This window comes from Dendrobates tinctorius, unplaced genomic scaffold, assembly GCF_039654945.1.
Source record: "Dendrobates tinctorius isolate UK_male_01 unplaced genomic scaffold, ASM3965494v1 ptg000223l, whole genome shotgun sequence".
In the NCBI taxonomy this organism is placed as follows: Eukaryota; Metazoa; Chordata; class Amphibia; order Anura; family Dendrobatidae; genus Dendrobates; species Dendrobates tinctorius.
In genome coordinates, this window is record NW_027361890.1 from 28,102,020 (window position 1) to 28,246,198 (window position 144,179).

Consider the following 144,179-nt stretch of genomic DNA (forward strand, 5'->3'; position numbering starts at 1 on the left):
CCATTAAACTCAGCGGATGAGTATTCTGGTGGAATAAGGGACCCTGTGAAAGAAGGTCCAGACGGTCGGAAAGTTTCATGGGGGTGTCTGCAAGCACGTTTACTAACTCTTCGTACCAAGCCTATCTTGGCCTTTCTGAAGGCCACCATAATCACGGGAATTCCCATTGACTTGATCTGCATGACGACCCTCGGGTTTAAGGGGAGAGGCGGGAAGAGATATGGCAGGCAAAAGAGACGAAGACAGGACCAGGGCGTCCTGACCAATCGCGAGAGGATAGCAGGACCTAGATTCGAAGTGGGGCACCTTGGTGCTCATCCAAGACACCATCAGATCTACATCGGGCTACCCCTCTTCTGACAGATTAGGTCAAATACTTTGGGGTTAAGTGACCACTCGCCCGAGGTGAGACCCTGGCAATTTTGAAAGTCGGCAGCCCAGTTTTCTACTTTTGTAATGTGAACCGCCGAGATTGCTGTTACATGATTTTCTGACCAGACTAGGATCCTGGATATCTCCGCCAGAACAGACCTGCTGCTTGTTCTGCTCTGGTGGTTTATGTACGCCACGGCCACGGCATTGTCTGACTGAGTGTGAACCAGATGGCACTGTTAGTGTAGAAGAGAGAGGTAGATCATACTGATCTCCAGGAGATTGATTGGAAAGGTAACTTCCCGAGGGTTCCAGCGGCCCTGGGCTGTGTGATGCAGAAAAACTGCTCCTCAACCGAGAAGACTTGCGCCAGTTGTGATGACCTTCCAATGGAGAGGGACAAAATATCTCCCAATATGTACAGATGAGCGGAGGGTCCGCCATGTTAATGACCGACGTATGCAAGGGGGAAGGATAATGGAAGGATCCAAGGAGGACACCTTCTTGTTCTATGCTGACAAAACGGCCAGCTGAAGTGGGCGGATGTGGAATTGGGCAAAGGGCACGGCCTCCATGGCCACAACCATCTTCCCCAGCAGGCTCATGCAGAGACAAAGGGAGTGAAAGAATGGGCGTTTCAGAGAGCAGACTCCCAGATGGAGGGCAGATATTTTCTCTTCCAGGAGAGAGACTTTGGCACGGGAGGTGTCGAAGAACATCCTCAGGAAGGTAATATGTTGTACCTAAATCAACAAATACTTCTTTGTCTTGTTGACTATCCATCCGAGCCGGGCCAGAGTGTCCAGGGTAACCTGAAGACTCTGGCAACAGTCTCGGAAGGACGGCCCCTTGAGAAGTCGTCCAGGTAAGGAATAATGACAATCCCCCTGACCCACAGAATGGCCATGACGGACGCCATCACCTTTGTGAACACTATGGGGGCAGAGGCTAGGCTGAAGGGGAGAGCTGTAAACTGATAATGATCTGCCTGAACTGCAAATCTGAGAAATCTCTAATGAGGCACACAAATCGGGATGTGAAGATACGCGTCCTGAATGTCCACCGAGCAGAGAAACTCCTCGGGTTCCATCAAAGTGATTAACAAGCGGAGGGATTCCATTTCGAAAAGGCGAAGACGCACGAGTCGGTTCAGATGCTTGAGATCCAGGATTGGACAGAGGGAGCCATCCTTCTTGGTGACAATGAAAAGATTGAACTAGAAACCGGAAAAACGTTATTGGAAAGAAACGGGGACGATGTCTCCTGCTTGGAGATGAGAGGAAATGGCTTGAAAGAAGTTTTGGTGGATGAGCTATGAAGAATCGGTTCCCGGGCGAGATGAGAACTTTATCTTGTAGCCGGAAGTCACTATTTCTCTGACCCAGGTGTCGACTACCAACAGCAATGCGTCCTGGAAGAGAAGACGTTGGCCGCTCACCCTTGGAGGAATCCCAGGTGGGGATGACCCATCATGCTGAAGGAAATCTATTGGATCGGGACCCAGAGGACTTTGAGAGGCGACTTAAATGATGGCTTACATCTCTCAAGGGAGAAAGCTGAGAAAATATACACGCAAAATGCGTGTTGGGGTTGGAATCACCTGGTTTTGTGCACCGCACTTTCTTACTATTTCTATGTACCTAACCTTATTGGAGATAATCAATATTCTGTATTTTATGTCTGTCTGTGCGTCCTTTTTGTACCCTACGTTTTACACTATTTGACTATTTATGGCTGAAATGAATATGAATAAAATATAAATACATACTCCACATTTTTCTCCTGGTTTGAATACACCCATGGTTACCTGTGTCCTGCAATGAAGCAATACAGAAAAAAAGAAATGAACAGCAGGGAAATATATTAAAACATTTTTAAAGAAGTTAAGGTGATTTTTGAGAGAATTCGCTCCAAAAAAACACTTGTGTGCACAATGCCTAAACTCTTTTCCACCGTTTTCTGTGCATAATTTTTTTTATTTTCGTTAGATGATACCAAGATTACTTTGGTGTGTATTAGAATATTTTCTCAGTTTTTTTCCCCTCACACTGAGGTAATGTCTATAATCTCACACCAATATAAAGACCCCTAAAAGGTCACTTTTTATTTCAAATTTATTACTTAGAAACAGCTCTGTGAGGCATTGGTACAAAACAGAAGTAAATCAGAAGCCTTCCAACTTGCATCCATGTTTTATGGATAGACAATTCTAATCTGCAAACACGGATCAGACAGCAATCGAACATGTCATACTGATGTGGAAATGTAGCCGGAGTTTCCATGATGGGTATTTGGTAAGTTTTTGTCTTCTGCCGCATATATTCGTGCAAAAAAAATACGGTGTATTAACCCCTTTACCCCTGAAGATGGTTTGCATGTTAACGACCATGCCAATTTTTACAATTCTGACCACTCTCACTTTATGAGGTAATAACTCTGGAATGCTTCAACGGATCCCACTGATTCTGAGAATGTTTTTTGTGTCATATTGTACTTCAAGATAATGGTAAATTTCTTTGGTATGACTTGCATTTATTTGTGGAAAAAATGGAAATTTGGTGAAAATTTCGCAATTTTCCAACTTTGAATTTTCATGACCTTAAATTACAGAGATATGTCACACAAAATAGTTAATAAATAACATTTCCCACATGTCTACTTTTACATCATCACAATTTTTGGAACCAACATTTTTTCTGTTAAAAAGTTATAAGGGTTAAAAGTTGACCAGCGATTTTTCATTTTTCCAACAAAATTTACAAAACCATTTTTTAGGGACCACATCAAATTTGAAGTCATTTTGAGAGATCTATATGATAGAAGACACCCAAAAGTGACACCATTCTAAAAACTGCAGCCCTCAAGGTGCTCAAAAGAACATTCGAGACATTTAATAACCCTTCAGGTGCATCACAGGAATTTTTGGAATGGAAAAAATGGAAGGAGGGTCTTTTTTTGACTTTTTGAATGTAAAACTTCCTGGAATCATTAGTGGACGTTATGTTCCATTTGGAGAGCCCCTGATGTGCCTAAAAAGTGAAAACCTCCACAAGTGATCCCCATTTTGGAAACTAAATCCCTCAAGGAAAGTATTTAGATGTGTGGTAAGCACCTTGAACCCTAAGGTGCTTCACAGAAGTTTATAATGTTGAGCCTTGAAAATAATAATCACATATTCCTCACAAAAAATAGAAATTAGACCTACCGGTAATTGTATTTCCAGGAGTCCATCATGACAGCACAACAGGAGGAGGTAGTCTTATTTATCCTCTAGGGACAGGAATAATATAATAATAATAATAATAATAATAATAATAATAAGGTAACAGGAAATGATCCACCTAGACAGGAAACACACAAGAGGTTAAAAGCCCCCCACCCTTCCATCTCAACCCCAGTGTCTTTTACCAATCACTAAACAAGGATGGATGCAACTCTATTTTACTGAACTCTTACATACAAATGTTAAACTTACATCCGTTTCAGAATTCAGGGGAGGGAATGTAATGGTGCTGTCATGATGGACTCCTGGAAATACAATTACCGGTAGGTCTAATTTCTATTTTCCCCAGGATGTCCCTCATGACATCACGCCTGGAGAAATACCAAATAGATGGCATTCTAATATTGGACCACTGCCTGTAGGACCCTAAGCCAATTGTTGACCTGACATCACATCTAACTTGTAGTGTTTACAAAAGGTCATTATATTAGACAAAGTTGGAGCCCTGCAAATCTGGTCTATGGAAGCCCCTGCTCTTTTGGCCCAGGATACAGAAATCGTCCTTGTGGAGTGGGCTTTAAATTTAAGCAGGGGCATCTTTTTTTCTTCAACTCGTATGCTAGTGCTATGGTTGACATGATCCACCTAGACAAAGCTAATTTTGAGGCTTTTTTTACCCTTATCCTTTCCTGCATATTGTGCGAATAAGTTTGAGTCCTGCCTCCAAGTAGCTGTGACATCTACATAGCGCATCACTGCCCTTCTCACATCTAGTGTGTAAAACAGCCTCTCTTTCTCATTCTTTGGGAGATGGCAAAAAGATGGAAGAATGATCTCTCAGCTCAAATTTGTCTATGACACAACCTTCATCAAAAAGGACGGGTCACACCTAAAGATTAACCGATCTTCTAGGATGTGCAAATAGGGATCCCTGACAGTGCCTGTAATTCACACAAATGTTTCGCCGAGGTGACTGCCACCAGGATTGCCGTCTTCATAGAGAGAAAGTTGATGCTGGATTCTTCCTGGGGCTCATAGGGGGATCTGCACAATATACCTAACACAAGGTTTAGGTCCCATGGTGGAACGGTCTGACTGTGGGTCTTAACCTGGTAATGGCTCTAGAGCATGGTTCCCCAACTCCAGTCCTCAAGGCCCACCAACAGGTCATGTTTTCAGGATTTCCTTAGTATTGCCCAGGTGATAATTGCATCACCTGAACAATACAAGGGAAATCCTGAAAACATGACCAGTTGGTGGGCCTTGAGGACTGGAGTTGGGGAAACCTGCTCTAGAGAACCTTGCCATCCGAGGGTGGTCCGCTAAAGGAAAGTTCATAAAGTCACTAAGGGCAGAGACCTGTACCTTTAGCATACTAGGCCTTAGGCCCATCTCAAATCCTCTCTGGAGGAAGTCCAATATTCTGGGAATGTCTGGGCGGGCTGCGCTCGAAGTAGATTCTCCCACGTAAGAACAGAACCTCTTCCATATTTTGGAATAGATTGCTGATGTCACTGGTTTCCTACTCGCCTGCATGGTAGTTATCACCTTGTTTGATAACCCCCTGGAGCTTAGGATTTTCCACTCAGGATCCAGGCTGTCAGGCACAGAAGACGAGGGTCTTGGTGCCAGAGGGGACCCTGGGACAGCAGATCGCGTCTGTCTGGAAGGGGAACCTGATCTTCCAAAGGCATTGGGCGTAATAATGGAAACCAACTCCTCTTGGGCCAGAAGGGAGCTACCAATATCACTGTGGCCTGTTCTTTTCTGATTTTCCTCAGGATCCTTGGTATGAGGGGAGAGGGGCGAAATGCATACAGAAGACCTTAACAACTCTGAGATAGGGCATCTATGCCTTCTGGGTTGTCCCCTGGATTTATGGTGAAAAATCTTGCCACCTTTGCGTTCTTCCGGGTCGCAAACAGGTCTATACGCGGTGCTACCCATCTCCGGGTCAACTGGTGGAATATTTCCGGGTTCAGTTCCCACTCGGAGGACCAAAGCTTTTCTCTGCTGAGAAAATCAACTGTTATGATCTCAGAGCCCTTCAAGCGCACAGCGGAGATGGACAGAAAGTTCCTTTCTGCCCACCGAAATATATTTTCTGCTAAGGTCTGTAGGAGCTGGCCCCTTGGACCTCCCTTGCACTGAAGAAAGGAAACTGCTGTAATGTTGTCCGACAGCACTTTCACATGACGATCTCTGACCGTATCCCAACAACGGTGCTTGTCTCCCATACTGCCTTTAGCTCTCTGTAATTGGAGGATCTTCTCTGGTCTTTCAGGGACCATGTACCCTGCAGGAAACGACCCTTCACCTCTGCGCCCCATCCCTTCAAACTTGCGTCGGTGATAATAAGGACGCAGGGAGAAAGGAACCATGGCACTCCTCTTCCGAGATTGTTCCTGGATGTCCACCATGACAGGGAATTCCTTAGAATTATGTAATTGATACAAAGGGATTCTGACCATTGTCCCCATAAATTATTGGTCGAATATATCCCCTATATAGAATAATTGGAATTGCGACGGGAGAAGCATGTCATAAATTATATGCTGAAATGAATTAGCTAATATCAAATATTTATACGGCCGCACACAAAATTAAAATATGCTGCTATTAATGTTAGTCACATCCCAACTTATATTCCTTGTTGGGAATTTAAATTATGTATATGACAAAACACTGTGGGATGAATGATCATTATACAAGCTTGGTTATTCTCGGTATTAGAATTATCTTGCCGATATTATTAGATATATCCATTCATCCAATTTGTGAGAGAGGCATATTACTGCATGTTCACACACATACCATAAGGATCAAAAATAATCCACGGTGTGCATTAATAAATATCTGCCAATGTTGCTCCTATATATTGTAGTGGTTGTGTAATATATAAGCCTCTTTACATTCAAATTGTGGTCATGCCAGTCAGAAAACAGCACTGAATAGTCGCTATAAACGCCAGATTCTGACCAAAACTCCTGCTATCACGCTGCTGCTGTAATATACACTGCTCAAAAAAATAAAGGGAAGACTCAAATAACACATCCTAGATCTGAATGACTGAAATATTCTCATTGAAAACTTTGTTCTGTACAAAGTTGAATGTGCTAACAACAAAATCCTGCTATAACCTCTCAAGGGAGGTTAGATTTTATCTGGGTGGACAGCTCGTCAATCCAGACACACATGGACCTAGCTACCGAGGTGGCCGCTATATTGGTCTTAATAACCGCCACCGAAGACTCCCAACTCCTCTTCAACAGTCCCTCTGCTTTCCTGTCCATGGCATCTCACAGGCAGGAAGAGTCCTCAAATGGTATAGCGGTCTTCTTTGCCACTCTTGAAATAGAAATGTACACTTTGGGGATTTCATCCCATTCCTTGATCTCCAAAGGGTCAAAGGGGAGGCGAGCTTTAAAGTCTCGAGGCATAACCAAGCACTTTTCTGCGTCTTCCCATTCTTCCAGGATCATAGCTCTAATGTGCTGGTTGACTGGGAACACTATTCCTTAGTGTTCTGAGTCCCCCAAACATCTCATCCTGAATTGTGTGACGGACCTCAGTTTCTTCAATTTTTATAGTCGCTCTAACCGCCTTATATAGGCGGTCCGTATTTTCGGATGAGAAAAAAAATGCTTCTTCCTCTCCTCGGATGGCCTCTGGGAAAAATTTTCTTCACAGTCTTCAGCATTCTTCCTCTGAGTAGTAAGAGTATGGATACAATTCCTCCATCTCCCATCTGGCACTCTTGTGACGGGAGCTGCTTGGATCCGGCTGCATGAGACTGGCCAAGGTGCTCTGGACCTCTTCCCTAATTATGGCCCGAATATTCGTTAGGAAGGACGCCTGTTCTTTCAGGAATTTTGCAACACTCCGCACATAACTTTGTATATGAATCCGCTAACTTGGGTATTGCATGTTGGGCATCTCCTCATTCTTTTTTGGGAAGAGGAGCCGGATCTTAAGGGAGTCCCTTTATCCTAATACAAAAGACGGAACATTTTCTACTCTTACTGAGTGACCACTAACATGTGGTAAAGCAGGCGCTATGGGGTTACTTACACTGGCCAAGGACTGCTCGGCTGGTGCTTCTGAGCGAGGTGGACTGACCTCCCTGGTTCAGATTGTGCACAGCACACATTCTGTGAGTACCCTTTTTAAGGGTCTTACCTTGTCCAGGTTTGCCTTCAGATTACCGCCATAGCTCTTTCATGCATTCTTTGTTGGAACGCACGCTGCGCCTCCCCGATCGGAAGTGCCCCTCTAAACCGGAAGTGTGCATCCTCGAAAGGCGTCCAGCCGGAAACATGTTCCACGGTGGAACGCACGCTCACTCGTGCGACTGGAAGTCAGCGGCCAGTGGCGGCGTGGAGCCGATAGCCCTCCGGAGAGGGAAGCAGCAGTGTCGGGAGCTCCCCTGTTCCACCAACAAGCTGAAGGACCCCTGGGGCCAGTGAGGTTTCAGCGACGGAGCCTCTTGACAGCAGAAAGGGAAGAGATCCAGTCCCCTCCGATCCTACTGAGCTCCGGTAAGTATTGCGCTCCTGCGTTCCTCTTACATGCCCTGTCCTGCAAGGGACAAGAAAAACACTGGTAATTTCTGTATCCTGGGCCAAAAGAGCAGGGGCTTCCATAGATCAGATTTGCAGGGTTGCAACTTGGTCCAATATAACAACCTTTTGTAAACACTACAAGTTAGATGTGATGTCAGGTCAACAATTGGCTTAGGGACGAAAGGTCCTACAGGCAGTGGTCCCACCCTCGAATGCCATTTATTTGGTATTTCTCCTGTCGTGCTGTCATGAGGGACGTCCAGGGGAAAATAGAAATTAGACCTACTGGTAATTGTATTTCCAGGAGTCCATCATGACAGCACCATTACATTCCCTCCCTTGAATTCTGAAATGGATGTAAGTTTAACATTTGTATGTAAGAGTTCAGTAAAATAGAGTTGCATCCATCCTGGTTTAGTGATTGGTAAAAGGCACTGGGGTTGAGATGGAAGGGGGGCTTTTAACCTTGTGTTTCCTCTCCCTAGAGGATAACTAGGACTACCTCCCCCTGTCGTGCTGTCATGAGGGACGTCCTGGGGAAAATGTATTTTAGCCCCAAATTTTGCATTTTCTTAAGGGCAACAGGAAAAATTACACCATATAATTTGTTGTGCAATTTCTCCAGAGTATGCCGATACCCCATATGTGGGGGAAAACTACTTTTGAGGCACAGTACAAAGCTCAGAAGGGAAGAGGTGCCATATTGGAGTTCAGATTTTGCTGGAATGGTTTGAGGGTGCCATGTCACATTTGCAGAGTCCCTGAGGTGCCGAAACAACAGAAACCCCCTATATGTGAACTCATTTTACAAACTACCCCCCCACCCTGATGAATTTACCTAGGGGTGCAGTGCTCATATTGACACCACGTGCCTCACAGAATTTTATACCACTGAGCGGTGAAGAGAGAATAGATTACATTTTTCCCAATAAAATGTTTTAGCCCCAAGTTTTTATTTTTTCTAAGGGTTAATAGGACATTTTTTTACAACAAACTGAGGTCCATTTTTTCCTGAGTGTGCCAATACCCTACATGTAAATCGGGAAATATTTTTCAGGCACAGTGCAAAGCTCAGAAGACAAGGAGCGCCAGATTTCACTGTGATTGCTTGCAGATGCCATGATCATGAGGTGCCAGAACATCAGAAACACCCATAAGTGACACCATTTTACAAACTACCGTACACCTCTCAATGAATTCATCAAGGGGTGTAGTAATCATCATGTAGTGATCATATTGACACCATGGGTTTGTCAAAAAATGTTATACCATTGGGCAGTGAAGAAAAAATAACTCCATTTTTACCACCAAAATTTTGTTTTAGCCCCAAATCTTACATTTTCATTGAAGAAGTGGGTAAAAATGGCACCAAAAATGTTCCACAATTTCTACTGAACATGGCAATATCAGATATGTGGCTGAACAGTACTATTTAGCCATACGGACAGACTTGGGAGGAACGGAGCGCTATTTGCCACCTGGAGCGTAGATGTTCATAGAACAGTTTGCAGACACCGTATACAGAGTCCCTAATTGCTAGAAGAGCAGAATCCCCCCTCAGGTGACTCCATTTTTAAAACTAAATCCCGTGGGGAGTTTATCTACAGGTGTAGTGATGATTTTGACTCCATGCCGAGTGAAAATTGCAAACTGCCGTTGTAGTGACCAGTATGTTGCAGTCCCCAGTACATTATGCCCAGCCTATGCTTCTGGAGGCATGCACCCGTATGTAAGGCGGGCTGTCATTGCTTCAGAAATGACCAAACGTGGACGCTATATGTGCTTTAGGTACACTGTGGGGCTCATAATGGAGGCGGCGTTTGGATTTGCAAGCGGAGAATTTGCCAAATTTCTTTTGGCGGGGGAAAAGTGAAATGGCTCCTCCAGGGCATTTGTGTTGCCCGTAACGTGGAAGCCCCCTATATTTCTGTTATCAGATGACAGGCCCTCACTCAGGTCTCCTTTTCTTGTGAATTGAGCACTAAATACTTAGAATCATAGAATCGTAGAGTTGGAAGGGACCTCCTGGGCCATCTGGTCCAACCCCCTGCTCAAAGCAGGATTCGCTAAATCATCCCAGTCAGATGTCTGTCCAGCCTCTGTTTGAACACTTCCATTGAAGGAGAACTCGCCAATTCTTGTGGCAGCCTGTTCCACTCATTGATCACTCAAACTGTCAAAAAGTTTTTTCTAATATCTAATCTGTGTCTCCTCCCATTCAGTTTCATCCCATTGCTTCTAGTCTTTCCTTGTGCAAATGAGAATAAAGATGATCCTTCTACAATGTGACAGCCCTAGAGATATTTGTAGACAGCTATTAAGTCTCCTCTCAGTCATCTCTTTTGGAAACTAAACATTCCCAAATCCTGCAACCTTTCCTCATAAGACAGGGTTTGCAAACCGGTCACCATTCTGGTCGCTCTTTTCTGAACTTGCTCCAGTTTGTTGATGTCTTTTTTACAATGTGGTGCCCAAAACTGGACTCAATATTCCAGATGAGGTCTGACCAAAGAGGAGTAGAGGGAAATAATGACTTCACGTGATCTAGACTGTATGCTTCTGTTAATACATCCTAGAATTGCATTTGCCTTTTTTGCTGCTGCATCACACTGTTGACTCATATTCAGTCTGTGATCTATTAGTATACCCAAGTCTTTTTCACATGTGCTGTTGCTTAGCCCTATTCCTCCCATTCTGTATATGCTTTTCTCATTTTTATTGCCCAGATGTAGTACTTTGCATTTTTCCCTGTTAAAAACCATTCTGTTAGTTGCTGCCCACTGCTCCAGTTTATTTATATCTTTTTGAATCCTCTCTCTCTCTTCTCTAGTATTAGCTATCCCTCCTAGCTTTGTGTCATCAGCAAATTTAATCAGTTTACCCTCAATTCCTTCATCTAAATCGTTGATAAAGATGTTGATCAATACAGGGCCCAGGACTGAGCCCTGTGGTACCCCACTTGAGACATTCTTCCAACTGGATGTGCAGCCATTTATGACCACTCTTTGGGTCCGATCACTAAGCCAATTAGGAATCCACCTAACAGTTGCCTTGTCCATTCCATACTTAGTCATTTTTCAATAAGGATTGTATGAGATACTTTGTCAAATGCTTTGCTGAAGTCAAGATATACTATATCTACAGCATTTCCTTGATCCACCCAATCAGTGATTCTGTCATAGAAGGAAATTAAGTTAGTCTGACATGACTTATTAGTTACAAACCCATGCTGACTCGGTTTAATCACTTCATTCTTTTCCAGGTACTGACATACATGTTGTTTAATAATTTGTTCAAAGATCTTTCCTGGTATAGAAGTCAGACTCACCGGCCTATAGTTGCCTGGGTCCACCTTCTTCCCCTTTTTGAAGATAGGAACAACTTTTGCTCTTCTCCAGTCTTCTGGGACTTCTCCTGTTCTCCAAGAATTTTCAAAGATTATGGAGAGGGGTTCAAAAATTTCTTCTATCTCCTTCAGTACTCTGGGGTGTAATTCATCTGGACCTGGAGACTTAAATTCATTTAGGTTAGTTAAGTGTTTCCTCACTATCTTTCTGTTTATAGATATCCTGGATTCTTCTATTCCCTTAATGGGACAGTGAAGAACAGTTGATGTTACATTTCCTTTCTGAGAGAAAACAGATGCAAAATAGTAATTTAAAAGTTCGGCCTTCTCAACATCCTGTCTTACCATTTCATCATTTTCATCCTGTAAAAATCCTATAGCATCTTTGACTTTTCTTTTACTTTTGACATACCCCCAAAATCCTTTATTATTGCTTTTGACATCTCTTGCAAGCCTCAATTCATTGTCAGCTTTAGATAATCTGATGTGTGCCCTGCAGGTTCTGCAGACAGCATTATATTCTTCTTTAGATATGCCTCCCTCTTTCCATTTTATAAACATTTTTTTCTTCCTTTTTAGCATGTGCTTAAGTTCTGTGTTCATCCATGCTGGTTTCCTTAAATGCTTCCTATTCTTCCCTCTTTTCGGAATTGTTAACATTTGAGCTTTGAGAATTTCATTTTTCAAGATTTCCCATCCTTCCTGGACATTTTTGTCTTTAAGGATATCCAGCCATTGGATCCCTCCAATTCTCTTTCTGAATCCCTTAAAATCTGCCTTTCTGAAATCTAACTTTGATGTCTGAGTCTTCACAGGTCTTCCTCCTCTAGTTTTCCAAAATTATAAAATAGCATGGTCGCTACCTCCTAGGGTCCCAGCCACTTTTACCTCCTCAACCATTTCCTCCCTGTTTATAAGGATTAGATCAAAGGTAGCAGTTCCCCTTGTTTTCTCCCCTACCTTTTGGAAGATAAAGTTGTCAGCAAGAGAGGATAACTCTTGCTGATTTCAACTAGCTCCGCAGCATACATCCAATGCTTTTTTTTTTTTTTTTATACACATCTTGGTACGTGGTTTATGGAGCAGTTCAGATGTCCATGTATTCTTGCAGACTAAGTACTTTGCACTGAACCACAGAGGCACGTCTGAATATGAATGGATCAAACTCTAATGCGAATCTATGTGTCCGAGAAAAAAAGTTGCTATCCTAGTGCTGACCAAATTTCATGTTTGTTTGATAGAAGTTTGAAAAAACGTATGCACAAAAAAAAACGTAATAAACTTTAATGGTAAAAACTGACACTTATCGAACAATGCTGAAAATTGGACCATTTTTGCAGAATTGAGAAAAATTATGGCTGAAAGAGCTGTTCAAGCAGTGAATGCGATTTCATGAAAATTCATGTCCACTGTAACACTCCTGTGAGATAATGACTGATCTCACTGCAGGATGAGCACAAGCTCCTTGATCACAGCAGACAAAAGGCTTGCTGCCACGTGTGATGTAACAGGACGAGTAATCTGATAAAAAAATCATCCGAATGTTAACCTATGGGGCAGCTCACATCTGCGTTTATTTTCTCATGCCGATTCGGCAAAATTGCGCTCGAGAATCGGGTCGCACACACCCTTATAAGTCTGTGTGTGTTAAACATCGCACTGTACTCGGATATTACCTGAGTGCGGTGCGATTCCCGCAGATGCCGGCAATGGAGTGGATGGAGAAATTACTTTCTCCGTCTTCTCCGCAGCTGTGCTTCAATCTTCTGATGCGAGAGGATTGGAGTACAGACACTCGGCTCCCGCAGAGCAGGAGCCGTGCATCATTAGCATATTGCATTAGATTCTCTTACATTGGATGTGATCCGCTAATGTGACTCCTATCTAAGTGCGAATACTGAAACACTCAGTAATCAGAAGGGTTTGTAATATGACACAGCTAAACTCAGGGGCACCGCCCCCCCCAACCAGTGTCTCATGCAGGAGAATCGATCAGGAGATCAGAGTTGTGTCGTTACATCTCACACACAGAAACCTGCTATGCTGGGGGAGGGGGTGTTATTCTTTCATTGGAGTGTTGCTGCCTGCTTATGATTGGTCAGCATCATACAAGGAGGAAAAAAAAGTAAAAAAAAAAAGAAATTACACTCCACTAATGAAAACTGTATGACAATACCGACTTGTTAAAAAAAAAGTTAACTCATTAAGAGCCAAATACTTGACTTCAACTAGCTCTGCACCATACAGGCAAAGTTTAAAAAAAATATTTTATTCACTATTACAATGTGTATCCAGTTTAACATGAAACATATTGTGAAAGGGTCTCTTTTAAAAGAGGAGAGCGGGACAAGGCTGTTTTTTGTGTGTACCACTGGGCAAAAAAATAAAAACTAACAAGTGAGTAGCTCCATAGAATATAATGAGTCAGTGTGCTGTCGGTGAGAAGGCTACAGACCATACATGTAGAAATTTAATGCCAGTCACACAAACCAGAAGCCACACGTTTTTCAATAAGAAAAAAAAACATTTAATTTTAAAACATCCACATATTTGTTACAAACGTTTCCACTGGTCCAATTCTACAACAAATTAACCATATGATTGTTAAAACTATTTACAACATTTCAGTCTGCGAGCTGATGCTTTATTACTCGGCTATATAAATACAGTACTCAGACAACACACAATAGGCCACGTTTTCACGGTTGGAAAAAGCGAGGGAGGGACAAGCATTCTTTTCTGTGGTCACGGATCACTTTTATTATATTCACTATATCGCAGCTATATACAGCCTGCAGCTCTTGTGGGTATAACTCCCAGTAGCAGCCTCAGGATATGCAGAGAGTTGCACCTTCACAACATTTGGAGAGCCGTGGATGGAAATGCATGTTTTACCATCTAAACTAAAAGTAAAGCTACTAGTTTAATAAAATTAGTGGTACCACTGTAGCCCAGGAACAACCGGTCAGAGCTCAACTTTCATGTCTAAAACTGCGAGGTGACTGTTTGCTATGGGAAACAAGGCCAGTTTTCTACTAGACAGTACTGATCAATGTATTCATTTTAAGGGGCAATGAACCAAATATGCTGAGGCCAAATAATCCCGATGCATTGTGAAACACTGTCTGATTTCATGTGCCTGCATGGAGATAGATTACATATATCATGACATCAGATGGTGCGTCACAATGTACCCAATTGTACTACAAGTAAGGTATATAAATGCAAATTGCCTAACAGAGGTTATTAATCCAAGGCCGACTTAAAGGGAACCGGTCATGTGCAAAAAAAAAAAAAAATGCAGATATGGGTTAAATCTGCAGGTTAATAGCGTTCTGAACCTATCACCTGTGCTTAGAGCCCTGCTGTGTTTTCTCATTTGACAGGATCCTTTTAAATCTTTAAATTATCCTGAAGATATCAGCTCTATACAAGGGATATTAATAAACATGTATGAGGGTCGTGCTGCTGATTTATAGCCCTTGCAGTGGCATCCACAAGTGCCCGTAGATGCCTGTTGAGCTGATAGCCATGCTGGATGAATACCTACAAGGGATTTTACCATTCAGAACATTCATGGCATATCAATTCCATGTGACGTAGAAGTCTATCTGCCAAGGTCAGACCACTGGGGCCCCCCACAGATCCTAAAAGTGGTAGCTATGCCCATGTGTGCAGCTACTATTCATTGAAAGCTAGGGTGAAATTAAAACAGCCAGATATGCTGAAATGTCTACTGCAAGTGGAAAGCAATGCGTGAAAACTAGTGATGAGCGACCGTGCTCGGATACTGTGTTATGTGAGCATGGTTGAGTGCTGAGTGTTTTTGGCGTGCTTGGAAAATATGTTCAAGTCCCCACTGTTGCTTGTCTCGCGGCTTTTAGACAGCGCCAGCAACACATTCAGGGGTTGCCTGTTACCAGCCATAGTGGTCAACCATGCACAGTGCTTACAAATTCTTTCCAATAGAGCTTGTAAGTGCTACTTTAACAATGGCCTGGATCATTGTTAAGCATCTTTGCCTGCCTCTCTGGCCAACTTCAGTACCACTGCGCTCGGCTCGTCCAATGCACCAGAGAACCTGCGGCACAACAATGCGGCCGGTCCAAACCGTCAGTCAAGCAGGAGTGCCCCAGACAATATGAGAAAACCTTTTGGTTGATATGCCATATATTTTACCCCATGAGTGTTGATGCCATACTGGAAACCTATAAGAAGTGTTCATCTGACGCACACAATACTTTTAAGTATAGGTTTTCATTTATACACTAGACTTGCTGTTAAATAGGTTACACCGGACCACAGTGTTTTGTGGCTGCATGTTTTAGGATGAGGCTGAATACGCAGAAGCTGCCATAGCTGTACAAGCAGGCCTCGATAAAAGACTATAAACACTTTGCGACTCATTGTTAGGGTATGTGCACACGTTGCAGAAAATTTCTGCTCAAAAACCTGAATCCCTTCCCAGAAACCGCACCTATTTTTCCGCAGCGGTTTTTGAGCGTTTTTTTTTGCGCGGTTTTGATGCGTTTTTTTCCGCAGCGGTTTCAAACCGCATGGAAGAAGCCAAAACCGTGGAAAAATCCACAAAATTAATTAGCATGCTGCGGTTTTTTACCGCGATGCGGTTTTTTCGCGGTAAAAAACGCATCAATGTGCACAAAAAGTGCAAAATGCATAGAAATGACTGGGAAGCTTATTTTTAGCGGTTTTATAGTGAAAACCGCGGTAAAAACCGCTAAAAAAACGCCGTGTGTGAACACAGCCTAATAGTTGAAAACACTTTTCCAATTAGATCAGAGGTTTTCGAATGATCATGGACCCTACTGCCCTCTAGTGGTCCAAAATAAAAAAAAAAATCTAAGTGACAGGTCCAAATAAAGTTAGGTAGCGTAATTAGATTCATTTAACAAAGGGTTTCTTCACAGAAGCAGGAACAAAAATACTTAAAGCCGATGAGAACTGTACAAGCATATTCAACAGCAGTCAATAAAAAAATAGATATATCACAGCTCACGAACATATACATATCTGTCACCAGATTTGTATACAAAAGTGGGAAAAATAGTAGACATGAAAACAAGTTTTACTTGGACTTCCTCCGTTTGGGTTGAGGGGGGCTGGCTCCTGATTCTGAAAGAAACACAAAAACAAAGAAATAACTGGTTACTAAGAGCAACGGGTAGAGAACTTCCGCCAGAAGACGATCACTGTGGACTTGTGAGTCAAATAAATCCACTGTTGTGGCATCATGTTCGTTAGGAGATTACTGTACAGCTGAGCACTACTAGGCTACATAATTAGTCCTGGTTCACAGTGACCCCACTCATCTGTTTGGGTGAAACACGCTGTCTGGGAATCCAAGTGGGTAGATCACAATAGGAGATGGGTGCTGGTCTGATATCTGCTCCAGTAGTGGCCATGTTCTGGGCAAGCCGTTATGCTCTATACATTGCCAGACTAGATATGGGATGGTGCATGCAGAAGCAAGGTGTTCCACCACTCCGATCTGAAATTGATCACCTATTCTACTAATGAATAGGTCATCAATATGGAAATCTTGGACAACTCCTTTAAGCTGGGAGCACACAGTGCATTTTTGTGTTGTTTTTTCCGGGTAGAAATGAGCCAAAAACGCTATGGAATCCTTATACAAGCTAATTCAATGACAATTCAGAAGTGTTGTGCACATGATCAGTAAATTTCCTTTGAGCATTTGCAGTGCATTTTTTTCTGCAGCATGCCAATTCTTTGTGCATTTCTGCAGCATTTTTCACACATTGACTTCAACTGAGTCAGTCAAATCTGCAGCAAAGATGCAGGTATAAAAATGTTTGCAGTTTTGCTGAGTTTTTGCAAACTTCCTATGGGGTTTCCCACTCCATCATCTGTGTGACAGCGTAGGAAACACCTACGTGGAGGTTTTTATCAGCAGTAATGCTACTGCTGATAAGACCGTTGATCAGAGAGCTGCGGGGTCACACTGTCATATTGCAGCTGTGACCCTTAGCGATGACCCTTGGTAAAACGCTTACCGCAGGTCAGCAGGCGTGGGCTCATGAGACTACTGCTCCCATCAGGCTCCGTCTGCTGTCAAATAATTACGGTACATACATATTCAAATAAAAGTAAAAAGAAACCCATTATACTCACCTTAACACCCAATCCCCGATGCCCTCGTCTTAGAAAAAAAAATCAAAAATAATATACCATCATATACTCATCTGTCTGCCATAGTCCACAAAATCCTGAGTGTCCCACAGCAATCTGTCGTATAGAACAGTCACATTGGGAGATGTGACGGCTCTACCCGGCCGCCGGAGATACACTGCAGGAGCGATTACCTCCTGTCAGTGTATCACTGAGCTGCCGTGACAGAGTTCACCGGAGTTCATCAGCTGATCAGCTCCGGTGCTCTCACGGCACCGCTGCGTGAGAACTTTCTCAAGGCAGCTCAGTGCTTTACACTGCGGGAGCGATTACCTCCTTTCAGTGTATAGCCAGCTGTCTTTGACAGCAGTCACATCAGTGATCGCTGTGGGACATTATGGATCTTCTCCGCAGACAGGTGAGGAATATGGTGGTTTATTATTTTATTACTGTTGCAGGAGAAGTTGGCGGCAGTGGATTGGGCGTTCGGTGAGTATGGTTTAATTTAGATTCAATAAAGGAGTCTGTCATTATTTCAAATAAAGTACTTTATTTTCTGTGTGTTTTTTATGCAATATCACTATGGGGTTACTAATGGATAGGTATCTTATAGACGCCTCTCCATTATTAACCTGTGGGCTTGAGGTCACCTGACAATACAAAAAGTTCACATCACCCTCACAAATATGAACCCCAATTGCCACCGCTAAAGGGCATGTCTGAAGAGAGAGACTAATCGCCAGATTTGGCGCATCTTATAGATGCGCCTTTTCTGGGGTGGCTGAGAGCTGATGTTTTTAGTCTGGGAGGGGGCCAATATCCATGGTCCCTTCCTAGCTATTAATATCAACCTGCAGCAGTCTGCCTAGCCTTTGCTGGTTAAGATTTTACATAGGAACCCATTGTCAAATTTTTTCTGGGTTCCCACTGTAAACTAGCCAGTAAAGGCTAAGAAAACAGCTGTGAGCTGATATTAATAGCCTGGGAACTTTTATGGCTATTGGCTCCTTCCCAGAATACTAACATCAGCCCTCAGCTGTCGGCTTTCCCTCTGCTGGTTGTTTAAATTACGCTAGAGCCCAAGCAATTTTTTTTTCTTTCAAATTAACAGTTGCTGTTTGGTTACAGCCTACGTACATTCCTTCTGTTAATGCTCCTACATAAGCTGGTGACAGTGTGTGTAAGTTTGTGTGTGTTTGTGCTTACTTATTGGCTTAGTAATGAGGGTATTGGGCTGACACCTTTTTATTACTAAGCCTAGGGCTTGGTGTCAATGACAGCTGCTGACACCAAGCCCTAATCCCATTACCCTGATGCCACTGTATTAGCATGAAAAAGGTAGTGCTGAACCAAGAAATTACATCACAAAACTTTTTTTTTTAAATATCTTTATTTGGATCAAAAAAGACTTAACGACTACAAAAAATGCATACAGAAACACACGTTTTTGTTGCAGTGTTTTTCCAGCCAAGAGATGCAGAAACTTTGCAGAAATTTCAGCAAGCAAATACTCAACGTGCGCACATAGCCTTAATGTACTGGACGAAGGAAACCCATTGATGCCTCCACACTGTAAAAGCCACCGATTATATACCACCTTTTATACATGCTGGATTCACAACTGCTCAGTAATATGTATCTGCTGAAAATTTTGGCTGCTTTCCCTCACCTTTCACTGAGCTGGAACGTGCTGAACGCTTTCGCTGTCCACTTTCCACCGATTATACACCACCTTTTATACATGTTGGACTCACAACCACTCAGTCATATGTATCTGCTGTAAATTATTTGGTAACTTTCCCTCACCTTTCACTGAGCTGGAAGCAGAGCATGGACGTGCTGAACGCTTTCGCTGTCCACTTTCCATGCTATCTTGAGGCATGGGAAACTCCTCTGCTCTTGAATTTCTTCGGCTTGGAGGTCGCGATTGCTCAGCTGGTTCACTATAGAGGAAAAATGATGCAATACATCTTAGGAACCTGAGATCTGAAAGCCTTGAATTAGTCGTTTTATACACTATCACATGTGTGTATCACCGTGCGTGGTCTAACCGGAAAGGTTGGACAGATTTTACCACTAATAATGGCACTATGAGGAAATCACAAGTCACAAGGTGATTTAAACGCCGATGTGGTGTACTGCAGACATCAGTGTAACATCTGCGTCTCTTACTATACTAGCAACCCCATACATCAGTCTATACTAAACCTCTCCATGGTGGCAGAGATGTACACTATCATAAATGTAAGCACGCTATGAAGAAGGAATACAAGCATAGAAAATGCTATGAAAGAGGGAGCATACAAGCAGTAGGCACATTGCTCTAGGAGACCTGGAAACATTAGGGTTCTGCATACATCCATTAATAGAATGATCATCACATGCTTAATCTCAACATAACCACTTGTTACAGAAAATCTCAATACAATCAGCAAAAGTGTTAACTAAGCCATCTGGGAAGGTCTAACAATTCAGAAGCCCACAATGGACAGCAGGAGCATAACTATAGTAGATGCATGGGTTGCAATCATACCCGGGCCCAGGAGGTGGCTTTTCGGCCATAAGAAGACTATTGCTATTAATGACCTGTGATCGTTGGGGGGCCCTGTTGCAGATTTTGCATCAGGGAACAAGAGCTTCAAGTTACGCCACTGTGACGGCCCTACTAATCTACACAAGCAGCTTCAAAGACCCTGAACTTGCCTCCCTCCAAAGACCACAGGTCACTACTGCGAAGAAAAACCCCCATCCCCAGTCCTACTTGGTGCCGCAGCCGCTCTTAATTTAAAGCAATCTTCATTGATTTCTATAGGAGTCCTGGATACATAGACATTTATAGCATAAGATAAGAATATCACTTTGCAGAATAAGTCACAAGCAAGGTGCACTCACCTTTCCACTGTATCCTGTGACTCTGGATCTAAAAAAATAAAATAAAAAAAATAATATATTTTATGCTTCACACACACCGCTGTCACAAAACCGTTCTGTTGATGATCACTGCGCAGACTACATGTAACTTAAGCACGATTTCCTCGCTTTCACACCTGCTGTGGATGGCAAAGAAATATGGCTGGGGGAAGGAATATGAATGGAGACTGCCCCAGACAATATGAAGAAGAAAACTTACTACATTTCGATAACATCTGTTTAGATGCCTGTGCAAAGATGGATAAGCGGCTGCCAGCCAATGCCAACACCGCTCACGACAGAGAGGTACAAAAAGATACGGTCTGAAAACGCCCACTCTTTCATGATGGTTTTCATTCATGACGCCCAATGTCTGTTTGAAACAGCACCTTCATGGCACGGAAAAGCGTAACAGGACGACATCTTACCTAAGACATCTGGAACAGTTTGCTTGTCACTGACTGCTCCTTCCTCCTGCCCAGTGTTTTCAGAAGGGGCTTTGTCAAGGGAAGGTTAACAAAGAGAAGAAAGGTATTGAAAGCAGAGAAGCCACAAAATGGACTTTCATCAATATCCAAAAACAAGAACACGAGGGTCATGTCCACTCAACAGACGTCAACCAAAGGTAGCATGGCGAGTACCCGATACAGAGGAAACAGGGAGGAGGGTGCAGCCGTGCTGTGATTTTAGAGTTATCAGGATGGAAGAGTCTTTGCCTTTATAATTAGACTTTAAGGAAGGAAGGAGAAATAAGAGGAGAACACAAGGCAGTGGATGTAGACAAAGCTTCTAACCAAAAATATGGGTCATCATGTTGAGAAATCTCAGTTCACTGGTCTTGACACTGAACAGGTCTGAGTGGCAACTAAATGGTCCAACAATAGGCAGGTGTCTTACCATCTACAGTCACTATAGAAACATCAGTGTAAAATCCTGTATCACATAAAATATGTCATTAGTCAACTACTATATATTCCCTTCCGGTATACACGACATCTTGCCTCTTATTTTAGCTCAGTGATAATATCGTCAACATCTAGATCTATGATAACGAGGGTCTCATAATAAACCTTGATCACCAAAACATAGCATAAAGGGGAGGCCTCATGGAGACAATGCCTTTTCACAAAGAAGTCAACAGTGTGATTGGTGAATAAGTTGCTTGGTCAGCCATGTTTTTCTGCTAAAGGAGAACTGCAGCATTACATGGCCATTTAACAGAATGGAAGTCAACGTAATGTTTTGAAATGCTAGGTCCACAAGAGCAGCTCTTTGTGCTGGCACATTAAGAAAAATTTCAAGCAGGGGCCCCTATATGACATGCATTTGCTGTTACAGGAAAAAAAAACCCCTTTAATTGATACATGTTTAATGCAAAGGGCCCCACAAATAAATAGTATAAAAACCAGACACCAGCACAAGCTCAGTAAGACGTTTGAATAAAGACTGGTAAGAATGGATAGAGAATTCAGGTTGACGTCCGATCTCCCCCGACTTGGCAGAGTGCGCCTATGAGCTCTATAATAAAGCTGCCATCAGAATCCTCTAGCAGTGACTTGAGGCCTCTTTCACACTTCAGTTTTTTATGTCAGTCGAAATCCGCCCTTTTTTGAAGAAAAACAGATTTTTTTTTTTTGCGGAATCCGTTTTCTTCTCATAGACTTGCATTAGAGGCAGATTGTGACGGATGGTCGTCCGTTGCATCTGTTATTTGACGGATCTGTAGGTATTTCAGCGTCCATCGTGTGTAGTAGACGGTCATAGTAACGTTTTTTGTCTGCGGCGGACCCGCTTGTTTAAACTGAGCATGGCCGGGAAATCTGCTATTCATGTAATTTAATTCTAGCCCAGCCAAAAAATCTCTCTCTCTCTCTCTCCTTTTTTCACACTTTCACGGTTTGGGACTGACCTCAAAAGACTGAAGTGTGAAAGAGGTAACTGCACGCAGAACAAAAGGCTGAAACTCCACTATTGACATTCAAATGTGCTAGTTCTTCTGTTGAAGAACAGTCTGGAGGCCCCATACACATTAGACTGATAGTATTGTCCTATTAATAGGGGAGCCATTATTTTAGGAAGACCCATTTAATTGTATAATCAAACTAATAACAAAATCTTATGTATTGTGGAATTAAATGTTAGGGTTACTATTTTTCAACACACTTTCTGTCAGGGCTGTGGAGTCGGAGTCGGAGTCGTGGAGTCGGAGTCGGTGCTCATTTTGGTGGAGTCGGAGTCGGTATAAAATGGACCGACTCCGACTCCTAAAATATATAATAAATTGGGCACAGTAATTCAATGCAGGATGTGCTGAATATTTTTTCATAGGAGTTTGGGAAAGTTATGAAATGTCCTATAAATGGCTGTTATATTCCTGATCTAAGGCTACATTCACACACAGCGTTTTTCCTGTGTTTTTTGAGGATACGTTTTTCAGCTGCAAAAGCTGATCATCTTTTTAAAAAACTGCATCACCTGAAAGGTTTTTGAGCTCATAGATAATGTTTTCAATAGCAAAAGCAGATTAGAAATCTGCTCTATCTATCCATTTATCCATATCTGTCTATCCATATCGTATCTGTACCAAAAAGAATGAAAACCGGGTAGTACACCAATATATATTCTGTTCTATCTAAACATCTTGATTATTGGATCATAAAAATGATTAAATGTCTGAGGTTCACATTGTACTACAATACATTTTTCACTTAAATATAAGCAATATGTGTGGGAGTCGGAGTCGTGGAGTCGGTGTAAGGGAAATTGAGGAGTCGGAGTCGCAGGTTTGGCCTACCGACTCCACAGCCCTGCTTTCTGTAGTAATTTCCCATGATCTTTAAGATATCTACCTGCTGTCATTTACCCTTATTATTCTTCAGTCCCAGTCTTGTGATGGACATACAGTGGGTACAGAAAGTATTAAGACCCCTTTAAATTTTTCACTCTTTGGTAAATTCAAAAAAGTTCATTTTTTTTTCTCATTAATGTACACTCTGCACCCCATCTTGACGGGAAAAAAAACAAACAAATGTAGAAATTTTTGCAAATTTATTAAAAAAGAAAAACTGAAATATCACATGGATATAAGTATTCAGACCCTTTGCTCAGACACTCATATTTAAGTCACATGCTGTCCATTTCCTTGTGATCCTCCTTGAGATGGTCCTACTCCTTCATTGGAGTCCAGCTGCGTTTAATTAAACTGATAGGACTTGATTTCTAAAGGCACACACCTGTCTATATAAGACCTCACAGCTCACAGTAAATGTCAGACCAAATGAGAATCATGAGGTCAAAGGAACTGGCCAAGGATTTCAGAGACAGAATTGTGGCAAGGCACACACCTGGTCAAGGTTACAAAAGTGTTTCTGCAGTACTTATGGTTCCCAAGAACACAGTGGCCTTCATAATCCTTAAATGGAAGAAGTTTGGGACCACCAGAAGTCTTCCTAGACCTGGCCATCCAGCCAAACTGAGCAATCATGGGAGAAGAGCCCTGGTGAGAAAGGGAAACAAGAAACCCAAGATCACTGTGGCTGAGCGCCACAGATGCAGTAGGGAGATGGGAGAAAGTTCAACCAAGTGAACTATCACTGCAGCCCTCCACCATTTGGGCCTTTATGGCAGAGTGGCCCAACGGAAGCCTCTCCTCAATGCAAGACATATGAAATCCCATAGAGTTTGCTAAAAAACACATGCAGGACTCCCAGACTATGAGAAATAAGATTCTCTGGTCCGATGAGATGAAGGGTGCTTCTTTTTTATTATTACTAGCTTGGCTCGTGCGAAATTTTTGCACATTGGTCGTCGGGGGCGCAGGCAATTTCAGAAAACGCAAACTGGTCAAATGTAAATGAATTTCATGAGATGATGAACACAGACAGCTATTTATATACCGTATATACTCGAGTATAAGCCGACCCGAGTATAAGCCGACCCCCCTAATTTTGCCACAAAAAACTGGGAAAACTTATTGACTCGAGTATAAGCCTAGGGTGGGAAATGCTCCATAGATTATTCCCCCATATACTGCCCCCATTAGAAGCTCCATATTGTTCCCCCATATGCTGCCCCCATTAGAAGCTCCATATTGTTCCCCCATATACTGCCCCCATTAGAAGCTCCATATTGTTCCCCCACATACTGCCCCCATTAGAAGCTCCATATTGTTCCCCCATATGCTGCCCCCATTAGAAGCTCCATATTGTTCCCCCATATACTGCCCCCATTAGAAGCTCCATATTGTTCCCCCATATACTGCCCCCATTAGAAGCTCCATATTGTTCCCCCATATACTGCCCCCATTAGAAGCTCCATATTGTTCCCCCATATACTGCCCCCATTAGAAGCTCCATATTGTTCCCCCATATACTGCCCCCATTAGAAGCTCCTTAAGATTATTTCCCCATGTGCTGCCCCCATTAGAAGCTCCTTAAGATTATTTCCCCATGTGCTGCCGCTGCTGCAGCATGTAAAAATAAAAAAAATGACATACTCACCTCTCCGTCGCTGGGTGTCAGATACTCACCTGTCCTGCGTCCATGGCTGCTCACCGCTATCTGCTACGTCATCAGTCAGTGACGTCCAGACTGCAGGGAGCGCGGCGCGCACTAACCACGTCACCGCGCCCTCTGCTGTCTGAAGTCACTGACCGATGACAGACACAGACAGCAGCAAGCAGCCATGGACGCAGGACAGGTGAGTATCGCTATACTTACCCGTCCTGACGCTGTGTCTTGAGCCCCCAGCTTCTCCCCGTGCTCTCTCTTCCTGCCTTCAGTGGTCACGTGGTGCCGCTCATTAAAACTCATGATATGCGCATATTCATGAGTTTTAATGAGCGGCACCACGTGACCGCTGAAGGCAGGAAGAGAGAGCACGGGGAGAAGCTGGGGGCTCAAGACACAGCGTCAGGACGGGTAAGTATGACCTGACACCCCCGCCCCCCTTCCCCCTCTGACCCCCGGTGTATATGACTCGAATATAAGCCGAGAGGGGGACTTTCAGCCAAAAAAAACGGGCTGAAAATCTCGGCGTATATACGGTATGCAAAAATCACAAGAGAAAAGGGGACCCAGACTCAGAGTACAAAAAAAGGTTATTTCTGTGTAAATATGGTAAATCAAAGTATTATATCTTACAATACCACCTATAATTTGTACTACTGAGAAACGGACCTTAGAAAAAATGGACAATCGGAAAATCCAACATGAAAACACAGAAAAAAAAAGCCGACCAACAGTCCAAAATTCAGAATAATATCAATTTTTATAAGTATAACAGGTTAAAAATAATGTAAAGGTCAAAATTGTAAAAAAAATCAATCAATATCTATATGCTACAAAACAGGGGTGCGCTTATACAGTTTGCATATAATAAGTAGATGTGGATTACATCTCAGTGTAAAAACCGTGTAAAATACAAAAAACAGGTGACGAAGGCAGCGTGCCGAAACGCGCATTGGGGAGGGCACCCATCCAGGAGACCAGGAGCACATTAAATTATTTTAAGTTACCTGATACTGTTATCATTATATAGTGTTTACCTGTTTTCATATATGTTTACTCCTGATCGCTTAATATATGATGTGGACACACCGACACCCAGTGGTGTCTTTTTGCACTTTACTATTTTATTGAGTATGTTTTTTCTTATATATGGTTTGTCACATGCACTATATACATAATTATTGCCCGAATTTGTGCACTATGCATATAGTATTTTTGACACTTCTTATATTTTACACTGGGATGTAATCCACATTACCTATTATATGCAAACTGGATAAGCGAGCCCCTTTTTTGTAGCATACAGATATTGATTTTTACTATTTTACAATTTTGACCTTACATTATTTTTCACCTGTTATACTAATAAAAATTTATATTATTCTGAATTTTGGACTGTTGGTCAGCTTTTTTTCTGTGTTTTCAGGTATTTATATATGTAGACTGGTAATACAATAAATTGTTTTGATAAGTAGAGGCCAAAAAAGTTTTCCGGTTGAGGTGCCACTTGCAGGTCATTGTGTCTTTCTGCAGGTTTATGAAAATAAATGTTTAACTGTATTTAGTGATAAAATCGTGAATGTGTGGTTTGTTTGACCGTTTTCGTGCTGAAGGGAGCAAGTTTACCTTTCAAATGGTGTATCGCGTGTGTGGGGCGAAGTGATTTGCAAATGAGTTGGTAGTGTGCTTTGGGGTACTGTGGTGCCACCTGCAGGTCATTTTTCCTTACTGCAGGTTTATGAGAATTAATGTTTAAACTGTATTTTGTAATCAAATCGTGGATGGTTGGTTTGACTATTTTCTTGCTGAAGGGGGCAAGTTTACCTTTCAAATGTTGTATCATTTGTGTGTGTGGGTGCAGTATGAATGGAGATCCAAAGGAATCACCGAAAAACAGTGTTTAGAAATAATAGATTTATATAGCACCAATGATTCCATGGTACTGTACATGAGAAGGGGTTACATGCAAAGTTATAGTTATTGTTTACAGTAATCAAATTTACGATGACAGACTGGTCCTTGCGGACTTACATTCTACGCGATAATGGGGAAGAGACAAAAGGTCGGGGGTGCAGCAGCTCAGGTGGTAGAGAGGCGGCTGAAAGGTTATTGCAAGCTGTAAGCTTTCCTGAAGAGATGGATTTTCAGGTTTCGTCTGAAGGATCCGAGTGTGGTGGATAATTGGACTTGTTGAGGCATGGAATTCCAGAGGATGGGGGATATTCTGGAGAGATCTTGGAGGTGGTAGTGTGAGGAACAAATAAGTGTGGAGGAGAGTAGGAGGCCTTGGGAGGATCGAAGATTACATGAGGGAAGATATTGGAACATTAGTTCAGAGATATAGGGAAGGGACAGGTTGTAGATGGCTTTGTAGGTCAGTGTTAGTAGTTTGAACTGGATTCCTTGGGGAATTGGGAGCCAGTGGAGGGATTTGCATAGGGGAGAAACAGGGGAGTAGCGAGGAGAGGTGGAATAGTTGGGCAGCAAAGTTGAGGACAGACTGGAGTGGTGCAAGAAAGTTGGCAGGGAGCGCACAGAGGAGGGTGCTGCAGTAATCAAGGCGGGAGATGAGGGCATGCACAAGAGTTTTAGTAGATTGAGGGCTCAGGAAGGGACGGATTCTGGAAATATTTTTGAGCTGGAGGCGACATGAGATGGCAAGAGATTGGACGTGTGGTTTGAAGGACAGGGCAGAGTCGAGAGTTAAGGCCCCATCTCACATAACGAGATCTTTAGCGAGATCGCTGAAACGTCACCGATTTTGTGACGCAACAGCGATCTCGCTACTTGTGACACACAGCGGCGACCGCGCTCCCCGCTGGATATTGCTGATCGTGCTCAAATGTCCTAGGCCATTTTTTGATTGTTGACGTCCTGCTGGCCAGCATGCATCGCTGTGTTTGACGCCGAAGAGCGACCTCATTAGCGACGCAGAACTCAGGCGTGAGTCGCCAGAATAGCTGCTGTGTGACAAGGTACCAACGACCGCCGAGGTCGTTATACGGATCGCAGTATCGTTGCTGCGTCATTGAAGAGATCTGCCTGTTTGACAGCTTACTAGCGACCATGTAGCGACGCAACAGCGATCCTTACCAGGTCGCATCGTTGTCGGGATCGCTGGTGCGTCGCTATGTGAAACGAGACCCTTACTCTGAGGCAGCGGATTTCAGGTGCGGGAGAGAGAGTGATGCCGTTTTCCATAAAAGATAGGTCGGGTAGGGGAGGTACTCGAGATGGAGGAAAGATGATGAGTTCAGTTTTCTCTACAATGAGTTTTAGGAAGTGAGAGGTGAAGAAGGAGGATATGGCTGATAGACATTCTGGGATTCTGGTCAGCAGAGAGGTGACATCTGAGCCAGAGAGGTAGATCTGAGTGTTGTTCGCATATAGGTGATACTGGATGCAATGGAACTTTATGAGTTGTCCTAGGCCAAGGGTATAGATGGAAAAAAGTAGGGGCCCCAGGACAGAGTCTTGAGGGACCCCAACAGAGAGAGGGCGGGATGAGGAGGAAGTGTGGGAGTGGGAGACGCTAAATGTGCGGTCGGAAAGGTATGAGGCAATCCAGGACAGAGCAAGGTCTTTGATGCCAAGGGAATAAAGAATTTGTAGCAGTAGGCGACTGTGTCGAAGGCAGAGGACAGGTCGAGAAAGAGGAGGAAGGAGAACTGTCTGTTAGCTTTGGCTGTGAGTAAAGGGCCTGTCACACTAAGCGATATCGCTAGCAATATCGCTGTAACATCACTGGTTATCGCTGATCGCGTGAGAACGTCCTGGGCCGTTTCTCGTCGTCAGCTTCCTGCTGGGGCTTCCTGCTGTGGAGACGAGCGACGCGTGGACGCGGGCGGGAGGACGTCAGGATCGCCTCGTCTGACTGGTAAGTAGCGACCCCTGCGATGTCGCTGGTGAGATCTGCCTGTGTGGCTGCTCACTAGCGACCACTTAGCGATGTACCAGCGATCCTTACCGCGTCATATCGCTGGTACATCGCTAAGTGTGACAGTACCTTAAGTCCAGGGCTGTGCAGTCGGAGTCGGTTCTCATTTTGGTGGAGTCGGCGTCGGTATAAAATGGACCGACTCCGACTCCTAAAATATATAATAAATTGGGTACAGTAGTTCAATGCAGAATATTTTTTCATAGGAATTTGGGAAAGTTATGAAATGTACTATAAATGTCTGTTCTATTCCTGATCTAAGGCTACATTCACACAAGAACAGGTTCTTGCTATTGTAACGGACAATGCTTCTAACATGATAAGTACAATTAAACTGATGAATGAGAGTAATGAACAGCTAGAAGAAAATTTAGGATTCAGTATGTTTGAGATGGAAGGCCACAGCGCTGTTCATGTAACTGAGGAACAAACTGATATTACAACAGAAGAACAGCAAAATTATACTTTAGAAATAGATGATTTTGTTGAAGGTGCTTCAAAACACTTTAATATTCATCACATGCACTGTGTTGCAGCTAGAATATAAGAGATAAGGCCCCGTTACACGTATCAATGTCCCAGCGATCCCACCAACGATCCGACGTGGATGGGATTGCTGGGACATTGTTAGCTGATCGCTGGTGAGCTGTCACATTGACAGCCCCCCAGCGATCAGGACCAGCGAGCAAGCTGGTTTCCAAGGTAAACAGAGGATATCTAAGAGCCGCTCAGCTCTTAGTTACCCGCTGTTTACCTTGGAAACCAGCGTTGCTGATCGCTGGTCTCTCGCTGCCACACGCAGCGATGCGCGCTGGCCAGCGGGAGACCAACGATCAAAAAATGGTCCAGGATGATGGAGCGCGATCAGCGATACCCAGCAGGGGGGCCGGTCGCTGATCCATGTCACACACAGCGATGTCGCTGACGAGATCGCTGTGGCGTCACAAAATCAGGGATCTCGCTGGCGATATCAGTGTGTGAGACGGGGCCCATAGTCTGCAAAAGGGACATGCTGGAAATCTGATTGGATAAGATTGGAAATTGGTTATTGCCGCCAGAACCCCTAAAATTGATTCCATCTTGAGGAGACGTGCAGGGAAAGGGGCAATTGTCGATCAAGCCACTCGGTGGGGCAGCACTTATTTAATGATTGAGCGATTGCTTGAACTAAAACCGTTTCTTATAGATATGACGAACCCTCAGGTAACCCTAAATGAAGGTCAATGGACACAGGTGGCTGAATTGAAGGAATTGCTTAATCACCCATTTACAGTGACTAAAAAATTACAAGCAGAGGATTTAACTCCTGGCATTTTCATAAGGGAGTGGAAGAACTTGCTATTTTGCCTGTCCAAAAGAGGAGGTTAAATCGCAGATGGCATTTCTGCTTCAATGAAACGGAGAGAGACACAGCTATTGGAAAATAAAATTTTTCTGATAGCTGGGCATAGCAGTTGGGTCAAGGTTAGTTTTTTTGAGGATGGGTGTGATGGTGAAGGCAGAGGAGAAGGTACCAGAAGATAGCGATAGGTTAAAGAGATGGAATAGGGCTGGAATGAGCGTGTTAGTGAGGTTGGGGAGCAGGTGGGAAGGTGATGAGGTGTGATTTGGAAAGGAGGTGAGTGAGCTCTTCTTCAGTGCTATTGGGAGAGGGAGGTTAATAGGGAAGGGTAGAGGTCTGGTATATAGAATGGTTGGGGGTGGTGAACAGTAAAGGTTTTCCTTGTTTGGTTGATCGTATTTATGAAGTAGGTGGCAAAGTCCTCGGCAGAGATGAGGGGAGATGGAGGTGGCAGTGGTGGGCGGAGAAGAGAGTTGAATGAGCTGAACAGTTGTTTTGGCTTGTAGGATAATGAGGATACAAGGTTCGTGAAATAGGTCTGTTTAGCAGAGGTGAGGGCTAATTTGAAGGCAAGTGTAGCTTGTTTGAAAGCAGTGAAGTCGTCTGGTAGGCAAGTTTTCTTCCAACAAGGCTCTGCGACCCTGGATGCTTGTCGAAGTTTTTTGGCGAGATTGTTGTGCCAGGGTTGCCTTTTGATTTGTCGCACTTTGCAATGCATGAGAGGGCGACTGAGTCTATGGCTGATGTAAGGGTGGCGTTCTAGAAAGCGGTGGCGCTGTCCGCGTCGTGGAGTGAAGATATGGACAGAAGTAATAAAAAAAAAAAAAAAAAAAAAAAAGTCTGTGAATGTCTAGGTGTGCAAGGTTTCTGCGAGGATGTGCTAGTGGCTGGACATGGGGGGCGGGTGAGGAGGAGAAGGTGTGTAGATGGTGGTCAGACAGGGGGAAGGGAGAGGTTGTGAGATTAGATAGGGAACAGAGGCAGGTGAAGATGAGGTCTAGGGTATGTCCATCTGTGTGGGTAGCTGTGGAGCTTCTAACTCAATACTGAGCAGAGAGTCTAAATACTTATGACCACGTGATATTTCATTTTTTCTTTAATAAATTTCCAAAAATTCCTACATTTGTTTTTTTTTCAGTCAAGATGGGGTGCAGTGTACATTAATGAGCAAAAAAAATTTAACTTTTTTTGGAATTTACCAAATGGCTGCATTGAAACAAAGAGCGAAAAATTTAAAGGGGTCTGAATAATTTCCGTACCCACTTTATAGGTGCACAGCTCATTACACTAAATGTACAGTCCTCTGAGCCATGTCTTTTCAGCAAGTCCTTCACCTAGGTTTCCATAACCTTGGACACTTATCGTTTTGTTGCTGTATTTCTGCTGCTGAAATCACAATACCCTTGTAAACATGCACAGTCTGAATGCAGAGCTAGTGTTATAATAGAATAAATTATGCATTATTGCAATTACATAAAATATACCTGTTTCTAAGATCTGTTCAGGAACGGTTTCATCAAAGGTGGTGCTGATCCGTTCAGCCAATGATGCATCGCTGGGTTTATCAGCCAACAATAAAGGATCAGAAGGGTAAGACAGAAGGTCAACAGGAGTGTTCGCAATTGGACGAACAGGATCCAAGGAAAGGGTAGAGGTACTACTGGTCTCAGAAGAAATATGTCCGTCTTGTGGTATGGTTCCTCCTGGCATACCAACAGACATGACATTTGCATCAGAGCACTCGGGAACTGATCCAGGTACATCAGAAATGTCGCCCATTTCATTTATGGAATTTACTACGGAGGGGGCAGTCATGAACTGGTTTGTAGAAGTCTCTGGGTTGTTTTCCAGTGATGGTGATGTTATACATTGTGATGGCACAGGAGAACACAATTCTGGAGCTATTCCCAGCTGGGAACTGCCACCTTCTGAGCTGCTTTGCATTGTAGGAGGTGGTGGTAATGGCAAAGGTGAAGATGACTGGGAAGAAGTAACTTGGGATGCGTTTTGCACTGGGCTTATAAGGCCTGGCAGAGTGGTAGGAAGGCTAGAGCTACTACTGGTAGGAGATGAAGCAGCAGCTGGTCCAGGATACTGAATATTTTGTGAAATATGCAAAGGTCCCACAACAGCAACAGACTGAGGCACCAGGTTCGTGTTGGAAGTAGGTAAATTACTTTGCTGAGATCCTTTCATAACTTGGATGATAGATGAAGAATTAAAAAAGACTGGAGTGATAAATTGTGGGCGACTACTTGCTTGGACAGAGGCCTGACCTTCAGATACAATAACCTTATTACCCACATTTGGCATAGTAACCACAGTTGGTACCAAAGTGGGCTGCAGATGTGAAGCCATGGGAGAAGATACACTTGCAGAGGTGGTGATAGGATTTGATGTCACAAAGACCGTAATCTGGCTTGGAGGCAAACCACTGGAAACGTTTGGGGGACCAGCAGGTCTCTTCAGCAATGTGCCAGGGAGGGTAGGTTGTACATTAGCACTAGGCTCCGCTGTATCTAACCTTGCCTGAGCAGAATTTGCTTCTGGGACCTGTTGTGAGTTTGTTACACAATGGGCTTCTTTATTTACTGCATCTCCTGGTAAACCAGCACCTTCTGTTTTTGTTTCCTCTGTGGGCATGTGCATGAGTGAAGTTTCAGGAGACAGATCTGAAGGCTTCATACTTACATTGGGGGCATTTGAGTGGTCAAGTAATTGACTTAATGATGTAGGGGCATCTCTCATGGCTGGGGAAATGGCAGCCAAGTCCTCACCACTCTGAGGCTTTGGGACGTCTACATACAGAGCATCTTTCTTAGGAAGCTCTTCGGGAGAAGTCATCGTAATGTGTTGGTGAACACTTACTTTAAAATCTGTTGTAGCCTGTTCTTTAGGAACCATCTGCATACATAGTGTTTCACTCTCTGAAATCACAACTGGATTTTCTTTGATCTCCTCAGTTATGACAGTAGTACTTGGTATAGAAATAGGAGGATATTGTCCAATTGGAGCTGCAATTGCTGGGTTTTGCCCTAACACTTGGTTGGTCACCATGTTCCTCTGCATCTCCACGTTATGTAGGACACCAGGGGTTTGCGGTCCTCCAACCATCATTTTTGCAGTCTTAGAATTCTGCCTACCGGGGCTTGGTGTTGTCTTGCGACTTGATGCAGGGCTTGAACGCCTGCTGTTGCTGGGGCTTGCTCGCTTGTTAGCACCATTTGGTGGTTTTCCTGAACCATTATCCATCTTATTCACATGTTGGCCAAAAGGCTGACTGTTTACAGTTAAACCAGGGGGAGCCTGTCCAATGGCTTTTAGGGTAGTTGGATTCAAACCTTGCTGATCAAAGCCCCGACTTAGCGTAGGTCTTGGAGGTAATGGAATATTGATCTGAGGAGGGAAGAGACCCGCTATAGATGCATTTAGTCGTTCTGGGGAAAGGCTAATTTCCGAAGGTTCTGTGCTAGGAGGGCGGTTATTAGGAGTCTGGGGGTAATAAGGTCTGGGGCTTGCTCTATTTGGGGTTTTAGGCCTCGATGACTGTGAAGGGGGCTGAACACTTTGGTAATGGTGTCCATGAGAGCCTGCCATAGTGCTGGAGTGCTGTTGTTGGGGACTTGTACCTTGTCCCAGAGAGAGAGAGGAAGCAGCTCCCGGTTTTGTACCAGACATCATTATTGGATTTTGAGAGATAAGCAAGTGTGGTGCCATGCCGCCTTGGGGTCCAGAGGATGTGGGGAGGTCAGGAATGTCAGGAAGAGGAGCAGCTGAGGATCCATCACCCAGAGGAGATCCAGACTGATTTTGCCCAGTTTCTGGGAATCCCATCTTTCTACCATTGCCTCCTAATGATGCATTGGATACCATAGACATCCTTGGCTTGTCTGGAGAAGGTGGTATAGAACTAGAACCCTGTAAATTTACCAAAACAGAAAAGTTACCACCTTGCTGCATGGGCATCCTCTGTACATCACAGTTCATAGATGCCCGGGGGTTGAATACATTTTGCTGTAAGGGTAGCTTTATTGGTTTTTGGTCTTGTTGTTGCTGTTGCTGCTGTTGCATCATTAACATCATCATCATTTGTTGTGGAGGAGTCTGTCCACTTTGACCCGGTTGTTGACCCAGCTGCATTAACTGAGGAGGAATCTGCTGAAGTTGTCTTTGCTCAATCCCCTGGGCTGGATAACCTGGAACAAAATTGTAATTATAATAATATTGTGAAAAGGTAGTTAATGAGGTAATGAAGTCACATTCGTTCACCAGGTGAAAAGTTACACAAAGGTACAGAAGTGCTCAGCACAGTGCTGCTCTCCCAAGATATATAGTGAGGATGGACACAATTCCATAGACAAACTCAAGAGAAATGTGAAGCTTCACTGGGTGCTTGTGTCACTCCTTTTTGCAATGATTAGGGTCTCAGCACCCAGACCACCCAATAATCACTTTCAATTTTCAGAAAGTTACCCACCACAAATAGAAACTAACCAGAATTGCTTGCAGTGAAGCACGGGTGGCAACACTTCCTTAGTAGTCCTTGGGGAGCTTCTAATACAGGCGAGGCTCAACTCTATAAATAAATACGCATAGCAATCATCATCTTCAAATAGTGGCTTTCACCAAATCTTTCTTTCTTCATCTTTACTACTTACATCCCTGGCATTACAAACTTTAACGGTGAAGATGACTGCTGGTACTTGAGCAGACAGCCCTTTCACATACTCTTATGGTACTACTAGCCTTTAACTGTCCAGTAAATGCATAGGAGTATGAGAAGGCAAGTGCCAGTAACCCCTCCCCTATCGCTTAAAGGGAATCTGTCACCTAATTTTCGCCCTATCAGCTGCGGCCACAGCCATCAGGGGTTTATCTACAGCATTCTGTAATGCTATAGATAAGCCCCCGATGAAACCTGAAAGATAAGAAAAACTCGTTAGATTATACTCACCGGAGGGTTGGGGAGAGTGCGGTGGGTGTCGCGGACTGGCGCCTCCCATCTTCTAGAGAGGACGTCCTCCTTCTTGCTTCTCCCTCGGCTCCTGCGCAGGCGTACTTTCTCTGCCCTGTTGAGGGCAGAGTAAATTACTACAGTGCACAGACACCGGGAAAGGTCAGAGAGCTCCGGCGCCTGCGCACTGCAGTACTCTGCTCTGCCCTCGATAGGGCAGAGAAAGTACGCCTGTGCAGGAACCGAGGGAGAAGCAAGGAGGAGGACGAGATCATCGTATGAAGATGGGAGGTGCCGGATCGGACGGTGACACCCATCGGACCGGACCAAACGCCGGGGTGAGTATAATCTAACTTTTTTTTCTTATCTTTCAGATTACATCGGGGGCTTATCTACTGCATTACAGAATGCTGTAGATAAGCCCCTGATGGCGGTGGCCGCAGCTGGTAGTCCAAATAAGGGGTGACAGATCCCCTTTAAGTTTGTAATACCATAATGTACATAACAAGATGAAGACATTCAGTGAGGGCAACTATTTAATTTTATGTGAAGTGCTGTCAAAGATAGAAAATGCTTCTCTGCTATTTCAAACAGCCGTTCTGTCACTTCCATTAGGGGTCTGGATCGCGTTCCACCCTTGTGGTTGATGTAGGCCACCGCAACCTGATTATCGAAGAGGATCCTTACGTGATGACCCTGCAGGTATATGCGGAGCCTTTTAACTACCAGTTATACTACAGTTAGCTCCTTCAGGTTAGATGAACTCTGTTGATTCCTTAGGCCCTGGACTACAACCACCCCTATTGCCCCCCAACCAGTAGGGCTAGCATCCGTGGTGATCACTCAGCTTATGCGATTTTCCCAGGGAACCCCCCTGGACAGGTTATCCCGGTCTAACCACCACCTCAGGGAACGTATAGAAGCCAGGGACAAGGTCAGTAGTCTCTACACGTACTCCCTAAGGGCCCTATCATTAACTAACACGTCCCATTGTAAGTCTCTTGCATGAAACTGCGCCCACTGGACCGCCGGGATGCAGGTGGTTAGCGAACCCAACAGCGACATAGCCCGCCTAAGGGACCTGGTGGGTTTGTTTGATGTTCTCAAAACTTGGTGCCGAAGGTGAATCAACTTATCAGGCGGTAGACGACACTCCAGCCTCTCGGAGTCCAGAATGAGCCTCAGAAACTGCTGCACCTTTAGGGGTTGTAGCCGAGATTTTTTAATATTCAATAGCCACCCCAAGCGATCCAGAGTAGACATCGTCCTCTCTACCTGAACTAAGCAATGATCTACCGACCTGCCCACAATAAGAAAGTCGTCCAGGTAGGGGATAATCAGGACACTGGTTTCACGCAGGTGGGCCATGTCCTCGGCAACTACCTTTGTAAAAACACGAGGGGCAACCGTAAGACCAAAGGGGAGGGCTCTAAACTGGAAAGGTCTAACCATGTCCCCCATGACTACCGCCATCCAGAGGAACCGATGATAATCTGCATGAATAGGTACATGGTACTATGCATCTTTTAGATCCAAAACTGCCATAAAACAGTTTTCAAAAATTAGTTTTATTGTCGAGCCAATAGATTCCATTTTGAAGGGGTGCACAACCAAGAACTCATTTACAGCTCTAAGATTAATGATAAGGAGCCATCCAGTTTCTGAACCAGAAAGGGGGGGGAAAGAATAGAATCCTCTACCCTCTCCGACCCTGGAACTTCCACCAGGACCTCCTTATGACATAGCTCCAGGACCTCCGCCTCCAGGGCGGCCTGCTCTGAGGGGGATGACCGGGAAGGGGTTACCATGAATTTGCTCCGCGGAATAGCAGAAAATTCTAATCTCAGCCCTGATGATATTAGGCTATGCACCCGGTCACTATTGGTAATGCGTGCCCAGGCTGGGTAGAAGGCAGTCTACCCCCCACGGGGGCTGCCAGTCATTGGGACGGTTTCTTACCCTCTTGCAATGAGCCTCCAAACATGAACCTCGTACCTCTTTTCTTCCTCTTATGCCACTTGGCTCGGTCCCTGAAAGACTTCCTCCGGCAACCTTGTACTGAAGGGACGCTGGTAGGAAGGGGTCGACAAGCTGGGGAATTTCTTTTTATTGTCCCTTGCCTTCTCCAGAAGCTCATCCAGGACCTGTCCAAAGAGGTACTCCCCTTCACAAGGAATTAAACAAAGTCTGGACCTAGCCTGAATATCACCCGGCCAGCACTTTAGCCATAACGCTTTCCAAGCTGCATTAGAGAGGCTCGCTGTTCTAGCTGTCATCCTGACTGAATCCGCCAAGATATCAGACAAACGCTGTGGCACCGTGAATCACCGGTAAGGAGCTTAGAATAGTCTCACGAGAGGCTCCCCCTTTCAACTGAGTCTCTAGTTAGTCCGGCCAGACCATCATTGACCTGGCTGTACTATATATATATATATATATATATATACACACACACACACACACATACACACACACACACACACACACACACACACACACACACACACACACACACACACAGTATATAATTTAAGAACTTTGCTTACCTGATGGCCTGTTAGCGAAATCGGAAAGCTTTTGCCCAGTCTCCAGGCTTCCCAGTTGGTCACTGACTAATCCAGTCTGATCAGAGTCCTCGATACGAGTCTCATTGGTGCTGATGAGAAAAACATGTTTGATATTTGTCTTTGTCTTAAAACCAACATATATAATATATATAAGTAAACATATTTCTAAATGTGCTATTGACATGAAATTCTCAACACGTCAGTAACAACCCACCCAATCCACACCGGCAAAGAAATCAAACCATAGATGTCCATAAATTAAGTTGTGTGTAATAAGGAGAAATGACACGGGGAAAGTATTGAACAAACTTACTGAAATGTAATAATTTGTAGAAAAGCATTTGTTGGTGATGACAACTTCAAGACGCTTCCTTTATGGAAAAACTAGTTGCATGTATTTTTCAGATATGATTTTGGCCAATTCTTCCACACAAACACTCTTCAAATCTTGAACGTTACGTGGGCTCCTAAACTCTAAGCTTTAGTTTCCTGTTTAAATTTTCCAATGGATTCTGGTCAGGTGATTGGCTGGGCCACTCCAGCAGCTTTCTTTTCTTTCTCTGACACCAACTGAGTTTCTTTGGCTGTGTGTTCGGGATCATTGTCTTGCTGAAAATATCTCAGTACATTTGTCCATTCATCCTTCCTTCAAATCATATGTTTGCCTGGGCCATATGCTGAAAAACAGGCCCACACCATGTTTCCACCGCCAAACTTCACTGTTGATATGGTGTTTTTGGGGTGATGTACAAGTACCTTTTGGCCTCCAGAGTGTATTATGGCATCCACAAAGTTCAATTTTGGTCTCATCGGACAAGACTATACCCTCCCAGTATTTCACAGGCTTGTCTAAATGTGGTCGACCGACTTTAAACGCCCTTGATCATGCTATTTGTTCAGTAATGGAGTCATGCAAGGCGAGTGTGCGTGCAGGCCAAGGAGGTTGAGTGCATTACTTATAGTACTCTATTGCCTTCTTTTAATTGTGCGTGCACACTGGAATCCACGGTCTATATGCAATAAGCTTCCTTTCCTGCACAACTACTTCATAAACAACTCTCAATCTGTTCGCCCTTACTGAAACCATTAGTCTGACACTCTCTCTCCTGCTGCTATTTCTTCATGGTGGCTTACATTTTTCCCATTCCCAGAGACCCATGAACAGATTTGGTGGTGTAGTCGGCACAATGCACTTTCAAGGTCATCCTTCCCCAGTTCCATCACTCATTTCCTTCTTTTGAGGTCCACACCATCAGGCTCTTTCATCCCCTCTCCCTCAGGATAGCGGTCATTTACCCTCTCCCAGGCTCACCCACCCACTTCCTTGACCATTTTTCTGCCTAGCTGCAGCACTTCATGTCCTCAGAATTACCAACCATATCCTGAGAAACTTCAACATCCCCACTTCCCTATCTGCCTCCCAGCTTCTACCTCTAACCACTTCTCTTGGCGTCTCACTGCTCTCAACCTCTGAGACACACAAAGACGGTAACACCCTTGATCTAGTCTTTGTCCGGCTCTGTTCAATCTCCTACCTAGATAACTCCCATCTTCCCCTCTCTGACCAGAACATTCTCTCCTTCACGCTCACAAATCCTCACCCCAGCACACTCCTACTTACCACACATTCAGAAATCTACAAGCTATGAACCCTCACCCTCATACACTTAAGGGCCTTTTACACATATCGAGATCGCTAGCGATATCGCTAAAGTGTCACTGATTTTGTGACGCAACAGCGATATCGCTAGCAATCTCGCTTTGTGTGACACGTACCTGCAACCCCCCCGCTGGATATCGCTGACCACGCTTGAATATCCTGGCCATTTTTTCCTCGTTGTTGTCCCTCTGGCACCGACTAGCAACACATGGACGCAGATGGAAGTCGTCATCATCGATGCGGTGTGACAGGTAAGAGCGATCGCCGACGGATCACTTATGGCTGCGGCGTCGCTGGTGAGATCTGCCTGTTTGGCAGCTCACTAGCGACCATTTAGCGTTGCACCAGCGATCCTGACCAGGTCGTATCGGTGTCAGGATCGCTGGTGCATCGCTAAATGTAAAAGGACCCTTACAGACTCTCTACACATCACTGTCCCCAATCTCTTTTTCCTGTCCTGATCTGGCTGTATATCACTACAGTGACACTTTCAGAAGCACCCTGGACCAAATAGCGCCCCTCACGCCCAGAACCTACAAACACAGTAAAACTGACCTAGCTCACATCACAAACCCGATTTCTCCAGCAATGCTCTAGGAGTGCTGAATGCCTATGGAGGAAAACTTGCACACCAGATAACTTTATCCATTATAAATTTATTCATTCTAAGAACCTATAACTGCCCTTCACCTCACCAAACAGGCCTACTTCACCACCCTGATCTCATCACTATCCAACAACCCAAAATAACTCTTCGACACCTTTCACTCCCTCTTCAGTCCAAAAGCACAGGCCCCGATCACAGACATCTGTGCTGATGATCTGGCCTCCCACTTTACTGACATCAGTCAGGAAATCAGTTCCCAGCCACCAAGTGCCATGAATCCAATCCCTCCCCACATCTCCTCTGGCTCACTCTCTACATTTGACCAGGTCACAGAAGTCTCCAGGCTACTCCTCTTTTTGTCCTACTACATGCACTACTGACCCCATTCCCTCACACCTACTCCAGTCTCTCTCTCTCCAGTTGTCACTACTCACCTACCTAAAATCTTCAATCATCCCCTCCTTCTTCAATGATTATGTTCATTAACTAATAAGTAATGATAGTGTACATTATTAAAAAGAAAATCTCTCTCGACCCATCCTGCACAAAAAACTACAGACCAGTTTCCAATGTCTGCTTCATCTCTAAACTATTGGAGCGCCTGGTCTACTCCCAACCTTTCCTGTTACCTCTCCACTCACTTGCTCCTAGTTCCATCAAAGTCTGGCTTCCGCCCCCTAGATTCTACTGAAAAAGATGGCTTTCAGTACCATCTTTATGCACAACTATACACATTATCCCCTGTCCTTAGCCCAGCTGTACTACAGAACCCCAGTGACTGTCCGCAGTTTCCAAAATCATGTCTGCTCTCTATCAAACTCAACCTTTCCGAAACTGAACCTCTGCCCTTGCAGTCTACTCACCTCCCTAAAGCAGACATCTCCTTCTCAGTGTGTGGCACCACAATAACGCCTAGGCAGCAGGCGCGCTGTCCGTTTTGTTTGACACCATTTTTTCCTTCACCTCCCACATACAATCTCTTGTCCATTCTTGCCACTTACACCTAAAGAACATCTCTAGAATCTGCCCCTTTCTCACCGTGGAAACAATAAAAGACGTCACTGTTGTTCTGTCTGATCCACTCCCACATTGTCTACTGTAATGCTCTATTAGTTGGTCCCTCCCCCACTCGACTTTCTTCTCTCCAGTCCATTCTTAATGCAGCAGCCAGGGTCATCTATTTGGCTAATCGCGACTCGGACACCTCCGCTCTGTGCCACTGATTGTACTGGCTGCCCATACATTATAGAATCTAATTTAAACTGCTTCTTCTCACCAAAAAAACTCTCCACAGTGAGGTACCCCCTTACATCTCCTCCCTCATTTCTGTTTATCAGCCTACACCCTCATTACGCTCCGCAAGCCACCTTTGACCAACATCCACACTAATCCATACATCCCACACTCCCAGCTCCAAGACTTCTCCCGAGCTGCACCAATCCTCTGGAATGCTCTACCTCAAGAAATTAGGACTAACCATAACTTTTTATGGGGCTCCCCAAAAACACATCTGTTTAGGATGGCCCATCACGTTCCCTAATCAAAATCCTTTTATATATAGTCCATTTTCTACTTCTCTGATCATAACCCACCAAATTACACCACTCCCAAAAGCACAAATATTGGCTGGCCGACTAGCTCATGCAGCCTTTATTCACCCCCACTTCCTCAAGATAGCTGGACCATCATTGTAAATAAGCACCTGTACTTTGTCACTCCCACCTCATTGTAGATTGTAAGCTTTTACGGGCAGGGTCGTAAATATTTTTGCAATAATTATTGTAATATATTTAACTTTGTTATGACTGTTGTATATGAACTGTTAAATTGTAAAGCGCTGCGGAATATGTTGGCACTATATAAATAGAGATTATTATTCGTTTTCTTTGAAACAATTGTACCCTCTGTTTCCAGGTCTTCCTGTAGCTCTCCTCAGGAGGTCCTTGCCTCTTGGACAACTCTTCTGATTATTTGTTTCACTCCTCTGTCTGAAATCTTGCAGTGGCGCCTGGTCGTGGAAAGTTTATGGTGAAATGAAGGTCTTTCCACTTATGGATTATGGCCCCAACGGTGCTCACTGGAACCTTTAGTAGTTAGAAATTCTTCTGCAACTCATGTCATCAGGATGTTTTGCAACAATAAAGTTGCAAAGGTCTTGAGACAGCTCACTAGTTTTACGCATCATGAGATGTTTCTTGTGTGACACTGTCAGGAAATATGACATAAGTCTTGTGGTTCAATCACACATACAGAGCTATGCTACAAAGCCTTGATTTTGTGAATGACATGCTCCAGCGTTGATCCCCCTTGCAGCTTCCCCCCCTTCACAAGCTGGGGCCCCCTTCCTCTCCCCTGCATGCAGCTGTGTAACTTGAGATCCTAGTGTGCCACAGAGCAGTTTGAGAAAAACTGGTTGAAAGCAGTTCTTGAAGCACATGGCTCTTTGTCTAGTACAGTGTTCATTTAAAGATCAAATATAATAGCACCGATTATTCATACTGTATATACAAGAAACCTATATTTGTGAGATCTACATCATTAGAGCTATTCACCACAGCGTTTTTGGATCTCCTCGCTCACTAGGAACTGAGAAAAGGGTATCTGCTTCCTCGTAATACCTAGTGATATGATATTTAGTCTCAAATGGAAGATGATGTTGTAAGCAGACATGTAATACTTCCATCGTCCCCCTATGAGCTTCTCCCCAAGAGTTATGGCCAATAGAAGGTTTTCACAACTTTCCAAAGGGGGCATATCCAGCCACCCGGTCAGCACTGGGGAAGGCCCTAAGTTTATGGGCTAGCTATAAAACAGGGACAGCCATTTTGTGGGTTGTTCAGACCTGGGGAAGATAGCATTTACCATCTATGTTGTGGACTGAATCTTTGCCTTTGGGAACCCCTCTCCCCTTCGCATGCCATTGATTGAGATAACCAAGTTCATACCTTAACCCACTTTTATTTTATAATTGTTGTATATACTGTATGTGTCTCTGTTACATCTTTTGTACATTTGTAAACACTGCCTATTCTTTTTGGAATAAAATCTGTAATATTTACGGTACTAGTTCTGTTTTCCTTGCTCCATAAGCTTACTTGCCACGTCCTCCATGCTAAAACTATGCTATTGTTGGATTGGGTCCAGAGCCGATATTGATTTTAATATCAGAACTAGGAGCTGGTGGCAGCTAAGTGTGTTCTAGGGTATTTGGGAGATTCTGTCAGGGACAGAACAGAGGTTTTATGTGTATTTCCTGCCTGGAAGTGGGAATATACATACCACCCTCCCTGCAGAGTGCCAATAGCTAGTACACAGCAAGGCAGCCCTATTGGCGACTACTTATCCTAGGTGTAGTTTCCCAACTGACCTGAGGGTAAGGGGGCACCAGAGAGCTACAAGTTCCAAAGCAGGAATTGAAGGTGGGATCGTGAAATAGGATCCCTGACGAACTGGGGGCAACCAAACACCTCCTGCTATTCGGTTTTCTGTCCTATCTTTTATTTAGCAACTATGGCTGTGAAAGGAGAGCTCTGGTACACCCAGCAGAAAAAAAAACTCTTGTTGGAATATGTACATTCCAAGACCTTGACCCCCATGGCAAAACTAAGGATCAAATGGTCACGGAACTGGTGCAACTTGAAGTGCATCAAGCCCATTGCCAGAGCACAGCAGAGACAAGGGTCAGCCAAAGTATGGACGTTATCGGCCAAGAGGCCCAACCGGGGCAGGCCAGCCCTACTCGCAACAAGGGTAGCGTGGTCCACTATTTTCAAATGGCTCTACAACACTGCCCTGCAGACGGTCAGGAGAGTTCCAGCAAATACCAGGAGAGAGCCGAGCAAGAGGCCGAGAGAGCCGAGCGACAATCCCAGCGAGAGGCCGAGCGGGAGGAGAGACAGTACCAGCTGGAGTTAGCACGAATCCGGGAGCAGAGGTCTTGACAGCCCAGCAGTGAGTCCAGCAATGCTCAGTTCCCTAAACCCTGGCCAGAGCACTTTCGTGTGACGGAAAAGCACGGGGACTTGGACATTTTTCTGCGGGAATTTGAGAAAGCCTGCAGACAGTACCAGCTGCCTGTGACCCAGTGAGCCCGATATTTAAACCCAGGGCTCAAAGGAAAAGCTCTGGAAGCGTTTGCTTCTCTCCCTCCAGACCAAGATGGAGAAAATGAGGCCATTAAGCAGGCCCTGATAAAGAAGCACCAGCTAACTCCTGAGGTTTACCGTAAAGTTCCGGAACCTCCAGCGTGGCCCACACGACAGTTGCAGCGATATGCTGCATGGACTCAGGACCCACTTTGACCAGTGGATCCAAGGACTATCAGTGGACACCTTTGAGCAGCTGAGGGCCCTGATGATAAAAGACCAGTTACTACACCTTTGCCCAGCTGAGGTGCTCACAGTTCCTGATGGACCGGGAGCCAAAAGACGTGGATAAAGCAGCGCAGATCGCAGACACCTATGAGACCAACCGTAAACTGGAAGTGCGGAAGCCGGTCACCGCCAGCTGGAAAGGGGGTAAGCTAACAACCAACCCCAGTACCACCTGCCATCCGATTCACCGGAGGCTCTGTATCCTTTGCCAACACCAGACCGACATCTGACCCTCGCATGTTTTTTACCTGTCATTGGACTGGACATCTCAGTGCCACTTGTCCGGAGAAGCAGAAGAACCCCCAGCCAAGGCCTCAGGGTCTAATGCAGCAGTTCTTTTTGTGGGTGGGGTAGGCGGTCTGTGAAAATTTGCAGCACGTCACCATGGGGGCCATGTCGCTACAGGCCTCAAGGCCACCGGGGCTGATCGAACCCTAATCCGGCCTGATCTGGCAGCCCCTGAAGAGATTATTCCGGGGAAAACCCTAACTGTCGCCGGGATTGGGGGCGTCCACTGTCCCTAGCCGATGGCCCGGGTTTATTTAGATTGGGGTGCCGGAAGCGGGGTAGTCCAAAAACTTGCACACCGACGTTTTGTTGGGGACTGATTTGAGGAATATGTTCGTGTATTATGTCCCTGACACCCCTCCCCGATCTGACATTGTGGGTAATGCTAATGCTGTAAATATGCAAGCTTTACCTGACAGTGGTTTACCTGATAATGATTTATCTGATAATGATTTACCTGATAAAGATTTACCTGATAATGATGATGTGTCTACAGCTCCAGGAGTACTCAGCCACCTCACGCAGCGGGGTGAAATGGCTGAGGAATCCCTAACAAGAGCAAGGGACAGTGCTAAGGGAAATGTGTTATGAATGAGTCACCGTAGGAGGCAAAAACAGAAATGCTAGCTAAGTCCAGAAAACCAGAGAAGTTGGCAGCTATCGGATTGCAGACCCCTGAACCTATCAACAACAACTAGCAGTAGCCGTGGGGGGTTCCTACGATGCCCTAGACCCCTCAATCACAGCCGGAGGACTATATAGCCTAAAGACAGAAAGGGAAAACTAAACTGCTCCAGAGCAGACCCCAAAGCAAAAGGCAGCCCCCAACATATAATGACGGTGAAGCAAGAAAGAAAGAACACTAACACAGACAGAAAGATAGACTGAGCAAAGACGGGGCCCAAGCTAACTAGATAGGAAAGGACAGGAAGGCTGCTGTCTGCAATCCGTGAAAAACCCTATGAAAATAAGAGCCAACAGACTGACAGTGAAAAAGGCCCTGAAGACGCTAGGCTTCAACAAAGCTATGTCAGTACTCAGGAATATTCTGAAGACAGAGCAACCGGCAAAAGGAGATTCAGCTCACCCCAGCAGGGAATGGCAGAATCCAGAAAAGCAAGGCAAACAAAAACAAAACACAAATGCCAACAGGCAAAGCAGAAAACTTAGCTTTAGAGGAGCAGGAATCATACTGGTCTCCTAGAAGTCCACAGAGAAATCACCCGCAGGGCGGAAGGGCGTCGGCAGCCTTATATCCAGTCCGTGACTCCACTCAGCCAGTCATCATCATTAGGCTCAGGTGCCTGATAATCAGGCTCATTACCTTCCTTTACCAGAATAGGGAGTTCACCAGACCTCAGTGACGAAGGGGAAAATGAACTCACAACAGAAATGGAAAGATGCACGGGAACGATGAGGAAGGTGATGCCGTGCAACTGACCAGTACCACAGAGGAAGGTAACTGCCTCTTATATAGCACTGCTCCTGTGGTAATGGGGGAGGATGGGGAGGTAGTACCAGTAGCAGCGCCGGCTGATGGGTCTGTGGAAGTCCCCGGGGAGACAGGCTACATAGCTGCTGTCACCAACAGTCAGAGTGCCCAGAATGTAGGTAACACCCTGCCTTCTGGACCCTCCTCAGCAGGTCTCAGATGATTCCCGTGAGGAAAGGACCCTGATATCACCTACTGGCTGCCTCCAGTCAGGATTTCCAGGCTGCTCTACGCTCAGATACGAGTCTGAAGACCTTGAGACACCTCGCCAAGACACCCACCTCCGTGACTGATAAGGTGGTGGTGTTCTGGGAAAGAGGGAGGTTGTACAGGGAGACAGTTCCCAGTAAATCCCAAAAGGAGTGGTTGAGGGAAAGACAGCTGTTCGTCCCGTACCAATTTAGGGGTGAGTTGTTGTCGGATTGCCCATGAGATCCCACTCACTGGACACTTTGGGAGCAGCAAAACTAAGGCCGGCTGTCTCAACACTTCTAATGGCCCAAATTGGGGACAGATGTAGTCAACTACTGCAGCTCCTGTATCACCTGTCAGAGTGGGGAAGCCAGGGCCTGTTCCCAAGGCTCCCCTGATCTTTTTGCCAGTGAGAAGCCTTTCCAGAGGATCACTGTGGACATTGTGGGACCACTGGCCATCCCCAGCAGCTCTGGAAAGCAGTACATCCTCACTGTGGTAGACTACGCTACCCGGTACCCGGAGGAAGTGGCTCTGTCCTCAACTAGGGTGGATAAGGTGGCGGATGCCCTGTTGGCCATCTTTTCACGAGTAGGATTTCCCACGGAGATGCTTACTGAACAAGGGACTCAGTTTGTGTCTCACCTAATGGAGGCACTCTCTTAGAAAATGCAGATGAAGCGTCTGGTATCGAGCGTATCACTCCCAAACCCATGGTTTGTGTGAGCGCTTCAACGGTACCCTCAAACAGATGCTAAGAATGCTGGTTGAGACCCAAGGATGCGACTGGGAGCGATACCTTCCACACCGGCTATTTGCTTACCAAAAGGTTCCGCAGGTCTCGACGGGATTCTCCCTCTTCGAGCTCCTGTATGGCAGGCAAGTCCAGGGACCCCTTGGGTTTGTAAGGGAATCCTGGGGAAGAAGAGCCAAACCCTACAGAAGTGTCCATCGTGGAGTATGTCATGCGCTTCCGTGACAAGAGGCAGACCTTGACGCAGTTGGTGCATGACAACATGGCGCAGGCTCAGCCTGACCAGAAGCACTGGTACGACCAGAACACCCGGAAGCGGACATGCCAGGTGGGTCAGAAGGTGTGGGTGCTGGTCTCCGTACCAAAGGATAAGCTTCAGGCGGCTTGGGAAGGCCCATACATCATACACCAACAGCTCAACCCAGTCACCTACGTGGTCTTGACCACTCTCGGGGTAGGCGAAAGACCTTCCACGTCAATATGATGAAGGCTCATCAAGAACGTGGAGTCTGCATCCTACCGGTCTGCAACCTGCCAGAGGACGGGGCAGAAGACCCTCTCCTGGACATGCTGGTGCAAGCTAAGGCAGGTGGGTCCATAGATGACGTGGAGGTAAGCGCCACGCTAACCACACCTCAGGGATCACAGCTACGAGCCATGCTGGAACACTACCGGGCTGTGTTTACCAACAGACCCGGAAGGACTGAGATAGCGGTCCATGAATTGGACACCAGGAGTCATGCCCTACTATGGCGGACACCCTATCAGATCTCTGACGAGGTGCAGCACGTCATGCGCCAAGAAATCGATGAGATGTTGCAGCTAGGTGTGATTCAACTGAGAGCGTGGGCCTCACCTGTAGTCCTGGTGCCAAAGAAGGATCAGACCACCTGGTTCTGTGGGGACTACAGGGGGCTCAACGTCATCACAGCCTCTGATGCACACCCATGGATTTGAGTCGGGGATATTGGCAGATCCGCGAGCCCCGAGGCGCAGGAGAGGTCCGCCTTTATCACCCCCTTCGGACTATACGAGTCTATGGTCATGCCTTTCGGCATGAAGAATGGCCTTGCCACATTCCAGCACATGATCATTCACCTGCTTCAGGGACTGGTGAGGTGCGCAGTGGCGTACCTGGATGACATTGCCATCTTCAGTTCCTCCTGGGAGCAACACCTTCAGCATCTCCAGGAGATGCTCATGCGCATCCACCAAGCCGGCCTGACCAAGCCAGGAAAGTGCCAGATGGGCATGAGAGAGGTCCACTACCTGAGGCACCGGGTAGGCGGGGTTTCTATGAGGCCAGAACCTGGGAAAGCGGACGCTATCGCATCCTGGCCCAACCCCAGGACCAAGAAACAGGTGATGTCCTTCCTAGGCACTGCAGAGTACCATAGGAGCTTTGTACAACACTATAGTAACCTTGCAAAGCACTTGACAGACCTCACCAGGAAGAAGCTACCCCAAACAGTCGACTGGAAAGACTGCTCTGAGGTGGCTTTCAGGGCTTTGAAAACAGCCCTGAGCAGCTCTCCTGTGCTAAAGGCAGTCTACAGCACTCAACAGTTCCTAGCACAAACAGACGCCAGCGAGTTTGGCCTTGGTGCTGTGCTCAGCTAGGTTGACTAGGGGAACCAAGAGCACCCCATGTTGTACCTGAGCCGGAAGCTTCTGCCAAGGCAAGTGGCCTTTTCCACCATAAAGGAGTGTCTGGCCATGGTTTGGGTTATTCTTTTTGGAGTAAAATCTATAATATTTACGGTACTAGTTCTGTTTTCCTTGCTCAATAAGCTTGCCACTTCCTACGTGCTAAAACTACACTACTGTTGGGTTGGCTCCTGAGCTGATACGGATTTTAATATCAGAACTATGAGCTGGTAGCAGCTAAATGTGTTCTAGGATATTTGGTAGATTCTGGCAGGGAGGAAACGGAGGTTTTACATGTGTATTTCCTGCCTGGGACTATACATACCGCCCTCCCTGCAGAGTGCCAATAGCCAGTACACAGCAAGGCAGCCCTATTGGCGACTACTTATCCTAGGTGTAGTTTCCTGACTGACCTGAGGGTAAGGGGGCGCCAGAGAGCTGCAAGTTTCAAAACAGGAACTGAAGGTGGGATGGTGAAATAGGATTCCTGATGAACTGGGGGCAACCAAACACCCCCGGTTCATGAGATACTGGTGGCAGCCGTGGGATATACAAATATATCCCTCTTGTAATTCCTGACAGACATACTCACCTCTTGTCGCTGGGGGCCAGGTGCCGATGTCGCCGCTGGCTCAGGCCCCTGGCACTTGCGATATTCACCTGTCCGCGTTCCACCACCGCGCACCGGTCTCTGCAGTAACTGTTCAAGCAGAGCACTAAACACGTCATTGCGCCCTCTGACCTGAACGTCACAGCCAGAGGACCTGGAAGACAGAGCGCGGAGGTGGAACGGGAACAGGTGAATATCGCATGGCTCACCCTCCTGGTGCTGCTACATCTCAGTTTGGGACGGGCGCCGGCATCTTTCTGTCTTCCTTCCAGTGCTGAGCGGTTATGTGGTATCGTTCATTAACCCCTTCACCCCCAAGGGTGGTTTGCACGTTCATGACCGGGACAATTTTTACAATTCTGACCACTGGCCCTTTATGAGGTAATAACTCTGAAACGCTTCCGTGGATCCCGGTGATTCTGACATTGATTTCTCGTGACATATTGTACTTCATGGTAGTGGTAAAATTTCATTCAAATAACTTGCGTTTATTTGTGAAAAAAACGGAAATTTGGCGAAAATTTCACAATTTTCCAACTTTGAATTTTTATGCCCTTAAATCACAGATACGGCACACAAAAAACTTGATAAGTAACATTTCCCACATGTTTACTTTACATCAGCACAATTTTGGAACCAAAATTTTTTTTGTTAGGAAGTTATAAGGGTTAAAAATTGACCAGCGATTTCTCATTTTTGCAACACCATTTTATTTTTATGGACCACATCACATTTGAAGCCACTTTGAGGGGTCTATATGATAGAAAATACCCAAAAGTGACACCATTCTAAAAACTGCACCCCTTAAGGTGCTCAAAACCACATTCAAGAAGTTTATTAACCCTTTAGGTGCGTCACAGGAATTTTTTGAATATTTAAAAAAAAAAAAAAAAAAAAATATGAACATCTAACTTTTTTTTCACAAAAATAATACTTCAGGTTCAATTTTTTTTATTTTACCAAGGGTAACAGGAGAAATTGGACTGCAAAAGTTATTGTGCAATTTGTCCCGAGTACGCTGATACCTGATATGTGGGGGGGGGAACCACTGTTTCGGCGCATGGCAGACCTCAGAAGGGAAGGAGCGCCGTTTGACTTTTTCAATGCAAAATTGGCTGGAATTCAGATCGGACGCCATGTCGCGTTTGGAGAGCCCCTGATGTACCTAAACAGTGGAAACCCCCCCACAAGTGACTCCATTTTGGAAACTAGACCCCCCCCCCAAGGAACTTATCTAGATATGTGGTGAGAACTTTGAACCCACAAAGGCTTTACAGAAGTTTATAACGTACAGCGGTACAATTAAAAAATCATTTTTTCCACAAAAATGATCTTTTCACCCTCAATTTTTATTTTTCCAAGGGTAACGGGACCCTAAAAGTTCCTGTGCAATTTGTCCTGAGTACGCTGATACCCCATATGTGGGGGTAAACCACTATTTGGGCGCATGGCAGGGCTCGGAACTGAAGCAGCGCCATTTGACGTTTTTGGCTGGAATTGAGAATGGACACCATGTCGCGATTGGAAAACCCCTGATGTACCAAAACAATGGAAACCCCCCCACAAATGACACCATTTTGGAAACTTGACCCCCCAAGGAACTTATCTAGATGTGTGGTGAGCACTATGAACCCCTAAGTGCTTCACAGAAGTTTATAATGCCCGGGCGTGAAAATAAAAAAATCATTTTTTCCAGAAAACATGATCTTTTAGTCACCAATTTTTTTATTTTCCCAAGGGTACAAGGAGAAATTGGACCCCAAAAGTTGTTGTCCAATTTGTCCCGAGTACGCGGATACCTCATATGTGGGAGAAAACTACTGTATGGGCACACGTCGTGGATCGGAAGGGAAGTAGTGACGTTTTGGAATGCAGACTTTGATGAAATGGTCTGCGGGTGTCATGTTGCTTTTGGAGAGCCCCTGATGTACCTAAACAGTGGAAACCCCCCACAAGTGACCCCATTTTGGAAACTAGACCCCCTAAGGAACTTATCTAGATGTGTGGTGAGCACTATGAACCCCCAAGTGCTTCACAGAAGTTTATAACGCCTGGGCGTGAAAATAAAATCATTTTTTTTCCACAAAAATGATATTTTTGCCCCCAATTTTTTATTTTCCTAAGGGTAACCGGAGAAATTGGACCCCAAAAGTTGTTTTGCAATTTGTCCTGAGTATGCTGATACCCTATATGTGGGGGTAAAACACTGTTTGGGCGCATGGCAGAGGTTGGAAGGGAAGGAGAACCATTTGACTTCTGCAATGCAGAATTGGCTGTAATTGAGATCAGACGCCATGTTGCATTTGGACAGCCTCTGATGTGCAAAAACAGTGGAAGCCCCCCCAATTATAACTCCAACCCTAATCTCAGCCCTAACCCTAATGGGAAAATGGAAATAAATACATTTTTTTTTTAATTTTATTATTTTTCCCTAACTAAGGGGGTGATAACTGGGGGGGGGGGGGGGGGGGTGTTTGATTTACTATTTATGGCGGTTTTTATGTTTGGCAGCTGTCACATGCTAAAAGATGCTTTTTATTGTAAAAATAGTTTTTGCATCACCACATATTGAGAGCTATAATTTTTCCGTATTTTGACCCACAGAGTCATGTGAGGTCTTATTCTTTGCGGGAGGAGATGACGTTTTTATTGGTACAATTTTCGGGCACGTGACATTTTTTGATCGCTTTTTATTCCGATTTTTGGGACGCAGAATGAACAAAAAACAGCGTTTCATGAATTTCTTTTGGGGGGGGGGGGTGCGTTTACACCGTTCCGCGTGCGGTAAAATTGCTAAAGCGGTTTTATTCTTCGGGTCAGTACGGTTACAGCGATACCTCATTTAGGTCTTTTTTTAATGTTTTGGCGGTTTTATGCAATGAAAACTATTTTATATAAAAAATTATTTTTGCATAGCTTTATTCTGCGAGCTATAACTTTTTATTTATTTGCGGATGACGCTGTATGGCGGCTCGTTTTTTGCAGGACAAGCTGACATTTTCAGCGGTACCATGGATATTTATATGCGTCTTTTTGACTGCGCGTAATTGCACTTTTTTGTTCAGTGGTATGATAATAAATCATTATTTTTTGCTTCGTTTTTTATTTTTATTTTTTAAGGGGTTCGCTAAAGGGGTTAACTAATGGGACAGTTTTATAGGGCGGGTCTTTACGGACGTGGCGATACCAAATATGTGTACTTTTATTTTTTTTTTATTTTCAAAAAATGAATGTATTGGGGAATTTTTTTTTTTTTTACTAATTTAGTTAGCGATTTTTTAAAAATGTTTACACTTTTTTTTTTAAACTTGGGACATCAGTGTACTGTGACAGATCGCTGATCTGTCACATCACAGATCACTGTGACAGATCAGCGATCTGTCACAGGCACTGCTGCAGACTTCCTCATGCCTGCGCTTTACAGGCAGTGAGGAAGTCAGCTCCCTACAGGCCCCCGAAGGTCCCCGTCGCCATCTTGGATCCAGTTCCTGAAGGGCAAGAGCCCCCCGCAGTAGCGCTGCACATTGCGCTGCCGTGGGGGGGCTCAGGGAAGCAGGGAGGGAGCCCCCTCCCTGCCGATGCTTCCCTTTGACCCCCGTTACACCGCACTCGTGTTTGATCGCGGTGTACAAGGGGTTAACGTGTCGGGGGTGGTCCGTGACCGCCCCTGACACATTGTGCCGGGTGTCAGCTGTGATAATCAGCTGACACCCAGCCGCGATCAGCGGCGCTCACGTGAGCGCCGCTGATCGCTATGACGTACTATCCCGTCCCTGGGAATTAAGTCCCAGGGCACGTGGACGGGATAGTACGTCTCATGGCAGAAAGGGGTAAAGGGATTCGCTAAAGGGGTTAACTAATGGGACAGTTTTATAGGGCAGGTCGTTACAGACGTGGCGATACCCAATATGTGTACTTTTATTGTTTTGTTTTTTTTTATTTCCAAAAAATGGATTTATTGGGGGAATTTTTTTTTTCTAATTTATTTGGCTTTTTTTTTTAAAGTTAACGTGTCGGGGGCGGTCCGTGACCGCCCCTGACACATTGTGCTGGGTGTCAGCTGTGATAATTAGCTGACACCCGGCCGCGATCAGCGGCGCTCACCACGTGGGCGCCGCTTATCGCTGAGACGTACTATCCCGTCCATGGGCATAGGGGCCCGGGTCCCATGGACGGGATAGTACGTCTGATGTCAGGAAGGGGTTAAAGTAATGAATATGCGCTCCACACCTATGAGAGTGGAGACGCGTGCATATTCATTATTTTAATGAGCGGTACCACGTGACCACTTAGCACTGGAAAGAAGACAGGAAGAGAGATGCCGGCGCCCGGACTGCAATGCAGTGAGGGACTGATATGCAGCGATCACGCCAGGAGTGTGAGTATGATGTCTACTGCTCTCCCGCCGGCCATGACTCGTGTACAAGCCAAGAGGGGTATCTTCAGCAGTAAAAAAATGTGCTATACACTACCGTCCAAAAGCTTAGGGTCATTTAGAAATTTCCTTATTTTTGAAAGAAAAGCATAGTTTTTTTTTCCAATGAAGCTAACATTAAATGATCCAGAAATACACTCTATACATTGTTAATTTGGTAAGTGAAATGGCCACTCGTTTTTCTTTACTTGGCTGCTTTTTTCCTGCCAAAATACAAATTCTAACAGTCTATTCAGTAGGACTATCAGCTGTGTATCCACCAGACTTCTGCACAACACAACTGCTGGTCCCAACCCCATTTATAAGGCAAGAAATCCTACTTATTAAACCTGACAGGGCACACCTGTGACGTGAAAACCATTTCCGTTGACTACCTCTTGAAGCTCATCAAGAGAATGCCAAGAGTCTGCAAAGCAGTAATCAAAGCAAAGGTGGCTACTTTGAAGAACCTAGAATACAAGACATATTTTCAGTTGTTTCACACTTTTTTGTTAATTATATAATTCCACATGTGTTAATTCATAGTTTTGATGCCTTCATAGTGAATCTACAATTTTCATAGTCATGAAAATAAAGAAAACTTTTTGAAAGAGAAGGTGTGTCCAAACTTTTTGGTCTGTACTGTATACACACATACTATATATTTTACGCACACGTACACATACACACTGCTTAGAAAAATAAAGGGAACCCTCAAATAACACATCCTGTATTTGAGTGAAAGAAATATTCTCATTGAATACTTTGTTCTGTACAAAGTTGAATGTGCTGACAACAAAGTCACACAAAAATCATCAATGGAAATCAAATTTCTTAACTGATGGAGACCTGGATTTGGAGTCCCCCCCCCCCCCAAAATTAAAGTGGAAAACACACTACAGGCTGATCCAACTTTGGTGTAATGTCCTTAAAACAAGTCAAAATGAGGCTCAATATTGTGTGTGGCCTCCATGTGCCTGTATGACCTCCCTATAACGCCTGGGCATGCTCCTGATGAGGTTGCAGATGGTCTCCTGTGGGATCTCCTCTTAGACCTGGTCTAAAGCATCCGCCAACTCCTGGACAGTCTGTGGTGCAACGTGACGGTGGATGGAGCGAGACATGATGTCCCATATGTGCTCAATCGTATTCAGGTCTGGGGGGGGGGGGGGGCTTGGGGCCAGTTCATATTTTCAATGCCTTCATCTTGCAGGAACTGCTGACACACTCCAGCCACATGAGGTCTGGCATTGTCCTGCATTAGAAGGAAACCCAGGGCCAACCGCACCAGCATATGGTCTCACAAGGGGTCAGAGGATCTCATCTCGGTACCTAATGGCAGTCAGGCTACCTCTGGCGAGCACATGGATGACTGTGCGGCCATCCAAAGAAATGACACCCCCACACCATTACTGACCCACTGCCAAACGTGTCATGCTGAAGGATGTTGCAGGCAGCAGATCGCTCTCCACTGTGTCTCCAGACACATGTGCTCAGTGTGAACCTGCTTTCATATGTGAAGAGCACAGGGCACCAGTGGTGAATTTGCCAATCCTGGTGTTCTGTGGCAAATGCCAAGCGTCTTGCACGGTGTTGGGCTGTGAGCACAACCCCCATCTATGGACGTCGGGCCCTCATACCACCTTCATGGAGTCTGTTTATGTTTGTGCAGACACATACACATTTGTGGCCTGCTGGAGGTAATTTTGCAGAGCTCTGGCAGTGATCCTCCTGTTCCTCCTTGCACAAAGGTGGAGGCAACGTCCTGCTGCTGGGTTGTTGCCCTCTAATGGCCCCCTCCACGTCTCCTGGTGTACTGGCCTGTCTCCTGGTAGCGCCTCCAGCCTCTGGACACTACGCTCACAGACACAGCAAACCTTCTTGCCACAGCTCGCACCGATATGCCATCCTGGATGAGCTGCACTATCTGAGCAACTTCTGTGGGTTGTAGAGTGTCTCATGCTACCACGAGTATGAAAGCACAACCAACATTCAAAAGTGACCAAAACATCAGCCAGAAAGCATTGGTACTGAGATGTGGTCTGTGGTCCCCACCTGCAGAAACACTCCTTTATTGAGTGTGTCTTGATAAGTGCCAATAATTTCCATCTGTTGTCTATTCCATTTGCACAACAGCATGTGAAACTGATTGTCAATCAGTGTTGCTTCCTAAGTGGACAGTCTGATTTCAAAGAAGTCTGATTTACTTGGAGTTATATTCTGCTGTTTAAGTGTTCCCTTTATTTTTTTGAGCAGTGTATATACACATATGCATACTCGCGTATAAGCCGATGTGCTGAAGACGCCCCTCTCAGATTATACACCAGTCATTGCCAGTGGGAGAGGGGGGATGGGGATGCCGAACAGCTTTATAATTTATTTGCAGCTTGTGGGAAAAATCGCCAAGTAGTTCTTTGTTAAAAGTGCCAAGTCCCTAGGATAGAGCCATACACCTTTGACAGAGGCAATGAATACCAACACCAGTGTGAAAATTTGTGTTAAAATGACAAACCAGCCACTTTGGCTCATACAGAAGTAGCTGGTGTCTGAGTGAGGCGGTACAACACTTGGATTGACCTCTTTGCCCATGGCCTGCCAGAGGCCTCAGGCTATATGCACCATTTGTTCTATAAAGCCTTGGAGACTGAATGATAGTGGTAGAATGGTCTCTTTTAAAAGGGAATCTGTCACCTCATTTTTGGCCTATGAGCTGCAGCCACGGCCATCAGGGGCTTATCTACAGCATTCTGTAATGCTATAGATAAGCCCCCGATGTAACCTGAAAGATAAGAAAAATAGGGATTTTTGTGTACTCACCGTAAAATCCTTTTCTCCGAGCCATTCATTGGGGGACACAGACCGTGGGTGTTATGTTGCTTGCCACTAGGAGGACACTAAGTAAACCAGAAAAAAAAAAAACTCCTCCCCTGCAGTATACACCCTCTCGCTGGATATTTCTCCAGTTCAGTAAAAAAAAAAAAAAGCAGTAGGAGCTTAAACAGTCAACAATAACGATAACTATGTCACAACCTAAGAATGCTACCATGAGCTAGTAGGCTAAACAGGGTGGGTGCTGTGTCCCCCAATGAATGGATGTCTTGACCTGAAGTTAGGTGGCAATTTTGCATTGTAAAAGCACTGACAAGGCTGAAATTTGGCCCTTGAGCAAGCTAAGCGCGAATCCTGACTTTAATTCGGATTGAAGGAATTCCAATATGGCCGGAATGGAGAACACCAGAGGTGATCGACCATGATCCTTGCACCATGAAAAGAAGGTTTTCCAGGTGCGCTGATAGATGCGCATGGACATAGGCTTCCTAGCACTAATCATGGTGGAAATCACGTCGTGAGAGAACCCAGCCTGTGCTAAAATCCAAGATTCAACGGCCACGCCGTCAAAGACAGGGCTCCGGAGTTCTAGTGGTAAGTCGGGCCCTGTGAGAGTAGATCCATGTGATCTGGAAGTCGGCAGGGGACTTCGGCGACTAGTTGTATTAGTTCTGCAATCTGGCATGACTAGGATCACTGGTACTCCCTCCGCTCTAATCTTCTTGATGACCATCGGAAGCAGGGGTAGAGGGGGGGGGGGGGGGAGAAGTACGGGAGCTGGAACCGATGCCATGGCAGAACTAGGGCGTCCGCTCCGATGGCGCATGGATCGCGTGATCAGGCAATGAACCGAGGAACCTTGTTGTTTAGTCTTGAGGCCATGAGATCCACATCCGGAGTCCTCCAACGACGGCAAATATGCTGAAAGACTTCTGGATGAAGAGACCACTCTCCCGAGGCAATGCCTTGGCGACTGCCATTGTCGGATTGAATCCTGATGGGGTGACCCGCGAGGAGATGGTGGAAACTCAGTAGAGCTAATTTGATTGCTTGTATCTCCAAAATGTTGATGGGGAGACGTGACTCCAGCCGAGAAGGCTTGTGTCGGTGGTTACTATCAACCATCTTACTGGGAGAAAAGAACTCCCTTGATTCAGGGAGGACCTCAGTCTCCACCACCTGATGGCTTGCCTGACCCGCAGGGACAGAAGGATCCGACGGTCCAGGGAGAGCGGGTTCTTGTCCCAAGCTAACAGCAACGCATATTGTAAGGGACGGAGCCTGTTGAAAGGCCTGGGTCTTTCCTGGAGGGAGCATGACCAACCCACGGGAAGTGTCCAAGATCATTCCTAAAAAGAAAATCCGCTGAGCCGGTGTAGGGAAAGACTTTCCGAAGTCTATCTTCCACCCCAGGCGAGAAAGTGTATTTATTGTTATATCCACGGATTCCTCGCAGGCTGGAAGGGACAGACCCTTGATGTCGATGGATGCTAGGAACTGTCCTTTTTCCATGGAAGCGTCAACTGATCGGAGAGATTCCATTTGGAATCGCCGTACCTTGACAAACTGATTTAACAGTTTGAGATTCAAAATGGGTCGCATCGTCCCGTCCTTTTATGGGACCACAAGAAGGTTGGAATAAAATCCTGTGAACCTTTTGTGATGAGGGACTGGAATGATGACTCCGTCCCTTAGCAGAGCTTGAACAGCCCGAAGGAAGGCTTGTCTTTCCCTTGGGGGGAGAGGAAAGGAAAAAGCGAGTTGGAGGGGGAAAATTCTATTTTGTATCCGGAGGACACCAGCTCCCTGACCGACTTGTCGTGGATGACCGCAAGCCAGGTGTGGCTGAAGGAAAGTAGGCGACCGCCTACTCTGTCAGTGTCCGCCGGATACCGCAACAAGTCATTGGGTTTCCAAGAGCGGTTAGGTCTGTATGAGACCTGGGAGCCTCTGTCTCCGCGTGGGGACAGAACTGATCCGGAAGAGAAGGTAGAGGAGGACCAACCAGAATTGTTGCAAAAAGATCAAAATTGCGTCGGCTGTTGGTTGAGAAACGGCCAAACAGCCTTTTGTTGAAGAAGGAATTTACTTTTTCACCCGGTAGCATCAGAAATGAGCTGATCCAGTTTCTCCAACAAGAGGACCCCTTTTGAAAGGGGAGAGAAGTCAACGATCTTTTAGATGTGGCATCCGCCAGTCGCGGAGCCATAGGGCTCTTCTAATGGAGATCGCATTAGCGGCAGTTTGAGCAGCGCAATTGGCTGCATCAAAAGAGGCGTCCACTACAAAGGCCGCTGCGTGAATTATCTGCCTGGCAACCGTGGTTGCCTCCGGAGGAAGATTGGTGCCCTGGAAGGAAGTAATCAAGACTTCTTCCCAAGCTGTCATTGCCTTAGTGCCCCAAATTGCCGCAAAAAATGGAAAAAACGCTGCTCCTGAAGCTTCAAAAACTGAAGGGCAAGGTTTCTGATTGAGGAAACCTCAAACGGATAGGAGCGTTTTTGAAGCAAGACGCGATACAGGAGGGTCCACCGGAGGGGACTGTAACCAATCCTTCATTAGGTCTGGATCAAAATGGTATTTAGCCTGAGTAGACTTTTGCCCTGTGAACTGCTTATGCGGACGATCCCTATGTTTCTGGACAATTTCCTTAAAGTCCGGATGTGGGTCAGAGACTCCACCGACCGTAAAAGGGACGCAGCCCACTCAGGGGTACTAAACGCAGGAGGCCCGTCAGCAGCGGCGGCGAGGGGCAATTGAGTGCAGGTAGGGGCGCAGGCTGGGTCACAGTCCGTGCATAACGGATTAGTCTGTGCACTGGGTAAGGCAGACTTGCAAGTGGTACACACGGTAAAAAACGCAGTGTGCTTTTTAGCAACGCGTTTAGCCTCCTTAGCTTGAGACATAGCGCTCCTGAAGGGTTAACGGCAGTGTCTGTCTGCAGCTGCAGGGAATGTGCCGGGAAGGGGTTAAGCTTTAATCTGAGGGCAGATGCAGCTTACCCGATCCTGTGTCCCCCGGGAGGAATAGCGGTGGCCCTGCGGTGTCACCCGGTATCCGGCAGAATGCTCGCGTCACAGCTCGTGTCCAGAGCAGGCTGAGGTAAAAAGACATGGCCCCCAAGATTAGAATTGCGCATCTCGTCAGGGATGGAAAAGCGGAAAGACGAGGGGGCGGCGATAATAGCGCGGGCGGCGCTATTCAAATTGCGGTTTAGTAGGCCGGGAAAAGCCGGGGACTAAATTTATCAGGCTACCCGCGGTAGCGCCGACGAGGGCCGCAATGGGGGGCCGGTGCACCACTGCTGACGCTAAGTCAGCGCTTCTCCCGGGGGCCAGGACCCGACCCCATACCTCAACGCCAGTGCTCAGCGCTGTCCGGGCCATCCATGCAGGCTCTCATCCTCCTGGGCTGATGTAGCAGAGCTGGAGGAGTTCTTAAAGGGGCATGCTCAATTGATCCTCCCTATGGTAGGGGGAAGGAGGGCTATGGGGCCGATTCAGGGCCTACGGAAGCGCTGTCCAGTCTTCTCCTTTCCGCCCTCATATCCGTGGATTACCGGAACTTTTACCCCGGTCGTAAGGATCATCGCCACTATTGCCAGAGGAATCAGCCCCAAACGTCGCAGGAAAGTGTACGGGGAGGTATATCCACGTACTTGCCTGTTGTTGGTTCGGGGAAGAGCGGGCCGTAGAAAGGAACAGTCGCCCCCTTCACTCCGTTAATTAAAAAATAAAAATTTACAGAAAATTCAAAAATAAAATAAAAACGGTGGGGTCTGAAGATAGTGTCTGTAGGAGGCACTTGGGTCTAAGCATGAACTGGAGAAATCTCATCAGGCGAGAGGGTGTATACTGCAGGGGAGGAGTAAACTTTTAGGGTCCTCCTTGTGGCAAGCAGCATAACACCCACGGTCTCTGTGTCCCCCAATGAGGCGTAGGAGAAAAGAGTTATACTCACCGGGGGGCATGGTCCGTGCAGTGGGTGTCGCGGTCCGGTGCCTCCCATCTTCTAGCGATGACGTCCTCCTCCTTACTTCTGCCGCGGCTCCTGCGCAGGCGTACTTTCTCTGCCCTGTTGAGGGCAGAGTAAAGTACTGCAGTGTGCAGGCGCCGGACCTCCCTGACCTTTCCTGCCACCTGCGCACTGCAGTACTCTGCTCTGCCCTCAACAGGGCAGATAAAGTACGCCTGCGCAGGAGCCGTGGCAGAAGTAAGAAAGAGGACGTCATCGCTAGAAGATGGAAGGCGCCGGACCGCGACACCCATCGGACCGGACCCCGGGTGAGTATAATCTAACTTGTTTTTCTTATCTTTCATTTTACATCGGGGGGCTTATCTACAGCATTACAGAATGCTGTAGATAAGCCCAACGGCGGTGGCCGCATCTCATAGGCCAAAAATGAAGTGACAGATTCCCTTTAAGAATACCCAATTGCTTAATTTGGGTACTGTGCATTTAGTGACTTTGTACCTAACTGATGGTAGTGGAAGGTGAAGGACGATTATCTACATCTTCTCCATTGCCCTTACAAAGCAAAAATTGTCAAAAATGAAATGCGCTTAATCAGGAGGTGTGAGCACATGCAAGAATGAGCTAAAAATTATTTTATCAATGTCCTGTCTTGGTTGTTTGCTTAAAGGGAACCTGTCACCCCCCCGGGCGTTTTTAAGTAAAAGAGCCACCTTCAGCAGCACTTCTGGAACACTGCAGGCGCATTGCACAGGCCGAATGGCATGACCAAATATTCATAATGGCCGTCTCGGGTGTTGAAAGCGGTCTTCCACTCATCTCCGGAACGAATACGGATTAGATTATAGGCCCCTCGGAGATCCAATTTTGTGAAGACCCATGCTCCCCGCAGACGGTCGAACAACTCCGGAATGAGAGGAAGCGGATATTTGTTTTTGATGGTGATATCATTGAGACCCCGGTAGTCAATGCAGGGACGGAGGGATCCATCCTTTTTCTTGACAAAAAAGAAACCTGCTCCTGCAGGGTGGAGTAGAACCGGGGAAAAGGTCGATTGGGCAGTCATAGGGTTGATGCGGAGGCAGGACCTCCGCCTCCCTCTTGTTAACGACGTCCGAGAAAGCCCAATAGGCCGAAGGTAAATCTGTAGAAACTGAGGTAGAAGGCGAGGACGGAAAGCAGACATTTGTCTTGACAAGACTGTCCCCAACGCAGGATATCACCGGAGCACCAGTCCAGGGTAGGCTCGCCCCGCAGTGTGTGTTATGATGTATTCACACTGCGGGGCGGGATCTGGGGCCTCCACAACACGCAGGCGTGATCGCCTGATGTCAATTCACGGGCAGCGCGCACTGCACATGCCCGAGAACTGTTTTCACAGAGCAGGCGCCGCCACTGGAGACAGAAGGAGGCGGGGCACAGAAGGCAGAGCAGGGGCATGATTGACGTCTATGGGAGGCGTGGCCCAGACAGCAGCACAGGGGCCTGATGGACAGTTATGGGAGGTGGGGCCCAGATGCTGCAGAGACATGATTGACGGCGTGGAGGCGGCTGCTTCAGGGGGAGGCTAACAGGTATGAGGACCTATTTATAAAAGTTAATATTTCGGCGTTACTGGGGGTCAGAAACGGAAGAGCCACATTCACAGAATGCAGCCTTAGTGCTGCTGAAGGTGGCTCTTTTACTTAAAAACGCTGGGGGGGGGGGGGAAGGGACGGGGTGACAAGGTCCCTTTAAAGGGAATCTGTCACCAGGTTTTTACCACCTAATCCTGAGAGGAGCATAATGTACAGAAAATAGAATTAGATTTACCGGTAATTCGGTTTCTAGGAACCTTCCATGACAGCTACATCGGAGGATGTCTACCCCGCCCTAATAGGGGACAGGAACAGGAAGAGGTTAAATATCCCTCCACTTCCTGCAACCACCAGCGTTTTCCTGGACACCAGTATGAATAGTTACCACCAAAGTGCAGGAATAGGGAGGGAAATTAGTGCTGTCGTGGAAGGTTCCTAGAAACCGAATTACCGGTAAGTCTAATTCTATTTTCTCTAGTCACCTTCCACGACAGCTACATCGGAGTAATACCAACAGACAATTTCTTTAGGGGGGAATCACGGCCTGCAGCACTCATCTGCCAAATGTTAAATCCCATTGAAATTTAGCCTGTAACACCTGGTGAACGTGTGGATGGACGACCAGGGGCGGTTCTGCATATCAGCTCTGACGAAGCATTCCCCTTTTTTTTTTTTTTGCTCATGATGTTGCTATCGCTTGGGTAGAATGTGCCTCAGTGAGGCGGGTGGAGCCAGCTTCTATGATGCGTAAGTCAGGCAGATAGATTGTGTGATCCAATTCGCGATCGTGTTCTTTGACTCCTTGCCTTATTTCGTCCTGAGAACTGGATGAATAGATTCTGGTGAATCCGCTAGGCTTCACTCTATTGTGGGTAGACAGGACCACTCTGCAAATGTCGAGAGTGTGGAAGGTCTCTTCCTTAGGGTTGGAAGAGCTTGGGCTGAATGAGGACAGTACAATGTCCTGATTCCTATGAAATTTTGAGAAGACAGGCATGATCTAATCTCAAGATAATATCTGTAATGATTGCAAGGTAAGCTTCTTGAATTGACAGGGCCTGCAATTCTCCCATACGTCTAGCCTCAGTAATTGCGACTAAGAGGACGGTTAAAGGGTTAGGATTCCATGGTAAAGGAATCTAGAGGCTCAAATGGATCTTAGGTTTGAGCACGGTGTTGAGATCCCAAGGAGGCCCCTGACTGCGGAGTATAGGACGAATCCCGGCTGCCAAAGCCATAAACCGTAGGATCCAGCGGTGGCTGGCCAGGTCAAGATCAAAAAAGGTGCTAAGAGCTGATATTTATACCTTTAGTGCTGGAGATAAGGCTCTGTTCCAGACCTTTTGTAAACATCTAGGGTCTGTGCTGCACTGAGATGGAAGGGATCAGGGGTGCCTGGAGAGCACCAGGGCGTAAACCTTTCCCAGACCTTGGCATAGATGGCCTTGGTTATTGGTTTTTGGCTTTCCTGAAGGGTTTGGATTACCCTATCCGAGAGCTATTTGGCTCTGAGGAATTCGGCCTCAATAACCATGCTGCCAGGTTCCCTTTGCCTACGTCTGGGTGTAGCAGAGGACCTTGGTGAAGGAGGTCACCCTTTTTGGGGTAGAAGCCAGGACCTTCCTGGGCTATGGCAGGTAGGGCACCGTACCACTTCTTCCAGGCCGCCGCGGGGCGATTAGTATTGTGGAAACTCGGTCCGTCTGGATTTCCTGAGATGTTTTTTGCTCGCATCGGGGTGGGTGGGCAGGTATATGCGAGGTTGGAATCCCATCATTGGGTGAAGGGCACCTATTCCTTGCACTCCGTCCATGTGGTTGAAGGAGACGAATACCCCTGTCTTTGCATTTTGCCTGTTGGCGGCTAGGTCCACCTCCACCCCATCTTGAGGCTAGGGACACGAATACCGCATGGTCCAGGCGCCACTCCTCCGGATGAACGTCTTCTCGACTGAGGAAATCTGCCTGGGTGTTGTCTGATCCTTTCAGATGCACTGACCAGGAGAAAATCCTTGTTGCTATTGCTTTCAGACAGCGTACTTCGAACCCCCTTGGCTGGAGATAGGCCACTGTGGTCATGTTGTCCGAGTAGGTGCAGACGTGGCGATTTTGGATTAGCGATGACGACGTCTTTTAGCGCTTTTCCTACCGCCTTCAGTTCTCTCAGATTTGAGGAACTGGTGCTGATGCTCGGCAGACATCGCCCCTGAAAATAGGATCTCTCTACTACTGCGCCCCCGCCTCATTGGCTGGCATCTGAGCTGAGTGTTTTCAGGGGAAGCTGAATCCGGCTGACTCCCTTCTGAAGATTTCAGTAGTTCAATCACCACCTCAGGGCTGGTTTAACCTGACCAGGGAGGAGAATCCTTCAGGACAATGGAATTTGTAGCTGCCTAGGCCAGGCGGATCCTGGAATGTAAAAGCATGTGGCTTTGTGGGCCTGAGCCCAAGAAACCGCCTGGGTGCATGTGGTCTGAGATCCTAGAGCATACATTGACTCTGAGGGTCAGTGCCCGCTAGTCCTGAACCAGGTCCTTGGTGGACAAGGTCGACCTGACACACCATAGGTAGGAAGGATGTCTTTCCCCTTGAGTCAGAGAGAACTCCCAGAAGCTTCCCTCTCGTGGAGGGATAGACCAGGTTCGGTATCCAACCCAGGGATCTTAATATCCCCAGGTCTTTCCTACGTCCATCTTCTGACATGAGATAGATGGTATAGAGAAGAGGAAGTCGTCCAGATATGGGATAATGCCTATCCCCTGGCGCCGGATGAAAATCACTGCTTCCGCCATGATCTTAGAGAGATACGTGGTCGGATGGATTGGCACATGGTAATATGCACCCTTCAGCTCTACCGTTGCCATTACCGAGCTCAGTCCGATGAGCGGGACTGCCCCTGATTGACTCCATTTTGACTTGCCTGTACCAGACCGATTCGTTTAATGGCTTCAGGTTTATGATGATTCGGTTCTTCTCTGATGGCTTCCTCACCAGGAAGGGACGTGCATAATGGCCGTGTCCTTCTCCCGCTTTGGCACCCTCGCGTTCTACCGGAGCAGATCTTTGGTAAGGAGCCCTGAAGGAGTGGAGGCTGTAGGGAGGTTACCCCTAAGCATTACGGGGAAGGACTCTCAAACCCATTTTTTTTTTTCTTTTTTTAGTCCATCTCATATGGTATGATGGACCCACTGATTTGTGGAGATGGACTGCCAGCGGGTAAAAAAGAGCGAGAGACGACCCTCAGCCGGGCGTCATTGCTTATCTGGGGTCTGTTGATGGTTAGGGACAAGGATGTTCCTGCCCTTGTCTCCCTATACTCTTCCTGAGTATATCAACAGGACCAGGGAATCTCAGCCAGTCTCTCATGCTGGTACTGGCCCAGCCTCAAGCTGCTTAGTGGCTGTGATCTGATGAGGGCATGCAAATTCAGCTTAGATTAGCTGTTGACAGAGGTTTGGTCACGGGAGGGACGAAAAACCCGTCTCCTAGGATTTCTATGTTTCGGAAGAGATGCTTTTGTCCGAAGCGGTGTCCAAGACAGGCTTGAACCCATAGTGGCCCTGGAAGGGGATGGCGCACCATTTGGAGATAAGTCGCCTCCCTTAGGATTTTAACCAGGGCACTCCTCTAGAGGAGTTAGAAAGGACGGCCGCTTTTGCGGCAACCCGGACCTGGTGAGAGCAGTCATGCTCAGCCTAGAAGAGCCGATGCATTAAAGAATTACCCGAGACCTGCGAATTACAGGCTGGTCTTCCTGGTCCCAAGTTGTTAGCGACCGCCAGCGGAAGCATCGGCTAGGAACCTCGTTGCTTTCTGCAGTACGAGTCTGTCACATGGATTTTAAGGCCAAGGAAAGTTCCTGGCAAGCTAAAGCAACTGATATTTTTAAAAAAGGGTCTCAATCGACTTATACTTCTACTGATAATGTGCAACAAGAAAACATTAAGAAATATAGGAATGCGTTATATAGAAAGACCAAGATTTGGTGGACTAGGACCGTGTTGGAAAATTATGTGTCCCAGAAGATAGTACCTAGAGGGCTAAGAATTCATACATTTCCAACGTTTGATCTGGAGGATGAGGATCTAATTGCTAGATGGATTAAAGCAGCAAATAACTGCTCCATGGAATTCATCAATATTATTATTGAGAAAAATTCTGGCACCCTCAAAAAATTGGAAATTGAAATTGAATTACTACAGAAACAGCTGTTGCAGGAGTTGAAGGCTGATTGCTTCCAAGAGATGATTAAAAATCTAGATAAAGATCTGGAGAGATGGGAAGGTACTATTAGTCAGGATAAAAAGAAAAAATATGAACGTGATTTGAATGATTTTGAAACTAATAAAATATTCCGATGGCAAATTCGTAAGGCATCTTCACAAAAATATGTTTCGAGGAGTGCCTCGTCTGTGTCATTGTCATCTATGAGTGAAGGTGGAGAATCATATCATGAAGACATACGAGGACCTAGGACACGACAATTTTATAAAAAGAAAACCTCAGGAAGGTTCTTTTATAATGAAGGGAATCGTAGAACCGACTCAGTAAAGGTAATCAATTTGTCGACATGTCCTAACTGAACCACAAATAAGTGTATTACAAAAAGGGCTCACGTTTTCCCCTTCTTCTATAGACAAATTTTCCGCGATAAAGGATCTTCACCTCTGCTCTAGAAAATTGGTTTTAAAGAAGTTACACCAAAAGAGTAATGACTCTAATGATAATTTGACCATTGAGGAAAGAGATGCAGTTGAAACACTCGAATCTCTCCTGGAGGAAAATTCCACCCCTGTCATTAGTTCCTGCTGTAGACACATTTACCAAGATGGTGTCGGGTGATATTGAGAAATTGAACAAAAATAGGGGGAACAAATATTACAATCTGTCTTGGGCCGAAAGGGAAGCTCTTGGAGAATTGACCGCTTGGGATGATGTTGTTTTCAAGATGGCCGACAAAGGGGGCAATATTGTTATTTGGCCCAATGAAATGTATGAGGCACAAGCATTCAAATTGTTACAAAATCCTATGGATTTCAAATTGCTCACCTTTAATCCTTCAGTTAAATTTCAGAAGGAATTGGTAGAAATATTGTCGGCCGCCTTTGAGAATGGTGTCATCCCGAAGCGGTTACTCGAATTACATCAGAAAGCTTGCCCTAGGTTGGCCACCCTTTACCTTATCCCAAAGGTTCATAAGAATTCTTTAAATCCTCCCGGGAGACCGATTGTTGCTGCTAATGAAGGCCTTTGTGAAGTAGTGTGTAAAATTATAGAGTATTTTCTTCATCCAATTGTAACTGAACTTCCTGCTTTCATAAAAGATATGAATGCAGCCCTAGGACACCTTGAAGGGGTATAATTGTTGGAAAATATGCTTTTGGTTACAGCTGATGTTGAGGCGTTGTACTCATCTATCAGACACACGGATGGTCTGAGAGCTGTGTCCCAGTATTTATCATCTAGTAATCTCAGTAAAGAGATCTCTGAATTGATCATCACCCCTTTTGGAATTCGTCCTGACCCATAATGCGTTTACCTTTAATGGGAAAGTTTATCTTCAACTACAAGGTACGGCCATGGGGGCTGCATGTGTGCCCTCATATGCCAACCTTTTTATGGGGGCTTGGGAATGGGCCATTTTCCAGGAAAGAGAAATTCCAGGCATGGAGTATGTCCACAACTGGGTGAGATTTATAGATGACATTATGTTTATTTGGGAAGGAACAGTGGAAGATCTAGAGCAGTTCATGACAAGACTTAATGACAATAATCAAAACATCGTTTTGTCATAAGTCGGGTAGAAATATTGAATTTCTCGATTTATCAATTGCAGTATCACCTGATGGACATTTATGTACATCTGTTTATCGTAAACCCACTGCGACAAATTCGTTGCTACATGCGTCTTCTTCCCATCTCAAGTCTACGATTAATGGCATACCAATTGGCCAGTTCCTGCGAATCAAGAGGATCTGCTCTGATGACCATCATTTTGAAATTCAGTCCAAAGAGTTGAAAGAGAGATTTAGAGAAAGAGGCTATAGCCGGAGGAGTATCAATAAAGGATATATTCGAGCCAAGTATACATCCCGTGATCAACTTTTGCATAAGAATGAAATCAATCAAGCCAAGTACTTTGGAGAAAAATCAGGTAAGATTCATCACGGAATTTTCTAACAATTGGTATGATCTTAAGGCCATTATTCAAAAACATTGGCAGATACTCTTTACGGATCATTCTTTGAAAAAGATCTTGCAATCTCAACCCTCTATAGTGGCAAGGCGGGCTCCCAACCTTCGTGATATTCTCACACATAGTACGTGCGAACAGAGAAGAAATAAAGATCAACAAAGAACTTATGGTAAGAAGGGGTTCTTCCAATGTGGCTTATGCAAGGGTTGTGCCAACATGAGAAAATGTCATACTTTTAATAATTTCGATAATTCTAGAAATTTCGAGATTAGAGCTCACCTGTTCTAGTAAGGGAGTAATCTACTTTGCTGAATGCCCCTGTAGGAAAATCTATATAGGATTAACTAGTAGAGAACTCAAAATTAGGGTTCGGGAGCATTGTTTGGATATTGAGAAGGCCAGAACTGTACAGGACATTACTTCCTTAAAGACGTTGCCTCGTCATTTTAGGATGTTTCACCATTGCAATCCACATCTTCTTGTTGTTAGGGGAATTGGTATAGTGGAATTTGGGATTAGGGGTGGTGATATGAATAGGAGATTGGCCAAAAAGGAGTGTCAGTGGATTTATAGATTGGGTGCCCTTGCACCTCAGGGATTAAATGAAAGTTTTGGGTTTGGGGCCTTTCTGTAGCCACTTTAATATAGTCTGTACTGGTCATTTGTTAAGGGGTCTTTTCAGAGTTTCTATATTAACGTTAGTAACAACTCCTATAAAATGATGTTAAATTGAGCACTCCAGTAATTAGAGTGGGGGGTTTGTTGGCTTAGGATTTTAACAAGTTTTTATGTTTGGGACATTTTTTTTAACTTTGTCTGTCTTTTTCAGTTTTCATATTAGGTTTGGGAACTTCCTTTGTAATTAATATGACCATTTTGCGGCTGTGGATTTTGGTTCCTGTGTTCATCTGGATTTACATAGAAGCTTGAATTTTCGAAAATCCATCCTCAATATATTCATGCGATGTCATAAAATTCCCGGACCAAAGAAAAATCCGGCCATATTTCATGTTGACATATCACATATAATGCTGTCTTTGGGTTGAGTGTTATGTGGGATAAAAATTATATAAGAATTGTATATAGTCTTATAATTTTTGGTATGACTATTATTCAGTATGAACATATTTTCTATGCTGATTTTTTTTTTTGGCCTTTGTTTGTGGTGCGCATTAGCCGGCTGCGGAACCATTAGGAGTGATATGTGCTGTCTTTAGTGTGATATATGGTTACGTCATTTTATGCCGTACCATTCTTATTCACGTGACCGCAATATTTACTCTCCTTTAGCAATATGGTTCTGTTTAGCTGGAGCATGCGCCGTTTCACTACATGGCAGTTTAAATCAGCTTCTATATATTCCATCTACTTGCATTATAATATTATGCATATTGAAATGGTTTAGTATTATAGTTAAGTTGGCGCACGCGCCCTGTTATTACATGATATATTGAATTTGCTTCTGTGTATTTTATAACATTGCACATATTGAAATAGCGTGTTGCGTTATTTTGGATTATTTCTATCATATCGGACGATTTATGTCATGTTTTGATAGGATAATGGTAATGCCGTTTAGCTAGTTGAATGAGTACTGCATGTCATATCCGCTGGTGTATGTTATGACCACTGCATTCTATGTCACATCCGGTCTGCCCCGCTATGCAAGAAGACTGGTATCGATACACTCTGAGTGAGATAGTGTTCTATGTCACATCCTCTGTAGTACCATAGGTCACTTCCGGTTGCGGAAGCAGATTGATTCACGTGGCCATGTATTTTCATTGGCAGACGTGATGTGTTCATCAGAGTGCGGTGTCCAATTAGAACGCGCCTATGGTATATTTAAACCTGACGTGCCCCCTGCTCTGACACGTCTCCCGAAAGATTGCGAAACGCGCGTCGGGGCAGCAGGGACGCCAGGACTCCATTGTGCAATTGCAGGTACATGCCGTTTGTTGTTTCTATATGCATGCCACACTTGGTTATTTGCTACACTATTCCATTTTTGTGTAGAGACTGCACTGGTGCAGTTTGTACTTTAATTTAAGGAATTGGTATTTTGCCCTCTGCAACTTAGTTGTCATTTGGGTCTCATAGTATCTTTTGTACTATGTCTCCATTACAGGTTCATTAGCGTTAGGTCTAGGTGTTACCACGATTTATATTATAAGCGCTTGTGCACTTTATATGGTGGGCATTTGTTAGGCTGGTTTCACATTAGCGCTTTTTAAGCGCACGCACGGCCGGGGGTAGCTCCGCCCCCGAGCCGGCTCTCTGCCCGGTGTGCCCGCCCCTTGCTTGTAGCGCCGCCTCCTAGCGCACAGCGGCGCCTGCGATCGGCGCAACCTATCTTTAGCATAGGGTGCGCAGATCGTGCGCAGGCCGTGCGCTAGTTGCGCTTTGACCTGCGCTGCGCACTTTTGACGGTGCGCCGTGCGCGCCAAAATCCGAAAAGTTTGATTTTGACGCGCACTGCGCACCGTCAAAAGTGCGCAGCGCAGGTCAAAGCGCAACTAGCGCACGGCCTGCGCACGATCTGCGCACCCTATACTAAAGATAGGGTGCGCCGATCGCAGGCGCCGCTGTGCGATAGGAGGCGGCGCTACAAGCAAGGGGCGGGCACTCCGGGCAGAGAGCCGGCTCGGGGCGGAGCTACCCCCGGCCGTGCGTGCGCTTAAAAAGCGCTAATGTGAAACCAGCCTTACATAAACCAAACTTTTTGTGCTGATTTTTACATCTTACATGTGTGGTATATTAACTTTGAGACAATTACATTCATTGATTGGCATGCGCATATATTTATAGCAGCATTGCATTTTTTGGTATTCTATGGTAATATGTCCCTGATTTTTGTATATTTTGAGTCAGTCACTCTTATTTACCAATTTTTTATGAATTTTTCAATAAAGCACTATTTTTGCAATATACATTGTTGTTGTCTCCTATTGGGGTCATGATTGTGAATTATAGTACTGGTAGGGCGTCAGGTATCCACCTATGGTGTCCTGAGTCTGTGCGTAATCACAGAGACAGGGCATGTGAAAGCCATATTAGCTTTCTAGCAGATTTGTAGAGGTGTCCCAGGACTTCCTTGATAAGCTCTCAAATATATAAATTTTTCCTCGATCCATTGGATCTTTGAGCTGGGAGGAGCCCTCATTTTTATATATGGAGGCCTCCTTTTATGGAGGATCAGATTCTGTACGTTCTCGTGTACAGGACACCTCCTTTGGGCTTCAGCCCAACATCTCCCTCCTCCACCTGTATGGTGCTCTTAACCATACTGATTAGCTCACCCACATTCCCGGAACCAAGTGATATTTCTTGTTCCCTGGTTTTAGGGGTGGACGTGGAAGAGGAACCCTCAATCTCCCGAGCGTCCTCTGAATCCGAGGACTGAATTTCGTCTGAGTCTGATTCTATCAGAGCTTTCTTCCTCCTCCTAGAGGGAGGCAGTCTGGGAGAAGGGAGCCATGGAGGAGTGAACCTCCTGTATTATGAGGGATTTGATGCTATCCAGGAGAGAGGGCTGCTCAGCGCGAAGGAGCTCTCTGTACAGGACGGGCAGAGTTTTCCCCATATGTCGAGGGAGTCTGGCAGCACTCATTTTACACTTGTGGCTGGTTCTCATAGGGTCAGAGACCTTTTCTCCCCATATTAGAAAGAGAGGTATGCTACGCCATTTTAGTAAATAATGCTGGATAGCCAGGGCCGACGCCTGCTACTTACAGTAGGAGGGGGTATGCTGGGCTCTGCAGACGCAGAGAGAGAGGGCTTGTCACCGTCCATGCCGTCTACAGTCAGTGTCAGACAGGTCTTACCTGGTGATCTCCTCACCCAGACCTTGAAAGATCGAGGGTCCAGCGTTGTTTGTGCACCTCCTCCTCCCCCCAATGGGGGGGAACCACCTGAGGACGCCCCAGAATGTGACCGCCGGTCCCAGGAGTAACACGCCCCCCGGCGCGCGCTCCACCGTGGAACACATAGGGACTGACCGGAAGTGACGCGCGCCCAAGTGGAAAGCCCAGTAACGCCCGAAGTGGAGGAACGCCACCCCCGGCCAGCGTGAACCCCCGGGATCCGGCAGCACGGAGGAGGAGGAAGCTGGGGAGCTATCTGGAGGACCCCGGCGTGCACATCACCGCTTCGCTTTACCCCCAAAGGAGGCGCAGGAGAGGCGGGAGAGTCCCGAGTCCCACCATGCAGGCGGAGACGGGAGCAGCCATCGGAGGAGGAAAGCAAGGCCCCCGACCTCGGCTGCCCGGCATCTGACAGGTATCCCAGCTGATACTGGGCATGGGGTGCTCTCGATCGCCGGCCACGGCAGCACCATCGTAGACCTCTTCATGCCCCATAGGGGACAGGAAAACACTGGTGGTTGCAGGAAGGGGAGGGATATTTAACCTCTTCCTGTTCCTGTCCCCTATTAGGGCGGGGTAAACATCCTCCTCCGATGTAGCTGTCGTGGAAGGTGACTACAGAAAGACCCTGATTCCAGCAATGTATCACTTACTGGGTTACTTGCTGTAGTTTTGTTAATATCCCGATAAAACAGCGTTTTTTTATCACTGGACCAATAAACCTGCTGTCATGCAGTCCTTCATATTCATAAGATCTGTATAACCCCATTCCCGCCACTGATTGGCCGGTTTCTGTGTACATATGTGTATTCTGTACATAATCAGAAAGCTGCCAATCAGTGGTATGCGCAGGGGTTATACATATCTACAGCAGATACAACAATTTTATCAAAGTAAAAGGATACATCGTTGGAATCAGGGTCTCTATCCTAAATTATGTTGGTCTCACATGGGGTAGCATTAACCTGGAGACAGAATCCCTTTAAAGATATGTGCAGACGTTCAGTATTTGCACCAGAAAAATCTGCTGCAAACTGATGGGTTGGCAGCAAAAACGCAATATAAAATACATGCTTTTTCCCATTTATTAGTATTGGTGAAATCTGCAGCAAAAATGATGAAACAATTCACATACTACAGACTTAATTCTGCAACATGTGCATGAGACAGCAGGATTCTCATTCACTTTGCTGGGACAAGGAAATCTTTCAGGTTTTGTTACAAAATTGTGCCAAAAAATGCAACAAAAACCTAAACGCAACATGTGGACAGACCCTAAAAGGGGTTTTCCATGATTTTAGAAAACAGGGTAGAGAATGGCATAAAATAAAGACATAGATTTACTGGCCTCAGTAATCACATGTGCATCATTTACTGCAGGGGTGGGGAACCTCAGGCCCCAGGGCCATTTACGGCCCTCGATGACCTTTTATCAGGCCCCCGAGCAGATTCTCAGGGACCACATTCTTGGGCAGGAAGCTGTATTTTGATTGCCACAAGCTCATTAATTTCTTTTTGCTCTGTTAGCACATACACGCAGTGTTCACTATTGAACATTGAAAGGCATGCAATGAAAGATTAAGTCAAGAAAGCAGTGCCAAAGTCAGGATGTACTTTGTGGGCGGAGTTTGTACGGCCCCCGAAGGATGGTATAAATATCCAAATGGCCCTTGGCAGAAAAAAAAAAGATTCCCCACCCCTGATTTACTGTATGAATAGTGGCCAGCAAGGCATTGCTTAAGTTGAGGGACATCATTTCACACCATTGAGCAGATTTTTCAAACGCACAGAAAACCCATTTAAATTTGATGTAGGGCCTGTTCATAAGTTAAGAAAGCGAGGCTGCATCTGACAGCACACATCAAGGTAAATATAGTTAAACTCGCCTCATGTCAGATGTGTCCTTGGTTGCAAATGACTTGTGAACCCACATAAATGGTGTGTTTGTGATTTTCTCAACAGTCATCTTTGCATACTTGAAGGGAACCTGTCAGCAGGACTGTGTACAGTAACCTACACACAGTGTCAGTTCGGCGCCGTTATACTGATACCTCGGTTGATGAAATCCGTCTTGTGGTTGTTTCTTTTAATCGGCGCACGAACATATCATTAACTCAAGACTAAAAATAAAGATTAAACAATAACCACAAGACAGATTTCATCAACCGAGGTATCATTGTAATCAGTATAACGGCACCAACCTGACACTGTAGGCTACTTGCACAATCCTGCTGACAGGTTCTATTTAAGAAAATAAGTATACACTTATGGTTCACGTTGACATGAAAAATGGTCCCCCTTCTCATTTTCTACCTACCTCATATGTTCCTCCCCTTGCTGGTTCTTCTTCTTCCTTGGTGGCTTCTTCTTTTTAGGTTTAGAAGCATTACTATTCTGTTTGTTGTTCATACCAAAGTGTCCAGCTGATATGTCACTCTGGAGCAGGTTCACCAGGAGAGGGCTGGTCAGTGTGACATCTTTATTGATGGCGAAAGCTGGGTTTTGACCACAGGAAAGCGGATTTCCATTGCCCCCTTGACCAAAAGCGAAAGGTAAACCATGGCCTGGAAAGTGTTGTCCAGGGCCACCACTCCCTGGCATATTCTGCAAGTGCTGCTGGTGTTGTGCCATGTTTCCTTGTTGTTGCATTGAAATGTCATTTAACATAGCACCCAAATCACTGGCAGATTGAGCTGTGGCATCAGCATGGGCTTGTTGAAGATGCTGGCCAGGTCCAATTTGTCGGATGACCTGACCCTGCATATTACCTCCCTGTGAAGGATTACCACCTGCTGTGCCCTGTTGGGAAACAGTCTGCCCTGGGAACTGTAACATTTTGTTGGCCAGACCAGGGGTTTGTCCCCTTACTATCTGGCTAGGTCCCGCCATCACACCTCCTGGGTTTTGGTTACTAAATCCCTGTTTATTGCCCTGCATAATTTGCTCCATAACAGAATTCTGCTGCATTAAAGTTTGACCTTGGGACACCAGCATCTGACTGTGAGGGGGAATCATTTGCTTAGGAGGTGTCATTCTCTGAGTCGCTTGACCCAAACTTTGAGCTGTGCCCAACATCTGTCCCTGTGACATAAGTTGATTTCTTGAAAGTACCAGCTGTCCCTGTGTATTCAAAGGAGCTTGTCCTTGAAGGTTCACCAACTGGCCTTGGGAGGATATTATCTGCTGGTGCATGCCAAGAATCTGAGATTGAGCTCCTTGCTGGGGTTGGCCATGCAGACCACCAATATTCACTTGGTTCACCCCACCTCCACTTGTCTGCTGAGCATTCAGGTTGTTATGAAGTCCTATGAGACTGGTCTGCATCAGATTAGGACCACCTCCTTGCATCTGACTGTGGGAAGCTCCATTTGTTTGACCACCTACAAAATGACAAAAAACAGTGATTACAATCAGACACGAATCCAATATGCATATCCAATTTAACAACTTAGAGGGAATCTGTCACCTACTTTTGGCGGGCAATTTAAATGAGGTCGGTCCGGTCCGATGGGCGGCGTTTGCGATCTTTGCCGCCTCCCCATCCTTGGCTGCCGTCCGCAGTTTTTTCAGGAGTAGGTGTCCGCCATTTTTCGCGCGTGCGCTAAGTATTCTTGACTTGCGCACGCGCAGTATGCTTTGCCCAACTGCGGGCAAAGTCGAAAAGCCTGACTGTGCATGCGCCGGTTAACTAAGCCCCGGAAGTATTTTGCTATGTTCCGGGGCCTAGTTAACCGGCGCATGCGCAGTCAGGCTTTTCGTCTTTGTCCGCAGTTGGGCAAAGCATTCTGCGTGTGCGCAAGCCAAGAATGCTTAGCGCATGCGCGAAAAATGGCGGACACCTACACCTATTCATGAAAAAACTGCGGACGGCTGCCAAGGATGGGGAAGTGGCAAAGATCGCAAACACCGCCCATCGAACCAGACCGACCTCATTTAAACTGCCTGCCAAAATTAGGTGACAGATTCCAATTAAGGCCAAGGAAATATGGGAGTTTTTTGCGCTGTAATTTTTCTCTCCCCTTCATCAAGCAGCATTAATATTTTAGCATCGACAGTCATTTAAGGGCTTGTTTTTTGAGGAACAAGCTTTAGATTTGAATGAGATCAATCATTTTGTCCTATAATGTAGAGAAAAGCTGGAAAAAAAAAATTACAAGTGCAGTGAAATAGTGAAAAAAAAAAGGCAACTCTGGCAATTCAGTTTTGTGTTTATGCAGTGCCTTGCAAAAGCATTCGGCCCCCTGGAACTTTTCAACCTTTTCCCACATATCATGCTTCAAAACAAAGATACCAAATGTAAATTTTTGGTGAAGAATCAACAAGTGGAACACAATTGTGAAGTTGAATGAAATTTATTGGTTATTTTAAATTTTTGTGGAAAGTGGAAAAGTGGTGTGTGCAATATTATTCGGCCCCTTTAACTTAATACTTTGTTGCGCCACTTTTTGCTGCAATTACAACTGCAAGTCGCTTGAAGTATGTCTCTATCAGTTTTGTACATCGAGAGAACGAAATTCTTGCCCATTCTTCCTTGGCAAACAGCTCGAGCTCAGTGAGGTTTGATGGAGATCGTTTGTGAACAGCAGTTTTCAGCTCTTTCCACAGATTCTCGATTGGATTCAGGTCTGGACTTTGACTTGGCCATTCTAACACCTGGATATGTTTGTGAACCATTCCACTGTAGATATTGCTTTATGTTTGGGATCATTGTCTTGTTGGAAGACAAATCTCCGTCCCAGTCTCATGTCTTTTGCAGACTCCAACAGGTTTTCTTCAAGAATGGTCCTGTATTTGGCTCCATCCATCTTCCCATCAATTTTAACCATCTTCCCTGTACCTGCTGAAGCAGGCTCAAACCATGATGCTGCCACCACCCTGTTTGACAGTTGGGATGGTGTGTTCAGGGTGATGAGCGGAGTTCCCTTTACGCCAAACATATCATTTGGCATTGTTGCCAAAAAGTTCTATTTAGAATCATAGAATCGTAGAGTTGGAAGGGACCTCCTGGGCCATCTAGTCCAACTCCCTGCTCAAAGCAGGATTCGCTAAATCGTCCCAGACAGATGTCTGTCCAGCCTCTGTTTGAAGACTTCTATTGAAGGAGAACTCACCACCTCTCGTGGCAGCCTGTTCCACTCATTGATTCACTCTGTCAAAAAGTTTTCTAATATCTAATCTGTCTCCTCCCATTCAGTTTCATCCCATTGCTTCTAGTCTTTCCTTGTGCAAATGATAATAAAGATGATCCTTCTACAATGTGACAGCCCTTGAGATATTTGTAGACAGCTATTAAGTCTCCTCTCAGTCTTCTCTTTTGCAAGCTAAACATTTCCAAATCCTGCAACCTTTCCTAAGACAGGGTTTGCAGACCGGTCACCATTCTGGTCGCTCTTTTCTGAACTTGCTCCAGTTTGTTGATGTCTTTTTTAAAATGTGGCGCCCAAAACTGGACACAGTATTCCAGATGAGGTCTGACCAAAGAGGAGTAGAGGGCAATAATGACTTCACGTGATCTAGACTGTATGCTTCTGTTAATACATCCTAGAATTGCATTTGCCCTTTTTGCTGCCTGTTGCATCACACTGTTGACTCATATTCAGTCTGTGATCTATTAGTATACCCAAGTCTTTTTCACATGTGCTGTTGCTTAGCCCTATTCCTCCCATTCTGTATATGTATTTTTATTGCCCAGATGTAGTACTTTGCATTTTTCCCTGTTAAAAACCATTCTGTTAGTTGCTGCCCACTGCTCCAATTTATTTATATCTTTTTGAATCCTCTCTCTTCTCTAGTATTAGCTATTTCTCCTAGCTTTGTGTCATCAGCAAATTTAATCAGTTTACCCTCAATTCCTTCATTTAAATCATTGATAAAGATATTGAACAACACAGGGCCCAGCACAGAACCCTGTGGTACCCCACTTGAGACATTCTTCCTACTGGATGCGCAGCCATTTACGACCACTCTTTGGGTCCAATCACTAAGCCAGTTATGAATCCACCTAACAGTTGCCCTGTCCATTCCATACTTAGCCATTTTTTCAATAAGGATGGTGTGAGATACTTTGTCAAATGCTTTGCTGAAGTAAAGATATAGTATATCTACAGCATTTCCCTGATCCACCCAATCAGTGATTCCGTCATAGAAGGAAATTAAGTTAGTCTGACGTGACTTATTAGTTACAAACCCATGCTGACTCTGGTTAATCACTTCATTCTTATCCAGGTACTTACATACATGTTGTTTAATAATTTGTTCAAAGATATTTCCTGGTAGAGAAGTCAGACTCACCGGCCTATAGTTGCCTGGGTCCACCTTCTTCCTCTTTTTTGAAGATAGGAACAACATTTGCTCTTCTCCAGTCTTCTGGGACTTCTCCTGTTCTCCAAGAATTTTCAATGATTATGGAGAGGGGGTTCAAAAATTTCTTCTACTATCTCCTTCAATACTCTGGGGTGTAATTCATCTGGACCTGGAGACTTGAACTCATTTAGGTTAGCTAAGTGTTTCCTCACTATCTTTCTGTTTATAGATATCCTGGATTCTTCTATTCCCTTAATAGGACAGTGAAGAACAGTTGATGTTACATTTCCTTTCTGAGAGAAAACAGATGCAAAATAGGAATTTAAAAGTTCGGCCTTCTCAACATCCTGTCTTACCATTTCATCATTTTCATCCTGTAAAAATCCTATAGCATCCTTGACTTTTCTTTTACTTTTGACATATCCCCAAAATCCTTTATTATTGCTTTTGACGTCTCTTGCAAGCCTCAATTCATTGTCAGCTTTAGATAATCTGATTTGTGCCCTGCAGACAGGATTATATTCTTCTTTAGATATGCCTCCCTCTTTCCATTTTATAAACATTTCTTTCTTTTTAGCATGTGCTTAAGTCCTGTGTTCATCCATCCTGGTTTCCTTAAATGCTTCCTATTCTTCCCTCTTTTCGGAATTGTTAACAATTGTGCTTTGAGAATTTCTTTTTTCAAGATTTCCCATCCTTCCTGGACATTTTTGTCCTTAATGATATCCAGCCATTGAATCTTTCCAATTCTCCTTCTGAATCCCTTAAAATCTGCCTTTCTGAAATATAACCTTGACGTCTGAGTCTTCTCAGGTCTTCCTCCTCTAGTTATCCAAAATTCTAAAATAGCATGGTCGCTACCTCCTAGTGTCCCAGCCACTTTTACCTCCTCTACCATTTCCTCCCTGTTTATAATGATTAGATCCAAGGTAGCAGATCCCCTTGCTTTCTCCCCCACCTTTTGGAAGATAAAGTTGTCAGCAAGAGAGGATAAGAATTTCCTTGACCTGTTAGTTTTGCCTGAGAGAGATTCCCAACAAATGTCTGGATAGTTGAAATCTCCCATGACAACTATGTCATATTTTTTGGAGAACTTGGCCATTTGATGCATAAAGAGTTCATCCATATCTTCAGCTTGCACAGGCGGTCTGTAGTAAATGCCTACAATGGTGTCCTTTCCATTTTTCTGTCCTTGTATTCTTACCCAGTTTCCACAGAACTCCCAGTCTCTGAAGCTTCAAACTCTGTGCAGATATACGCGTTTCTAACATACAATACGACACCGCCTCCTCGTTTATCAAGTCTGTTGTTTCTAGCAAATAAGTTGTATCTTCTAGCCTTGTATTCCAATCATATGTATTGTCCCACCAAGTTTCAGTGATTCCAATGACATATTTCTTTTCCTGCGTTAGTAGTTCCAATTCTCCTTGTTTGTTGCCCATGCTTTGTGCATTAGTATAGAAACATTTTAGTTTGTTATTGGTTTCTCTTTCTCCAATATTTTTATTGTTTAGATTCTTTTGTCTTTGTTCTTCCTTTCCACTTCTAATAGCAGAGTTCTCAATAGCATTTGTCAGGTGTATGTCTTTTTCTGGCCTTTTGCTTCCCTTCCCACGTTGTTCTAGTTTAAAGCTCTCCTGATGAGTGTAGCAAGGCGACTTCCAAATACATGTCTTCCAGTCTTCGTAAGGTGCACCCCATCTCTAGCAAGTAGTCCATCGTATAGGTAATATACTCCGTGATCCAGAAATACAAATCCTTGCTCATGGCACCATCAACGTAGCCAGTTGTTCACCTGCACAATCTTATTCCACCTCCTTGTTCCATGGCCATCCACTGGGAGGATGGATGAGAAGACCACCTGCGCTCCCAGTTCTTTCACTTTCTTACCTAAGTTTTCAAAGTCACTGCAGATGGTTTCCAGGTCGTTTCTTGCTGTGTCATTTGTCCCCACATGTATAAGCAGGAATGGGTAGTCATCTGTAGGTCTGAAGAGTCCCGATAGCCGGTCAGACACATCTTTAATTTTCGCACCTGGAAGACAGCACATTTCTCTTTAAGTTATATCCGGTCTGCCGATAGCGGCCTCAGTTCCTCTCAACAGGGAATCCCCCATGACCACCACTCTCAGTTTCTTCTTCACAACATTTTTCTTTCTCCATCCAGGAAGATTCTGAAGGCGTACAAGGTTGCCGTTTGTGGGCAAAGTCTTATCCTGATTTATTTCTTCATCGTTCTCCTGTGTAAGAGCCTGGTACTGGTTCCTTAGCAGTATGGGCGCTGACTGCCTCCCAATCCTCCTGGTTCTCTGGGTCACATGTTTCCATTCCTCTGTTTCTTCAGGTGCACTTCGAATTTCTTCTCTTTCTGTAACATGAAGAGATAATTCTGCTCTGTCTAAGAACTCTTCACCTTCCTTAATGATCTTCAATGTAGCTAACCTCTCTGAGATTTTGCAACTTTTCCTCCAACAGGGACACCAGCTTGCATTTGTGGCATGTGAAGTTTGGCTTTTCCACTGGTAAGCCTGTGAACATGTAGCAAGAAATGCAGCTCACCAAATGGCTCCTGGTCTCTTCCATATTGTCAAAGAGATTTCAATGCGATGAAAAATGAGCCAAATGGCACGCGGTTTACAGATTTCCTCTTTTCAGCTGCAACGGCCAAAATCCAATTGATCGTTGAGCTCGCGGAGACTCTTCACTTATCCCAGAAGGCACTGGGAATATGCAAGTGATCTCCTCAGGACTCTTCCCCTGGTTTGACCAGAGCACCTTCTTCCACGTTTGGTGTGTCTCCAAGGTGGCTTGTTGCAAATTTTAGACGACACTTTTTATGGATATCTTTGAGAAATGGCTTTCTTCTTGCCACTCTTCCATAAAGGCCAGATTTGTGCAGTGTATGACTGATTGTTGTCCTATGGACAAAGTGTCCCACCTCAGCTGTAGATCTCTGCAGTTCATCCAGAGTGATCATGATCAGTGTTCTCCTTGTTTGAGATGAAAGTATAGAGGGACGGACGGGTCTTGGTAGATTTGCAGTGGTATGATACTCCTTCCTTTTCAATATGATCGCTTGCACAGTGCTCCTTGGGATGTTTAAAGTTTTGAAAATCATTTTGTATCCAAATCTGGCTTTAGACTTCTCCATAACAGTATCACGGACCTGCCTGTTGTGTTCCTTGGTCTTCATGATGCTCTCTGTGCTTCAAACAGAACCCTGAGACTATCACAGAGCAGGTGCATTTACACAGAGACTTGACTACAGACAGGTGGATTATATTTATCATCAGTATTCATTTAGGACAACATTGGATCATTCAGAGATACACAATCAACTTCTGGAGTGAGTTTGCTGCACTGAAAGTAAAAGGGCTCAATAATATTGCACGCCCCACTTTTCAGTTTTTGAAATTCCAAAAAAATATACAGTAAAATAACCAATAAATTTCGTTCAACTTCACAATTGTGTTCTACTTGTTGTTGATTCTTCACCAAAAATTTACATTTGGTATCTTTATGTTTGAAGCATGATATGTGGTAAAAGGTTGAAAAGTTCCAGGGGGCTGAATACTTTCGCAAGGCACTGTACAGTTCCTTATGCAGAGAAAATTTTAGTTGCAAAAAAAAAAAAAAAAAATTGGTTTGTGTCGCCATTTTCTGAGAAGAATACCCGTTTTATTCCTCCGACGATGGAGCCATTTGAGGGCTTGTTCTTTGTGAATTGACATTTGAGCACACAAAGTTTTGATTAGTTTTTATTGCGGAAACCGGTCAACCAAAAAGCAGTAATTCTGGCATTTTAATTTTTACCTTTTGTTTCTGTATTCACTTTATAGTATATTTTATTATTCCATTAGGCTACGTTCACACATTGCGGAAGTTACCGTGGGAATTCCAGAATTCCATTCCGCGGGGGGGGGGGGGGGGGAAATCTCATTTTAAATTCCCGCGGAAAAACTAGCGATTTGCAAGCGTAATTAGCCTGCAGAATGCTAGCGTTTTCCAGGCGATCTGTAGCATCGCTTGGAGAACTGACTGACAGGTTGGTCACACTCGTCAAACAGTGTTTGACAAGTGTGACCAACTTTTTACTATTGAGGCTGCCTATGCAGCATCAGTAGTAAAAAGATCTAATGTTAAAAATAATTTAAAAAAAATTAAAAATCGGGTTATATTCACCTTCCGATATCCCGCACAGCGCTCCCAGGCCTCTGCAATGCTCCGGCAGGTCCTGTTCCCAGTGATGCATTGCGGCAATGACCTTCGATGACGTCGCGGTCTCACGAGACCGCTCCAACATCGCGAGACGCGACGTCAGCAAAGGTCATCGCAATGCATCACTGGGAACGGGAGCTGCCGCGTGTATCGCTGAAGCCTGGGGACGCAGCGCCGGCCGTCGGAAGGTGAATATAAGGCCGGTTTCACATTAGCGCATTTTCAGCGCGCGCACGGCCGGGGGTAGCTCCGCCCCCGAGACGGCTCTCTGCCCGGCGTGCCCGCCCCTTGCTTGTAGCGCCGCCTACTAGCGGACAGCGGCGCCTGCGATCAGCGCACCCTATCTTTAGCATAGGGTGCGCAGATCGTGCGCAGGCCGTGCGCTAATTGCGCTTTGACCTGTGCTGCGCACTTTTGACGGTGCGCCGTGCGCGCCAAAATCAAACTTTTCGGATTTTGGCGCGCACGGCGCACCGTCAAAAGTGCGCAGCACAGGTCAAAGCGCAACTAGCGCACGGCCTGCGCACGATCTGCGCACCCTATGCTAAAGATAGGGTGCGCCGATCGCAGGCGCCGCTGTCCGCTAGTAGGCGGTGCTACAAGCAAGGGGCGGGCACGCCGGGCAGAGAGCCGGCTCGGGGGCGGAGCTACCCCCGGCCGTGCGCGCGCTGAAAATGCGCTAATGTGAAACCGGCCTAACCTGATTTTTTATTATAATTCTATTTTTTTAGAGGGATATGGTACACAGAGCCCGGAGGACAGTCTCCTCTCCTCCGGACCGTGGATACCATCCGCAAGTGTTCTGCTTACTTTTCGCATGGTGGGCACAGCCACATGCGGAAAGTAAGGAGAACAATGCATTCCTATGTGGGTGGAATTGCCGCAATTCCGCAAAATAATGAGCATGCTGCGGAATCCCATAGGATTGCATGGGATGCTGTTTTTTTGCGTCTTCTCGGCAAAAATCGTGTGTTAAAAACCGCCGCGAAAACGCAAAAAAAAAAAAAACATGACGTGTGAACGCAGCCTTAAGCAGGCGGCAATCTGGTAGTGTTTACCTGCCCATGTACACAACGTTTCAGCTTTGGCAAGTAACATTTTTCAAGTGATAAATAAAAGATTCACTGAAGGTAAGAAAACAAAACAAAAACAAAGAAAGCACTTGAAATAGACTCATTGCCAGAGTTGAAATGTTATGTAGACATGCTTGGAATAAAATATAACGTTTTACTTTTAAACTGCTAATTTTTGTTTGTATATAAATATATTTTTATAATTTAAAAACTTTTAATTAGTCTCTCTAGGGCAGGGGTCCCCAACCGCCGGTCCGCGGCCCAGCACCGGGCCGCTGCAGTGCCCTTGCCGGTCCGCGGACACAAGTGGAGCCAGGGACGGTCAGTGGCGTAGCGGGGGCTGGAGCGGCGGGCAGCAATTCTTAAACTGCCCTCATGTGTAGCGGCGGCCAGGGAGCGATCAAGCAGCTCCGCTGCCTGCAAGAGGGAATAGCAGGAGCGGAGCTGCAAGGACCCGTCCAGCTTCCTGCCCGCCGCCCGCGCTTCCTGTCTCTGACTGACACAGAGGGGAGCGCTCCGCTGCTGTGTCAGAGCGAGGAAGCGCGGGCGATGCTGCGACAGGTGAGAGGAGAGAGGTGGTGTGTGTCTGTCTGTCTGTCCGTGCGCTTGTCTGTGTTTGTGTAGATGGAGCCTGGCCCTGGAGGAGATGGGGACATGAGGAGAATACCGTGATGGGGAGAGAAGGCCATGATGCCTGGGGTGATGGGAGAAGGCCATGATGGGGTAATGGGAGAAGGCCATGATGGGGATGATGGAGAGAAGGCATTGATGGGGTGAAGGCAATGATGGAGAGACGGCAGTGATGGGGTGAAGGCAATGATGGAGAGATGGCAGTGAAGGGTGAAGGCAATGATGGAGAGACGGCAGTGAAGGGGTGAAGGCAATGATGGAGAGACGGGAGTGAAGGGGTGAAGGCAATGATGGAGAGACGGCAGTGAAGGGGTGAAGGCAATGATGGAGAGACGGCAGTGAAGGGGTGAAGGCAATGATGGAGAGATGGCAATGATGGGGAGAAGGGAGTGATGGGGTGATGGAGCAGGCAAGGATGGGGTGATGGAGCAGGCAAGGATGGGGGTGATGGAGCACTCATTCAAAACCTATGGTGAGTTGAGTCACATTATAAATGTTATTTAATTATAAGTATGCACTGCTACACTACAACCGCGTCCATAGCCCCGCCCCCTTATGACCAAAGCCCCGCCCCTGCCACACCTCCATCCCCGCCCTGCCGGGCCATGGAAGAATGGTCTTGCTTGAAACCGGTCCCTGGTGCAAAAAAGGTTGGGGACCACTGCTCTAGGGGACTGGAACCTGCGATTGCAATACTAAATTTATGATCTCATAAGTCAAGCAATAGGTTGGGACTAATGAGCTTTAAACGTGTTGTCCGGTCCAAATAAATAAGTCCATGCATAAAACCCCCAGAGGTATTTTTGTTTTTGCATTTTCGTTTTTTGCTCCCCTTCTTCCCATAGCTTTTTTATTTTCGGTCAAAATGGCAATGTGAGGGCTTTTTTTTGTGGGATGAGTTGTACTTTTGAATGACACCATTGGTTTTTAAACATCATGTACTGGAAGACGGGAAAAAAAAATTCCAAGAGTGGTGAAATTGCAAAAAAAAAAAAAAAAAAAAAAGTGAAATCCAACAGTTTTTTTTTTTTTACCATGTTCACAATGCTAAAACTGACCTGCCATTTTGATTTTACAGGTCATTATGAGTTCATAGACACCAAACATGTCTGGGTTCTTTATGATTTAAGTGGTGAAAAAAAAATTCCAAAGTTTTTTTTTTTTTTTTAAAAACAAAGCACCATATTCCGATACCTATAGCATCTCTATTTTTCATGATCTCGGGTTGGGTGAAGGCTTATTTTTTGGGTGCCAAGCTGACATTTTTAATGATACCATTTTGGTGTGGATACAATTTTTTGATCGCCTGTTATTGCATTTTAATGCACTGTTGCGGCGACCAAAAAAACGTAACTCTGGCATTTTGACTTTTTTTCTCTGTCCCAGCAGGGATTCAGGCGCATTCTATCCGCTCAGTGGGCGCCTCTTGGGCCATTCGGCACTAGGCCTCGGCAGAACAGGTCTTCAACGCTGTGACTTAGTCCAGCCTGCATACCTTTTACAAAACATTACCAAATTAATTCTCAGGCCTGTCTGCAAGGCTGCGACTTGGTCCAGCCTGCATACCTTAACAAAACATTACCAAATTCATGCTCAGGCCCCTGCGGATGCAGCTCTTGGCAGACGCATCCTGCAGTCGGCAGTACCACAGTGTTAAGCCAGTGGTACATGGGGTATTAGCAGTTGTATGCTCCCCACCCAGGGACTGCTTTAGGACATCCCGCTCTCTGTGTCCCCCAATGAGGCGTAGGAGAAATAGGGATTTTTGTGTACTCACGAGAAAATCCTTTTCTCCGAGCCAATCAATGGGGAACACAGCACCCACCCTGTTTGGCCTATTGGCTCACTGTAGCATTTTTAGGTTTTGACAGGGCTATGATTATTGTTATTCGTTTAATGCTCCTACTGCTTTTTCACCGAACTGGGGAATTCCCAGCCAGCGAGAGGGTGTATACTGCAGGGGAGGAGCTAACTTTTTTCTATGTTTATTTAGTGTCAAGCAGCATGACACCCACGGTCTGTGTCCCCCAATGAGGAGTAGGAGAATTTTTTTTTGTTTTTTTTTTTATACTTTTGTCATGCTTCAATAGTATCCATGGGAGACTAGAAGTTGCCATAATCCGATCGGCTCTGCTACATATAGGCGATGATCAGATCGCCTGTATGTAACAGAAATGCTCACTTGCCGAGCGCTGACAACTGGGCGGCGCTCATAGCAATCCGGCAGTGACAACCACAGAGGTCTGCTGGAGACCTCTGGTTGTCATCCCGCGATCACATGACGGGGTCACCGATGGGTGGAATTTCCGGCGCACTTGCCGGAAGCGCAAGTTAAATGCCGCTGTCAGAAATTGACAGCGGCATTTAATGGATTAACAGCCACGGGTGGATCGCAATTCCACCAGCGGCTGTTGTGGGCCATGTCTGCAGTATAGATCAGCTCATATAAGCCAGGAAAGGTGCGGGATCAGAACCGGAGCACGCCTTTGGCGTACATTTACATTTGATGTCGGAAAGGGGTTAAAGGGAATCTGTCACCACATTTGACCTATCTAAACTATTAATATGGCCATACAGGTTATAGACTGCTGAAAACAGTCCTCCCTCGGTGTCTCATAATCAGCTGTGTTGGTGCTGAGAAATAATCTTATCACTTTATGTGAATGACCTCTTTCAGGCTCTGGGGAGGACACTGCCTAATAGAATGGGGCTTAGCAATCTTTTTGTCCTACTGTAGACAGACAAGGGGGAGGCTCCTGCTGCAAACGCTAGAAGGTGAAGAGGACATGGCTGATATCTTGGGCCACACCAGTGAACATTTCTTTATAGATTTCTCAGTTTTTATTGCATTTTGAAGCAAAAAGGTGACGGGAGCCATTGCTGGAATATAATTACATTATATCTATTTGTGGAGTCCCTTTCAGTGCGGAATCAGAAAGATACATACCAGTTGCCTGCCCAGCAGTGTTTGCCTGGGGCTGCGCCCCTCCGCTGTTGGCCGGTGATCCAGCAGCACTGGGCGGAGTCTGTCCTTGTAGAAAATTTGTATTTGTTTGTCCTGCTGGAAAACCTGGTGGAAGCCGTTTTGGAACTCCTTGAAACATTAAAAAGGAACAGTTAAAGAGGACGTGTTAGTAAGAAGAAACTTTTACATACAAATAAAAAAAAAAATGTAGCTATATAGTGATTACTTGTTTTAGATACTGATTTTCAAATCAGTCAGTAGCTAAAAAAAAAAAAACATTGATGTACCAATTATTCAATGGAAGCACAATTTCATCTTGCTGCTGAAATGGCTTCTCACAGGTATCTCTGCACTATGGATGCTTCTACTGCGCATACGGAGGGAACAGGAAGCCCACTGGTGCTGGGGCAGTGTCCCTGGCGCTCATTAGTATCTTCACCCTGGTCTTTGCTCTGAACGGTGAAAACACACTGTGAACAGAGCAGTCAACGACACCTGAAGCACTGTCGAGAGGCAGGGAACACCAGTGCAGTACTTCCTTCTGGTGACTATTCTTCTGCAGCAATGAACTTAACAGCCGTATGCATCATTCCCTCTGCATCAAACAGCTAGAGCTTACTTTAATTTGCAAGATCCCCCTGGTTAGTGCAGAGGGACTGATATTGTACGCACGGCTACCAAGGACATCTCTTCAGGAGAAGAGTCAGCAGAAGTACTGTATCAGTGCTCCCTGCAGCGCTTCAAGTGTCCATTAATGTTTTACTGCCCTCAGCTCTGATCGCTTTCAGAACATGATCAGAGCAGTGTTAGATTCAGGTTGGGAACATTGCCACAACCCTGAACAGGATCACTCAGCTTTAAGCAAGTTCTTCATGCTCAAGGCAGATAGATAACTTCTGAGATGTGAAACAATGTAATGCTGGGAGCTGGCGGCGTCTCGTCAGAAAGTCAGAATTGCACACCATGTGTGCACCGCTCAAATGATATACAAATGACTTTAGCTAGCAATTTTTAAATTATAAATGTAAAAACTTTTTTTTTTTTTTTTAAATATGTGCAACATAATAAAATAAAAAGGAGAGGTCATTGGTATAATACATTGAATTTGGTAGAGTACCTAACAGTTTAAATTGGTTATTAATAAAGGGGTTGCCCATTTTCCATCTTAATTGGCCCATGTGCTTTTTAAAAAAAAATAAATAAAAACCACCAAGCATAAGGAACTACTGCTTCAGCGCTGCCAGATGCTTGGTACACTGGGTTGAAGCTGTGACATCTCATCTACCTTATCAGTCAATCACTTCAGTCATGCCAAGGTAGGTGACACGAGACCAAATGGGAAAAAGAAGACATGGCACCAGAGCAGCATTAGCTTCAACAGACAGGTAATGCGTAGTTTATTAAAGACCTTTTTAATGTTTAAAAAATGGAGGAGTACAACCCTGCTCTATTCTTAAGAACACAATACATTTTCTTAGGCCTGTTTCACACTTCCTTTTTGTGACCATCAGTCAAAATCCGCCGTTTTTGCAAAAAAACGGATCCGCCATTTTTTTGGGCCGATCTGTTTTTTTCCCCATTGATTTGCATTACCGGCGGATCTTGACGGATGGCCATCCGTTGGATCCGTTTTTTTGCGTCCACCGAGATGCCTGGACGGACCATGTAACACTTTTTGTACTGCAGGATCTGCATTTTTATAGTGCGCATGCCCGGAGGAATGAAGTCAGGCGGAAATTTAACCCTAAAATCATTTCTGCTGGACACAAAAAAAATTCTCTCTCTCTCTCTCTCTCTAACAACGGATCCGCTTTCCGCCATTTTGGCGGATTTTAACTGACACAAAAAAAATGATGTGTGAAACAGGCCTTACAGGACAACTAACGCATTTCACATCCCTTCACCCAAGTCAGGGCTACTTATTCTTACTCTACTGCTAAAGAATAATATAAGTAATTTTACACAGAACAGTTACCCTTCTCTAAATGGCAAATATTAGGTTTCTCAACTGCTGTATCAGTCATTTTAAGAAATATATACACCATTAGGTTATCACGTACCTGTGTGTAAATTTTGTGGACCCTGAGTCTGCTGCATCATAAAGTTTCCTGCTGTGCTTCCCTGTGGCATCATGCGCCCTGGAGAGCTTACAGGCTGCGGTTGAAACCCCTGAGGCAATGTGCCACCCTGTCCTGCCCGTGGTCCCATGACTTGCTGTTGTGTTTGGTTCACTGTAGGGGATGAGGCAGGAGAGCTTTGCTGAAAGGAGGAAGGAGATGAGGCAGGAGACTTGGAAAGATGAGGCTGCTGCAATGGAGTGAGCACCCTTGGCGGTGCTCCCTGCATTGGTTTCATTGGAGGTGAGCTGAACTGATTTGAATTGGCCATGGAAGGGAAATTAGAGTGAACTTGTGATGCCTGCTGGCTGCCAAATGGGTATGGAGGTGGGGGGTGAGAAGGTGTTTGTCCTGTGGACAGTGATGGCCTCGGTGGAAATTGCTGTTGTTGCTGCAATGGACCTCCACCCAGACTAGATTTCTTCCACTGTTGGTTGGAGGCCACTGTCCCCATACTTGCTTGTGCTGGAGGAGGTTGCAGAGCTACTGATGCTAGCTGATTCCAGCCTGGAGGCACAGGAACTTGTGCAGGGGTTGCAAAAGAAGGACGAAGGCCTTGGGTTACTTGCTGATGTTGGGGCAGACGAGTCTGCTGCTGAAACTGTTGAAAGTTGGCTGGATTGACTGGTCGATTAGCAACAACACCCTGCATGGGGAGCATCTGGGCAGCCATGGAACCGGACGGGTGACTCTGTGGCTGTGTATTTAAGCCAGGCACAAAGGGATCCATAATATCTAATAAAAGAGACATGTATAAGCACATAATAATGGGACGTTGACTGGTAAGAAAAAACACAATCCTTAGAGGAAAAAAAATACATTGTTTACTTTAAAAAGTAACAACCATCAATAAATTAAATCAAAAGCTATGCAATTATATGGATAACCCGTCAATTTAGATCACTTGCTGGAATAGCTGGATGTTTTTTTTCATGGTATGAAAAAAATTCAACCTAAAGAAATGTTCTTTAGTTTCCCAATGTATATCAATATATCTAGTTAGCATGGTACTGACAGCAACTATTAAAATGCTTTATTTTCAAGGTATTTACATTGATGGAAATGTGACCAGCGTTAAGGGCGATTTCTGGAGTCTCTATGAATCAGCAGAACAAAGGCACTTGAGGGACCATCAAGCCACCTTCTATTTTCAATAAGTTTTTATTTGGTTTTCCCAAATTAGTAACTTTGTATAACTAAGACACAATCAATTACCGTATACAATCAATAGTTTCCTAACAATTAGGATTATTAGGTATACAATAGCCTTACAAATATGTAATGGAAGGCAAAAAAACATTGGGGGAAAGGAAGGGGGCAGAGATGTATCACCTGCGTGTACACTTGAGGTGATATACTGTAAGTTTGCCAAAAAGGTGACCATGGACTAGGTAAGCGATAACTATAAAATCAAGCCTCCTTCACTGTAAAGCAGCTTTACCGGAAATCCAGTTCATGGATCAATAGAGCTACCTGAAGCAGCACAAAGCCAAAATGCAATAACTGCCCTGAACAATCAAATGCTGCAAACTAACAGCTTGGTATAGGATTTTTCAATGTATGGCCTTTAAAAGTTTAGTTTAGTTAATTTCACCCACTTTACCTTGTTGTGAAGCAGGCCGAGGAGTCCTAAGCTGGAGTTCATTGCTTACACTGGCAGCCATAATGGCTGATGAAACATGGGGACCCTGGGACATCATGGAGGCTGTTGGAGGGTTGTTCATCCTAACCAAGCCTAAACAGTCACAGACAGAACAGAATTCACATTTTATAGGACGGTAACAATTACGCCATCATTTAACCCATGTAAAAATGACACCAATCAGCTGTTGAACGAGCAAAATGCCATACTGTTTGTTGTCTGCTTGGGTAGCTCATGTGGGTCATTAAATCTTTGTTATACATCCAATTTTTCATTAGTTTACGGGAAGAAATCGGCCTAAATGCAAGTTATAAACAAACTATAGATGGGTGCTAAGTCTAGATTTCCGAGAAGGTAACACCTATAGTCACCTTTTGTGTGACAGACACCAATGCTGAAAAGCTGAAGCTATATTCAATACTAATGGTCAATGACTAGCCAATGTGTATTCTAGAGATAGCTGTGGGTAATTATTATTGACCTACTATGGCTAGACATACCTGCTCTATTCTGCACTGCAAAGCTGGGGTCAATCCTCATTGCATTACTTGCTGCCACTGGACCGTTCATCCTCACTTCTTGAGCAGGATTTTGGGGTAATACTAGGTTAATAGCCCCTTCTCCTAAAACACAATAGAAATAACAAATCTCTTTAATCAGATGGTTAAAGCACATGAAAACCTCACGCTGATAACTGATAATTCTCAATGCAACTTTGTCAGATTGTCACAACATCAAAGCTTAGCCTGTTCAAGCAGAAAATTGCTTGGTCATTAAAGGGAACTTGTCACACCCAGAAACGCTATTTACCTGCAGATGTAGTAGCCATCTACAAGTACATAGTGTTTACATCTTGTTTAGTTGGCTTACTGAAGCAGTACAGGTAGAAAATGAAGAGACGCTGCACATACACTACAGAGTGGACTGTCAAAGTGCTGGGGAATGATTACATTGTGCTCACAGTGTAGTGATCAGTGACTGCTACAGCCCCCCTGCACCACACTGATGACTGGCAGCAAGTGGCTGCAGGGAGAAGAAAACTTTGTTTTCTCCCTGCAGCCACTGCCAAGGTTTAAACACTATTCACTTGCATTTTAACCCTATATCTACAGCTAAATAGCATATTTTGGACGTCTCAGGATCCTTTTAAGGCATAAAACACGTGGTATTGAAAAGGTAGAGCAAATAAACATAAATCGATTGTAACCAAAGTTATAACATTTTCCACTACAATTCCTTTCCCCACCATGGTTTCTGCAGTAAAGGTATTACAGTCGCATAAAACTTCATTTTAGCATGTTCAAGTGAACAAAGCGATGTTTCACTGTCCAGCACAGCCGCTACTAAAAGTACACAATAAGGTATACGGAGCAATGGAATCAATGAAAATGGCTGATTGTCATGGGTGCCAAGATTTGGAACCAAACCAATCTGGTATTGCTATCCTAAGGATAGGTCACTAACTTTAAAGACCTGGAAAACTTTAGTCTTTTTGGGCACATTCTAGCCCTGTTAAGGCGCTTGTCCTTTACAGTACTTACAAATACCTGAAATGCTGGCCATCGTACGTTGTTTTTCCTCTATGTACTGATGGGAAGTGATTGATGCAGAATGTTTAAGGAAACCACTAGTGATGAGCGAACGTGCTGGGATAAGGTGTTATCCAAGTGTCTCGGGCGTGCTCGAAATATATGTTTGAGTCCACATGGCTGCATGTCTCGTGGCTGTTAGATAGGCAGTCCCTGCATGTGTTGCAGCTGTTGAACAGCTGCGAGAAATGCAGACTTGGGGACTAATATGTTTCGAGCACGCCGAAGTCACCTTTATCCAAGCACGTTCGCATATCACTAGAAACGACAATAAGATGCCTCTTAATAACTTCAATCTACAAAAAAATGAATTGACAATTCACACCTAGCAAAATGCACAGGTTGCTGAATTGTACCCACAAAGAAACGAAACAACGGCATGTCAACGTTATACCTTCAATCTGGACAGACAGAATTCCTAGATCCCGCAGCTGCTGGTTATTGCCTTGGGCAAGGAGGCGTAGGCGCTCAGCGGCTTCTCTGGGGATGTTGAACGTGACTCGGACACTATTCCATGGCTCCACCTTTCTAAGCTTCATCTGGTTGGACTCTACATTGTAAGTACCATAAAACAGAATGGTAGATCTATTACCAAACAGCAAAAAAAAGGAACAGAACTCTAAGGCTACGTGCACACGTTGCGGATTCTGCTGCGTTTCCGCAGTGGTTTTGGCATTGCGGAAACGCAGCAGTTCCGCAGGCATGGTACAGTACCATGTTAGCCTATGCAATTTCAAAACCGCTGTGCTCACGCTGCGGTTTTGCTGCGGTTTACAAACTGCAGCATGTCAATTGTTTGGGCGGATTCCGCAGCGGTTTCACACCTTTAACATAGTAGAGGTGTGAAACCGCAGGGCAAAACCGCAGGCTAATCCGCAGGTCATTTTACCTGCGGATCCGAGCGGAAAAACCCGCAGGTGAATCCGCAGCGTGTGCACATAGCCTAAAGATGCTCATAGTAAGAGAACAATACAAGATAAAGCCAATTAAAAACATCTACTGAATATATATTCTACCATCCTATTTTTTTTTTCATTGAAAGATGTCCTAAAATGTCCCTATGACATCCCTAATATCTAATGCATAAGACCTCAGCACAAACAAGGGAATTTGTTCCCCTAAAAAGCAAATTTTTTTATGGTCATATGTTAGTGTTACTTCCTGATGGGAAACTATCCAGGCTATATTATTTTAAATATACATTTTTTAATGATGGAATAAAATGTAAATGCGGTTCTTTCGCTTTATAATACAACTGAAAAATTCAGAAGTTTGTTAAAGAAATTAAAAAAAAATTTTTTTTAGTTTCTCTCGTCATTTTCAGAGACGTGTAAAGTTTTTATTTTTCCATCAATTGAGCTATGTGAGCGCCGACTTTTTGATATATTTTAGAGAGGTATGGGGACGGGGGGGAAAAAAAAAACAGACATTTTCTCCTAATGGTGTCTATTGCAATGGTTCATTATTTGTATATTTTGATAGACTGGGCTTTCACAAATGCAGCAATAACATATGTTTTTTTTTTTTAAATTTATTTAATTTTAACGGGGGGGGGGGAATTCAACTATGGCCAAGCTACACAGGAGTGCCAGGATGAAAAGCAGTAACACAGAAATAGCCAACTTTAACCAAGTTTCTAATTCAGCATACAACTTCGAACACATACACCCCAAGAAAGGGAGAGGAGTACAGGAAAGATGAGATCTGTGGAACCAGGAGTTTACAGATAATTTGCATTAAGTACATAATTAACCGAAGAACGCATTAGTGCTCGACAGATGCGAAACGTTGTATGCTATTCACGAGTCCTAGACTTTGAGAAATTTAGCTCATGTCATTCAAAACACTCCTGGCTGGCCTCGTCAGATACATTTTCTCTGGATTATGGCAGCATTTCAGAGAAAAACTTACATGGTTGTAAGAGCCAAACTCTGATTCATGCCCATGGTCTGGCCTCCATAAATCTGATGACCAGTTCCCTTTAAACTAAAGTAGGATATTAAAATTGATAACTAAGCAACTTGGAGCACTAGCAAGCTTAATGTTCTTACCCATGCTGATCAGATCGGGTACTCCTTGCAAAATTTTTTCTAGCTTGCACTGTAGATCTATATCCCCTATGTCTCCTTTAAATGCTACAAAGATTGTGGAGCTGTTGTCTTCTGCTCTCAGCTCATCCTCAATCCCAGAGTCATTGTCACCTTCACGATCGATTTCAGGAGAGAGCAGTCCTTCTTGGGTGTTTCCTGGGTCAAGGCATTTTTCTGAGTCCATAGCTGTGTTTGTCAGGATAGTCTCGCTCTGACTCTGTAATGGGAAGATGGGCAAGAAAACTAAGTCTTGTGCCGTGTAAAACATAAACGTCCATCTTTGCAGACTAGCTAAATTTCTATTACCGACACAGCACAAAATGTGACCTCCGTCTACGTTTCTACATGGTGGTCTCTCTTCAGGAAGGAGGCAGCAGGAGACATCTTCAGACAGATTTGCAAGCTGGAGCTCCCCGACTGTGTCCTGGAAAACATGACGGCAATACAAAAATGTGAGTGAGACGTTTCAATCTCCATAAGTTTATAATATATATGTTTCTTTACTGTTAGAAGGGACTATATGAAATAAATGTAATGCACATACGTCAGCTCTAAAGCTACTTCGAAAAAGCACGAGTGGTGACTATGAGCTGAGACAGCAGCACATATGGGACCAAAATCACCCAAATGTCAAAGCATGAGTATGCCAGCCATATTACTGCTGCAAGATGTCATCAATGTCAGAGGTGGATCACAGTCTCCGTAGGATAGAGGACAACTTGCCGATAGGTGGCAGTCTGACCACTGAGACCCCCAGCAATCCCGAGATCCATATGTACATATGTTGCGTCAGTGTGGCAACTGCTTTTCTCATATGGCAAACTGCTCCTCCACCCCCAAAGAAAAACATTTCAAGTTTCTCCCATCTATTAACCGTTAAAAAAAAAAAAAAGGACAGCACTCAGATGACGTCCAAGTACCATCCAATATTTTGTCTCTGTCTGTCTTTTATAATTTGGATCAAGTCTTTATTTTATTTTTTTTTCTCTTTTACGACCACAGAAAAGACATGTGCACATGCCCATAAACCATAATGGATGTGTTCTGTAAAAAGCATAGAAAACGTCTATGAAGGATGGCTACTAGAACGCCGCCCTATATTCAGTAAAGTGGTGACTTCCTCGCCACTAATGGCTGGAGTTCCCCTTTACCTGTCTGGAGGCCTTAGGGTATACGTTCCCACGGTCAGGAAACGCTGCGGGTTGGACGCTGTGTATAATCTGCAGCGTCCAACCCTCAGCGTCCAGATCTTACAGCATTGTGGATGGGATTTCAAGAAATCCCATGCCCACTATGCGTGCACCGACGCCCGCGGCTCACCCGTGGACACAGACAAATCGCAGTATGTCAATATATAAATTTCACCCATACAATGTATTGGACACAGTGATTCCACGCGGTTCAATGAGCACATGCGGAATCACCTGCGTCCAAAAGTCGGCAGCGCACGTGCAACGTCCAAAGCGCTGCCAATTACTGACCGTGTGCACCCGGCCTTATGCTCAAGGCCACAAAAATACTGCATCCTATGGAGCCCTGTACAGACACACAAACTGCACTAATGAGTTTTATTTTGAGTTTCTACTGACTTTTGGGGGAAAACATGTAATGGAATATTAAAAAAAAAAATGAAAATTGTGCAAAACTGTGGCCTTACATGGAAGAACGAAAATCTCCCCAGGAAAACATCAGCACAGAACTGTGACTCCATGCTACAGAGAACGGGTACAGATCTGTAACCAGATTTTGTGCATGAGGCCTGGGAGTCTACAATCTCTATCCAAACACCAGAAGACATAATGGAGGGTAGCCTCTAGAATCTAGGTCATCAATAAGGTCTGAGAGGTTATTCTGGAATTTACAAATACATATACCCCAAATGGCTCCAAAGGGACGGCAGCCCTTCATCTATACACTTAGATCAGCCAGAACATTAATGGCAATTTGAGGTGAAGAGAATACCATCCATTATTCTGTGACAGGCAGAGGTATTAGGAAGCAAGGGAGTGATCAGATTTTGAGGATGAGATAAAAAACAGGAAAAAAAATAAGGATCTGGGTGACTTGGCAGGAAGAATATTGTGAGATCAGAGTGCCCTTGCTGAGCCCTGAAACATCCTGACTGGACTACAGCGCACAGGGAGGGCATGGATTCTGTGGACGGGCTAGTGGCGGCTGTATCACTTAGCACCAGGAAGCAGACAAGCCGGTGGTGGTAGTGCCATGCTCTGGCACCCGCCGGTCACCTCTTTATGGCAGCGTTGTACCCTAATGACATCCCTAATCAGCAGGATAACGTGCACCGACACATTGCAAGTATTATTCCAAGATCTTAATTCCATGGCGCATCCGTCACCTGGACGCTCAACACCAGGCACAAAGCAGCCGATTGGGGGAGAGAACCCCGCACAGACGGCGACAGAACGGTAAAACATGTGTGGGACCACTGTCCACAGGCCATGGCATCAGTACAACCCAGGTGGGGTCATCAGGACCACCACACCTGGCCGTGACCACAGACTCGCCAACCACATCCGACACCGCACAAGGACTGAACCCCAGTGGCCACTTCTGAGACCAAGCTGCCAACTTCACCAACTGTCAAGTGTCAGGAATGACAGCAGCAGCTTTGTAATAACGACCAGGGCTGTACCCGGGGCAGTGGCAGTGTGCAGCTCGCAGCCATATACGGGTGCACGGTGTGTGACGGCCTGGGCCCCCTGCACCGCTCACATGGGCACCCATAGCATACACGTAGCGTCCTCTGCCCCGTGCAGCACAGAGCGGGCCCTCCCGTGACAGCCCCGTGCACAATATCATTCTCGGGCACTTCGCTCCGTTATTCCCCACAAGAGCCGCCCTCACCTATTACCGGACTCCAGGCTCCTTCCGCTCCCGGGAACAACGAAAAAACAGCGAGGCCCAGATTGTACCACTTCGCGCACGAAAAGGGATTGCCGAGCTGTGAGCATTTCCATGAGAGGCAGAAATGGAAAGCAAAACGCAGCTAGAACACCCCTGCTAAAGTGGTACAGCTCTGCCGACCAATCAGGAGCCACTTGGTTACGTCATCATAATTCGTCACTGGAACGGAGTGGGTGTGGCTTGTGCAGGAATGGGTGGAGCTAAGGACTCTGAGTGAGCGCTCCTGGGTGCCTAGCTGTGACGTCACGTGCCGTGACCTCTGCCGGGGACACCGGGGAGCGATCGCTGCACGGCAATGGCTACTCCGTTCTGGAGGAATGACGTTGTAAAGTGGATCACCGTCTTCATTCAAAAACGCCAACATTTTTAACCCCTTAGTGGCGGGACCAAATGTTTTAATTCTGACCAGTGTCGCTTTATGTGGCAATAACTCTGGAACACCAACAAATCTCAGTGATTTTGAGAATGTTTTTCGTGACGTTTTACGTTATGACAATGTTACATTTAGGGCAATGTGTTTTTTGTTTATTTTTAGGCTGTGTTCACATAAAGCGGTTTTTACCGCGGTTTTCACTATAAAACCGCTAAAAATAAGCTTCCCAGTCATTTCTATGCATTTTGCACTTTTTGTGCACATTGATGCGTTTTTTACCGCGAAAAAACCGCATCGCGGTAAAAAGCGCAGCATGCACATTAATTTTGCAGATTTTTCCGCGGTTTAGGCTTGTCCCATGCTTTTAGAAACCGCTGCGGAAAAAAACACATCAAAACCGCGCCAAAACCGCCGCGGAAAAATAGGTGCGGTTTCTGGGAAGGGATTCAGGTTTTTGTGCAGAAATTTTCTGCAACGTGTGCACTTACCCTTACAAACTATCAGAAAGTTGTCAAAACTGTAAAAAAGTTGCAATTTTCAAACGTTGAAAGATTATCCCTTTAAGGGCTTATATTCACTGGCAAGAAATACGGACGAGTGCAAGCCGATAAAAAATCAGATGGCACTCGGACCAATGTTATTCAGTAGGTGATATCTCATTTGCGATTTTTTTTTCTCAGCCGAAATTGGACTGAGAAATAAAATCGCAACATGCTGCGTATCTCGCCAATGCAAGTTAATGGATGCGAGAAAAAAATCACACAGCATCATGCAAGTGCTGTCCGATTTTTACACACCGGCATCCTTTGAAAAGCTGACAATTCATGTACGGTGTACAGTAAAATCACACTGACAGGCTAGAATAGAACAGAATACATATATACATATACAATAGGTGTGTATGTATATATATATATATATATAAATATACAGTATATGTCAGTGACACATATATATATATAAATATATTGCATAGAGAGATAAATAGCAGAATAGCCGATAATTCATTTGTTGGCTTCTGTAAAATCAATGCAGAAGCCGACAGGATAGGAGACATGGATTACATACAGTAAATGCATGCAGAACTGTTAGATTTATGGATGTCAATGACCAAGGCTAAGTTCATACTTGCGTTCCAGTGGTTTGCGTAGGGCTGCGTACTTCTTCCGTTAAGCTCCGCCTACTTCCTCATGTGTCCTGCGTCGTCCTGTGTACCTAGCTCTAACATTGGGTACGCAGAGACATGCATTGTATGCGGATGTGTCCACATGCAGCGTTTTGACGTGCCCGTCGACTGCACGGAAATGCAGCATGTTGCGTTCCCATGCAGTCAGTGGACACGTCAAAACGCCGCATGTGGACACATCCGCATACAACGCATGTCCCTGCGTACCCAATGTTAAAGATAGGTACGCAGGATGCATGCGCAGGTAGGAGGAGCGTAGGCGGAGCTTAAGGGATGACGTAAGCAGCCATACGCAGAACAGCCATACGCAGAACTGCCATACGTAAGTGTGAACTTAACCTAATACTGTTAGTAGTTTGTGTGTGTAAAATGCCCCCAGCCACCCCAGAAAACGCGCAGATAGGATGTAAGGATTTGGTTGGTACATTCCACCTGCCCATTAGTTTGGGGGTGATAGGTGGAAGAAAAGTCCAGCGTCACCTCCATGAGTCCACAAAGAGCTCTCCAAAACCGGGAGGTGAATTGAACCCCTCTGTCTGACACGATGTGCAGAGGGATGCCGTGGATTCTGAAGATGTAGGAAATGAAGATCTTCGCCAATTCAGGAGGAGAGGTTAGACCGGGCAGAGGAATGAAATGGACCATCTTCGAGAAGCGGTCTACAACCACTAGAATCACAGTACAACCGGAGGAACAAGGCAGATCGGTAATTAAATCCATGGCTATATGCTGCCATGGAGCCGATGATACAGGAAGCGGGAGCAGAAGACCGGAAGGGTGGTTGTCTGTGTACTTTGTTCTTGGCGCAGGAAGGGCAAGATGCCACAAAGTCTTTAACATCCTGGGAAAGGGATGTCCACCAATAGTAGTAAGAGATTAGGGAAAAAGTCTTCTTGACACCAACGTGGCCGGCAATCTTGGACGAATGGCCCCAGCTTAACACACGTTTTCTGTTATGATTAGGTCACCGAGGAGGATAGCTGGGGAATAAGCTAGGCAACCAGAAAACCAGAAAGGTTAGTAACTAAGCGGATTGCAGACCCCTAAATCTAACAACACAACTAGAATTAGCCATGGGATGTACCTACGATGCCCTAGACGCCTCGGCACAGCCAAAGAGTTAACTAAGCCTGAAGCAAGAAAGGGGAAAGCTAAACTGCCCCGGAGTAGAACCCCAAAGGAATAGATAGCCCCCAAACATATATTGCCAGTGAGACAAGATGAGGCATAAACACAGGAAGCAAATAGAGTAAGCAAATGATGGGGCCCAAACTGTCTAGATAGAACAGGACAGGAATGATACTGTCTGCAATCACGCAAAAACCCTAAGAAAAATCCAACACGCCTGATATGCAAAAATACTGAGGCCACACGACCTCTCCCCCACTAGATCAGAATTCTAGTGTGAACTGGAAGCAAAACAAAAGATACTGATACAACAGGGGACTAGCAATACTGAACAGACTGACACAAGCTGTGACATATGGAACGGGGTACAGCACTGGTCCCAGCAGGGAACAATGCTGAACCCACACAGCAAAGCAGAAAGCAGAGAAAGGCAAAAACTGGACCAAATGCAAAAAGATTTCAGCAAACAAATAACTTATCTGAACGATGCAGGACCAAGCAGGGGGCAAGCGGACTTCAAAATGCACAGGAAGAAAACCAAACCACCATCAACAACTGAGGGAAGCTTGCTGACTTAAATCTTCCCAGTCTGTAACACCTGACCTCCAATCATCCTGTTCAGGTGATTGACTTCTGTCAACCCGACCAGCTCCATTACCCGCAGCAACCACCAGAGGGAGCCCAAACTCAGAAGTCAGGTCACAAGTGTTCACAACAGTACCCCCCTTGAGGAGGGGTCACCGAACCCTCATCCAAGGCACCAGGCTGATCAGGATGGGCCTGGTGGTAGGCGCAAACCAATCTCTCGGCAGGAATGTCAGAAGCAAACACCCAAGAATTATCCTCCTGACCATAACCTTTCCACTTGACCAAGTACTGGAGTCTCCGTCTAGCCAGATGAGAATCCAATACCTTCTCTACCTCATACTCCAGATTACCCTTAACCAATACAGGATCAGGGGGCTCAGCCATGGGAACTACTGGCTCCACAAACCTTTTCAACAAAGATTTATGAAAAACGTTGGGAATCTTAAACGTTACTGGAAGAGTCAAACGGAAAGAAATGGGATTAAGGATTTCCAAAATCTTATAAGGTCCAATGAACCTTGGCTTGAATTTTGGAGCCGCAACTTTCATAGGAATATTTTTTGAGGACAACCAAACCATGTCACCCACTTTAAACCGGGGACCAATGGTCCTATGCCGGTTGGCAAACCGTTGGGCCATCTCCTGAGAGTGAGACAACTTATCCACTACTTGATCCCAAATCTGCTGCATTCTCTCTACCACAGAATCCACACCTGGGCAGGCCGAAGCCTCCACCTACCCTGAAGAAAATCGAGGATGAAACCCAAAGTTGCAGAACAAAGGAGACATCAAAGTGGCAGAACTAGCCCTATTATTTAGAGCAAATTCAGCTAAGGGGAAAAATGAGACCCAGTCATCTTGGTCAGCAGATATAAAACTTCTCAAATAGGTTTCCAAAGTCTGGTTTGTTCTCTCAGTCTGTCCATTGGTCTGAGGATGAAATGCAGAGGAGAAAGACAACTGAATTTCCAGTTTAGAACAAAAAGCTCTCCAAAATCTGGAAACAAACTGGACTCCTCTGACAGACACAATGTTCTCAGGAATACCGTGCAAATGAACCACCTGTTGTAAAAACATGGGCACCAACTCAGAAGAAGATGGCAACTTTGGAAGTGGTACAAGATGGACCATCTTAGAAAATCTATCACAGATCACTCAGATAACAGTCATTCTCTGAGAGACAGGGAGATCAGAAATAAAATCCATTGAGATATGGGTCCATGGCCTCCTGGGCACAGGCAGGGGCATCAACAAACCACTAGAACGAGAACAGGATTTGGACCGAGAACAAGTCCCACAGGACTGCACAAAATTCCTGACATCACGAGATAAAGCAGGCCACTAAAAAGACCGACTCACCAAATCTGGTACCAAAAATATCAGGATGACCAGCTAACGTGGAGCAATGAATTCAGAAATTACTCTTCTCCTCCACTAGTCAGGGACATACAATTTCCCCATAGGGCATTCCTCCAGGGCAAGTCTGAAATCGGGTGAAATGGCAGAAAGAACCACACCCTCATTTAGAATGGTAGTAGGCTCGGTCACATCAAGAGAATCCGCAAAGAAACTCCTGAAGAGGGCATCCGACTTAACATTCTTAGTGCCCAGAAGAAAGGAGACCACAACGTGTGAAAAACAAGGCCCACCTAGCCTGTCTAGGATTCAAGCGCTTGGCTGTTTCGAGATAGGTCAAGTTCTTGTGGTCGGTGAGGACCACAACTTGATGTCTGGCTCCCTCCAACCAATGTCTCCAATCTTCAAATGCCCACTTCATAGCCAGCAATTCCTGATTCCCCACTTCATAGTTGCGTTTAGATGGGGAGAATTTGAGAAAAGAAGGTACAGGGATTCATCTTAAAGGTTACCGGATCTCTTTGAGACAACACGGCTCCTGCACCAATCTCAGACGCATCTATCTCCACCTGAAATGGGAGTAAAACATCAGGTTGCCGTAGAACTGGAGCAGAAGTGAATCTCTGCTTAAGTTCCTGAAACACCGAGACTGCCTCTAGAGACCAATTCACCACATCAGCGCCCTTTTTGGTCAAATCAGTCAGTGGTTTAACAACACCATAAAAATTACTTAGGAATTTACGGTAGAAATTAGCAAAACCCAAAAACTTCTGGAGAGCCTTCAAGGAAGTGGGCTGAACCCAATCATAAATGGCCTGGACCTTGACCGGGTCCATTTCAATAGCAGACGGGGACAAAATGAATCCCAAAAACAAAATCTTTTGTACGCCAAAGAGACATTTCGATCTTTTAACATACAGAGAATTTTCTCTCAAAATCCAGGACACAGTCCGAACATGTTCCACATGAGAATCCCAGTCACTGGAAAAAAAATCAAAATATCATCCAAATAAACGATCAAAAACTTATCCACAAAGTTCCGGAAAATATCGTTCATGAAAAATTGGAAGACGGAAGGGGCATTAGTGAGCCCAAAAGGCATCACTAGGTACTCAAAATGTCCCTCAGGAGTATTAAACGGCGTCTTCCATTCATTATCGTGCTTGATGAAAATAAGATTATACGACCCCCTAAGGTCAAGCTTGGTAAACCAACTAGCACCTTTCACTGTGGAAAATAAGTCAGAAATCAGGGGTAATGGATACTGATGCTTAACAGTGATTTTATTAAGGAGACGATAGTCAACATGGCCTTAATGAGCCATCTTTCTTGGCCACAAAAAAAAAGCCAGCACCTAAAGGTGAAGAGGACGGTCTGATATGACGCTTCTCCAATGACTCCTCGATATAAGATCGCATAGCACCATGTTCAGGTACAGATAAGTTGAAAAGCCGACTCTTGGGAAATTTACAACCGGGCACTAACTTGATCGTGTAATCATAACTCCTATGAGGAGGCAAAGACGCAGACTTACTCTCACTAAATACATCCGAACAATCAGCCAAATAGTCAGGAACATTATGAGACTGGGGAGAAATGGCGAAAACAGGAGTGTCACTAAGAACACATTGACAACCCCAACTAACCACAGACCCAGATTTCCAATCCAGAACAGGATTATGGGTCTGCAACCAAGGAAAACCCAGAACAATGGTATTGTAACGTCCGTCTGCGGTTCTGGGCTGCAGCCAGGCAACACCCCGAGAAACACTGATACCCTTTACCCCTATACAGGGATCTGGATTTACAACAGAGCCCAGGAGGCGCTGTCTGAATAGGAGCAGCGGCCAGAGCAGGACGGTCGTCAGAGTGAAGTACAAAAACAGCAGGCAATAGCAGAGTCAATTTCAGGCTAAGGTCAGAGTCAAAAACCAGGAGGGCGGCAGAGGTACAGAATCGTTAGGAAGTAGCAGAGTCAGAATATCCAGGCCAAGGTCACAAACCAGGAGAGTAGCAGAAGTACAGAATCGTCAGGCAAAAGAGGGGTCAGAAATCCAGGCTGAGGTCAGAGTCAAACAGAAATCAATCACTAAGTAACACACAGGGGAACCAAGAATATATCCGGCGGCTTGCAAGACCAGTCCCAAGGTATTTGAGGGATTAGGTCATCCCTCACAGGTTCCTGGACTGGTGATGTCATTAGGGCCGCCCCCAGGACCAGGCCAGATGGAGTTGCAGTAACCCCCTGATGACTGACAGAGGGGCGGAGCCTGCGCCCACCAGATGCCTGCGCAGGAGCCACTTCTCTGTCACCACCATAACTCACGGGCGGACCACGGCGCCTCCCAGTGGCCGAGGCAGGAACAGCCGTCCCCGAGTCTGACAGTGAAGTGGCGGTCTGGCGCCTCCTAGAGGCCGTGACCGGAACAGCAGGCCTCGAATCCAACGGTGACGTGACAGACCGGCGCCTCCTAGTGGCTAAAGCTGGGACCATAGGCCCTGAGTCTGACGGCGATGTAATAGAACCACGGCGCCTCCCAGTGGCCGAGGCAGGAACAGCCGTCCCCGAGTCTGACGGCGAAGTGGCGGCCCGGCGCCTCCTAGTGGCTGCGACCGGAATAGCAGGCCCCAAATCTGACGGAGACGTGACAGGTATCATGTAAATTATGCAACACCAAAAATTAACAATTCTCTTGGTGGTCTGGGGCGACCCACACTATCACCTGGGTCCAAATCTGGGGTTTATTCTCCGCCAAAGGAGTAGCATCAATACCCCTTAACCCCTCTCTGCCATCTGACGTATTATCCCGTCCATGGGACCCGGGCCCCTAGGCCCATGGACGGAATAGTATGTCATAGCGATCAGTGGCGCTCACTTGGTGAGCGCCGCTGATCGCGGCTGGGTGTCAGCTAATTATCACAGCAGACACCCGACACTATGTGTCAGGGGCGGTCACGGACCGCCCCTGACACGTTAACCCCTGGCACACTGCGATCAAACACGATCGCAGTGTATCGGGGTTTAGGGAAGCATCGGGAGGGAGGGGGCTCCCTCCGTGCTTCCCTGAGACCCCCACAGCAGCACAATGTGCAGAGTGCAGGCACGAGGAAGCCTTCTGCAGTGCCTGTGACAGATCGCTGATCTGTCACAGTGATCTGTGATGTGACAGATCAGCGATCTGTCACATGACAGTTACGTCCCCACTGGGACATTGTAATAAAGTTAAAAAAAAGTGTAAAAATAATTTATAAAACATCGCTAAATAAATTGAAAAAAAAAAGTTCCCTAATAAATTCATTTTTTGGAAATAAAAAAAATAAATAAAAGTAAACATATTTAGTATCGCCGTGTCCGTAACGACCCGCCCTATAAAACTGTCCCATTAGTTAACCCCTTTAATGAACCCCTTAAAAAAAAAAAAAAGCAAAAAATAAAGCTTTATCATCATACCGCTGAACAAAAAGTGCAATAACGCGCGATCAAAAAGACGGATATAAATATCCATGGTACCACTGAAAATGTCATCTTGTCCCGCAAAAAACGAGCCATCACACAGCATCATCAGCGAAAAAATAAAAAAGTTATAGCTCAGAGAATAAAGCGATGCAAAAATAATTATTTTTTATATAAAATTGTTTTCATTGCATAAAAGCGCCAAAACATAAAAAAAGACATAAATGAGGTATTGCTGTAACTGTACTGACCCGAAGAATAAAAGGGCTTTATCAATTTTACCGCACGCAGAACGGTGTAAACGCACTCCCCCAAAAGAAATTCATGAAACGCTGGCTTTTGTTCATTCTGCGTCCAAAAAAATCGGAATAAAAAACGATCAAAAAATGTCACGTGCCCAAAAATGGTACCAATAAAAACATTAACTCGTCCCGCAAAAAATAAGACCTCATATGACTCGGTGGATCAAAATACGGAAAAATTATAGCTCTCAAATTGTGGTGATGCAAAAACTATTTTTACAATAAAAAGCGTCTTTTAGTATATGACAGCTGCCAAACATAAAAACCGCCATAAATAGTAAATCAAACCCCCCGTTATCACCCCCTTAGTTAGGGAAAAATAATACAATTAAAAAAATGTATTTATTTCCATTTTCCCATTAGGTTTAGGGCTAGGGTTAGGCAGAGGCGTATCTAGGCTTTCTGGCACCCGGGGCAAGAACTTGGTTCGGCGCCCCCCCCCCAAAATACATATGCGACTTGCACACTTAGGCCTCTTTCACACATCAGGTTTTCGCCGTCAGGCGCGATCCGGCGCTTTTGACAGAAACCGGATCCGGCAAAATGCAATGCCGGATCCGGTTTCCCCCCCATTGACTTGCATTTGCGCCGGATCGCGCCGTATGGCCATGCGTTTCATCCGGTTTTCGCCGGATCCGGCAATGTGTCGCGATCCGGCGTCTGGAAAAAACGGCTACTGTAAAGTTTTTTGTCTCCGGCGAAAAAGCCGGACACGCCGGATCCGGCACGTCCGGCTTTTTCACACAATGAAAGCCTATGAGCGCCGCAAAGCGCCTGATCCGGCGAAAGCCGGATCCGGTGGCCGGATCCGGTTTTTTTGGTCTGAGCATGCTCAGTAGCTCTGCCCACAAGACATATATAAAAGCAAGACAGTGGGACCCACAGCCACACCCAACATGCCACCCAAGAAAGCAACCAAGCGAAGCAGGAGAAGGCAGGAGACCACTGCAGCACCATCAGCACCACCACCACCCCAAATGGAGCAGCAAATGGAACATGCTGAGGAGGGGAGGCCAGCAGCAGATGAGAGACGGTAATTATCAAATCCCCCATTCCTCCAAACTAGGGCTATTGAATATCAAGATATTCATTGGCCCTTTGTTTCTCTTTATTCAACAGCCGCCCAATAGATGCAGCAGCAGCAATGGCAGCAGCTGGAACACCACCCACAGGCATGGAGTGTGGCCACCAGGAAGACAGCACATCATCTTCTGGGAGCCCTCCCTCGCATCGTCAGCGTTTGACGGTAAGTTTTTATTTCCAAAATCCATCATCTCTGTAATATATGTCTATTCATTGCCTTTTATTTCAAAACAGGATTCACAAGATGAAGAGGAGCTCCCAGAAGAAGAAGGAAGGGGTGGACAGACACCTGGAGTTGGCTCACAATTGGTAAGTTTTTTGCATCAAACGCAGAAACACAACATCACACTACACACAACACATAGAAAACAATGTTCTGCAGACCACACACAGCAAACAAATGCCTACATCCAAAGACATAACATTTTTTGTTTTCTTCTCTAGTCTTCCCAATCTGGTGCTCGGCCAAGAGGTCCTCGCAGTGCCTCCCAGGGTCGTCGGCGACAGCAACGCGGCGGTCACCAGCGTGTAAGTATAAATATTTTTGCTTTGTTTTTTTTGCACTTTTTATTTCATTTCTTTTGTGGAGGCTAATTATGTTATTTTTGTCTTTTTCTTTAACAGCCTTCACAGCGTGCTACCGACTCTGACGGTGAGGATGGAGGACTCGATGTGGACCACCTCATCGATCTCGTCAGAGAAAGGGAGCCGCTCTGGAATATGGCTGACCGCCGCCACGCTGACCTTATCGTTACCCGACGACTCTGGGAGGAAATCTGTTCGCTCCTTGTGGGCCGCTGGGAGGACCTCGATGTTCGGGCCCAGATTAAAGAGCGTAAGTATATACAGTACCGGTTGCTTGATGTAAACCAGTGTTTCCCGAACTCCAGTCCTCGTGGTCCCCACGGATCATGTGTTCAGGATTTCTATTTACTATGGAAATCCTGAAAACATGACCCCTGGGGACCATGAGGACTGGAGTTTGGGAAACACTGATGTTGTATACTAACCACTTTGTCCTTTCTCGTTTCAGGGAACAGAATTGTGAATCGGTGGCGGTCTGTGAGGGATCGTTTCAAGAAGGAGTTCAATAAAGAGATGCGGGCCCCGAGTGGATCTGGAGGACGCAGGAGCAAGTACAAGTACGCAGAAGCCCTGTCGTTCCTCCGGGAAACAATGGTCACTAGAAGGTAAATATTACACACCACATGTGAAAAAAAATGTTAGATGTAAATTTTTTTTTTCAGCCAGGGCCATACCATGTCAGTATTTTAATTGTTTTTTTTTTCTCTTTATTCCACAGCACGGTGAGCAGCACTCGGGAGCCTGCACGATTGGACCCTTCTGAGGCGATCCCTGAGGAGACCGGCACCGAGGGACACTTCGACCGCCCCGGTACATCTGCACCTTCCCAGCCTTCCCACACATTCGACCCATCTGTCCCATCCACCAGCACAGGAGCATCGTGGCCGCCTACATTACATGAAGCTGCTGGTGAGGAGATCGCTTTCCCTTTACCCCACCCTTCTGCCCCTGCCACCTCTAGTACACCTGCGGGTACTGGGCGGCAGCGGCAGAGGGGTCAGGAAAAGACTTATGCGCCAGAGTTCTTGCATCTGAATGCATCTTTCCAGAACTGTCTAAAAGTCTTGTCAGAGCAAATCTCCGCAGGCTATCAGCAGATCAACTCCAGCATTCTGGAGGTGAAGACACTTCTGCAAACCATGCATTCAGAAGCAAGATCTTCGCCAAACCACACCTTTTTCAGGTCTGTTGTGGAGCGCATGGAAACGCTCTCTCCTGCCCAGCAGATGCATGTAATGCATTCATGCCACGCTGCTCTCCAGCAAGTTACCTCCCAACCTCCTCCTCCCACCACAGTAGTTCCTCCACCTGCACCCCCTCCAGCCAATTTCCATCCTCCCCCTCCTATTACATCTACACCCCCTCCAGCCACTTTCCATCCTCCCCCTCCTATTACACCTACACCCCCTCCAGCCACTTTCCATCCTCCCCCTCCTATTACATACCATCCACCTCCCCAGCACCATCCACCTCCCCAGCACCAGCAACCTCCCCAGCACCAGCAACCTCCCCAGTACCAGCAACCTCCCCAGTACCAGCAACCTCCCCAGTACCAGCAACCTCCCCAGTACCTGCAAACTCCCCAGTACCAGCAACCTCCCCAGTACCAGACATCTCCCCACTTCCAGCAACCTGCCCCGTACCAGACATCTCCCCACTTCCAGCAACCTGCCCCGTACCAGACATCTCCCCACTTACAGCAACCTGCCCCGTACCAAACTCCTTCCCCATACAACTTGCCATCAACATCATCTGCTCCTACAGTCCCTGCCCAACCCTCCACTCCACCACCCACCACCTCTTCTGCTTCCCACATGTCCACCCATTCTGTAGTTTTTTCCACACCTTCACCTCTAACTGTTCCTTCCCCACCACGATCCCAGTCCTCTCTCCACACTCCCAGTGTCGAAGTGTCCCGCAGCCCCTACAGCAGTATTTCCACCACACACTACACAGATTTATAATGTGTGTATTTAAATAAAAATGACCAGTTTTATGGTTTCAGTTTTATAGTTTCAAAGCTTTATTAAACAAGTTTATTAAAATTTTAAAAAAGTTTACTAAAAAAAACATTTTTCAATAAAAGTTAAATTATTTTACAATGGTTGTCTGTCATTTCTTTCTGCGGCGAAAAAGGTTAAATACAGGGTATTTAAAAGGTGAAATGGTATTCAAAACTAGGTATATAACTGTGGGTAAATTTTAGCTTTTTGCCACAGTTGTGTTCCTGGTTGTGTTTGAAGCAAAGTATTTCACCTAAAAAGTTGTGTTTATTGTTGGTGATTTCCTAACAATGTACACAACTTTTGTTAAAAGGTGAAATACTTTGCATAAAACACAACCAGGTACACACCTGTGGCCTAAAGCTAAAAATAGAGACCATGACAAGATAGCCAACTTTGGTTGGCAAAGGTATATACTGTTGGTACAGAAGGTACACAAGTTTGGTTAGGGGAACAAATCTTTCACACTCTGTCATCCTGCCAGTGTACTCTGCCTTGAGGTGACATAAAGTATAGTGCAAAATTGTCCCTCATTACTGAAACAGTCACAGAACTTCTAGTGGTAATGTCATGGTAATCTTGCAAGGTGGTTTCTTCAGAGGTGTCCTCAATGGAAATGGGTTCCTTGCAGATAACAAAATTGTGGAGTACCACGCACGCTTTGATCACCTCGTCCACAGTTTCTGTCTTGAGGTTGATCGCAGTCAATAGGACCCGCCATTTGGCTGTCAGAATACCAAAGGTACATTCAACCATTCTTCTTGCTCTTGTGAGGCGGTAATTAAAAATGCGTTTTGGTCTTGTCAATCCTCTGCTAGAGTACGGTTTCAAAAGGTGTTCTGACAGCTGGAAGGCTTCATCCCCTACACAGACAAATGGCATAGGTGGACCAGATGTTTGCGGCAGAGGTCTAGGTGGTGGGAACTGGAAGGTGTTTCCATACAGTTTACGCCCCATGGCAGACAGTTTGAAAACTTGAGAGTCATTGGAGCGGCCATAGGCCCCAATATCAACCGCAATAAATTTGTATTCCGCGTCAGCGATGGCCATGAGGACAATTGAAAAATATTTCTTGTAATTGAAATATTCTGATCCCGATCCAGCTGGCTTTACAATGCGGATATGTTTCCCGTCCACAGCGCCCAAGCAGTTTGGAAACTGACATATCTGTTGAAACTTGTCAGCAATTTCAATCCACCTCTCTGTTGTGGGCTCTGGTAAAAACTCTTCAGCTAAGGAGTCCCACAGTGCACGGCATGTGTACTTCACAATTCCAGATATGGTGGAAATCCCGAGTCTGTACTGGAAATGCAGTGACGAAAGGGATTCTCCAGTTGCAAGAAATCTGTGGGGAATTAAAAAACAATAAATTAGTTTTAAATCACAGCATTACATACCAAAACTGACCTATAACACTTGGAGATACAAACTACCACCAACAAGATTGCAGTGAAAGTGTGCTCTGATGCGATCACATCCAATAAATGTGGCTTACCTTAAAGTCACCATCAGACGCTCTGCGGGTGAAACAGAGAAGCGGCAATAGGTGTCCGCTTTTCTTATGAGGTGTGCAATGCGCTCCACCAAGTAATCAAAATTCTCCATTTTCATCCTAACATATCCAAAAAATGTATCCGGGTTTCGTCGAAGGTCCATGCAGAGTGTAGAATAGACCCCACGCGTCATTCTCTTGGCTGTGATGGGGTGGATCCACAAACGTCGTCTACGATGCCTGATGCGCTGCTGTCTCGCTCTCTCCTTCTCCAGAACAATCACCCTCAAACGATTCGCCTCCGCTATAAAATCCGCCAAATTCTTCAAAATATTTCCAATGACAACATCCATCTTCGCCAGTAACTTGCTCTTCTCTCCAACCTGCACTTTCTCCTCTACAACCTGTCAAAGAAGGGCTGTAGGAACATGCTATATATAGTTTTCCAGTAGCCAATCCCGTTCGGAAGGCCACAAGGGTCAATTTTAAAAACCGGATCCGGCGTAATCCGTCGAAAAACGGATAGAAAAACGGATGAACCGGATGAGACGGATCCGGTTTTGTCTGTCAAGAAAAAGACGGATCCGGCAGAAAACCGGATCCGTCACATCCGGTTTTACGAAACATTTGCCGGATCCGGCGTTCCGGCACGACGCCGGATCGCGCCTGACGCCGAAAACCTGATGTGTGAAAGTAACCTAAGTCATGTACCCACGAGCTGCTCTCCCTAATGCTCTCAATGTTCAGTAAAAAACTGAAAGCAGGATGAGAAGCTCGTTGTCACAAGACCATAACTATGAAAATCGCACATGAGTGAAGTGTCCATGTGATGACTACTGGAACCTGCAGAGCTGAATCCTGACGTTGCAGCTTCTGAATTCTCACAACGAATGCACTGCACACTTTTAGGATTCTCCCTTGCCGATGTACGGTCATGTCAGCACAAGTATGTGATTTGTATACTTCTGGCCACATTCCGACTAGACGTGCCCGGCCCCTGACGAAGCCACAATTAGTGGCGTCACGCATCGGGTCACTGCTCTCTCAGGCTCCACTCCACCTTATTGATGGCCACTGGCATATACCAGTCAGAAGCTCCATGCCTTATCTTGCAGGGGGTTACTTTAGCAATTGATATCTGATTCAGTGTGTCTAAAAAGACTAAGGTATTGAAAGGGTAACTATTATATGGTGGGTTGATAGGTGAAAATGATTTTTTCCCTGGATCTCACCTTTTTATATATAGGCCTTTCTTCATAGATAGGGACATGTTGCAATAGTTATTTTATACCTACTGTTTATTCCTGCAAGATCACTGAGGTGGTCAGGGTGTGATATAAAGCGGCAATTGAATATATGTTCATGTATCTCCTATTTGAATTGGTATAATTATGTTTAAGGACCAGTGAATTTATATGTGAACAAAGCATTTTGGTTACATGCATGCCCTTTTTTCTACTCACCTAGTAGGCATGTTGTATTTTTAGCAAGAACATTTAACCCAAGAGCTAATGTGCTTATTTTTGTACATTTAATGTGCACTAGGTTGTATTAACCAGTGAACCTGCAGGGGGTCCCTATTATGATATGCCATTTGTATTTTTCTAAGGTTATCTCTTTAGGTTTTTACTAACTGTGGTGGAGTGTTACAGCTGTGAGCTTTTGGTTCTATTTCGAACCTATGATCTTTGTATGTCACATGTGTGACCAGGGCCGGTTTTAGACAAAGTGGGGCCCTAGGCAAAAGTTTAAAGTGGGACCCCATATGCTAACATTGTAAAATCACACATTTAGGTTATATTACACGAGCAGGATGCGGATACAGGTGGCAGAGGGGCCTGTGCTGGCACTGTGGCCCCCATATTCAGGGGCCTTATATCAGCTGCCACTATTAGCATTACACAGGAGCATTGCTAGGGTCAGAAAAGATTGGGGGGGCCCAAGCAGATAACACAGCAGGGCTCCCAACTGTCCTGGATCCAGCGGGACAGTCCTGATTTTGACACTCCTACCTGCGGGATTGTAGTTTTCCCCACACTGCAAATCAGCCGCCATGCCCACCTGTCATTTCAGAAGGGACTGTGTACCAATCGCCATACAATTCCCTCTATGCACCGCACACTGCAGAACAGAAGGATGTTTGCTTTGTCTACAGTATGTTTAAGGCCACATTCACACGTTGAGTATTCGGTCAGTATTTCACATCAGTATGTGCAAGTCAAAACCAGGAGGTGAGAAATCCAGAAGTGGTGACGTGTTTCTACTATACTTTTCCTCTGATTGTTCCACTGCTGTTTCTGCATTACAAATACTGATGTGAAATCCTGACCGTGTGAACGAGACCTAATAGTTTAATTCACCAAAACCACTTAAAAAATTGCAGCGAAAAATACCGTTGCAATATCTGCAGCTTTCTTTCTTACATTCTTTCATTGCTTTCTACGGGTGAAAACACACTGAAAGAAGTGACATGCTGCAGATTTAAAAAGTGCTACAGTTCTGAAATTCAGTCAGAAAAAAAACAAGCGCATGCAGGAGATTTCGGAAATCTCATATTTTGCTGGCACTTTAAAAAGCAGCTTTTGGCCACGTTCATATGCAGAATTTTTGTAGCTTTTTCTTCTGCAAATAAGAAGTTTACAGCATTTTACAGCACAAGCAAAGACTGAGATTTTCAGAGATCTCCTGCACACCCTTTTATTTTCTCCTGACTGAATTTCACAACTGCAGCATGTCACTTCTTTCAGCAATTTTTTTCACCCATAGAAAGCAATGAAAAAGTTTTAGAAAAGCTGCAAATGTCGCAACGTTGTTTTTCGCTGTGTTTTTGGTGAATAAAACTAACTTTATTAAACATGTACTGTAGACAAAATGAATACTATACAAAAAAAAAACAGCAAAAGCTCTAAGGGTATGTGTCCACAATCAGTAAACTCTGGATGCTGCGTACATCCGCAGCATCCAACCCGCAGCGGCCAGATGTTACAGCATAGTGGATGGGAGTTCTAGAAATTCCATGTCCACTATGCATGCACATACGCCCGCACATCACCCGCAGAGACGGACATGCAGCACGACTCTCCAGACTGCAGCATGTCTATTTATCTTGCATAGATGAGAGTCTCCACAAGAGAAATCTCACCCCTACAATGTATTGGGTGCGGTGATTCCACACGGTTCAATGAACACATTCTGAATCACCTGCGTTCAAAAGATGGCAGCACTTTAGACAGAGCACATGTCCACTGCGTCCAAAGTGCTGCCATTTCCGGATCGCCTGCACATACCCTAAAAAATGGGTGTTTTGAAAGCAGTGTTTTACTGCCAAGAGAGCAGGCTTTGGCTGCAAAAAAACAAAAACGCTGATTCCTATGCACACCTGTACTATATATATGTGTATGGTGTACCCTTATTATTTCACATGGGAATTCATTTATTTCTATATCATAAATCCCCTGATTCAGCAGACAATATCCCTGTCTTGTGTCATCCAGACTGTCATCAGCAGACAATATCCCTGTCTTGTGTCATCCAGACTGTCATCAGCAGACAATATCCCTGTCTTGTGTCATCCAGACTGTCATCAGCAGACAATATCCCTGTCTTGTGTCATCCAGACTGTCATCAGCAGACAATATCCCTGTCTTGTGTCATCCAGACTGTCATCAGCAGACAATATCCCTGTCTTGTGTCATCCAGACTGTAGAGACAGGAGGTCGCCCTGTCACGTTACAAGCAGGGATTAGTGACTGCGGTCAGAGCTGATGCTGATCGCTGCTGTATGTGGCTGTGAATCCTGATCCTGCAGCAATCAGCACAGAGCTCTGGGACCACAGTGAGTAAATCACTGCTCTCTGACCTGTTACTGCTGCTCTTACCAGTTTCTGTTGCTTCACTTAGGCATATCCATTCTCAGGACAGTGCTAGGAGCAGCCATGATCAGGATTTGGAAGGAGACAGAGCTGCAGGCATCTTCCTGACTGTCACTGTGCTGTAATCGCCCCTCCCCCTCACTCTCAACTTTTAACCTGACTGCAGAGAGAAAGAAACAGGGGGGCTCAAGGGGCTTTGCGAGACAGACGCTCTGGACTTCAGAGCAATGCACAGCATTATTCACTGCTGTACACCCTCTGGGCTCTTCATAAATGGACTGCAGATGCAGAGGGCCCCCTTTGTAGGTGGGGGCCCCAGGCATCTGCCTCGCCTGCCTGGTCCAAACGCCGGCCCTGTGTGTGACGTATTTTAATGGTTTTAACTGTTATGTGCTTGTCTTTTGTGTCATAATAAAGATTGTTAATTTTTGATACTCAAATCCTGCCTCAGGTGATCCCCTTTTTTGGCCCATTTCTTTTTCTTCTTTTTCTAAAGACTAGACGTGCCCGGCCTCGTTCAGTTCATTTTCATTGAGTGAGGCCACACATGTCTAGTCAGCATGTGACCGCATGTATGTAAATTACGGGCACAAGAGAATCCTGACAGCATTCAGTGAGCACTGTGAGAATTCAGAAGTCTGCAGTCACAAGGAACGACTGCAGACTCAGCACAAACCTGGACAACCCCTTTAATGCTCCTAAAAAATAAAAACATGAGAACTAGTCAGTATCATAAATAATATTTACATCCAGGTACCTTATAGATGACGTCTCTGGAGTCGTTCTCCTTTTCTTCTTCTTGTCCAGACCCCATGATGAGTTTTCTCATCCACAGCTGTCTCTGCAGACTTCCATCTTCTCCAGTCTTCAGCAGCAAATCTCCACACGATGCCCATAAAGATAGAAGTGTCATTATAATGCTCCTAAATAAGAATATCTGCAATATACTGTCGCCTCACACTATTCCTCTCCCTCCTCATACTGTCTCTTCTAACATCCCAGCTGTTCACCATACTGTCTCCTCATATATTTACTCCCAAACTCTCTATACTGTCTGCTCACACATACCCCTGACTCCCCATACTGTGCCTACACACATCCCATCACCCTCACTCCCCATACTGTGTCCACATACATTCACCCGTTCGCACCCCTTACTGTCTGCACCCATTCCGCAAACTATTTCCGCATACATGCCCTCATACATATATACTCTTCATATACATATACTTGGGTTTGTAACTAATAAGTCATGTCAGACTAACTTAATTTCCTTCTATGACGGAATCACTGATTGGGTGGATCAAGGAAATGCTGTAGATATAGTATATCTTGACTTCAGCAAAGCATTTGACAAAGTATCTCATACAATCCTTATTGAAAAAATGACTAAGTATGGAATGGACAAGGCAACTGTTAGGTGGATTCATAACTGGCTTAGTGATCGGACCCAAAGAGTGGTCGTAAATGGCTGCACATCCAGTTGGAAGAATGTCTCAAGTGGGGTACCACAGGGCTCTGTACTGGGCCCTGTATTGTTCAACATCTTTATCAATGATTTAGATGAAGGAATTGAGGGTAAACTGATTAAATTTGCTGATGACACAAAGCTAGGAGGGATAGCTAATACTAGAGAAGAGAGAGAGAGGATTCAAAAAGATATAAATAAACTGGAGAAGTGGGCAGCAACTAACAGAATGGTTTTTAACAGGGAAAAATGCAAAGTACTACGTCTGGGCAATAAAAATGAAAAAAGCATATACAGAATGGGAGGAATAGGGCTAAGCAACAGCACATGTGAAAAAGACTTGGGTATACTAATAGATAACAGACTGAATATGAGTCAACAGTGTGATGCAGCAGCAAAAAAGGCAAATGCAATTCTAGGATGTATTAACAGAAGCATACAGTCTAGATCACGTGAAGTCATTATTTCCCTCTACTCCTCTTTGGTCAGACCTCATCTGGAATATTGTGTCCAGTTTTGGGCACCACATTTTAAAAAAGACATCAACAAACTGGAGCAAGTTCAGAAAAGAGCGACCAGAATGGTGACTGGTCTGCAAACCCTGTCTTATAAGGAAAGGTTGCAGGATTTGGGAATGTTTAGTTTGCAAAAGAGATGACTGAGAGGAGACTTAATAGCTGTCTACAAATATCTAAAGGGCTGTCACATTGTAGAAGGATCAACTTTATTCTCATTTGCACAAGGAAAGACTAGAAGCAATGGGATGAAACTGAATGGGAGGAGACACAGATTAGATATTAGAAAAAACTTTTTGACAGTTAGAGTGATCAATGAGTGGAACAAGCTGCCACGAGAAGTGGTGAGTTGTCCTTCAATGGAAGTCTTCAAACAGAGGCTGGACAGACATCTGACTGAGATGATTTAGCGAATCCTGCTTTGAGCAGGGGGTTGGACCAGATGGCCCAGGAGGTCCCTTCCAACTCTACGGTTCTATGATTCTATGATTCTATGATTCATTTTGTGTCCTCAAATCTCCCCACACACATTAAATACCATCCCCACCCCAAATCCCCCCATCCCTAATTCCCCACACACATTAAGTACCCCTCATCCCCACTCCAAATCCCCCCACACATTATGTACCCCCACTCCAAATCCCCCGACACATTAACCTCCATCCCCACTCATTAACCCCCATTCCCACTCATTAACCCCTCCACTCATTAACCCCCATTCCCACTCATTAACCCCTCCACTCATTAACCCCAACACATAAACCCCCATCCCCACTCATTAACCCCCCACACATAAACCCCCATCCCCACTCATTAACCCCCCACACATTAACCCCCATCCCCACACATTAACCCCCACACATTAACCCCCATCTCCACTCATTAACCCCCCATACATTAACCTCCATTCCCACTCATTAACCCCACACACATAAACCTCCATTCCCACTCATTAACCTCCCCACACATAAACCCCCATCCCCACTCATTAACCCCCACACATTAACCCCCATCCCACTCATTAACCCCCCACTCATTAACCCCCATATCCACTCATTAACCCCCACACATTAACCCCCATCTCCACTCATTAACCCCCACACATTAACCCCCCACTCATTAACCCCCATCCCCACATTAACCCCCATCTCCACTCATTAACACCCCCACTCATTAACACCCCCCCATCTCCCATCTTCGGTGGTTCTTCAGCTCCACAGAGGAGCACACTTACCACCAGCGTTTGCTCTGGGCGCCGGGGAGTGACGTCAGCAGCGTGATCACATGACCTGATCACGCTGCTGACGTCGCTCTGACCCAGCGGTCAGAGCTTCAATTGTACTGGCATCTGTATAGACGCCAAGTACAATTGCTGCCTGGGAGGCGGCGCGGCCTCCTTCTCTGCGCCGGCTGTCAGCTTGACAGCCGACACAGAGAACAGCCGACACACAGGACGGGGGCGGCAGAACGCAGCCGCTGGGGGGGAGACACTGCGGACCGCCACATTAGGCGGCCCGACTGCTCCCCCCTGCTGGCTGCGCCTGGGGCAACTGCCCCGGCTGCCCCCCTGGATACGCCTCCGGGGTTAGGGCTAGGGTTAGGGCTAGGGTTAGGGCTGAGATTAGGGTTAGGGGTGTGTTGGGGTTAGGGTTGAAGTTATAATTGGGGGGTTTCCACTGTTTGGGCACATCAGGTGCTCTCCAAACGCAACATGGCGTCTGATCTCAATTCCAACCAATTCTGCATTGAAAAAGTCAAATGGTGCTCTTTCCCTTCCAAGCTCTGCCATGCGCCCAAACAGTGTTTTACCCCCACATATGGGGTATCAGCCTACTCAGGACAAATTGCAAAACAACATTTGGGGTCCACTGTCTCCTGTTAACCTTACAAAAATAAAAAGTTGGGGGCAAAAATATCATTTTTGTGGAAAAAAAATATGATTTTTTTATTTTCACGCCCGGGCGTTAAAAACTTCTGTGCAGCACTTGGTGGTTGAAAGTGCTCACCACACATCTAGATAAGTTCTGTGGGGGGTCAAGTTTCCAAAATGGGGTAATTTGTGGGGATTTTCAACAGTTTAGGCACATCAGAGGCTCTCCAAACGCGACATGACACCCGCAGACCATTCCATCAAAGTCTGCATTCCGAAACGTCACTACTTCCCTTCCGAGCCCCGATGTGTGCCCATACAGTAGTTTTCTCCCACATATGGGGTATCAGCGTACTCAGGACAAATTGTACAACAACTTTTGGGGTCCAATTTCTCCTGTTACCCTTGGGAAAATAAAAAAATTGAGGACTAAAAGATCATGTTTGTAGAAAAAATATGATTTTTTTATTTTCACGCCCAGGCGTTATAAACTTCTGTGAAGCACTGAGGGGTTCAAAGTGCTCACCACACATCAAGGTAAGTTCCTTAGTGGGTCTAGTTTCCAAAATAGGGTCACTTGTGGGGGGTTTCCACTGTTTAGGTACATCAGGGGCTCTCCAAAGGCAACATGACACCCGCAGACCATTCCTTCAAAGTCTGCATTCCAAAATGTCTCTAGTTCCATTCCGAGCCCTGACATGTGCCCATACAGCAGTTTTCTCCGATATATGGGGTATCAGTGTACTCAGGACAAATTGGACAACAACTTTTGGGGTCCAATTTCTCCTGTTACCATTGGGAAAATAAAAAAATTTGGGACTAAAAGATCATGTTTGTGGAAAAAAATATGATTTTTTTATTTTCACGCCCGGGCATTATAAACTTCTGTGAAGCCCTTGGGGGTTCAAAGTGCTCACCACACATCTAGATAAGTTCCTTGGGGGGTCTAGTTTCCAAAATGGTGTCATTTGTTGGGGATTTCTACTGTTTAGGCACATCAGGGGCTTTCTAAACGCGGCATGGCGTCCAATTCCAATTCCAGCAAAAAAAGTCAAATGGCGCTGCTTCCCTTCCGAGCTCTGCCATGCGCCCACATAGTGGTTTACCCCCACATATAGGGTATCAGCATACTCAGGACAAATTGCAAAATAACTTTTGGGGTCCTGTTATCCTTGGAAAAATAAAAATATAGGGTGAAAAGATCATTTTTGTGGAAAAAATATGATTTTTTAATTGTATGGCTGTACGTTATAAACTTCTGTGAAGCCCTTGTGGGTTCAAAGTTCTCACCACATATCTAGATAAGTTCCTTGGGGGGTCTAGTTTCCAAAATGGTGTCATCTGTGGGGGTTGCCACTGTTTTGGCACTTCAGGAGCTTTCCAAACGCGACATGGTGTTCGATCTCAATTCCAGCCAAAAAAGTCAAATGGCGCTGCATCCCTTCCGAGCTCTGCCATGTGCCCAAATAGTCGTTTACACCCACATTTGGGGTATCAGCATACTCAGGACAAATTGCGCAATAACTTTTAGGGTTCTGTTACCCTTGGGAAAATAAAAATTGGGGGTGAAAAGATCATTTTTGTGGAAAAAATATGATTTTTTAATTGTACGGCTGTACGTTATAAACTTCTGTGAAGCCCTTGTGGGTTCAAAGTTCTCACCACATATCTAGATAAGTTCCTTGGGGGGTCTAGTTTCCAAAATGGGGTTACGTGTGGGGGATTTCCATTGTTTAGGTACATCAGGGGCTCGCCAAACGTGACATTGCGTCCGATCTGAATTCCAGCCAATTTTGCAATGAAAAAGTCAAACAGCGCTCCTTCCCTTCTGAGCTCTGCCATGCGCCGAAACAGTGGTTCCCCCCCCCCACATATCAGGTATCAGCGTACTCAGGAGAAATTGCACAATAACTTTTGCAGTCCAATTTCTACTGTTACCCTTGGTAAAATAAAAAAAAATTGGACCTGAAGTATTTTTTTTTGTGAAAAAAAGTTAAATGTTCATTTTCACAGGCCCCAACCACGGATCTCTGAGCTGACGATCTGGTCAATTACTTCAAAGAAAAAATTGACCAGATCTGATAGGAAATTATCTCCCAATCACCTTATACCATGCACTGTCCTCCCTCCCCCACTGCATCTAGCTCACTCTCTGAATCTGAACCAGTCACAGAAGAAGAAGTAAGCAGGCTCCTTGCATCTTCTCGCCCAACCACTTGCATCAGTGACCCATTTCCGTCACATCTCCTCCAGTCCCTTTCCCCTGCTGTCACCCCTCACCTAACTAAAATATTTAACCTCTCTCTCTCTCTTCTGGTATCTTTCCATCCTCATTTAAGCATGCCATCATACATCCACTACTTAAAAAAACATCCCTTGACCAAAACTGTGCCGCTAACTATAGACCTGTCTCTAATCTTCCCTTCATCTCTAAACTCCTGGAACGCCTGGTCCACTCCCGTCTTATCCGCTATCTCTCTGATAACTCTTTTCTAGACCCTCTCCAATCCGGTTTCCGCTCCTTACACTCTACTGAAACTGCCCTCACTAAAGTCTCTAATGATCTACTAACAGCTAAATCAAATGGTCATTACTCCATGCTAATTCTCTTGGATCTCTCTGCAGCATTCGACACTGTGGATCATCAGCTCCTCCTCACTATCCTCCGTTCCATTGGCCTCAAGGACACCGTTCTCTCCTGGTTCTCCTCCTATCTCTCTGACCGCTCCTTTACTGTATCTTTTGCCAGTTTCTCCTCCTCTCACCTTCCCCTTACTGTTGGGGTTCCTCAAGGATCGGTTCTAGGCCCCCTCCTATTCTCCTTGTACACTGCCCCTATTGGTCAAACAATCAGTAGATTTGGTTTCCTGTACCATCTCTATGCTGATGACACCCAATTATACGCTTCTCCTGACATCATGCCATCCTTTCTAGAAAACACCGGCGATTGTCTAAACGCTGTGTCTAACATCATGTCCTCACTATATCTGAAACTGAACCTGTCAAAGACTGAACTCCTTGTGTTTCCTCCCTCTACTAATGTACCTATACCCCACATTGCCATTTCTGTGTGTGGCTCCACTATTACTCCCCAGCAACATGCCCGCTGTCTTGGGGTCATACTTGATTCCGAGCTTTCCTTTGCCCCCCACATTCGATCACTGGCTCGCTCTTGCCATCTGCACCTCAAAAACATTTCTAGAATTTGACCTTTTCTTACTTTTAAGTCTTCAAAAACTCTTACTGTTTCTCTTATTCATTCTGGTCTCGACTATTGTAACTCTCTTCTAATCAGTCTCCCTCTTACCAAACTCTCCCCTCTCCAATCTGTCTTGAATGCTGCAGCCAGGATCATATTCCTCTCCAATCGTTACACCGATGCCTCTACCTTGAGCCAGTCATTATACTGGCTACGCATCCACTCCAGAATTCAGTATAAACTTATTACCCTCACCCACAAAGCCCTCCATGGCTCAGCACCACCCTACATCTCCTCCCTTGTTTCAGTATACCACCCTACCCGCGCCCTCCGTTCTGCTGATGACCTGAGGTTAGCATCCTCAATAATCAGAACCTCCCACTCCCGTCTCCAAGACTTTACACGTGCTGCGCCAATTCTTTGGAATGCACTTCCCAGGTCAATACGATTAGTCCCCAATCCCCACAATTTTAAGCGTGCCCTGAAAATGCATTTATTCAGACTGGCCTATTGCCTCAACACATTAACCTAATCTATCCCTGTGTGGCACAGCCAAAAGTTTTACCATAACCAGGTTCCCTGCATCATGTTCCCACATGCTTTATGCATCCATTAGCCCTCTGTGTCTGTACTGTTACACACTTAACATTATGGCTGGTCCATACAATCAGGGCAACTGTTACCACCCACCTTTCGTGTCTACCTCTTTCCCCATAGACTGTAAGTTTGCGAGCAGGGCCCTCATTCCTCTTGGTATTTGTTATAATCTATGTGATTATTGTTATGCTGTAATGTCTATTGTCTGTACAAATCCCCTCCGAAATGTAAAGTGCTGCAGAATATGTCGGCGCTATAGAAATAAAATTTATTATTATTATTATAATTTTTTTTTGTGAAAAAAAGTAAAATGTTAATTTTTTTTTAAACATTCAAAAAATTCCTGTGAAGCAACTGAAGGGTTAATAAACTTCTTGAATGTGGTTTTGAGCACCTTGAGGGGTGCAGTTTTTAGAATGGTGACACTTTAGGGTATCTTATAACTTGCTAACAAAGAAAATTTTGGTCCAAAATTGTACTGATGTAAAGTAAACATGTGGGAAATGTTATTTATTAAGTTTTTTGTGTGCCACATCTCTGTGATTTAAAGGCATAAAAATTCAAATTTGGAAAATTGCGAAATTTTCAAAATTTTCACCAAATTTCCATTTTTTTCACAAATAAACGCAAGTTATTTGAATGAAATTTTACCACTAACATGAAGTACAATATGTCACGAGAAAACAATGTCTGAATCACCGGGATCAATGGAAGCGTTTCAGAGTAATTACCTCATAAAGTGACAGTGGTCAGAATTGTAAAAATTGGCCCGGTCATGAACATGCAAACCACCCTTGGGGGTTAAGGGGTTAAAGGAATAGGAGTCCGCAGGGGTACCATGGGAAAACCACAACGTTTGTCAAAGTCAAAATCCATCAGGTTCAGGGCTGCTCCTGAATCAACAAAAGCTACAGCAGAAAATGAGGATAAGGAGCAGATCAAGGAAACCGCCAAAAGGAATTTAGGCTGTACACTGCCCACAGCAAATGAGTGAGCAAAACGTTTTTCCCGCTTAGGGCAGACAGGAATAGTATGAGAGGCGTCCGCACAAAAGAAGCATAACTTATTACGCCTTCTAAACTCCTGACCTTGCGCCCTAGACAAAACCCTATCACATTGCATGGGCTCAGAAGTTTGTTAGAAAGGCAGCACCGCCTCTCGCATAGTTTTACGTTCACGTAAATGGTGATCAATTTGAATGGCTAATGACATAGAGTCGTTAAGACCAGAGGAAATCCCACCATAACATCTTTTACGGTTTCTGCCAGACCTTTCCGAAAAAGAGCTGCTAGGGCGTCATCGTTCCATTTAGTAAGGACTGCCCACTTTCGGAATTTTTGACAATATAATTCTGCCGCTTTCTGACCTTGGTTCAATGCCAATAAAGTTTTCTCAACTTGATAAATAACATTAGGTTCATCATACAACAACCCCAGAGCTTGAAAAAACGCATCCACATTATTAGCCAGAATAGGATCTCCAGGTGTCAGAGAAAAAGCCCTGTCCTGAGGGTCGCCACGCAACAGGGAGATGACAGTTTTAACCTGCTGCACCGAGTTCCCAGAGGAATTAGGCTTCAAGGCAAAAAACAGTTTACAATTATTCTTAAAGTTCAAAAATTTAGACCGATCCCCAGAAAACACATCAGGAATAGGGATTTTTGGTTTTACAGCAGACGATTGAGCGAGATAGGCAGAAATTCCCCAAACTTCAGCAGCAAGCTGCTCAACACGATCGGACAATTGCTTAATCTCCATTAAAGAAAAAATCCTCCTACGGCCCCAGAGAAAAAGAGGAAAAAATATATAAAAAATTCTGACACCTTTTTTTTTTTTTTTAACAATTTTTCCCTTCTTTAGAGTACCCTAGAATCTACAGTTTAGGCTGGTGATTCTGTTATGATTAGGTCACCAAGGAGGATAGCCGGGGAATAAGCTAGGCAACCAGAAAACCAGAAAGGTTGGTAACTAAGCGGATTGCAGACCCCTAACACTAACAACACAACTAGAATTAGCCGTGGGACGTACCTACCATGCCCTAGACGCCTCGGCACAGCCAAAGAGTTAACTAAGCCTGAAGCAAGAAAGGGGAAAGCTAAACTGCCCCGGAGTAGAACCCCAAAGGAATAGATAGCCCCCAAACATATATTGCCGGTGAGACAAGATGAGGCACAAACACAGGAAGAAAATAGAGTAAGCAAATGATGGGGCCCAAACTGTCTAGATAGAACAGGACAGGAAAGATACTGTCTGCAATCACACAAAAAACCCTAAGAAAAATCCAACACGCCTGATATGCAAAAATACTGACGCCACACGACCTCTCCCCCACTAGATCAGAATTCTGGTATGAACTGGAAGCAAAACAAAAGATACTGATATAACAGGGGACTAGCAATACTGAACAGACTGACATAAGCTGTGACATATGGAACGGGGTTCAGCACTGGTCCCAGCAGAGAACAATGCAGAACCCACACAGCAATGCAGAAAGCAGAGAATGGCAAAACCTGGATCAAATGCAAAAAGATTCCAGAAAACAAATAACTTATCTGAACGGTGCAGGACCAAGCAGGGGGCAAGCGGACTTCAAACTGCACAGGAAGAAAACCAAATCACCAGCAACAACTGAGGGAAGCTTGCTGACTTAAATCTTTCCAGTCTGTAACACCTGACCTCCAATCATCCTCTTCAGGTGATTGACTTCTGTCAACCCGACCAGCTGCATTACCCGCAGCAACCACCAGAGGGAGCCCAAACTCAGAAGTCAGGTCACAAGTGTTCGCCACAGTTTTCGGTTGTTCTCAGCCACAAAGGTTCTTCCTGGAGGTAACATGGTCAATTTGACAGGATCCACGGTAATTACCTTGGACGGGTCGATGATATGAGAAGATTCCTCTTCATTATCAGTCGACTGGAAAGATCTTGATAGCGCATCCGCTTTAACGTTTTTATTGCCGAGCTGAAAATGGAGTTCAAAGTCAAAGCGGGCGAAGAATAAAACCATCTGGCTTGCCGGGGATTGAGCCTTTGTGCAGACTGGATGTACGCCAAGTTCTTATAGTTCGTGAAGATCTTGAATGGATGTATGGCACCTTCCAGTAAGTATCTCCATTCCTCCAAGGCCAACTTGATGCTTCTGAGATTGGTGCAGGAGCCGTTTTGTCTCAAAGAGATCCAGTAACCTCTAAGTTGAATCCCTGTGCCTTCTTTTCTCAAAAATTTTCCCCATCTGAACGTAATTATGACATGGGAAATTGGGAATTATTGGCCATGAAGTGGGCATTTGAAGAGTGGAGGCATTGGCTGGAGGGAGCTAGACATCAAGTTGTGGTCCTCACCGACTACAAAAATTTGATTTATCTTCAATCAGCCAAGCGCTTGAATCCTAGACAGGCTAGGTGGGCCTTGTTTTTCACGCGTTTTAATTTTGTGGTCTCCTTTCTTCTGGGCACTAAGAATATTAAGGCGGCCACCCTTTCTAGGTGTTTCTTTGCAGATTCTCTTGATGTGACCGAGCCTACTACCATTCTAAATGAGGGTGTAGTTCTTTCCGCCATCTCACCCGATTTGAGATGTGCCCTGAAGGAATTTCAGGAGGACAAACCTGAACGATGCCCTATAAGAAAATTGTATGTCCCTGACCAGTGAAGGAGAAATGTCTGAAACTCATTGCTCCGCATTAGCTGGTCATCCAGGTATTTTTGGTACCAGAGATTTGGTGAGTCGGTCTTTTTGGTGGCCTGCCTTATCTCGTGATGTCAGGAATTTTGTGCAGTCCTGTGGGACTTGTTCTCGGTCCAAGCCCTGTTCTCGTTCTAGTGGTTTGTTGATGCCCCTGCCTGTGCCCAGGAGGCCATGGACCCATATCTCAGTGGATTTTATTTCTGATCTCCCTGTCTCTCAGAGAATGACTGTTATCTGGGTGACTGTTATCTGGGTGATCTGTGATAGATTTTCTGAGATGGTCCATCTTGTACCACTCCCAAAGTTGCCATCTTCTTCTGAGTTGGTGCCCTTGTTTTTACAACAGGTGGTTCGTTTACACGGGATTCCTGAGAACATTGTGTTGAATAGAGGAGTCCAGTTTGTTTCCAGATTGTGGAGAGATTTTTGTTCCAAACTGGGAATTCAGTTATGCATTTCATCCTCAGACCAATAGGCAGACTGAGAGAACAAACCAGACTTTGAAATCCTATTTGCGATGTTTCATATCTGCTGATCAAGATGACTGGGTCTCATTTTTGCCCTTGGCCGAATTCGCGCTAAACAATCGGGCTATTTCTGCCACTTTGATGTCTCCTTTTTTCTGTAACTTTGGGTTTCATCCTCGATTTTCTTTGGGGCAGGTGGAAGGTTCGGCCTGCCCAAGTGTGGATTCTGTGGTAGAAAGCATGCAGCAGGTTAGGGAACAAGTAGTGGATAAGTTGTCCCACTCTCAGGAAAAGACCCAACTGTTTTCCAACCAGCATAGGACCATTGGTTCCCGGTCTAAAGTGGGTGATATGGTTTGGTTGTCCTCAAAAAATATTCCTATGAAGGTTGCGTCTCCAAAATTCAAGCCAAGGTTCATTGGACCTTATAAGATTTTGAAAATCCTTAACCCCGTTTCTTTCCGTTTGACTCTTCCAGTTACGTTTAAGATTCATAACGTTTTTAATAAATCTTTGTTGAAAAGGTTTGTGAAGCCAGTAGTTCCCATGGCGGCGCCCCCTGACCCTGTATTGGTTAAGGGTAATTTGGAGTATGAGGTAGAGAAGATATTGGATTCTCGTCTGGCTAGACGGAGACTCCAGTACTTGGTGAAGTGGAAAGGTTATGGCCAGGAGGCTAATTCTTGGGTCTCTGCTTCTGACATTTATGCTGAGAGATTGGTTCGTGCTTTTCACCGGGCCCATCCTGATTGGCCTGGTGGCTTGGATGAGGGTTCGGTGATCCCTCCTCAAGGGGGGTACTGTTGTGAATTCTCTTGATCTGACTTCTGAGTCAGAGCTCCCTCTGGTGGTTACTGCGGGTAGTGGAGCTGGCCGGGTTGAGAGAAGTCTGCCACCTGACAACAATGATTGGAAATCAAGGGTTACTGCCTGGGAGGATATAAGTGAGCAGGCTTCCCTCAGTTGCTGCTGATGATTAGTTTCTTCCTGTGCATTTTGAGGTCTGCTGTCTCCTGCCTGATCCTGCATTTTTCAGTTAAGTTGTTCTTTTGCTAATCTTTTGCATCTGATCTGGTTTTGCCTCTTTCTGCTTTGCTGTGAGGGTTCAGCGTGCTCCCTACTGGGGCAGTGCTGGACCCCGCTCCATATGTTACAGCTTGTGTCAGTTTGTTCAGTCCCCTGTTATTTTAGTCTCTTTTGCTTTGCTGCCAGTTCACACCAGAATGCTGATATAGTGGGGGAGAGGACGTGAGACCTCAGCATTTTTTTTACATCAGACGTGTTGGATTTTTCAGGGTTTTTGCGTGATTGCAGACAGTGTCTTTCCTTTCCTATCCTATCTAGACAGTTTGGGCCCCATCATTTGCTCAGTCTATTTTCTGCCTGCGTTTGTGCCTCATCTTGTCTCACAAACATTATATGTTTGGGGGCAATCTATTTCTTTGGGGTTCTATTCCGGGGCAGTTTAGATTTCACCTTTCTTGCTTTAAGCTTAGTCAGTTGTCTGGCTGTGCCGAGGCATCTAGGGCATCGTAGGTACACCCCACGGCTACTGTTAGTTGTCTTGTTAGGATCAGGGGTCTGCAATCCGCTAAGTTACCAACCTTTCTGGTTTCCTGGTGGCCTAGCCTATTCCTGCCATCCTCCTCGGTGACCTATTCATAACAGGTAACGATTTCCTGCAAGAGTTTACCATCGACCGAAGCAATCATCTGAGGAGTCTCCAGGGATCTGACAGGAATCCGGTATTTTTTAACCGCTTTGAGCCTAATAAAGTTCTCTGCCGCGCCTGAGTCTATATAAGCCTCTTCAGAGTAATGCTTAGAGTCCAAATTCAACAAAACAGACATGATCAGGGGAGGAGAGGAATCACGTATACCTAGGGAGGCCACTCCTACCACTCCTAGGCAGAGAAGTTTCCCGGCTTCTCGGAACAGGAGCGAAGGAGATGAGAAGGAATCCCACAGTAAAAGCAGAGTCCTTGTGTAAGCCTCTCCATGCGACGCCGTTCATCCATCTTGAAACGGTCCACCAGCATAGGCTCAGAAGCGGAAACCGCAGAAGAAGGCACGGGTCGTGAATGGGGAGGACTTCAAGTAGACAGAGAGGGACAAGGAGGTCTTTTCTCTCTGGCTGCCTCACGGGTACGCTCTTGGAAGCGCAGGTCAATGCGTGTCGCAGGAGAGAACAGATCCTCTAAGGAGATAGTGGTATCCTGACCCGCCCGTTCATCTTTGATCCGACAGAGCAGGCCCCGCCAGAAGGCCCATACGAGGGCCTCATTGTTCCAACTGAGTTCCGAGGACAAGGTGCGAAACCGGATGGCATATTGTCCTACCGATGGAGTACCCTAATGGAGGTTAAAAAGGGACTCGGTGGTGGAAGCCAGATGGCCCGGCTCGTCGAACACCTTGCAGAAGGTGTTCAAAAAGGTGTAAAGCTGAGAGACGAGTGGGTCATCACGCTCCCAGAAGGGATTCACCCACACTAACGCCTCCCCTTCTAAGTGAGAAACTATAAAGGCTATTTTAGCGCGATTGGTGGGGTAGTGTTGTGGCAGGACCTCAAAATGTAACCGGCTTTGGTTCAAAAATCCCTGACAAATCTTGGGGTCACCACTATATCGGGGTGGTTTGCATAAATGGGGCAACGGGTGCGGGGTCGAGGCGTGGGCAGAAGTGGAGGCAACAGATTGTAGGGAAAAGAGACAGTTAGCTACCGACGCCATATAGTTGAGAATATGGGCCCTGGGTGTCGCGTTGCTGAGTGAGCTCTTGTTCAAGGCTGGCCAACTGGGAAGCATTCCCAGGGTCAGAGGACTGTAAAGCCGACAAACGGGACTGCATAGATTTAAAAAAGGACATGATCCTAGTCTGATTTTCCCGTAGGAACGCTAGTTACTTTTGGGTGGAGGCCGTGGTACCAGCGGGGTCCATGGCCTGATTATACTGTGATGACTCCTGGAGTGGACCCTCTGAGTCGTGGCAACAACCCTTCCAGGGTGATCTGACCTAGTAAGGACCACCCCCTATACAGGAAGTGTCAGGGGCAAGCCCAAGGGGGTAAGGGTAAGGTACCACGACTGCTAGTGCCAGGAGACCTCCTCACAGGAGACACGAGTGGGAGTGTATAGCAACAGGGAATGTACAAAGCATGTACACAGGGACACGCAGGGTACAGGATGGTACAGGGAGAGTGTACAGAAGCATGGAGAGTACAAGACAATACAAGTGACATGGGGGAAGGGGAAAACAGTTACAACAGTGGGCCCTGCGATAGGGAGCGGGGACGTGGAGACCTCCTGCACTCCCCTGAGTCAGTGTCCCTCACACTCCTAACATTCCCTAGGCCGGTTCCGCCCCGGGCACCGATCAGGACACCTGTCACCCTAGCACACCCTACACCTATCCCTTGCTAGGGAGCTGGGTGATACAGGCACTGGCCCCACCGCTGTACTAATACACACCAGGAAAAATACAGACAGGGAAACACCACTTAGCTTTGCTCTGTTGCTCTTGCTCCCAGCAACAGAGTCCACCACCAAAATGCAGCTTTCCTCCTGAATAGCTGCCACCAAGCTCTGTCAGAGCTGCAAGGAAATCCCCTCTGACTCCTTCCACAACAGGGCTCTGACTGAGCTGCCAGGACCTCTCTCTAGATCCTTCCTCCACCAAGGATGGTTGAAATGAACACTATCACCAACAGTGATTGCAACACCTGACACTCTTTTATAGGTAAGAGCCAGCAATCACACCTGCTTTATAATCACATGCACTAAACTAAAGAAACCAGAGTGCAATGACGCTCACCACCACCGGGGGCAAGCTAGAACAAAAAACACCACTGTGTAATAATCCTAATGGCCACCGGGGGGCAAAACCAAACTTAAGCACACAGCTTAAGGAAAAAAAAAAAGGTTACATGTTCTTTTATTTGTCATGATCCAGCATGGATCATGACAGTACCGTCCCCTTAATGAGAGGCCTCTGGACCCTCAAGACGGCTCCTCATCAGGGAATCACCTACAGCGGGGACGCCCAGGTCCAGAGTTCACCCCAGCAACTACCTGCACGTCAGGTTTATGACAAACGAGCACCGCTGGTATTGGCAATGTATGTTCCGGAGGCACCACACATCTCCAAAGCGCTGACCTGGGGAACGAGTTGTGTATGTGTATGCTTGGTATGAGCTGGTAAGACTCCGCAACACACTTCCACTGGATGTTTTTTGGTGGCCACCCATACATGCTCGTTCACACACAGGTCCGGACCTGAACGTTTATTGTCACACATTCGTTTGTCACAATTCGGTGAACTCTTTCTGGGATTGACCACAGAGGCGTCCCCCTGTGTCACCACACTCACACCCCCGCAATTCACCAAGGGGTACACCACCCTCCAATCCTTTCCACCACGAGGTCTGCGCCTCCCAGGGTTGGCTAATGGCGAGGGTTGAGACTTGCCCCTACTCTCCTGCAGCACATCTGCTGCTCTCACTGGAGAGGAAGGGGTCGGTTGTAGAGAGACGGCAGAGACAGTAGCCCCTAGGCAGCAGCCCTCACACGACTGCCCCCAGCTGACTACTTCCCTCGCCCGCCAATCCATTACCGCGTTGTGTTTTTTCAGCCAAGGGAGGCCTAAAACGATAGATACTGGCATTCCCTCCAAGACGTAGCATGACAAGGACTCCTCATGATGTCCTATACGTAGGTGGATATTTTCTACGACTTGGTTCAAGCTCCCCTGGCTCAGTGGAACAGGGCTTATGGCCTGGACGCTTATAGGTTGGGCTAGCGTCCTACACCTCAGGCCATGAGTCTGCACAAAGCGAGCATCCACCAGACTGACTCCTGCTCCACTGTCCACAACCACCGGTATCACCTCCGGTACCCCGCCAGCCAACACCTTTGCTGACATAGTACCTTGGGAGGGCAAAATGGAGGAAATATACACTCCCTGGTCGTCTCCCTCCAAACGACCAGGGGAATGCGGCTTCTGAGATGACTCAGATAATTTGGCGCGCATTGGGCAAGCCTTAAGGACATGACCAGTCTGCCCACAGTAAAAACATGCCGACACCACTCCCTGAACCGTAGGCAGGCCTGAACACACACTAGCACCTCCTACTTGCATAGGTTCGCCTGGAGACTTGGCACGCACTGGGCAGGCTCCCATGAAATGGCCCGGCTTCCCACAGGAAAAGCATACCCCCCACCACGACGAGCTGCAGACACCCCCTTTTTTGTACCAACAACACCGGGCTGTCTGGGTTCCTCCATCCGCACTGGTGGGTCCTCCTCCATAGCGAGGACAACAAGGAGCACATTTTGTATATGTCTCTCCCTAAGGCGTCTATCCACCCGGATGGCAAGGGACATGGCAGCCTCCAGCGACCTGGGGGCGGCGTACTGCACCAGATTATCCTGCAACTTTGAAGACAGACCCTTAACAAATTGACTCCTAAGTGCAGGGTCATTCCACTGAATGTCAGTTGCCCACCTCCTAAACTCTGAGCAGTACTCCTCAGCAACCCGGGCTCCCTGTTTCCACCTATGGAGTCGGGATTCCGCCAGGGTGACGCCATCCGGATCCCCATACACTAGCGCCAAAGCCGCAAAAAACTCATCCACGGACTCTAATGATGGTGAATCGTCCGGTAGGGAGAAGGCCCAGGATTGGGGATCCCCCTTAAGAAGGGACATAATGATTCCCACTCGTTGCTCTTCACTCCCTGATGAACGAGGGCGCAGCCTGAAATATAATTTGCAGGCTTGCTGAAGTACCAAGAATTCATCTCTCCCTTCAGAAAACCTGTCAGGGAGGGATATCTTGGATTCTGGCTGAGCCTGAGCCTGAACCAAACCTCCAAAGCCCATCAACAGTTGCAGCTGCTACACCAACTCACCGGGCAGCCCACTAATCTCATCAGTAAAGATCTGCAGCATTTGGGCAAAGGTCTGCATTGGGTCCATGGCTCAGCAGAAAAAAAATGTCAAGGTTAGTGATAATGTCACATGGACCCGTCCTGTGTGACGAGACCAGCAGGCCGGTAACTGAAACTACAAGACACGGCACGTGAAACTGCCCTGTGTGACACGGCCCACAGGCCGGTAACTAAAACAACAAGACACGGGGGAAGGGGAAAACAGTTACAACGGTGGGCCCTGCAATAGGGAGTGGGGACGTGGAGACCTCCTGCACTTCCCTGAGTCAGTGTCCCTCACACTCCTAACATTCCCTAGGCCGGTTCCGCACCGGGCGCCGATCAGGATACCTGTCACCCTAGCACACCCTACACCTATCCCTTGCTAGGGAGCTGGGTGATGCAGGCACTGGCCCCACCGCTGTACTAATACACACCAGGAAAAATACAGACAGGGAAACACCACTTAGCTTTGCTCTGTTGCTCTTGCTCCCAGCAACAGAGTCCACCACCAGAATGCAGCTTTCCTCCTGAATAGCTGCCACCAAGCTCTGTCAGAGCTGCAAGGAAATCCCCTCTGACTCCTTCCACAACAGGGCTCTGACTGAGCTGCCAGGACCTCTCTCTAGATCCTTCCTCCACCAAGGATGGTTGAAATGAACACTATCACCAACAGTGATTGCAACACCTGACACTCTTTTATAGGTAAGAGCCAGCAATCACACCTGCTTTATAATCACGTGCACTAAACGAAAGAAACCAGAGTGCAATGACGCTCACCACCACCGTGGGTAAACTAGAACGAAAAACACCACTGTGTAATAATCCTAATGGCCACCGGGGGGCAAAACTAAACTTAAGCACACAGCTTAAGGAAAAAAAAAAGGTTACATGTGCTTTTATCTGTCATGATCCAGCATGGATCATGACAACAAGGCATGTACACGGGAGTGCACTAGATACAGGATAGTGCAAGGCGGGTACACGAGAGCACGTATGGCGTGTACAAACAAGCATGTCCGGGTGCGAGCAAAGCAGGGCATATGCAAAGGAGCACGCCTGAGTACAGAGTTAGACAGAGCAGGTGCAGAGAGCACGCCTGAGTGCAAGTTCAGACAGAGGGTGTGCCAAGGAGTATGACAGAGCACAGAGCAGAGGCAAAGCGTGTGCAATGAAGCACGATGGAACACAGAGCAGAGTGTATGCATGGAGCATGGGCTGGGAAGCACGCCAAGGCAGAGTTCAGGAACATAGCACAAGGCAGAGTACAGGAACAAAGCACAAGGCAGAGGACCCAAATACAGTTCACAGCCAGGCAAGGACCAAGCAGACCAAGCCAGGTAGCACAACAATAATCAGGCACCTCCCATAGGAAGAGTCATCCAGAACCATAGAGAGGACAAGACTGGAGAGAGAGAGCTGAGAAGAGCGCGCATGCTTACCAGGAACACTGTGCAGCCATGGAACTCGGCACTGCCCCCCGAGGAAGCCACATCGAAACGCACGTCATGGCATCTGCGCTTTGGATTGGGCTTTTTTGCATGGGTAAGGATGGATTCTGGCTATATACCATACAATGAGTTACTGCACACTGATCGTTACTGAGCAGAATTGCTGATATTGTGTTAGTACTGGTACATGTTGTTCAGTGTGATTTTGTGGGATGATTTATTTTTAAACCTCCTCCTTACTCTGGCTTGTCTTTACCGTTTTGCATACATGTATGTTAATTGGCTGTATTATGCTGCTGTATATGGCACTATGCACTTTAGCAATTGATGTATGCCTATTTACATTCATTTTGACGCCCTCCATGGCATTATGGTTGTATCGTTGCCTGCTTGTTCCTTATTACGCTAATTTTTAGCATTTGAGAAAAAATGTTTTTTGATACAAATATTATTGTTACACTCAATAAAGACAATTTGCACTTTTTATGAAAGCTTGTCTTTTGATTACTGAAAAAATCTTTTGGAGTATATTGTTAATGGGATCAAATAAGCTCTCTGTTTCTTAGATGGTTCTCAGCCATGGAACTAGGTACGAGAGGTGCGCACCCGACGGGACCCTGGAGCGGCCGCAGCACCTGTAGTGGTGATGTCAGACCCAAGGTCCCGCCCCCAGGTGAGAGCGGCGTGACAGACGGCATGACACCTGCGGTGAACTCGGCAGCATGGGAAAATGAACTGTCATTTTCCTACGATCAAGAGATCACCGCGGTTCAGGCTGAGAGGCTGCGCTGACATCACTCATGCTGCCGCCGGCAGCTTATCATTCATTCCTGTGTGGTTTACAGCTGGGGCGGTCGCATTAGCAGCGCTCCCGGTTGTGAACTATTTAACCCCCAGATATGGATTACGGCGTGGGACTGATCACCAGACAGCTATGATATATTGTTGGCTTTTTATTTTTTATTTATTACAGGAGATCGAGGGCATCCTTTGGATTAGCAGAAGAATAAAGATGGCAAAACTGTGTGGGCTTTCATTTCATTAAAATACTTTATTCTGCCTGTGTGTGTGTTTATTTAACCCTTTACAAACTTTAGGATTAGTAATGGATAGGTGTCTTATTGACATATCTCCATTACTAAGCCAGGCTTAATGTCACCTTCCAATACAAAGGTGACATTAACCCCTTATTACCCCATATGCCACCACTACAGGGTATTGGGAAGAGAGATGCTAAGTGCCGGAATTGGCGCATCTTACAGATGCGCCTTTTCTGGGGTGACTGGGGCAGAAATTTTTAGCCAGGCCCCTCTCTAGGCTATTAATATCTGTCCTCAGTCACTGGCTTTCCCTCTCTGGCGCAGAAAATTGTGCGGGAGCCCACGCCAGTTTTTCTGTGAAAAGAATCTTTTATTAAATACAGTATACTGCTCAAAAAATAAAGGGAACACTATTCCATTTGCAACAGGCTGTTTGTGTTCCCTACATACAGGTCCCAAATTTTACACACACATACTACTAACAGTATTACACACTGACATATATAAATCTAGCTGTTCTGCAATAGCTTACTGTATGTAAACCATGTCTTCTATCCTGTCGGCTTCTGCATTGATTTTATAGAAGCTGACAAATTAATTAACAGCTAATCTTCTTTCTATATCTCTATGCAATATAAAGATATATATATATATATATATATACATGTGTGTCAATGACATATTTATATATAATATATATATATATTATATACCGTATATAATATTATAGATCTATATATTATATATACAGTATATATATATTATGTAGATGTATATATTATATATATTATATCTATATTATAGATATATATACTGTATATTATTATTATTGTGCATTTGTATAGCGCCATTTATTCCATGGCGCTTTACATGTGAAAAGGGGAAATATAGACAAGTATACGTAATAAACATGTGTAAGACAAGGGACACACAAGTACATAAGGAGAGGGGACCCTGCCCTTGAGGGCTCACAGTCTACAGGGATGAGTGTGGATACAGTAGGAGAGGGTAGAGCAGGTCATGCGGTGGTTCAGTAGACTGAGGATCATTGCAGGCTGTAGGCTTGTCGGAACAGGTGGGTCTTCAGGTTCTTCTTGAAGGTTTCCGTTGATGGTGAGAGTTTGATGTGTTGCGGCAGAGAGTTCCAGAGTATGGGGGAACCACGGGAGAAGTCTTGTATGCGGTTGTGGGAAGGAGAGATAAGGGGAGAGTAGAGAGGGAGATCTTGAGATGATCGAAGGTTGCGTGCGGGTAGGTACCTGGAGACCATGTCACGGATGTATGGAGGAGACAGATTGTGGATGGCTTTGTATGTCATGGTTAGGGTTTTTAATTGGAGCCTGTGGGCAATAGGAAGCCAGTGAAGGGCCTGGCATAGGGGGGAGGCTGGGGAGTAGCGGGGAGACAGGTGGATTAGTCGGGCAGCAGAGTGTAGGATGGACTGGAGTGGTGCCAGAGTGCTAGAGGGGAGGCCAGAGAGGAGGAGGTTGCAGTAGTCGAGGCGGGAGATGACAAGAGCATGCACTAGTGTTTTTGTGGTTTCGTGGTTGAGGAATGAGCGGATCCGTGAGATATTTTTGAGTTTGAGGCGGCAGGAGGAGGCGAGGGCTTGGATATGTGGTTTGAAAGAGAGCGTAGAGTCGACTATCACCCCAAGGCACCGAGCGTGTGGGACTGGGGAAAGAGAGCAGCCATTGACATTGATGGATAGGTCTGGTGGAGGGGTAGAGTGAGATGGGGAAAGATGATGAGTTCTATTTTGTCCATGTTCAGTTTGAGAAAGCGAGCAGAGAAGAAGACTAAGATAGCAGACAGACATTGTGGGATTTCGATCAGTAAGGAGGTGAGGTTGGGTCCAGATAGGTAGATCTGCGTGTCATCAGCATAGAGGTGATCCTGCAAACCGTGGGATTCTATGAGCTGTCCCAAGCCGAAGGTTTAGATGGAGAATAGTAGGGGTCCTGGAACAGAGCCTTGAGGAACACCTACAGACAGGGGGCGAGGTGAGGAGGTGGTGTGTGTGAGGGAGACACTGAATGTTCGGTCTGCTAGATATGACGAGATCCAGGATAGGGCCAAGTCTGTGATGCCAAGAGATGAGAGAATCTGTAGCAGGAGGGAATGGTCCACGGTGTCGAAGGCAGAGGACAGGTCCAGGAGGAGGACAGAGTAGTGTCGCTTGCTCTTGGCGGTTAGTACAGTAAGTCGTTAGTGACTTTAGTTAGGGCAGTTTCAGTTGAGTGATGCGGTTGGAAGCCAGATTGTAACCGGTCAAAGAGGGAACAGGAGGAGAGGTGGGAGGACAGTTCAAGATATACATGCTGTTCCAGTAGTTTTGAGGCGTAAGGGAGAAGAGATATCCGGGGATAGTTAGAGGATTGGTCAAAGGTTGGCTTTTTGAGGATGGGTGTGATTGAGGCATGTTTGAAGGATGAGGGAAAGACACCATTTGTAAGTGAAAGGTTGTAGAGGTGTGTTAGAGATGGGATGAAGACTGTGGCCAAGTTAGGGATGAGGTGGGACGGGAGTGGGTCGAGGGCACAAGTGGTGAGGTGTGATCTTGACAGAAGGGTGGAGAGCTGATCTTCTGTCATGGTGGAGAAGCTGGCTTTTGCAGAACAGGGATGAGCAGCTAAGAGGGGCATTGGGGGCTGCGGGCCAAAGTTTTGTCTGATCGTATCGATTTTCTGCTTAAAGAAGGAGGCAAAGTCTTCAGCAGAAATGAGAGGAGAGGGAGGAGGTGCTGTGGGACGGAGTAGAGAATTGAAAGTGTTGAAGAGCTGTTTGGGGTTGTGAGCCAGGGAGGATATGAGAGATGCGAAGTAAGTTTGTTTTGCGGCAGAGAGTGTGGACTTAAAGCTGGCAAGGGACTGCTTGTATGCGCTGAAGTGCTCAGTAGAATGGGTTCTCTTCCATCTCCACTCAGCGGCCCTGGAATCCCGTCTCAGTTCTTTGGTCAGGCTAGTCAGCCAGGGCTGCCTGTTGATTGTTCGAGTTTTGCTGTTTTACTGTATATTATATATATTGTGGGGATGTGACTCACTCAGGTGCAGCGGGAGACAATCAGGAGACAGGTTCTTCCAAAGTTCATAAGGTTTATTTCTGTCATAAACCATAAAACAGCGTGTCACCAAAAATAGCCTGTAGTTTATGCAAACAAAACATAACCGTTCGTGGTTGCAGACTCAGACCGCGAGTCTCAGCACATGCTGGGAGGTGTAGTCCTCCCCACATACAGCTCCCTGGTTCAGGAGCAGGCCACATTATAAGGCTGTAGCCACTCCCACGAACTCAGCAGCTGACTGGTCACCTGACTGTGACCTCACCACAGGTCCTTCAAACAACAACAACAATAATAATATCTGGTACGCTTTACCTATGCCTTACATTATGGAGATAAGCCATTTATGAGACACATATCTCCCATCAATTACACGACCCTTAGCCCTGCCTCATACCTCCCCCCTCTGCCTAAAGCCGTGGGGCTTGGCACTTTCACCTACCAGGCAAGGGATTCTGGAGAGGGCATCGGCATTCCCATGTAGCTTCCCGGCCCTATGCTCTACATGGAATCTGAAGTCTTGTAGGGCTAAGAACCAGCGGGTGACCCTAGCATTCTTGCCCTTTGTTTCCCTCATCCACCTGAGTGGGGCATGGTCGGATATTAACCTAAACTTCCGTCCCACCAGGTAGTACCGTAATGTGTCCACTGCCCATTTTATGGCCAAACACTCCTTCTCTACAACTGAGTAATTTCTCTCACAAGAAGTCAACTTCCTACTCAAGTAGAGAACAGGATGCTCCTCCCCACGTATCTCTTGGGAGAGGACTGCTCCTACCCCGACATCTGAGGCATCTGTCTGGAGGACAAATTCACGTTTAAAGTCTGGGGCCATCAAAACGGGTTGCTTACAAAGAGCTCCCTTCATTTCTTGGAAGGCTGACTCTGCTTCTTCGGACCAGCTGACCATCACTGACTTCGTCCCCTTAAGCAGATCAGTTAGAGGTGCAGCCATTGTGGCGAAGTTTGGGATGAACCTCCTGTAATATCCCACAATCCCCAGGAAAGCTTTAACTTGCTTCTTTGACAGAGGTCTCGGCCATGTCTGAATTGCTTCCACTTTATTGATTTGGGGTTTGATCTCGCCACGACCCACTACATATCTAAGGTACTTGGCTTCTTCTCTCCCCAAGGCACACTTCTTCGGGTTTATTGTAAACCCCGCCTCTCTTAGAGCATCAAACACTGCTTGGACCTTCTCCAGGTGAGTCTCCCAGTCCGGGGTAAAGATGACGATATCATCTAGATATGCGGCAGCATATAGCTTATGAGGCGCAAGGATTCTATCCATTGCCCTCTGGAAGGTTGCTGGAGCTCCCTGTAGGCCAAACGGCATCCGGACATACTGGAAGCACCCGTCTGGTGTGAAGAATGCCGTCTTCTCCTTGGCTTCCTGTGCCATGGGAATCTGCCAATATCCCTTTGTCAGATCCAAAGTGGTTATGTAACTGGCCGGTCCAAGTCTCTCGATGAGCTCATCAACGCGTGGCATGGGATAAGCGTCGAACTTGGAGACCTCATTCAGCTTTCGGTAATCGTTGCAGAACCTCCATTCACCATCAGGTTTTGGGACCAGGACAATCGGGCTTGACCAGCCGCTCTTGGATTCCTCAATGACCCCGAGCTTCAACATACGCTGCACCTCCTTGGAGATTACCTCTCGCCGGGCCTCAGGAATACGATAGGGTTTCACGTTCACCCGCACATGTGGCTCGGTCAGAATTTCGTGCTCCACCACCTTCGTGCACCCCGGCAACTCTGAGAACAGGTCGCGGTTTTTCTGGAGTATCTCCCGGCACTGCTGTTTCTGGGCCTTCGACAGAGTCTCCGCTGTGGTAACGGCTCCAACCTCCCCTTCTAGGATGCCCAGCAAGCACGGAGTTACCGCTGGCTCTCTATCTTGCCATGGCTTGATAAGGTTTTCAAACATTTTTATTGGATTTTAGTAAATAACAAGGGTTGGGAAAAGGGGAGGGAAAGAAGGGAAAGAAAGGGAATTAACAAAGGGAAAAGGGTGGGAAAGAGGATTAAGGGAATAAAAAGTAGAGAACTCAAGTCTTTTTAACAATGCCATACAAGTACATGAATATACATAAGTAATGTATCAAAACCTATACAGGAGTATGTTTAGAGGAAAATTGGCCCTCACAAGGGTCACCAAGCTCCCGGAGTCCAGAAGCGCCATTACTGCTCGACCGTTCACCTTCACGGGACATGCTTGTGGCCCCTTGTTAGGTAGCGAGTTCACACTGCAGGCTGGATATGCGTAGTATGAACTACGGCGTCCCATGCTGCAGTCCATCTGCTCGGTGGTCTGGGAACAACGGGCCGCTATATGCCCTGGCTCATGACACTTCCAGCAAATAACACCTGAGGGGACCTTGGGCACCGCCTCCCCCGCCCCTTTTTACCTTGGACGCACCACCCCTTTTTGTGACTCTGCCCCCTGCTGGGATCCCCAATACGGAATGGGCTGCTTCCCCAAGGAACCTTCCATCCCCTGGTATCTCTCGACCAGCCCAACCAGTTCATCAGCATTTTGGGGATCACCCTGGGCAACCCAAGTCTGTAGAGGTCTCGGCAGAGAATGCACAAACCGATCCATCACAACTCGCTCTACCATCTGTGCCGGGGAAGCCGACTCTGGCTGCAGCCATTTCTGGACCAGGTGCAACAGGTCAAACATTTGGGAGCGCGGGGGTTTGTCCCGGTGATAGGCCCAACGATGCACTCTCTGTGCCCTGGTAGTCATTGTTACCCCCAAGCGGGTGAGAATTTCCACTTTTAATTTGGGATACTCTCTGGCATCTTGTACCGTCAGGTCAAAGTACGCCTTCTGGGGCTCCCCCGTTAGGTATGGGGCCAGTACCTCCGCCCACCGATCTGGCTGAAGTTTTTCCCTCTCAGCCACCCTTTCAAACACCGTCAGGAAGGCCTCAACATCATCCTCAGGGGTCATTTTCTGTAATGCGCGTCTTACCGCCTTCTCGACGTCGGTGGCATCAGCCCGACCTGGGGTTGGGGCGCTCGTCCTGCCCTCCTGGATGGCGGTTGCCAGAAGCTGCATCTGCTGCCATTGTTCCTGCTGGCTCTGCTGGAACTGCTGCCGCTGCTCCTGCTGGCCTTGCTGGATCTGCTGTAACAACAGCTTGTTGGTTTCCTGCTGCAGTGCCTGGGACTGGACCAGGTGTTTCAGCAGGTCCTCCATGATTCCCGGCAGTGCTGGTTGCCCCGCTGCAAACTTCACCCAGGACATGCAGCAACTGTCTCAAGTCTCTGCTGGGACCGCTGCCCGCACGTGTACCACCAATTGTGGGGATGTGACTCACTCAGGTGCAGCGGGAGACAATCAGGAGACAGGTTCTTCCAAAGTTCATAAGGTTTATTTCTGTCATAAACCATAAAACAGCCTGTAGTTTAGGCAAACAAAACATAACCGAACTGAACTCCTGGTGTTTCCTCCTGCTACTAATGTACCTACACCCGACATTGCCATTTCCGTGTGTGGTTCCACTATTACTCCCCAGCAACATGCCCGCTGTCTTGGGGTCATACTTGATTCCGAGCTTTCCTTTGCCCCCCACATTCGATCACTGGCTCGCTCTTGTCATCTGCACCTCAAAAACATTTCTAGAATTCGACCTTTTCTTACTTTTGACTCTGCAAAAACTCTTACTGTTTCTCTTATTCATTCTCGTCTCGACTATTGTAACTCTCTTCTAATCGGTCTCCCTCTTACCAAACTCTCCCCTCTCCAATCTGTCTTGAATGCTGCAGCCAGGATCATATTCCTCACCAATCGTTACACCGATGCCTCTACCTTGTGCCAGTCATTACACTGGCTACCCATCCACTCCAGAATTCAGTATAAACTTATTACCCTCACCCACAAAGCCCTCCATGGCTCAGCACCACCCTACATCTCCTCCCTTGTTTCAGTATACCACCCTACCCGCGCCCTCCGTTCTGCTGATGACCTGAGGTTAGTATCCTCAATAGTCAGAACCTCCCACTCCCGTCTCCAAGACTTTACACGTGCCGCGCCAATTCTTTGGAATGCACTTCCCAGGTCAATACGATTAGTCCCCAATCCCCACAATTTTAAGCGTGTCCTGAAAACGCATTTATTCAGACTGGCCTATCGCCTCAACACATTAACCTAACCTATCCCTGTGTGGCAGAGCCAAAAGTTTTACCATAACCAGGTTCCCAGCATCATGTTCCCACATGCTTTATGCATCCATTAGCCCTCTGTGTCTGTACTGTTACACACTTAACATTATGGCTGGTCCATACAATCAGAGCAACTGTTACCACCCACCTTTCGTGTCTCCCTCTTTCCTCATAGACTGTAAGCTTGCGAGCAGGGCCCTCTTTCCTCTTGGTATTTGTTATAATCTACTGTATGTGATTATTGTTATGCTGTAATGTCTCTTGTCTGTACAAATCCCCTCTGAAATGTAAAGTGCTGCGGAATATGTCGGCGCTATAAAAATAAAATGTATTATTATTATTATTATTATTATAACCGTTCGTGGTTGCAGACTCAGACCGCGAGTCTCAGCACATGCTGGGAGGTGTAGTCCTCCCCACATACAGCTCCCTGGTTCAGGAGCAGGCCACATTATAAGGCTGTAGCCACACCCACGAACTCAGCAGCTGACTGGTCATCTGACTGTGACCTCATCACAGGTCCTTCAAACAACAACAACAATAATAATATCTGGTACGCTTTACCTATGCCTTACATTATGGAGATAAGCCATTTATGAGACACATATCTCCCATCAATTACACGACCCTTAGCCCTGCCACAATATATATATATATATATATATATATTATATGTATATATATGTATGTGTTTTGAAGAATATTTTGTTTTAAAATGATGTGTAAATGACAACGGTAGTGCTCTATTCGCATGTGAGGGCAAAGATGCACTAGCGATTAAAAAATCGGTCCGATTTTCATGCAGGAGAGTCGGACGAATGTAATGCAATTGTCATGCGAGTGTCATGCATTTTTTATGCCAGTACAATCCGAATTTTCACACCTAGCATCCGACTTAAGACTCATGTACACATAGAGTATTTGGTGAGTTTTTTACCCCAGTATTTGAAAGCCAAAACCAGCACTGGGTGAAAAATGAAGAAGTGGAGCAAATGTTTCTATCATGGGCGGACATACCGCCGGTTCAACCGGTGCGTTGCACCGGGGCCCAGAGGCTCCAGGGGGCCCCTGCAGGGCGGCTAATGATGAGGGCAATCTGGCCGGTTTCTTCATGCCCGACGCTCCGGGGGGTCCCTGGCCAGATTGCCCTCATGTGTAGCGGCGGGCAGGGAGAGATCCCTGCAGCTCCGCTGCCTGCAAGAGAAAACAGCAGGAGCGGAGCTGCAAGGATCCTTCCTGCCCGGCGCAAGCGCTTCCTGTGTCTCTGTGACACAGAGAGCAGCGACGCTGAATGACGTCATCATTCAGCGGCGCGGCCGCTGTGCCAGAGACACAGGAAGCAGCTGGAGGGGGTGATGCTGCGGAGTGGACATGTGAGGTACTGTGCTGCCTGTCACTGCTGCTGTGTGTGTG

General features: G+C 45.8%; 1 protein-coding gene across 2 annotated transcripts; it reads right to left on the reverse strand.

The window, feature by feature from the left end:
* Window positions 1–14,006: 14,006 nt before the first annotated feature.
* On the reverse strand, window positions 14,007–97,993 carry NCOA6 (nuclear receptor coactivator 6). Of its 2 annotated transcripts, XM_073555416.1 has the most exons (15): window positions 97,836–97,993; window positions 95,277–95,394; window positions 94,932–95,187; window positions 93,275–93,430; window positions 91,792–91,914; window positions 91,253–91,384; window positions 89,593–90,384; window positions 87,515–87,661; window positions 74,662–75,724; window positions 37,851–37,960; window positions 31,835–34,546; window positions 20,992–21,060; window positions 20,546–20,573; window positions 19,460–19,596; window positions 14,007–16,636 (listed from the first exon to the last, which is right to left on the reverse strand). In XM_073555416.1, the coding sequence occupies exons 3-15, from the start codon at window positions 95,152–95,154 to the stop codon at window positions 16,590–16,592; spliced, it is 5,739 nt and encodes a 1,912-aa protein (XP_073411517.1). In that variant the 5' UTR covers window positions 95,155–95,187; window positions 95,277–95,394; window positions 97,836–97,993; the 3' UTR covers window positions 14,007–16,589. The 2 variants fall into 2 exon arrangements, with proteins under 2 accessions (XP_073411517.1, XP_073411518.1); XM_073555417.1 differs by lacking the exon at window positions 20,992–21,060.
* Between the last annotated feature and the right edge of the window lie 46,186 nt (window positions 97,994–144,179).

Bases quoted from the DNA above. Each gene is read 5' to 3' on its own strand.
- NCOA6 (XM_073555416.1), bottom strand. From the start codon at position 95,154: ATGGACTCAGAAAAATGCCTTGACCCAGGAAACACCCAAGAAGGACTG. The intron at 91,385-91,791 runs GTATGTCTAGCC...GTGACTGTTTAG, and splicing joins TGCAGTGCAGAATAGAGCAG to GCTTGGTTAGGATGAACAAC. The intron at 20,574-20,991 runs GTAAGATGTCGT...TTATTTTTTTAG, and splicing joins AACTGTTCCAGATGTCTTAG to ATCCAGAGTCACAGGATACA.